Source organism: Lissotriton vulgaris, chromosome 6 (assembly GCF_964263255.1).
Source record: "Lissotriton vulgaris chromosome 6, aLisVul1.2, whole genome shotgun sequence".
Lineage (NCBI taxonomy): Eukaryota > Metazoa > Chordata > Amphibia > Caudata > Salamandridae > Lissotriton > Lissotriton vulgaris.
This window is the reverse complement of record NC_141694.1, coordinates 406,064,670-406,208,848: the sequence shown is the minus strand read 5'-3', so window position 1 is coordinate 406,208,848 and position 144,179 is coordinate 406,064,670. Positions and strand designations below refer to the sequence as shown.

General features: G+C 44.8%; 1 pseudogene; it reads right to left on the bottom strand.

The window, feature by feature from the left end:
* Positions 1 to 30,169: 30,169 nt before the first annotated feature.
* On the bottom strand, positions 30,170 to 142,905 carry LOC147707382 (uncharacterized; annotated as a pseudogene).
* Positions 142,906 to 144,179: the final 1,274 nt, after the last annotated feature.

The window sequence follows — 144,179 nt, the reverse complement described above, 5'->3', positions numbered from 1 at the left end:
TGCATTTCAAAACATGTTGGGATTGGTAGGGGGGCGGATATAGACGACTGGGACAATGTAGGTTCACTTGCAATTTATGGTTTAGTTCTTGGTAAAAATGCGGAAAATATATTTTTGAGATTCACTGAGGAGAGTTATTATAAAAGAACGCGATTTAAGACCCTAATGGCAGCGAATAATGTTTGGAAGGGAATATCAAAAAGGATAGGTATCGGGAAATATAATTTCTACACTAGGTTTAAAGATAACCCCTCACTTCCTAGTATGGTCTTTTCGGGAGCTGTATTCCAAGATTGGGAGAGGCGGGGGATAAGAAAGATTGGAGATATTTATGGACCCCAAGGTATTGTACAATTTGTTGAGCTACAGGCTCAATATACTTTAGATACACCACATTTTTTTAAATACCTTCAAATAAGGAGCTGTTTGATAAATAGGAAAGGAGGGCCTCTGGGCTTTGAAAGAAATACAATGCTGGATATTACAGAAATAGGCTCAGATTGTACCATAAAGAGATTCTATTCGGAGATGACTATACTAAAGAAAGATGATATGGAGAAATGGATTAATAGGTGGTCTGCAGATTTGGATATACATAGTGATATTTTTTCAGATTCTTTAGAGATGGGAAGAAAATTGTTGTGCTCCTCATCACTACAGGCTCAACACTATAAGACCCTATTTCATCTGTATTATACACCTGGGAAAATTGCTCAATGGGGGGGTATTTCGGGAACCACTTGCTTTAGATGTGGTAGTCCGGGGGCGGACCTAATACATATTTTTTCACTTTGCCCACATTTAAATAATATAAAACATGATATTGAGCAATTTTTACAGAATGTATTAGCAAATACAATAGAATTAAAATCGGACCTAATGTTATTAGGAGTCAGCCTAGAGATGCATGTGGATAACGAAAAGTTTATATTTGTAGCAATGGCGACTCTCAGACTATTAATCGCTTCGGCATGGTTGGATCCTAACCCGCCTACATACCATCAGTGGTTGGGGAAGTTACTGTCTACCCAAAAGATAGAATCAGCTATTTATGCGAGGAGGGGGAGAAACGGTAAAAAGTTGGGTCTGCAAATATGGGAGCCTCTTGTTCGTTGGAAACAAGGTCCCGATTATTGATTGTGGTCTTACTGGGGGGGGGGGGGGGGGGGGGGGAGGAAATGGAGAATATAGTGTATAGAAGTTATATATTCCTGGTATACATGATTTGCTTTGGAGAAACTATGTATGATTTAATATTATGTTTGTTATCTACGATTTGTATAATTCCCAAATGTATATATGATTTTGCGCTGCACTGACTGTTATTGTGCCCTGTCCATATTTCAGGGGGGGGGAAAAAAGATGAAAAACTTCAATAAAAACATTTAAAAAAAAAAAAAAAACGGAATGCAATCTGGCTGCAGATATTTTATCGCTGGTCCATATGCTTTGTGTATGCGAGTTTCGACTTTGGAGAGGGAACCGCTTGTTTACATTGGTACGCTCCCGCGTTGGGGAAACATTGGGAACGTATACTATATAGATATGCAATACGGGCTATTACGTGATACTTCCTTTTCTGAGATTAATATTTCAAGCCTGCCCAAGTTTTCTTAAACTATTGTGACAGCATTTTTTCCATAGGATTGCATATGTGGTAATTCGTTTTCACACACGGTCCGTTTTTTTAAACTATTGTGACAGCATTTTTTCCATAGGATTGCATATGTGGTAATTCGTTTTCACACACGGTCCGTTTCTTAACATCTAATTGTAAATTCCCCTGGACTTATTTTTACTCTTAACGATACCTGGTCGCTATGTGCTTGCAACAGGACCAATATTTTAGCAAATATCTTGTTGACTAGCAGTGACTAATCTCTTGTGAATCAATATTGTGGATTAATGGAAAATTACTGTGTGTGGGCGTAATTTACATGCCTGTTTATATACAACCCCATTTTTTATTTTTTTCCATTACAGCATTTGTGGTAGCAGCTTATTAAGGTCTGAGCACGTGCCTGTCATTGGACGCGAAGTTCACATTATTTTTGTGAGTAATTTTGCAATAGTGATTTGTGATGAATTAGAATCCCCCCTCTCTATGTATATAAAAGAATATTGTCTCTGTGACTAGCTTTCTTGGTGTGATTGTTTGTATACACGACTTATTAATAACCCGAACTTGAACGATAATTCTAATGAATTCTGATTCCTCATATATTTATTTAAACTCATTTTTTCTTTCGATAAAGTGGAAATATTACCTCCTTGGTTAATCGTGTCCTTTACCCAAAGGCCCTTGACGTGTGTCTAACATTATCCGGATATCGGAATTTTGATATCGGGTAAGGAGTTTGGACGCCCCGACATACTTATTAGGGTTTGATCTCTGGACAATTTCTTATACACTAAAAAACTTTTTTGTCATTTCCAGCATCCATACTACTGTATTGGTCAAACTTTTTCACCTACTTCATTTCGTCGCTTCAAGATCTAATAACATCTTTGGTGAGACCATTATTTTGTATAGTGTCAACCTTGGCCCAGTCACCTGTACGTGGGTGTATGTACATACTTTTCACATTGGGTAACCTTTCGGTATAGGTTCTTTTAGGGGCTACCCCCCCTTGTTTTCCTCCTTTCCCCCTCTTCTTACTTTGGTTTTACTTTACGACTTTTTTCATCTCTATTCATTTGTTTGACCTTAAGCACCCTACATTTGGTCGTATTCGGTTCTGTCTATCAATGTTATCTACAGTCATCCAGTTGCACCACTCTTGTGTTTGTATATTTAGATTTAAAGGCAAGATGTCTCTCAAAACATAGGATTGATATTGCGGCCCTTCAAAGTGTTGCCATCTCGTCTCGTAAAAGTTCGACTTAATGTATTTTTAACCTTGTTTGTCTCTTTGTTGTAAATGTAATATCAGTATGTGTTATTAATATTGGTGTATCATTTTTGTGTTGTTTTCAGCCCTGACGAAGCTCCCATGGTTGGGGAGCGAAACGCGTTGGCTATCTTAAAAATGAAAAAATAAAAGAAAATATATTTTTGATACAACGTGGTCCTGGTCTACTTCATACTTGGTGCTGCCTCCATTCTGTTTCTAAAGTTTTCGTCTGGATTTCCAGTGGGACCAAACCGCAACAGGTCCTGGAGGTTATCAGCACAACAAAAAATTGGACATTTGAGGGACATCGGAATATAGAGGTGCTGGTTGTCAGATCCGCTGTGTAACAAGCAGTTGTGGTTCCACTCTGACTATCTCATTTACCATGACTGTCAACCCACTCTCTGTGAATTTGGGCATTTTCTGTGATACCATGGTGTGTAGTGTGCAAAGTGTTTGTCGGTGCAAGGTTGTGGTCGGTGGATGTGATGTTTGTGAGTGAGGTGTGTTATGTGCTGGGGATTGTTGGTGTTGGTGCTGGTGAGTGTGCAGTGTTCTCTTGCCTTTCCTGTCAGGTCTGGTGTATGCCCTTCTCTTCTGGAGTGTTGCAAAGGATTGTGGTCAGTGAAGGGGCTGGTTTATTACTCAGCTATGTGGGTGTGTCCCAATGGTGTTTTGCTGTCAGGTGTGTTGTTGTAGTTGTCCTGGAAAATGTATCAAGTCAAGTCAAATGATCTTTATTCGGAATTAATACATCCATAAAAGTACACACAGGTTAAAACACAATACATTTTTTTTGATAAAAGACAAATTCATTATGCTGTTACATTAAAATAACCTTTTCCAGTTTCGAGAGAGCAGCTATGTGTCAAAACATCAAATGTGCCAATGGCAATGATACAAAAATTCACAATATATGGGTATTTTACTTATAATTTTTCACAAAAGTCAATTTCATTAAACCCAGATGTCTAAATATCTATGTGCAAATATACAATACTCTGACATGCAAAGAGCAAATGTGCAAAAAAGCAGAGTACTAATGTTTATCAGGCATATTCCATAGTTGCCCGTGAACGCACACTAGCTTTAAGGAAACAGCTCACAGTAAATATCACCTCATCTGAGAGCAACATTTGAAAAGTTCTCATTGCCTAAGTAAAGTCCCTTAGGTCGTACTTACGACAATACGGCATTAGATATTGAAGAGTATAACGTTTATAAAAACCACAGAAGAAAAAATAATGTATCAGACTTTGTTTGCCTCCCTCGGAACAAGGGCAAACCAACTGTTCCACATGTTTATTATAGCCAAGGGGAAAGCTTAATAAATTTACAACGCTTCCGTCCCGAAATCGGAACAGAAGGCTCCTGTTTCATCTTCCTAATGTAATTGACAGACACCTCTGTGGTGAAACTAAAATGTCATTGTCGGGTTCAACATAGGAGATGTATTTAATAACTGAGGGTTTGGGGTATTCTAATCTTATCCGTTCCTCCCCGTATAAAGCATACAATGCCCGTTTATCTATGTTCTTGTGTGCGTGAACAATAGTATTTGGGGAGTTAAACAAAAGGCCCTGGCCCACACTAGACAGGCTTTTCTCGACTGCTTTCAGCCATGGTACAAGGTGGGACCTTTCACTTTGTAGGCAATCAGATATCATGCTGCGAGTTAGATGTGCCGCTGGGTTTAGCCAGATTTTTAACCAGAAGAGAGCGGGCCTTGATCGGATAAAATCCTCAACATACAATAACTTTAGCTCGTTGTGACAGATGAATTTAGGAGCGCAGAAAACGCCCCCAAGACCTTTCTGCAAAATCTGTTTTCTTCTGTCTGAATGGGCGCACAATTAGAATAGCCCCACACTTCTGCTCCGTAGGTTCCCGTAGGTTGACATTGGGTACGGTAGATATTTAGCAAAGAAGTGATAACGTCAGCCTGTTTAGGTTGCCGTAGGGATAGAATTGAGTTGATGGATTTACCAATTTTATTTCTCCCATAGGCAACATGCGGCTGCCACTAACCTGTATTAGAAAATAACAGTCCTAAATAGGGGAAAGTGCTTGTGCATTTTAGGATGTTTTCACCTGATTTAATTGAGGTTATGTTATATTTTTTGGGTCCACAATTCATGATGAATGATTTTTTTAAATTAGTGTTAAGGCCCAAATCTGACATAATAACAACAAAACCAGAAATTAAGATATGCAGGGAATTGGGTGTACGCCCCATTAGCACCGCGTCATCCACGTACAACAGAGCAGGGATGGGGTAGCCATTTATGATTGGGACATCCTTAGTTATCGCACTCAAGTTGCTGCTCAACCCATTGATGTATAAGATAAAAAGCAGTGGGGCGAGTACGCAGCCCTGTCTAACACCCTTGCCGATTAAAATATCATTCGAGACTTCTCCCTCATTATTAATGCGTACTCTGGCCTTTAAGTCCCTATGTAAATAAGAAAGAAAATACACCAAAGAATCATCCAAACCATAACTAAGCAAAAGTGACCACAGACTAGAACGATTAACGAAATCAAAGGCTGAACTTAAATCCATGAATCCAAGGTACAATGGATATTTTTTTTACAATAGTGTACTTTGCTATTATCAGATTCAAATTCAAACATTGTTCAACAGTGCCCACATGACTTCTAAAACCGAGTTGGCAATAATGTAAGACATTATTATCCTCTGCCCAACTCCTAATCCTGTTAAAAATTACCCTCCCAAGAACCTTCAATGTATTGTCAATTAGTGATATTGGGCGATAACAGGCAGGATCCAATCTGTCACCCTTTTTAAATATTGGTACGATAACACTATTTGACCATGATTCTGGGATTGAGCTATCGGATAAATTGTTAAACAGATTGCATAATAAGGGGGCCCAAAAGTTAATTTCAGATTTAATTTGATCTATTGAGAGACCATCCGGGCCGGGAGCTTTATTGCTCGCACTTTCGACTATGGCATCCTCAACCTCGGATAATGCAATATTCAAGGGTCTAGCAGTCATAACAGGGGAAACAATATCTGAGAGGGGCCCTGGTACAGCATAGATTTTAGAAAAATGCTCTACCCACACCTCTCCTGTTATATTACAATTGATAACTTTAATATTAGAACCAAAGGATCTTAGAGACTTGACCTCTCTCCAAAATCCAGTGGTGCCTTTCAATGTCACGGTGCGGGCTAGAGATTCCCAATGGTCTATCACTAGGGCCTCAGATCGAGTATGTAGCGTGGTTTTATACCTAGATCTCAGGTCTCTTACAAGTGACGGGTCCCTTGGTTTGGTTTTTATGGCCTCCCTCAGTTCTCTATTAGCCCTAGAGCATGAAGAGTCAAACCAGCGGGGGCCACAGTCTTTATTAGCCCGAGCTGGTTTCGAGGATTCTCTTTTGATGGCCAAACAGAGATTACTAAAGGAATCAACCACAACACGGCCCGATCTATCATGGGACAGGCAATTCTCAATTAGTGTTGGGTGTTTGTTGATGACTCTTGCTAAAATATCTTTGTTATCGACCCCTTTCCATACCAATCTTAGTCTGTCAGTAGATACTTCCAGGTTTTGCGCCCCAATTTCTACTCTCGTCACATCCTTTATATTCCCTGGGTTTTTTAAATATACTCTAATTGGGTAGTGGTCGCTATAGGCGGAACAGGTGACCTCTGCTTTTAAAGTAATGTCACTCAGTGAGGGGGAAATAAACATGTAATCTATTGTAGAAGCACACCCCTGACCAATATAGGTGGGGGTCAACATGTTATTTTCTCCTTTACCGGCGATTTCCATGGCATTCACTAAGTCACAGGATGCTAAATAATCCCTCAGTTCCTCACCATTTCTACAGGGGGGGTTGTTACGGTACATGTGAGCGTTGAAGTCTCCTCCAATACAAATTCCGTCAAAAGTTCCATGTTTCTGCCCCACTATGATTTCATCAATAAAGTTAAATAAAATTAGAAAATTATTATTAGGGTGGGTCACAAAATCATTATTATAAAAATTAATTAAACATAATTTCAACCTGTTAGTGTATTTTACGGCCATAAAACATTTACCCTGGGTCTGGATCAGTTTAGTTTGTACACCGGTTTTTAGTTTAGCCCAAATAGAGAGGCCCCCGCTAGGGCGGCCCATAGATGAAGCGGATGCCTTTAAATTATGGCAACTAAAGCCCTCTAGTATGGGCATGGTTGTGCACCAGGTCTCCTGTAGCATCAGTATATCACAATTTGTATAAACCCAATCTGACCACTCTTTAATTTTTAATTTCGAACTAAGACCCGCTATATTCCCAATCACAAGGGATAGTTCAGAGCCCTGTACAATAGTTCTTTGGTTGGGAGATTGTTGACTGACTACAGTGAGTGGAAGAAGCGGTAGGATGTCCGATGATGGTTCAACATTGGGTACCAAGGATGGCTGATCCATATTCATGATATCCGAGTTGGTCACTGATGGTCAGTCTAGCATGTCCAAATCAGATAGAGGTGCAAACCTATTTTGCATCTTAAGGGGAAAGGGGGCTGGATGGAATTGCCTTGATGGTGGTCTATAGAAAAAACTTAGAGGCAATAAAGTTGCAACAGTGGAAATACCAGAGCGATTATTATTTCTGTTAAGCAAGAATCTTACAGTGCCAGGATTTTTAAAATTAAGGACTATACAGTCACTTTCAGTGTCTTTAAATAACGGCCCCACCCATGACACCCAACAAGCTGATGAAATTTCTCTAGAGATATCATACCCAACACCTTTGTGCTTGGTTAGCCAATCGATGCATTTATTGCGCAGTTGAACCCATGATTCCCCCTGTCCCTCCCTCAATGGTGGTACGCCTGCTAAAACTAGAACAAAGGGGCAGGCATCAGGGGGTAAATGCAGGGCAGGCTCTTGGTGTTTAAATGGCCTGCTATGCCCAGATTGCCCCACGCCCCTGTTGTTAGCAGAGATAGACCCCACCGCCGTAGTTGACTGGGTAGAGCCACTGTTCTGGTTGTCAGTACTAGGATTCACAGTAGCTGGTGAGAGTGGTTTTGTGGGTACGGGCGGGGGTGGGAGTTTAGATGGTAGATTGGCTACTGCCTTGTTATTCCCGGCATTAGTGCATCTGGGTTGGGTAGTGGGTGGTACAACGGGTAGTTGGGGTCCAGAAATACTGAGACCCCCGGCCGGTTTAAGACAGACATCAGGCTTCCCACAAGATAGGGTGTTACTAACTGACTCAAGCTCTTTCAATAGACGATCAGCCCTGATTTGGTCCAGGGTGACAGTCCCCTTTCTTTTTACCTCTTCATTTTTTACCAAGTTTTCTAATCTGTCCAGTCTTTTAAAAACATTATTAAACTGTTTTATCATTTGCTTCTCTAAACGATTAAAAATAGTATCAACTATAGTCTCTATAAGATTCCCATTTTGTTTCGATATGGTATTATTTTCTCCCATTGAGGCGGTTTGTGTCCATATCGTATTAAGATTTCCAGTGGGGTTACTGGTGATTGCAGTGGAGATGCCATCCGTGTCCGCTGAGTCTTTATCATCAATGTGGATAGTATCTGCCCCAGATGATTTTTGTTTATTCCACAGGCTCTGTGGAGTGGGTTGGCTCTTGTGGATTAACGGTTGTTTTCTTTTATTAGCACTTGGCTTAGCTGTACCTCTTTTACCCTTTTACCCTCCCAGTTTATTGTTAGCTTCCAAAGTCCTGATAGCAATAACATCCGCCTGAGAATTAATTGTTATTGCAGAAGCAACCTCCACCAACAGAGGCTCAGGAAGTTTAGGTACTGAAGCGGGTTTGGAAATTACAACTGTAGGCGATAGGGGGATTCTGGGGCTTATTTGGGAGGATGTTGGCTGTGTAGAAATGTTGGAACAGCTCAAGGACATTCTTCTTTCCGTATCAGCAATTTCGTTAGTAACCAAGTTAAGGGCATTTTCAAGTAGAGTCTCAAATTTAGGAGGAGGGAATGGGAAATCGTCCTGGCCAGCTATCTTATCTATTGACTCCATAAAAACAAGTTTTTGACTCACCACAGTAGGAATATTAGAGGGGTGGCCCGCCCGACCACTGTAGTCCACTGACGGCCACAGACGGCCCGCCCTCTGCCCGGCCTCAGCCCGGCGCTGCCGGCGCACGTCCCGCGGGACGGGAGGCGTGCCCTTCTCTTAAGGTGCCGCCTGGCGCGTTGATGATGTTGCTCCCGCCGCGCCTGCCGCGGTGCTGCTGGGAGTTGTAGTTCCCAGTAGTGCCGGTGCCAGTGGTATTTGCCGTTGCCCTGCGGCAGGAAAGGCTAGCAGGGTACTGGTGGCGATGCAAGAACAGCAGTTTCCCTCACGGCGCGGTGTGCTGCTTCACAGAGTGCCCCCAGGAGCGCTCGGCGGCCCTTCTCTTAAGGCGCCGCCTGGCGCATTGATGACGTTGCTCCCGCCGCGCCTGCCGCGGTGCTGCTGGGAGTTGTAGTTCCCAGTAGTGCCGATGCCGGTGGTATTTGTCGTTGCCCTCACGGCAGGAAAGGCTAGCAGGGTACAGGTGGCGATGCAAGAACAGCCGTTTCCCTCACGGCCCGGTGTGCTGCTTCACAGAGTGCCCCCTCTGCGTTGTCTATGCTGCAGCTCTTCCGCTGGCTCTCCCATTCACTCCAGTGTGCAACCGCGGCGGTCAGAGACAGCGGATCATACCGTGGGACCATTGGGGATAACCTAATTTCCCATGCGGTGTCTTCGCTATGCTTGCGGCGGATTGAAGCTTTTCTGCTGCATTTACGACCACAGCGGTTGGTTTTTGATCATCACAGCCCATGTCTGGCGTTTTTTATTTACCTGCTACCATCGCAGTCGGTCTTTTTTGGCGGTTGATCCTAATTTGACCGCCGCAAAGGATTGCAAAGGATTGTGGTCAGTGAAGGGGCTGGTTTAATACTCAGCTATGTGGGTGTGTCCCAATGGTGTTTTGCTGTCAGGTGTGTTGTTGTAGTTGTCCTGGAAAATGTATGTGTCTGTTTGGCATTTATTTGTTTCATTGTGATGTATTTAGTATATTTGGGGGGCTTGGCTACTTTGATTTGTGCACTGTTAGCCTTTGTTGTGGTGTTTTTGCTTTGTCTGCCATGTTTTGTATCGATCGTCTGCTGCGTTGTCTATGCTGCAGCTCTTCCGCTGGCTCTCCCATTCACTCCAGTGTGGAACCGCAGTGGTCAGAGACAGCGGATCATACTGTGGGACCATTGGGAATATCCTAATTTCCCATGCGGTGTCTTCGCTATGCTTGCGGCGGATTGAAGCTTTTCCGCTGCATTTACGACCACAGCGGTTGGTTTTTGATCATTACTGCCCATGTCTGGCGTTTTTTATTTACCTGCTACCATCGCGGTCTGTCTTTTTTGGCGGTTGATCCTAATTTGACCGCCGGTTTATCCACGGTCCCGGCGGACGGTTGTTTTCTGGGTCCATGGTGGTGGGAGGGGGGGGTTTCATATTATGTTCCTATACATGTTATTCATTTTTCCCTATGTGCAAGCTGAGGTATTTAAATCACCCAGATTTCTCCTTGAGCACTGAGTGCAACATCATTTGACCTACGTCTCTTATCCTTTATACAGGAACCATCATCTATTTTGTCCAAGTAACAGGGAGTACTGCATACACCATGAATTTGTTCAAGATGAGTGGGCCCAACTGATCAAGCTGAATAAATATTGACTGGGATATCATCTATATAGAGTGATAAGCAATCTTCAAAATCTGGAGCCAGACTAAACATCTGATATCCTCAAAAGTGTAGGTCCTCTAGCCCTGCAATTCAACAATAGGAGCAATTAATAAAGTTGAGAGTAGGTATCAGTGACGGGAACCTCTCACAATAGCAAAGGAGTAAGGCCCAGAACCTGGGCTTCAATGGGAATTCACAAGGGCATATTATCAAGTCCCTTATCATTGCTTTAGCAGCAGTTTCCTGCCGCTAAAGTGGCAATAATGTTATCGCCATTCTTAATATTATGGCCTTTAGAGAGTAAACCATTTGCATGCACCCGGGAAAGTTGCTCGCCAAACCCATATAAGCAGTGACTTTTAGGTATATGTGCATGCTGGTGAAGATACCAAAAAACTAATCCTGAATGAGTTAGCAACAGCTTTTTCAAAGTCTTTGGGAATGTCAAATCTGCTTGTCATTGCAGAGCGATCACAGAGGCCATATGTTGTGGTGTGAAGACAGCTATTAAAAGTATAATTATAGTTAGGTTAATATGTCAATGCCAACATTAATGTTTTGAATTAAAAAAAATACACAGACATTCACAAGTTATAATTTGCAGAGGTCATGAAAACTTGCACCCACGCCATGCACTGCGTATGGTCTCACTTATTACATCACTCATAAAATGCTCTATGACAGCATATATGACATCACTGATGACATAACAAATGCCATCATTGATGGCATCACTGATGACATCATCCAATGAGTGTGTTAGTTTGTTTTATTGTATACATAGTGGAAAGTAACTACCATATTGTGTTTCTGCCACATTTTGTACAGCCTATGTCCAGGTAATCGGTATAAGTGTTGACAAAATTCATGAGCTCCTAATTCACCACAGTTGTGTAGAAATTGTATTGAACACATTATACATCTTTTTATGAAAGAGTAACTCTGTGTGAAGACTCGTCATAAATGTTGTCAATCATAGAGCACGTCATGAGTGATGTAATACATGAGGTCATCAACAGTGCTTGACAGGGGTGCAAGTTATAGTCAGTTCTGCTAACTATAACTAGGAATGTCTGTGTTTTTTTCATTTCAAAATGTTAATGCTGTCTCTGGCATGTTCACCTACTATAATGTTACTTTATCCTTTGTTTTTTTCACTGAATTTTGAAGGTTCTTTTTTTTAAATCAAGTCTTTTTATCACACTTAACAATAATGTTACTTTAACCTTTTCTTTTTTCAGAGAATTTCTATTTTTTTTTTAAATGTTAAGTAATATTTACCATATATAAAGCTAACCCTCTTCTGTGCATGGCTGAAGGTGTGTTGGTCACTCAGGGCTGTTTTTTTAAATTAAAGGGGAGTGGGTTGCTGAGGCTCATTATGCCCTGCGGACCTCATTCCCCATGACTACAACTTAAAATAAAAGGTAGGGCATCGTGGGTCCCTCTCCCAAAGCCTTGTTAGGCCCTGGGGATACCATCGAACAAGGTTTTTTAAAAATAAAGGTGAGGGCATCCACATGGTCCCCCCTCCACAAGCCTTTCCAGGGGACCCCATCCCCCTGGGCTGTTTAAATTAAAGGGGGGGGGGCTCTTGTGCCCCTCTCCACATTGATATATTGGGCCTCAGGGGATGGGGTCACCTGGGCTTAAAATGGCTCAGGGAAAAGGGCCATGTGCCCTCCTCTGCCTAATTAAGGAATGCTGCTCCAAGTCCCCATTTGCTTTCTGAGCCCACTCGAATCCTGCAGGATTGGTGCAAGAAATGCTGTTTTTTTTTACATTTTGGACCTATGAGTGGTCCTTCTAGGTCCCCCAATGGGACCTAGAAGGGGCAGGGTATCCTTACTCTGCCCCCTTATATTACTTTTTTCAAAGCTCAGGGCAGGTGTCTAAGCCTCCGAGTCCTACAATGGCAGCCAGCAACAATTTTCTGATTTTGTTGATAGTCAATCAGAGTGTTTGCTCCTGCTTAATTTTACAGACCTTATTGGCTCAAGGGTAAAAAAAGCTTCCTGGGTCAATCAGAATGTTCCATTTTTAAATTGGCCCCCCCTGAGAGACTCTTTCGAAGCCTATCTTGAGGAACTAGAACTCATACCCTAAATAAACTCACCCCCCCATCATGAACAGTATTAACAACAATGACAGCATTTCAGATATGATTAGGGATGTTATAAATGCAGTCAATGAATATGCCATGAGGGATTTAATATGCAATGGTAAAAGCAGCGCATGAGGAGGGGACAAGTTATAGTTACTTTAGGGCACAAGTTTTAGGTACTTGAGATAACTATTGTAGTGTTGCGTGAGCTAGCAATGATGGAACCCTTTTGGCTCCTGGTGAACTCCTTAGAACTGTGACATACGTTTTAAAGCAGAGTGACGTGAATGCAGGTCTAGAATTTTGAGTTTGAGGTTACATGTAGATGAATAACGTTGTGTTGTACTAATTTCCTGGATATGATGTAGTCATTAGTGGGTACCCAGGCTGGGGAGGATGCTGCAACTGGTAACAAGATAGGTGATAAGTAACCTGAGGATTAACAGTGCTCCCCCAGAGAGTTTGCTGTGGTCCAGCAAACTGCTTATGTGTGCCAAGTGTGCCACAGTCTAAGTGCAGAATTGACGTTTGGCATATGTGGAGTCAAAGAGCAACTCCAGCCTGTGAAAAGCATTAGAAGATAATAGAAGCCTCACTGACAAGTCTACACATCATTGGGCAAGACCCTTCTGTTGAGGCCATAAAGATAGTTACAGTGATACTGCGCAACCTAAAGCTCTCCATCATACGGAGTGATACCGCTAAGGCGGACACACCCAGGTTTTGAAAGCAACAGCAAATTGCAAGATAGAATTGCAATCAGATGTGCTGCAAGGCAGATATCAACCAGGTGTCAGACAGTACAAGGAGACACCTAAAAACACAGTGATTCAGATACAACAAACACTCATCTGCTTACCAAAACTGAGTACAGAGAGTCATCATACCGCAATGTTTAGGGAAGTGGCCCCAGAAGAAGTACATTGAGTTGGGTTTACAGAGCTGTCCACACTTGAAGCAGCATGCCACAAAAGATTCTGGGTGGATGGTCAAAACCACACCACAGGTCTCTAGAAAAGTGAAAGGCTCCCATGGAGATCCAGAGGGAGGTCACAGTTCCACTGACTGGCCAAGATGGCCCAGCAGTGGAAGAAGCATATGCCCTTAGAGATGATATGGATGAAGCAGTGTCAGAGAGAGCTCTACTCTCATTGTCATCCAATCACACAAATGGTTATAATGATGCCGCCTTCCTTAACCACCACCACCATTAGATACAACCAAAAAGCTGAATTATGGCAACAGATGTACTGCTTGGATAGATACATTTGATGATTTCATTGATGCGCTAGAATTAACAGATAACAAGAAGATATCAAATACCTTACAAATCTAGCTGGTGATGGAATAAAAGAAGTCATAAAGAAAATTCCCTAAGTTGACAAAATTGCATACTGTCAAACGAAAGAAATTGCATACCGTCCAACGAAAGAATCCTTGAGTCTGAAGTTCAAACTAATGTTTAATATAGATTACCAAAGGAACATTTTCAGTCAAGAATGTCAGAAAGTTGGTGAAACCATCCCAGATTTGTTGAAAGAGTGGACCATCTTCAAAATATGGGATGTTATTCCATTAGCCACCAAGAAAATCCCCTCAAATATTTCCTTCTAAACTGAACTGAAATGCCTACTCCTACAACAATAACTCCCAACCAAATTGACTGTTCATTAACTGCTTCCTTCTAATGCTTACTTATGCCCTCAGTTAATTCACACTATAAGGTATTATATGGTATTGTTGGTTAATACTGCATTGTAACTCTGCTAATGTATTGTTCTGTTAAGCTCCATAAAGTGCTCTAAGACATCTAGGCATCTGGGACTATATTAGACTGCAATAAATAGATAAATAATTAATACGTGAAAGAGCATGAATGCATTGTATTTAACATCATACAATGCATTTATGTCCTTCTTTGTGCTGGCAAGTTTCTGTCTGCCTAGCGCCAACACACACACCCTTGCAGTTTGGTGCAATGGAACCAGCATTATAAGGAGGATTGTTTTTGTGCAGGAAGGCATACCTTACTTCACAAAAACAACCATGAGAGTAATTTCCCTCTTTCGATGGGTGCTGCTGAACATTTAGGTTTTGGTCTCAGTTATAGTTACCCCAAAACTTAAGTTAAACTGAGACAAAATTCTAACTTTACTACTCCTAAATGCCCTTTGTGAATACCGAAAGTCATAAAGTTAGACTTTAATCTCCGTTTATCTTTGTATATTGGTCCCAATATTTGGTACAGCAGTATATTTTGTGGTCAATATTGTGTACTAGACATGCTAAGGGGTCAGATGACAAGAAGACAAAAAAATTGCTTGACAATGTTTGTCATGGCTTAAAGGGGCTCATCTCTAGGGCCGGGTCCTGGCTTATATTAGGGTTGGTGTGAAGAGTAGCAAGGATTCATCATCATAGATATTGAAGATTGTGACCTTTATCAGCGACCGCCACATTATGACCCTAGTGTTTGTGCCTCCCTTAGACTGGTGATTACGCCAGAGAACTACCTTTCCTAGATAGTGACATGGTGGTTAAGAGGCATCAATATGCTTGATAGGCATATTACGGTGAGCATATTATGACTTTCATCACCGCCAATGATTTCATAGATGTCTTTCCTCCATGAAAACAGTGGTGATGAGGAAAGAAGGGTGCCTCATGCCTTGTGGATGCACCCAGGGGGGGATCTGCATGCACCCTTTTTTCCAGCATGGCATTTACTCCACAGTCCATGTCGTGCTGGAACTTCTTTTGTAGTTCCCATTGTGGTGCCTATTTTTATTGGCACATCAGTGGGAACCTATTTATGGTATCCCAAGTCACACATACCAAGAGGTTATATAAGAAGTTGTAAAGGAGAGGAGAAAAGAGCAAAAGTTTCAAGATAAGGGAAAAGTGTACCCATCAGCCCATATAGTAGCGGAACTTCATCATCTGGGTTGTTGTTGACAAAAGGTATCCGATAAGCTCTTCCACAGGCAAACTAGCTGATCTCGGACCCACACGTTGAACCATCAACCAAAAAAAGATGAGAGATTTAAGGCTGTAGGGGCAAGTTGCAGTGCTCAGAAAATGTGAAAGGTGTAAACAGATGTAGTGGTGATATAAAAATGCCTGTCTCGATGTCTCAAGAAACTTTATTAGGTGCGCCCATCAAGACAGCATGATTAAAAGCAGAGTGGAAACAGTATGAAAGAATTACTATTCACCATGAATGGTAGTTGGTCAACATGTTTCAGCCCCTACGGGCTTTCGTCAGGACCTATGATGTTCACTACTGCAACACTTACCACGTGCTGTGATAGATATTTTTGATTATGTAGACATACCCAATGTGAAGTAGTCGCATGTCTTTATTTTTCAACCCTCTCCTGTGAAACAGAAAATAAATAGGAGACACACAGAGAAACACAGTGCAATAGTCAAGTCAGAAACAAGCATATCCAATGTGTTAATACTAAATGTGTCCATTGTATTTTGCACTCACCCAAAATTGTAGGGAGGAATTGCCTCACCTCACCTGGCACTCGCTCCGGAAAAAGAGGCCACACACTGAAATTTTCAGAATATAAATATTGTTATGTAACTTTGACCTGTATAACATACACTTATTATGTGACAAGGAGAAACAGAAAAGCAGGTCAAAGGCCCCACTTGCATGAGAACTCTATTTAAGTGATCCATACCATGCATGTTAAAGTATTTAAGTAGTTCTTAATGAGAAATGTCTCCAATCTTCATGTTTAATAAAGGTAGGCATGGCTCATTTAACAAGAAAAGGCAAGTTTTTTGTAGATGTCTAAATAAGGGGGAGGGTCCTACACACCCACATTTATATAGCTAAATGTAGTGACCCATCAAGTAAGCCTCCCATGCGCCATGGCACAGCACGTACTCACCTTTCCGTCGTTACCCCTCAGTATCACATTTAAGTTTAAAAATCCATTTCTGTTCTTTTCTCAATAAAAAATGGGAAATATCACTTACGTGTGGGGGTATGAATGGCTGTTCTAAGATTAACCACTCTAACTCGTCTGCAGAGTGTTTCATTATGTTTCATTGTGAGAAAGTGGGACGTCAACCGGGTCGCTTGTTTGTTGCGCCTGATTGTACTCTTGTGCTCCTGTATTCGCAGTTTAATCTTTCTCGTTGTCATGCCTATGTAACGCAAGGTACACGGGCAGGTGATCTGATAGATGACTTTTTCGCTGTTGCAGTTAGTGTGTCGTTTCAGCAACCAAGGTCAAGTAGTGCCGATATCGACTGATAAAGTCTTCTTGGTCTGGGGACACACCGAGCAATTCCCACATGGGTGATGTCCCTGGACTGGAGGGAGATTCCACAATGTCGATGTGGTATCTTGAGTGGTGTGTCTGGGTCTGGTATGGACCAATTCGTCTCTTAAATTGGCACTTCTCTTGAACGAGAAAAGTGGCAGGGGAATGTTGTCACCTGCACTGTTCAAAATACGCCATTTCTGTCTGATGATCTTTTGGATCCTTGAAGATGCGGTGCTGAAAGTGGTTACGCACGCCAGTGTGTTGAGAGGAGGTTTTTCAACAGGAGGTGCAAGCAGTGCCTCACGATGGTTGTTCGAAGCTCGTTTGTAGGACTTTGTGATCAGTGAACCAGGATAGAGACGTTGCTTTAATTTGTGAGATAGGTCTTTTGCTTGGGACTGAAAATCCAGTTTCTCAGAGCAATTCCTTCGAACCCTGAGAAAATGCCCGAAGGGGAGATTCTCTCTTAGGGACCGAGGATGGTGACTGTCAAATCTAAGCAATGATTTGCGTGACATGGGTTTACGATACAAAGTGCTTGAAAGGTGTCCTTCTTTAGGAAAAATCAGCAGAACCAAGAATGGAAGTTTTGTTTTGTTGTGGTCTATGGTTAATCTCAAAAACGGATTCTGATTGTTCAACCAAGTCTGGAATGCTAGTAATGACTGGCTATCTCCACGCCATACCACCAGGATATCATCAATGTACCTCTTCCACAACACCGTTTGATGATAATACGGATTGTTGTGGTTGAGGACATGATGAGTCTCGAAGTGGTGGACATATAGATTGGCAAGACTAGGCGCAAATTTGCTGCCAATGGACGTCCCTGATATCTGACGGTACAGAGAGTCCTCAAAAGTGAAAAAATTCTCTGTCATAGCAATTCTAGCTAGTTCCATTATAAAATGGATTGGTGTGATGCTGTCATGAGAGGAGGTTTCCAGAAGTTCTTGTACAGTTTGTAAAGTTTCCACTTGTGGTATGCATGTATATAGCGATTCTACATCCAGACTGACAAGTATGTCAGAATCGATGTTGAACTCGACCTCTGGTAGTAAACGTAGGACATCTTTAGTGTCCTGGAGGTATGTTGGCATTGTTTTAACAAGGGGACTTAAGAACACATCTACAAATGATGACAAAGGTTCGAGGAGAGACCCTATGCCTGAAATTATTGGACGACCCGGGGGGGGGGTGGTTCTGGATGGTTTATGAATTTTTGGCAATGTGTAGAAGTACGGAGTGATTGGGTGTGCTGTAACCAAGAATGTGGCCTCTCTTGACGTGATCCAGCCCTCCGTGCTTGCTTCCTCTACCAGATGTTTGATTTCACTGAGGAGTCTCGCAGTGGGGTCTTCATCAAGGGGTGTATAGGAGTGAATTTTCCCCAACTGTCTCAAACATTCAGTCCGATACGAGGTGGTGTCTTGTATAACTATCGCACCCCCCTTATCGGCTGGTTTGATCACGATGTTGATGTCTTTGGACAGAGTGTCAAGTGCCTGCCTCTCATATTTGGATAGATTTTGATAGTTACCATGTCTTGAGAGATCAAGAGATTTCATCTCCTGTAGCACTGCTGTTTCGAAAGTGCCTACTTTTGATGGCACTTGTTGAAGCAGAGGCATGAAGGTAGACTTGGTTTTCAACCCCGTGTTGGTATATGTAATCGGTTGTGTCTGGTCCTTATCTTTGAAAAAGAAGTGTAATCTTATTATTCGAAAAAATCTTTCGATTTCACCACGTAGTTGAAAAGCATCTCCACTGTTTGTGGGAACGAAGCCGAGGCCTTTATTGAGTACTTGGTGTTCTGCAGGAGACAGAACCCGAGCACTAAGATTGACCACCAGGTCCTCATTGCTCTCTGGTGCAGCAATTACTGTCCTCGCTTGCTGCGAGTCATCGGTGGTTCTTGATTGTCTGCCCATTGTACTTGGTTCTGACCTCTCCATCGCCCTTGATTCCAGCCTCGGCCCTGTCCTAAAAAAGCATGGCTGTCATAGTATTGAGGCTGCATCGGATAGTGAGACATAGGTGGTGGAAACTGAGGATACCCCTATGGGGCAGGTGGCCACCATGGTCCTTGTTGATACATATTACCGCGCCCATTGTATCTGCGGTTTGAGCGGTTGTTACGACCTTTACCTCTTCACTGGGATGTACTGCTGTTGTCTGAGTCAGAAGACTCAGAATCGGAGGACGTGGCATAATTAGATCCGTATGTATTTCTCTGCTTGTTGGAATCAGCAGGGATATAGTTCTCACTGGTGTAGGGATAAACTTTTTCGTGCGAAAATTTCGCTAGATCATTCTTAAATTTGTCGATTTTAGCAAAAAATATCGGATCTTTGTATTCTTTATTGGCCTTGTTTGAGTCTTCTTGTTGTTTCTCTAATCGTTTGGTCGTTAATGTAGTTTTGATTTGGCATTCTAGAATCTGTATTTCAACTAATATGGCGTCTGCTATCCTCTTAGCGGTCGTGATAATTAAAATCAACCAGTCATGAGTGCAGCGCCAGGCTATTAGGGACCAATCTTTAACAAATGCTTTGTCCGTTAAGAATAGCCTGGGCGCATTCGTGACAATCAGGCCTGTGGGTGCACATTTACCATGGAGGTATTCGGCCATAATTTGTCCGTGTATAGTCGTGCGTGAGTGGCTTTTCTTAAGATTCAGTACCGTTTCCCAATCGCCCACGGGTGTTGAGACTGTGGTGGGAACTTGGTCCAACATGCTTGGATTGTCACTTAAGATGGACGAAAGAGTCTCATCATCGAAACCGAGGCCTGCAAAATCTGCCGTATGGAAGTAAAAGCCGACTCGCTTTGAATTCCTACTCAAATACCTTAACATCATGATCCTTAACTTAATTTTATATTTGTTTTTATCTCCAGGATGCTGTCCGACATGGTAGGCAACTCTGGCAATAAACAAACCGGGCACCACAACAAACAACATGGTGCGCATATACTAGTGTACGTATTGTTTCCGATTCCGTTTATTTGACCAATCAACGCCCTGGGAGATGCACTACAAGCTGCTCCTTCGCGGTCCGCAATGGCACACACTTTCAACGAAGGTGTTTATTTACTTTTCAATTTACGGGTAAACCAACCAACCCGAATACGTTGTATGGGCGGCGCCATACCGGACACCGGTATCAATAGAGGTGTTCGCAGTCCTTGGCCTAGCCTATTAAAAGAGTCGTACTGTTTAATATTATGACATTAGTTGCCTTACAAATGTAACGCGAGTATAGAGCAGGTCTTCGAACTAACACACACAGAAGACAGCTCTCTCTCTGGTCCGCCCTCGAGCTTGAAAAGCCTCAGCACCAAACAGCCACACCACCTTCCCCTCGGCTCAGCTGCCAGACCGAGGTAACGACGGAAAGGTGAGTGCGTGCTGTGCCATGGCGAATGGGAGGCTTACTTGATGGGTCACTACATTTAGCTATATAAATGTGGGTGTGTAGGACCCTCCCCCTTATTTAGACATCTACAAAAAACTTGCCTTTTCTTGTTAAATGAGCCATGCCTACCTTTATTAAACATGAAGACTGGAGACATTTCTCATTAAGAACAAATTAAATACTTTAACATGCATGGTATGGATCACTTAAATAGAGTTCTCATGCAAGTGGGGCCTTTGACCTGCTTTTCTGTTTCTCCTTGTCACATAATAAGTGTATGTTATACAAATCAAAGTTACATAACAATATTTATATTCTGAAAATTTCAGTGCGTGGCCTCTTTTTCCTGAGCAAGTGCCAGGTGAGGTGAGGCAATTCCTCCCTACAATTTTGGGTGAGTGCAAAATACAATGGACACATTTAGTATTAACACATTGGATATGCTTGTTTCTGACTTGACTATTGCACTGTGTTTCTCTGTGTGTCTCCTATTTATTTTCTGTTTCACAGGAGAGGGTTGAAAAATAAAGACATGCGACTACTTCACATTGGGTATGTCTACATAATCAAAACTATCTATCACAGCACGTGGTAAGTGTTGCAGTAGTGAACATCATAGGTCCTGACGAAAGCCTGTAGGGGCTGAAACATGTTGACCAACTACCATTCATGGTGAATAGTAATTCTTTTCATACTATTTCCACTCTGCTTTTAATCATGCCGTCTTTATGGGCGCACCTAATAAAGTTTCTTGAGACATCGAGACAGGCATTTTTATATCACCACTACATCTGTTTACACCTTTCACATTTTCTGAGCACTGCAACTTGCCCCTACAGCCTTAAATCTCTCATCTTTTTTTGGATGATGGTTCAACCGGTGGGTCCGAGATCAGCTAGCCTCAGGAGTTTGCCTGTGGAAGAGCTTATCGGATACCTCTGGTCAACAACAACCCAGATGATGAAGTTCCGCTACTATGTGGGCTGATGGGTACACTTTTCCCTTATCTTGAAACTTTTGCTCTTTTCTCCTCTCCTTTACAACTTCTTATATAACCTCTTGGTATGTGTGACTTGGGATACCATAAATAGGTTCCAACCACTGACAGAATTAGATAAGACCCTTGGTATCTTTCGTGTGGTATATTGTTCAGTTGGGGGACAAGATACAAGCAGGTCTATAAATACAGACCCCCCTAGGGCCCTCCCTCATCTTTTGCTTTCAGACATCAGTGGGAACCACAAAGGAAATGCCCACCAATGACTAAAAAAGTAACTATATACGGTTTTGGTGGTGCTGCAGGGGGGCAGTCCTACCGCCGCACCTTCAAACTTGTTATCGCCCCCTTTGTGTTCTTTGTGTCTCTTGAGATCTTCTTGACTTACAGAAGAACCACTTGAAGGTTTGAGGAAAATGTAGGCTACTAAGGAACTGTGAGATAAAGTGAAGGTTTTCAGTTTTAGGTTTGGACCTGTATGTGGAATGTAACTTTCTATTTCTGGAAGCTGTGCATACAGGTTTTAGAAATTCCAGAAATCATGAGCAATTTAATTGAGTCGATTTCAATCAGTTCTGAGCCATCCATCTGTGAACAATATCAAGTTAGGGCTTCCTGTGCAGAGTGTTATTAATGGATGGCACACACACCACTGACATGCTGAGTCCTAGTGCCATAACTCCCAGAATTTCCATGTGCATCTGAATAGCATGGGTGGAGAAAAGGAGAAGAAGAGAAGAAAAGTGGAGAAAAGTGGAGAACCAACTCAAAGCCCTCACACAAAAACACATCTGGTCTCTCCAATTATATGGTCAATTGTCTCACAAACCACCAGGAGATGCCATAGGATCATCAAAGACTCCCTATCTTCATACGTATATGAATAACTATCTACTCTTAAAACACCTGATCCACATTATTAAAGGAAATCTAGCTCTGTTTTCCTGGCTCAATGGACTCCATCTACCTCACACCACTGTGAACTCCAGTTAATATGAGAGGAGGAAGGCTTAACAGTCTATCTTCCATGTTAACTCTGGCATAGAGAATATTGTACTCCAACTACTATATGAGTCACACCTATGTATCAAACAACTCATCTTAAACGTCAGAAAAAGCTTCCATCTATCCCTAGTGTAACACTTTCCTATGTTAAAATGAAAACAAAAAAATAAACTGTGTTGCAGAATTTTAAATATTAGAAAATGGCATTGGAATAGGTACCTTTTTCCTGTGAGGCACTTCATGTCGAAATTCAGGGGTTTAGTAAGAGCTGCATATAACAGCTGTGGATTGGAATTTGCAGCAAAATGAACGCTTCCTCAAGGATGGAGTAAAGTTTGGGAAAAGCTTTCTTTTCTCAAAATGTTTCCACCTTTGCATGTGTGCTGCACTGTACAGCACACTACAAAAAATTAGATCGAGAAGTGTTAAGCTATTTAAAAGCATTGTTAATTTGTTCTAGAAGGGGACCATTCCAGTATAAAATCTAAGCTCGACATTATGCATACACTCTTGCACTATGTGAGATGGGTGTATGTATTTGCACATGGCAACGTTTAGGGGGTCAGAGGAGGGAGAGAGCAAAACAGCATCATAGCTGCATTGTGTGAAAAGTTCATCCTCTCGATCCACAGTTCTTCCCTGGCTCTCAGCCCCATCAGAATTAGAAGGGGACATGTACTCCCCACAGAAAGGAAGAATGTAAAGGTCATGTTGTGGGTTTAACTCACCGATCAAACTTGTCAGAATAATTAATACGTCTTAATTATTTTGTGGAGAATATTCATCATTTCAATCTCTCTGATTTATCTGATTTCAGCTGAGCAAAACATTGCCCTGCCTGAATCCCATATTTTAAAATCCTCACAGAGATGAAGTATGCAGTAAAAATATCAATATATTGGCTTTTGCAATGAAATAGCAAGATTATTTTCTATCTCGGGATTTAGGGAGCTTGCAAGCCACTTGAGGAATTACATCTGCCAAAAGCCAAAAAAAGAAATATATCGTTCCCTGATAATTCATTGCAGCTTTGCAATATTACCACTCGGTATGTGCAACGCATGCATCTACACCGCCTAAACATATCACTTCACCATTATAATTTACCTTGGGCATGTGCTGAGAAACAAAAAACGCCATCCTTTTCCACATAACAGGTTCACTTTCACACTAATCCTCCATTTTAGATGTTCTCGCACTCCATTTCCTGTGAATTGATATTATCTGCATCTCGGATGTGCTCTATTTGAAAGTCAATCTATTTTTCCTCTGGATATAGAAATGGTCCAAAGAATATTTTTCACTATTCTTTATTGCACTTATATCTTCAGTTGCCTCAGAACGCTGTCGCTAGGCTTCAGCACAGAACATCGAAGAAGGTAGGAAAAAGATAGCTGGAAGCATTAAAATAAAATGCCTTAGCAAAATATTATTACAGACATAAGGACTGTACAAACACAGTTAATCTGACCTGGGACAACAGCTTAGTAAGAGACAGCTTGTGGGTCTGTTAAAATTAATTCATGCAGCTCTTCTGCACAAAAATTATTAGAGAGTCTGAAATATTTATGCGCGTGTCGCTCTCTGGAACTGCAAAGTATGTCTGTTCTATATAGATGATTCACAGGCAATTGAGAAAACCGGTTTCTACCAGATAGAAAAACAATATATAGTTCTGCTAACTTCTGATTACAAACAAAGTTTGGATGCAATTTTACTGCAAAAGACGACGGCTCATGAATTATTTTTTTGAATATCTTTTCTAAAAACTAGACAAACAGATGTTACATTTTATAAATGAGACAAGCATATAAAGATGATGAATGCCATTTGGACCATAAAATGTCATTGGAAAAAATAAACATAAACATAAACATATATATCTTTTTGTAATTCATGTCTCCTCTAAAGATAATTCTCAAACAATTCCAACAATTACAGACAACCTTCTAAAATCATTATTCAGCAAAAAGCATTTAAAAAACTTATCTAAAACACCCAACCAAACCCCAAATTCATGCCAAACCCCTACCCCACATCATATACAATTGAAAAAATCATTTAAATTGTGTTTTATTCTACCAATAGAAACATTAGCAACAAAACAGAATTCTACTGACAAAGAAAGGACATCTATATGGAAAACAATCTCAAAATCAATATCGTAAGTATATTAATAACAATGTGTATGTATTAATTATCAAACCTGTACATTATTCATTTAATTAATATTTTATGTACATTTTCATAGCATTTAAAGCATCACAATGACAGAAGGTGCCCAATTTATCAGTTCCCAGAAAGGAAAGTTCTTGTTATGTTACATGGAGTATGTCTATACCCAGGAAAAGCAAAGTGGACTTAAAGTAAATTGAAAATGTAGCAAGTACTATTCAAATAAGTGTAATGGGAGGACAACAACTAGAGAAACAACTGTTTTGTTTACAAGGGAGCAAAACCACCCCCCAAATGTTACAGAAATAGAGGTTAGGAATGCCCAAGACAACACTAGAGAAGCTAGAACAAGCTCACAGAAACCTACCACTCAAACACTTAAAGACTTGCTACCCAAAGTACCCAAACATGCTATTGGCCAAATGCCCTCTATTTCTTCATTGCAAAGGACTATTGCTCAAACAAAAAAAGCCACAACCACCACACCTGCCCCAAAAATTTTAAGAGGTAGAAATTCCCCCAGAACTGACTATAACTCATAACGAAGAACCCTTTGTTCTTTATGACAACAAATCTAAAGAGAAAAGAATAATTATGTTTGGAACCGCAAATAATTTAATCAAACTACAACAGTCAGAAACATGGAATATGGATGGTACTTTTAAGATTTGTTCCAAACCATTCTATTAATTCTATACTATCCGTGCCCTATTTCAAAACACCAGGCCCCCTTCTATCTATGCCTTACTACCTAATAAATGAAATTCCACATATATGGAAATACTAAATAAAATGAAACAAGATAAAATAATTATTTTCCACAGAAAATGATTATATATTTAACAGGCAGTTATAAATGCAATTCTGAAATCCTACCCACACACATCAATTCAGGGTTGCTACTATCATTGTATATGGGGACACCTTCAGAAATCAATACTAAGGGGTCGATTCCGATCTTGGTCGGAAGGATCTCCCAATTCCATTTGTAGAAATACCTTCCAACTGACACGTTCCGGGAGCCGGTCCATCCAAACGACGTAGTACGATGTGCAGATGTCTCCAAATGCCGGACGGGCCGTACGCTCCGAATCCAGCAACATGTTATGGATGGACAGGCTCCGTTAATGCTGAATGGAGTCACCCAGAAGCATTTCTCAATGAGTTTCCTGCCAGGCAAGTACGATGTGTACTTCCTATGCGCTTGACAGCTTTTCAACTCCGACATGTCAGAGCATCTGGACGAGACATACAACGCGTACAAGACGGACCAGCCATGTATCCAATTTCGCATGTCATCCCTATACTGTATGCCTACAACCTTAACTGACTCGATCATCACAGACGGTAAGTCAGACACGTACCACACACACCAAAATGTCACCACCCCATGAAAGGCAACACCACCATAGGGTAACAATACCTATCACTACCAGCATTGCAGATCCCACTCTTAGTGGATGCCTATCAAAACCAGCATACACTACCTACATAGGGTGGCTGCCTATCACTACCAGCATTGCCCACCCCATAGGGGGTGGATGCCCATCACTACCATCATACTCTACCTATAGGGGTGTAGAAGCCTATCACTAGCAGCATTGCCCACCCCATAGGGGGGTGGATGCTATTACTACCAGCATTGCCCACTCCTTTACCTATAAGGGGTGCATACCTATCACTATCAGCATAATCTACCTATAGGGGTGTGGATGCCTATCAATACCAGCATTGTCCATCCCATAGGGGGTGGATGCCTATCATTAGCAGCAAACTCAGCCTATAAGAGGTAGATGCCTATCACTATCAGCATACTCTACATATAGGGGCTGGATGCCTATCATTACTAGCATACTCTACCTATATTAGGGGCTGAATGCCTATCACTTCCAGCATGGCCCACCTGATATGGGGGTGGATACCTGTCACTGCCTGCATTGCCTACCCCATAGGGGTACATGTCTATCACTATCAGCAATGCCCACCCCATAGGGGGTGGATGCCTATCACTACCAGCATTGCCCAACCCATAGTGGGATGGATGCCTATCACTACCAGCATTGCCCACCCCATAAGGGGATGGATACCTTTCACTACCAGCATACTCTACCTATAGGGGGGTGGATGCCTATCACTACCAGCATACTCTATCTATAGGGGGTTGATGCCTATCACTACCAGCATACTCTGCCCATAGGGGGGTGTATGTCTATGACTACCAGCATTGCCCACCCCATAAGGGGGTGGACGCCTCTCACTATCAGCATTGCCCACCTCATAGGGGGGGTGGACGCCTATCACTACTAGCCTACTCTACCTATAGGGGTGGATGACTATCACTACCAGCATTGCCCTATCCATGGGGGGGTGGATGCATCTTACTGCCAGCTTTTCAGACCCCATAAGGGGGTGGATGGCCATCACTCATAGTAATGGTCACACAATAGGGGATAATAGCAGAAGACTCACAGTAATGTGTACCCAATAGGTGGTGGTGTTTCTGTTTTTAAACACCACCACACTTTATACCTAGGTGGCTAAAACCCCCATCACAGTACTGATAATTAAGTGTATGTGTGCTTCAAAGGTCATGCCTGTAATACCAAATATGTGTATTGGGGGGCAAGCCCCACATGTATTATAGTCACAAATATTTGCTAGTGGGGTTAAACCCCTTTCACACGATTGCTAATATGTGTATTGGGATGCAAACCACACATGGGTTATAGTGACGAATATGTGTAAGTGGTCTGAAACCCCCTTCATGTGATTGCTAATATGTATATTGGGGGCAAACCCCACATTGATTATAGTTACAAATAGGTGCTAGTGTGGTCAAACTCCCTTTACGTGATTGCTAAGATGTGTATTTGGGGGCAAACCCTACATTGATTATATTGACAAATATGTGCTAGTGGGGTCAAACCCCCTTCACGTGATTGGTAGGATGTGTATTGAGGGGCAAACCCCACATTGCTTTTAGTGACAAATATGTGCTTGTGGTGTTAGACTCTTTCATGGGATATCAAATATGTGTATTGGGATGCAAACCACACATGCATCATTGAGCCAAAAAGGGTAATGTGTGTGTAACACCTGCAGCACAGCAGAAGTAACTTGGGGGGAATACATACCCGCAGCCCTGTGCTGGCAATCTTGTCAGTGGGGAGCTAACACTAACAGCAATGTGTAAATGCACATAGTGACATGAGACTATCACAAATACATCAACAACTACTTTTGTGGTATGAGCGGCAGTAAACACAGAGAATATAATCACAAAGCTACATTTATGATGAAACACCATACCACGCTGTGACAGCAACGCTGACTGGTGAAATCAGGAGGATGTGCAGTGTGAACATGTAGGAGTCCTAGGGCCAGTAGAGAAATAAACAAAGCACATCATTCACTCCATGTCCAACAAAGACATGTGAAATTCATGTGTGAACTTCACTAGGAAAACCGCACAGTCACACGCTGCATAACAAATACAACATGTGTCATTGTGGACGCTGACTCAGCCTGGCCTGACGCATTCGAGGTGGGGCACAATTGGATTGAGGCTGATGTGTTGTCAGTCCAATCTGGAAGCAATTCATATTTGTCTTGAATAGCCAATGGTGGCAATCAGGCATTGGTTGATGTGCAGGTGAACAACAGTTACATGCAGAACAAGCTCTGTGGAAGAACAAACAATGCTTCAAGAGACTGAATCACTTCCACACTACCCTCAAGGCAACAGCACTGTGGTGACAGTATCATGTATACAGACTCTCTGTGATGCTAAGTCAGGATGTGTGCCATACTTATATTACCACACTCACCATTGTTCACTGTGTCACATGCCATGCATGCTATTTGGAATGGTAGAATATGCTGATTGGAGGCAGTCATTGACACATATAAGTGCCACACTTGCAAAAAGATATCACAGATTTAAAACATGATGATGATGCTATCAGAAATGTTACTTGTGAAAATTTAGAATGTGTCACATGGGGGTTTCATCATACTGCAGGGCCTTGTCTCAACCCAAATAGGGATGTCATCAGAATGACTCTATTATAATGATGTACCCACATGGTCGCCACCCAAATTAAAATAGGTTTAGAAAGCACTGGCCTTGTCAGCACACAGAAAGCTACTGAAACAGGGAAATATGCTGGGACTATAGTCTTGGTATGAAAGTTGTTTGGAAGACAGAGATTACTGCTCATCTGACACACATCATGGTAACAGGATATGTCACTGATTAACAAACTGCCATGAGTTGAATTCCCTACAGTGGAAGGTCATCTTTATAAAGCTAGTCCTTGGCTGGGGTCTACCATGTCATTTTTTCACTCAGACATGGCTACAACAAATACTGAAGACTTAGTTTACGTCAGCATGTGTACATGTGTGTGTCTGAACTCATCTGCACTTAGTAACAGTTCAGTTATACACAATTTCTAAAATGAGACAGATGACTCCTAGCTCATCACAGGGCTATTCTGCATGTCCATCCTAGATGTTTGCACTTTGAACGATTTGCACAATGTCTACAAATGTCAGTATGACCTATGTCGAAAAGTTAATTAAATCTTATTGATTTTAATATGCGCATGTTAACATCATGCTCACAAATGTTGTGGCTCATGAAAACCTGATAATCTATTCAATAAGGACTCAGATACAAACTGTGATAGGACACATAATCCATGGAGCACATGTAGTCCATCACATCACCATATCATTGTAAACACAATACAACATTAGCCCATCAATGATAGTTCACTTATTATCAAAGCTGGTTGCAGCCAAATAAATGCTTCAAAATAAATAAGTGCTTTATTCAGCATTCTCATAATAAAATGTTTCCAAATAGAACAATAAGGCCAATGGCCAGTCCAATATTTTAGAGTCCTTGAGGGTATGCAAATAAGGATGACCCCCTTGCATGCCTGCACTGAAACAAATCTGTGACATCTCACCCTGGAGGGGCATCTATATGACCTTGCCAGGCACCGAACGGATAGGACTAGGGTGTACCAGTGTGGGTTGTGGGAGGGATGGTGCCTACTCTAGTGTTGGTATCCACTGCAGTGGACATGTCGGATTGTGGGCGTGGTGGGTGTACTGCAGTGGACTGGTTGGATTGAGGGAGTGGTGGGTGTACTGCAGTGGAGAGGTTAAATTGAGGGGGTGATGGTTGCACTGCAGTGGCCAGGTCGGATTGAGTGGGTGGTAGGTCCACTGCAGTGGACAGGTTGGATTGATGGGGTGTGTGCTTCACTTCAGTGTCAGGAACAGACAGAACATGTGGTGTAGTGGGAGGGGAAGTGGCTGTGTTAGGGGGAAAGACTGACTATCTTGGGGATGGTGTAATGGTGTGTGGGGGAAACACAGTTGGTGTCTGTCAGAACTTTGGGAGGCATTGGCTTGGACCGTGTGGAAGTTGATTTTGTGGTGGAAGTTTTGGATGTTGTTGGGGAAGTAGATTATTTGGTCGTGGGTGAAGTACCGAGGGGGGCTCAGTGTGGCTACTCTTAGGGAGGGGGTGCCTTCAGGGGTGGATCCGCTCAATGCCCTTGGGGATTTCCTCTTCCCCTTAGGAGTGTGGTCAGATGAATCTTTGGGGAAGAGGCCAAGATTGAAGGGGAAGCGAACCTCAATGAAGGTTTTGCCTAAGAGTGAAGGGTAGGTGTTTCAGGGGTAGAGGTAGCTACGGGAAGCGGAGTGCCTGTGGATGGGTGTGTGAGTATTTTACCTTCTCCCCTGTGTGTTTGATGTCAGTCCCCTGAGTTTGCATGATTTATTTTTTGACTTTGTTTTGGGCGGTAGTGTGCTACTTGTGTCTGTTGCTGTCTGGGCATGGGCCTGTGTGAGTGTTCTGGGGTCAAGTAGGTTAATGGTGACTGTGTTTGGGGCAGGGGTTGGAGCGGTGAGGAACTGCTGAAGGAGGGAGACTGATGCCATCAGGAAAGAGGCCATGGTCTGATTGGATCGCTGTAGGGCAGACATGTTTGATGAGAATGAGATGCCCTCCAGGTAGGACACCAATTGTGCCAAAAGACTGGTGTGTGCATGGAGGACACTCAGCTTGGATATCTGCCCCACATGTAACTGTTTCAGTAAATCCACGTCCTCCACCCTCAGGACAGCAGGGGGGACAGATGCAGGGGGTTCAGTGCCTGGCACGAAGGAGACATGCTCCATAACACGGGAGGCTCCACAGCCCCTGGGAATGAGAGCAGCTGTGAGGGTGGAGGTGGTGGTGGTGGCAGACTCTGAACTTGTGTCCACTGATGTGGGAGTATCCACCACTTCAAGGAAGTCATCACTGAAGTTTTTGTTGTCTTCTGCAGATGTTGATGTCTCTGACTGGCCCTCAGTGTGGCACCCCTCACCCTCTGTGCCACTGGGTCCCTCCTCCTCCTCTGCAGTGTACCCAGTTTGGCTCTCCGCTTCCCCGTGTTCTATGGAACTGTCTCCTCCTTCTGTAGTCGTTGATGATCCTGTTAACAAGGATGAGAAAGAGATTCACATCAGTCATCTGCATAGACGTGACACATGAGTTACATCATAAACACGTCACAGAGCATACATTAGCATCATTTTAACTTAGGTTTTTGTTCTCTTCATACATATGTGGGAATGGCACTTGTCTGTCTGCCAGTAAACTATGCTTCCCAAACATCTGATGGCATGTTAAACATCTGTTAGATATATTTAGATAACCAATAAATACATGTCCACTAACAAACTATTTGGCGTCATGTCAGATCAGTAATGCTCCTGAGGGTCATGTGTCCTTACAAACCTGTATCATCTCCTGCAAGGGAATCCTGAGTGACACGGTATTTGGAATGGACAAGTCAATTGAGTTTACATGATGTACATATTGCTATCCACAGTCATCAAGATAGGGACCTATGTATTGAACATCAGTGCTCTAAAACTCTGCATGCAGAACAGACAATTTGAAATACTGCATCCTCACAAAATGAGCTCAGCAAAAATATTCCACAGCCTGTCTGTCTGAACAGTCTGTACTGACTCTTGTAACAGGATCAGTAAAACTCAAGTGGTATGTCATCACAGTGTAAAAATACATGTGGTGGCAGATCAAAACAACATCTGTTGTGGTCAAGTATACATGTCCCGTATGTGCTACACACAATACTGACACTTTGACAAGCGTAATTTTTTTCAACTCAGACATTGAAGTATGTCAAGTTATTAAATGTCTCCATGAAGTCCTCTGAGCCCTCAAAAACTAAGTAATGCAGAATACACATATACCAAGTATGGGTGAATTTTGCGGATCTGCTGTCCGCGAATTATCGCGCAAAATCGCAAAAATGTCTGCGAATTCGCGGATTTGCCTGTGAATTCGCGGATTTTTGGGCGATTTCCATCAACTCAACTGGAGTACTTTCTACTGGCTAATCAGTATGTGGTACCTCGTTGGATAAATGTATAGTGCTTTTTCTACACTGCAGCTGCGTAAAGGGCCAGAAGATTTGTCTCCACTGACCATGTGTGCTTGTAACTTTGCCACTGCGCCAAAAGGCGCCGAGGTCCCTTGAGTGAGCTGTCCATCATAGTTGGGAAAGGGCGGGAAGACGTTTGATACCACTAGTGTGTGGTGCGGGGCTTCTATGCATGTTCACATGCCTCTTGTGTATAAAGTCAGAGAGCGAGCAGGGCAGCAGGTGAGGAGAAAGCAGCCTCCTGGTCACAGGAACTACACTGGGGTTGCGCTCGAGAAACTCAGGGATTCAAAGACCTCCCTTGAGTATTACTGCTAATTTCCGACAGCAGATATGGGGTTAAAGCACACTTGCCCAGCCTCGACTGTGCTCACTAATGTTTTGGGCTGATTAAAATGTTACTGAATTTGAGCTTCAACTCGGGCATCTGCTTTATTTATATCTGTAAGTGCTTCCTATTGAGGTTTATTTTTGTGACAGAAGCCTCGTGCCAGAATGAATCCTGCCTTGCATAGTTATCCACGAAGATGCCACCGTTTTGTGCAATACCTCTACTCAACTGGAGAACTTTCTACTGGCTAATCAGTAAGTGCTACCTCGTTGGGTAAATGATAGTGCTTTTTCTACACTGCAGCTGCGTAAAGGGCCAGAAGATTTGTCTCCACTGACCATGTGTGCCTGTAACTTGCCAACGCGCCAAAATGCGCTGAGGTCCCTTGAGTGAGCTGTCCATCATAGTGGGATTGGGACAGGGCGGGAAGACGTTTGATACCGCTAGTGTGTGGTGCGGGGCTTCAATGCGTGTTCACATTCCTTTGTGTATAAGGTTAGAGAGCGAGCAGGGCAGCAGGTGAAGACAAAGCAGCCTCCTGGTCACAGGAACTACACAGGGGTTGCGCTCGAGAAACTCAGGGAGTCAAAGACCTCCCTCGAGTATTACTGCTAATATTCAATGGCAGATATGGGGTTAAAGCACACTTACCCAGCCTTGACCGTGCTCACTAATGTTTTGGGCTGATAAAAACGTTACTGAATTTGAGCTTCAACTCGGGCACCTGCTTTATTTATATCTGTAAGTGCTTCCTGTTGAGGTTTAATTTTTGTGACAGGAGCCTCGTGGCAGAATGAATCCTGCCCTGCATAGTCATCCACGAAGATGCCACCGTTTTGTGCAATACCTCTACTCAACTGGAGTACTTTCTACTGGCTAATCAGTAAGTGCTACCTCGTTGGGTAAATGATAGTGCTTTTCCTACACTGCAGCTGCATAAAGGACTATAAGATTTGTCTCCACTGACCATGTGTGCCTGTAACTTGCCACCGCGCCAAAGTCCTTTGAGTGAGCTGTCCATCATAGTTGGGATTGGGAAAGGGCGGGAAGACATTTGATACTGCTAGTGTGTGGTGCAGGGCTTCAATGCGTGTTCACATGCCTTTGTGTAGAAGGTCAGAGAGCGAGCAGGGCAGCAGGTGAGGACAAAGCAGCCTCCTGGTTACAGGAACTACGCAGGGGTTGCGATCGAGACCTCCCTCGAGTATTACTGCTAATTTCCAACAGCAGATATGGGGTTAAAGCACACTTGCCCAGCATCGACCGTACTCACTAATGTTTTGGGCTGATTAAAACTTTACTGAATTTGAGCTTCAACTCGGGCACCTGCTTCATTTATATCTGTATAGTGCTTTCTGTTGAGGTTTAATCTTCGGCCCACAGCAAGCACTTACAGAGTTAAGGCAGGTGCCTGAGTTGAAGCTAACTTTGTAAACATTTTAGAAGGGCGTCAGCAAGCTGCTAGAATTGAATTTACAACTTACAAGTAAGCAACTTCAACTCTCGCAGCTTGCTGGTGTCATTCTAAAATGGTTACAAACTTAGCTTCAACTCGAGCACCTGCCTTGTTAACTGTGCTTCCTGTGGGCCCAAAAAAAAATCAGCCCGCAAGCGGATTTGCAGATTTTTCGGCAATTTCATGTGATTCGCTGATCGCGAAATTGCCGAAAATCTGCAAATTCCGCGAGCGGAACTGATTTTTGGCCCACACTTAACATATACGTTGATGCAAACATTATGCACAGTCAAGGGATGATACACACATGTTTACTCCTGTGTATCTAAGACACATTAAATATATGTAAATATTTCCAAGAAATGACACATGTGTATTTCAAACATTTATATATGTACACACTACCAAGAAGTCTGATACATGTATTTATCAAATTACAATGGTGAAAGTGTTGCCTGACATACAAACATCAGATGTGCCAGTGTCCTGTACAGCCTATTTGGCATACATGACATTGGTACATGTGGTACATGTGATTACACAGAGCACTGTGTAGGTAACTAGAGATTTTGAAAAAAAATCACAGTTGACTGAGGCTTCCACATTGGTCTCACCTGCTGCACATATGGGTAACATTGTTTTTGTGAGCAAATGTGCACCTACATACACATATTTAAATTAAATGTGGGTACTATACAGAGTACAGGTCATATATCAACCAATGTGCCTACACAGGTCTGACAAATAATTCACTCCTGATGGACAGGTCTGACAATTAATTCACTCCTGATGGACAAATCACTGCACCAGTTGTATATGGTGCTGATCACAGGAAATTGGACTACAACTAATTCACAACACCTAAGTGACACTTGCCTCAGACAGAGAGGGACACACCTTGACATCAAAGATAATGGGTTATAGTTACAATCTGGACCTGAAGTGTTGTCTGAGCAGACCTACGACCTGTGAGAGGGTAAGCAGGCTGAGGGAGTGCAAAAAGCATGTCGTACAACATTCATCAACATGGCACATTCTCACCCCCTCCTTGCTGCTAACTGGCTTTTAATTGCCCATCCAGGTCAGGTAAGATCCCCGTCAGTATCCTGAGCATGTGGGGGGGTCAGGGTCTGTCTTCCACCCCTTTTAAGAGGAAGTGACAGCTTCAGCTGGACCCTCGCAATCCTCCTGGTCCAGCCAAGGAGGTCCTGCCACCTCTTCTGGCAGTGGCAGACGAGACGTTTGTATTCCCCCACAGATTTTACGGCCCGGACGATGGTCATCCAAATTTTGTGCTTCTGATGGGCGTCGACCTGTAAGGATGACATGGTAACACGCCATTACTCCATATGCTACATTTCACACACATGGACATATGAGCCATGGGCAGCCATGGTCAGACTGTCACATGATGGCTAAAGGGTAGCCAAGTATCATCATGGCCAGTTGTCCTGTGTAAACATCTCCCTCAGTGCAGAAAAGTCTAAGCCATTACACACACTCCTACATCACTTAAGCTGTCCAGTACACAAATTTACACAGTTTAAGACTTACATTACCTAGGTTTGTACGCTTGCCCTTGGGATCACAATGCTAGCACTTTTTTTTACATGTCTGATCTAAATTGCTGTGAAATCAACACTCACCTGCTTCTCTGGTTTTCCATACAGCTTGCTGGAATGTGGAAGGAGGCTGTCCAGGAGGGCCTTGTTTTCTTCTCCTGTGAAGTTGGGGCCCTCTCCATACTATGTGCCACTGTAGAATCCAGAGTATGCAGAGATAGCAGCAGTGGTATGGTGAGATGAAGTCCAGTATCATGTAGTGCAGGAAAGTGATTTCCCTTGGGAACAGACAGACTTATATCTGTGCAGCAGAGGCGGACTCTGTTCCATGCCTCTAAATTGATAGGTCTGAGTCGTTTGCATTATATGATTTAGTCCAATCCATAATATTACACGCATCGGACACCCCTCCCACGACGTTCAAATTTAACTCATCATAACATTGAATTGGAAAATTTTTACAAATAGTTAACCGATTCTGATCGCACACGAATCGTACAAGAAACAAAATGTGCATCTGTCAGCATGACAACCAGTGCGTCAGGCTCAGTCAGGATGCAATACTCACCCACCTCGTTCCTTGTTGTAGTAAACAGCCAATCAATGCATCAGGCTCGTTCAGGATGCGGCACATGCGTCCATTGAATAGTCACCTGCCTCGTTCCTCATTGTAGTGAACAAGTATAGCATGCAAACACCACATTTTGGATGGGGCTCAAGTGCACAACAATGATACATCAGCATGTCAGACAGTATAACAAATATCCATGTGGATGGAGTGAGGCACATGGCATAATGTACATGGAACATTACAAAGAACACTCCGATGATGATCAAAGCCGCCTGTGCACCAAATATATTATTTCTGCGGAAAATCACAACTGTGAGTGACCACTTTACAGATCAACCTCCTATGCTTGGACACAGTCCCAGGTGATCATTGTGTTAACCCAGGTTACATACACGCATAATCATTGTTTTTCCTGGCTCGGTGTCAAAAAGTGTATAGTGTGAAGTCAGTTAATGTGTATCCACAGTATGAGAGTCTTGTACAATGCAGACACTTCCTTGTTGACGTAACTTTTGTATTTAATCATAGTTATTATCTTGTATTTGTCATGTGAGTTGCTGTTGTGTCTTTGTGTCACACACTTACATGTATGCGTGTGAAATACAGATGTGCTACACATCATGGATGTTTTGTGTATGTGATAGTACAGTTTTTGACATCAGATGATACCGCTTCAGCAGAGCACTCATTGTGAAAGTGGTAGACCAGTTTGCCCCCATTTGCAACCTGGACACACATATCCCTTTGTGCTGACTCCCAAGGTGAAGGTGATGGCACACTACATTTTTTTGCCACAGGAAGTTTCCAGTATACTGTGGCTACTGCTGGTGGGATGTCACAGACAATGTTCAGTCATGTGCAAGTGATGTGTGTGAGGCAGTGTTGAACTATCTGAACTTCTACATCAGGTTCCCAACACCACAACAGTTTTGTGCTATCAAGAGTAGGTTTTATGCTTTAGGACACATGCCAAATGTCATAGGCTCCATTGACGGTACACATGTGGCTTTGATCCCACCACAAGCCAATGAACAGACATACAGGAATCGCAAACACTCCATAAATGCCATGGTGGTATGTCTGGCTGACATGATCATCTCATATGTCTGTGTACGTTTCCCTGGATCAGCACTCAATACGTACATCATGAAAAATAGTCGGAATCCACAGATGATGTCTCAGCTGCAAAATGAGGATGCCTGGCTTGTTGGTGGATAATGTTGTCTCTTTCTGTTGTGTGTTATGTGTATGTCATGTTGTACCCCTTTTTCAGATAAATGTTTAATTTTTCTATGTTAAATGTAGGAGACAATGGATACCCCAAAATGCTGTGGTTTCTGACACCACTCAAGTACCCAGTCAACCCTGCTGAGAAACGATTCAACGAGGCACATGGGCGGACCAGGCGAGTAATTGAGCAAACATTTGGAATAATTAAAACAAGATGTTGTTGCCTAGACCATACAGGAGGAGCACTACAATATGAACCATCAAAGGTATGTAAGGTCATCATCGTGACTTGCATGCTACAGAACCTGACAATGAGGAAGAAGCTACCTCTCATACATGATGACAGAGACAAGCAGCCTCCAGCAGGGGTGGATCCTGTACTGAGACACTTTACCAGTGATGAAGAGGTGGAGGATGATGTTAGAAGACAGTTCATAAACAACTTTTTCGTATGAGTGTAAGTATGCTAAGATGATTTGATATAGAATTTTCTTTGCATGATATGTGTATGTTGGATAGTTTGTTTGGATACATGTGAGTGTATGCTACTTAACATGGTCTTTATTTTTGGTCAGTGTATATTAAGTTATAATGGTCACCAGTACAGTGTTGACATTACTCACTGCTGGTATTAAAATGTTAGAATAGAAAATGCAGAAAAAGTTTAGGGAGATCTTAGAAGGACTACATTTTGAATGTATCCCTGTTCTGTGTCTCTCCTTCACATGGTCCTTTGGCTGTTGTATGGATAGATGTGACCTACAAGACCCACAATGCAGTTCCAAAATGGAATATTGATTTTGACCATGAATCTATGCCACACTTTCACTTCTGACATATTATGATATTGTCCATTTATTTGTGTGTATTGACATTGTCATCTGCTTGCTTTTGTGGTGAGGGCAAGATCTTGTGCCTGTGTAATAAAGCTGTTAGCCACATTGAGGCTTGTCTTGTCTGTTTCCACACATCATAGACTAGTAAGGTTGTTAGTATAATTTGCAGGATCGATCGGGATAGGCTTTAACATGCCTGCCGATATCTTTCCTTTGAAATGCAGGTTGTCCGCGAGTCATATTAAAAAAGACGACAGGCATATTGAGTGCTCCGCAAAGAAATTTGAGGTTGAATATCTCATTTTAAGGTAAATCGCCCATCTGGTGTCTTAAAGAGCCTAATTTCCACTCGGCATTTAAAAGTACGAGTATTAAATTTCATGTTTACATCTTGCTTATAAGTAGTTTATCTTGAAGCAGAAACTTGTATTTGTCTGTGGAACGCTGATTCTGACGGATGTATTGCAACTACTTATGGGGTAGGTTCAGAGAGCATGCAGATTAGCGGTTTTTACTAAGGGTACAATTCTCACATCACAATTTTTTGGTGTGTTCTATTTATTAGAATTTGAGGCCTTTGAGGGAAACTTCCCCGGAAGTTTGGAGATTGGGAGGTTTTGTCCCCGTATATGTATCACTCGCCCAGATTAAGGTGGGTTTGAGTGGATATGGAAGCTATCACATGAATAACGTTGTATATACAATGGGAAAATATTTTCAACTAACACATCCAGGAGGATGCTGTGTCCCCTTTGATAATGACATACCTTTATATGTGTCCCTAGACTATCAGTACATTTCTTTCAGGTGCCTTTTTTATATTTGAAACAGCCCTATGTAAGAGTGTAATTTTATCTGTTATGCACTCGCTCTATGAGTTTTATACACTCTCTTATACACTTTGAACGGTTTTATACCGTCTTGTCATACATGATGATATGTTAGTTGGAAGTTTGCCGGGGACACTCAAAAGGCTCTGAGGTGTGAATGTGTATTTAAGGAGCACTGTTAGCCTAAGTAGCCAATGATCTTGATGTATATGTTTATTTATTTTATATTTTATGTGTTTTGCATGTAAAGTAGCTATAACAGCTCAAAAGATGAATACATTAGATTCTAATGTTTAAGAACTATTTATGTATATGAAGTTTTTATGCATATGATCATATTGGTCACTTTTAAAGATAATTTGCTCCTTTAGGGGCAGCATTATTTGTGAGGTTTTGTCCCGCAAAGTATTTTAATTTGAATGTGAACATTAGTTTTCCACATTTTCATGCACTTTTCTTTTTAAATTTATAGTCATTGACTCGCTGTGTTTGATCTGTTTTTAAATTGTGTTATAATGAACTTGCAATGTATAAATAAATAAAAAAATGTACATTTGAATAATTGGCTAATATTTGAAGCTCCTGTTGGGTGAGTGAAAATTGATAAGTTGATATATGGGTTTTGTGAGTCGAATAACAAGCAAGCAGTGGTGTGTGTAAGATAGAATTCCCAAAGGGATCTATTATTTGTGACATTGTTTTCACACATCCAACATTAATGTATATACAGTATTTATGCCCTGATGTTCAGTTCATAAAACAATGATCATTGTTTGTGCAATTATTTTCTTCAATTTTACAACAGTGGAGGCAATGATGATGTATGGCATGTACTATGTGTGTTGTGTTAACCTTTTTGTGTGTATCACTCATAAGTGTCATGTGACATTTATTCACAGTACAGTAGCTATACTTCTTTACTTTTTTTTGCAGATAATTCCTTGTTATATAGATCATCATTTCAATGATGGCTTCAGTCACATAAAAATACAAATATTGTGTGAATATATTGGTATTGCAGTGCATGTGTGAAATATAACAAGAAAGGTGAAATGCTGTACAAATGATGAAATCCAAAGTTCACACAGGAGTTAGAAGTGGTGGTAGATGAAAAGTTTCAGAGCAAAGTCCACAGTCATTTGATCGAATTATCCAACTTGGACCCTCCATCACATGTGGGAGAGACCTGTGACTGTAAGCAAAGTGAACGTTTAGCACACAATGGAGGATATCATGAGCATGTTGTCACTCCCTGGGGGGATGCATGGCCATCAGTCTCTCAATTGTCCTTCCTCGGACGGCCCCTATTCTTTTTCTGGGGTAGACCCTCAGGCGCAGGCTGCTGTTGTGCAGGAGACTCTCCGCCAGAGTCCTCAGTACTCCCTGTGGCATTTACAGATGTTAAGACAAAAGATGTAGTGGGCACACAGAGAGGTTGGCTCCTGGTGTTTGCTATCTGGAGGAGGCAGGTGAGTATGTCCCTCTGCACTGCAGTAAGATCATCTATTTTGACCAGTTTGCTTCCATATGGTCCATATGTCTTTCCATTCATTCAACAAGGGCAGCCTGTCATTGGTTCATGTCCCTGAGGATCCCAACTACCTGGCCAAAGTCTCTGGTCAGTTGGTCGTCTTCATCCAAGGAGGGCTTAGAGACATTCACACTGGAAATCTCAGGTTCAACTGGAGTCTGGACCTGTGATTCTTGGTCTGTTCTTGCAGTGTCATCATAAAACCATGTGGGTAGAATTGAGAGACAATGTTTGTTGTGTATTTTCACAGAGCAACGTAGCATACACATAAGAAAAACATTTGTACATTATGTAGAATTTTGAACAATATATACTCGAGTCATCACAGACACCGGCCTATTAGTTATGAGAACATAATGATTTGTACAAGACGTGCTTTTCCACATATGTCAAACTTGGTGCATTAATGTGTATGTCTTGTTTCCTTGACTGTACATAGACATTGACTAGCATGTGACACCCTGTGCATAACACAGGTGTATTGATATTTCCCACATATGTGCTTTAACAATGACATACATACTCTTCCTATGTTTTTCAAGATTTGTGAATGTGTGCTTGCCTATGTGCATGTTTGAAGAAGTCAAATTGTTGTGGCAACCTACACACTGACAATCCTTAATCTTTGTCAACTTTTACTATATTGTACTTAGATGAATGTGTTAATGGGTAACAGCAATAACATCACATGTGTTACAACGCAATCAATTGCAACACAGTTGGTACAACAACCGCATTGTGATTTGATGTTTTCATGGTCAGAACAGTGAGTTACAGTGGGTTTTGGGCTTGAGTTATGCAGCTAGAACTCGTACCCCTCTTCGTAAACAGACAAGCTTACTCCTCATAGACAAAGGATCAATGACAGTGAGGGGAGTGTAGTAGAAAGGATGCTGATACTGCTGCATGATGTTTAAAATGAGTGCTAATCACAAGAAGCCTTTGGGCACTTAACGCAATGCAACTGTGTCAGCCATGTTGCTGTGGACCATCCATTCACTTTCTGGTAGCCATTGTCACTGATGACCTTTTTCAGTGTAGGTGTGGGTGTGTGTGTGTATAGAAATGTGCTCTGACTGCAACTTATATCATGTCCTGTCCTCCACACATCTTCACAGCAAGCACAGTGAGCACACCTGGGACTATGCTTTCCATGACAGTGAGTAGAAATGTGCTGTGAAAGGGGATGAGAGTGTATAGTTGTATGTGACTTTTTTCTGATTCTTAAATGAAGCACCTATGTAGCCATCTTGCCAGTACATTTCCATTCACACTCAGTAACTGCCTAGTCACAAGAGTGCTATTTGTTCTGCCTGAGAAGGTGTGTGTAGGGCAGGGCATGATGGTATTTGCATTCACTGATAGTCATCATCATCATACATAGCACAGCTAGACCACCTGGTACTATGTGTCCTATGCAGAGAATTGAAAGGTACTGGCTGAGATGTCTGATAGTGGTGCCTCTTGTTTGTGTGAGCACAACTCCCAACAGGGCCTTCTGCTCCCCACACCAGGGCCCTCTGTCATCCATCTTGCCAGTACTTTTCTACTCCCTGTGCAAGGTGCATGGATGAAGGTGGGCTTGTTGGTCCTTGAGGGAGGAGAAGTGTTAAGCTTTTAGCAACACCGACTTTCCCAGCCATCCCACACTTCCTTCCTGTAACTCAGCTTCCCTATTAGTAAATGTGTGCAATGAAAGTAAATGGCTGATGCATAAGACTGGTATTTGGTTCACATGGCCTTGCTGAGAGTTAGTGCAAAGTTTGGCAATCTTTCAACATGTGGATATTGTAAGTTATGGTTTGGTTTGGTTTATGACATTTGTTAAGCGCTTGGTTGCACAGAGAACAGTGCGTCCCCGCGCTGACAAACCTACCTACAACTCTTCAGCTTAGCTCACAGAGGGTGAGCACAGGGAAACGGGTGAACTATGCTGAGTTTATCATGGGGAAAAGATGGGTTTTCAGCCTCTGTCTGAACCTGGTTTCAGACGGCTCCATCCTCAGTTCGATAGGCAGGTTATTCCATTCATTGCTTGCATGGTGTCTGAATGAACGTCCTCCCATTCTTGCTCTATGGATCCGAGGCACCACTAATAGCATGCTACCCATCGACCTCAAAGGACGTGAAGGACGATAGACTGGGAGCAAGTCCTGCAGATATGGAGGTGCTTTTTTGTGAGCTATACGGTGGGTGATGCACATAGTTTTAAATTTAATTCTCTCCCTTATTGGGAGCCAATGAAGGGAGCGTAATGCCTTTTTCCCAGAGGCTCTCCTAGGGAGGTTAAGGACCAGCCTCGCAGCTGCGTTCTGGACGCGTTGTAGCTGTGTTAGGCCCTTTTTACTAAGTCCACACAGGAGGGAGTTCCCATAATCTAACTGGGAGGTGACCAAGGCGTGTACCATAGTTTTTCTGGAGCTGGGGGGCAATAGGTCCAGGATTTTCCTTAGGATCTTCAAGAGTCCATAGCATTTTCCTGCGACCTTACCCAAATGATTGGTGTAGGCTAGATTAGAGTCCAGAAGAAAGCCAAGGTTCTTAACTGTGTCTACTGGGATGGGGACAGAGCCCAGTTCAGTGGGCCACCAGGCAGAGGTCCAGATGGAAGGGCATGGACCTACAATAAGAACTTCCGTCTTGTTGCCATTAAGGCGGAGACAGTTCTGTTTCATCCAGCCGTCAAGTGCCACAAGGCAAGCCGAGAAGTTCTCAGCATCCACAACTGGGTCACGGGACAAATTGATCACCAGTTGTGTGTCGTCTGCATAGGAGACTATTGCCACACCATATGACTCCACCAGTTTGGCAAGGGGTTCCATGTACAGATTGAATAATGTAGGGCTCAAAATCGAGCCCTGTGGAACCCCTTGCCTGAGACATCTTACACTGGATTTGCATGGTGGGCAATGCACTTGAAATCTCCTGTTCCTGAGAAAAGAGACCAGCCACTCAAGAGCAGGTCCGGTTATTCCCTTTATGTTATGTTGCAAGGATGTTGTTAGTAAAACATTCTCCATTTCAAAAGAGGAATTCAACCATGAACTTGTCCTCCCCACACTAGAGCCCAGTGTCAGCCATATTGACAGTACATATTCATTCCCTCTCAGTGACAGCACTTTTACATGTTTGATGTTTGTGGGAGGTGTGTGTGTGTGTGTAATAAGGGCCTGCTGGGAACAGCAATTGAAGCTACCACTCCCTCTCCCAGCAAGAACAAATAGGCCACGCTGAGGCATGGTTACATGACAGTGAGTAAAGAGTTATATTCAAGATGTCTGACAGTGGTGCCAGGAGTTAGTTTGAGCACAACACCCTACTGGGCCTTGTACTCCCCACACTAGGGCTCTGTGTCAACCATCTTGCCAGGACTTTTCCACTCCCTGTGCAATGTGTATGGCTGAAGGTGGGCTTGTTGGTCCTTGTAGGAGGGGAAGTGTTAGCTGTGACTACAACTCCCATCTTGCTTTAAGCAGAACCTACCTTCCCAGCCATCCCACACTACCTTCCTGTGAATCAGCTTCCCTGTTAGTAATGTCCCTGATGCATGAGACTGGTGATCGGATCACATGGCCTTGCTGAGAGTTAGTGCAAAGTTTGGCAATCTTTCAACATATGGATATTGAAAGTTATGTTGCAGGTATGTTGTTAGTAAATAAATTCTCTATTTCAAAAGAGGAATCCAATCGTGAACTTCTCTTACCCACACCAGAGCTCAGTGTCAGCCATATTGACAGTACATATTTGTGGGAGGTGGGTGTGTGTTACAAGGGCATGCTGAGAGCTGGAGTCAGAGCTACCACTCTTCCTCCCACCAAGAACAAATAGGCCTCCATGAGGCATGGTTACAAGACAGTGAGAAAAGAGTTACATTCAAGATGCCTGAGAGAGGTGTCCGGAGTTAGTTTGAAAACTACTCCCAACAGGGCCTTGTGCTTCCCACACTAGGGCACTATGTCAACCATCTTGCCAGTACTTTTCCACTACCTGTGCAATGTGTATGGCTGAAGGTGGACTTGTTGTTCCTTGTGGGAGGAGAAGTGTTAGCTGTGACTACAACTCCCAATATGCTTTTAGCAACACCCACCTTTCCAGCCATACCACACATCCTTCCAGTGACTCAGCTTCCCTGTTATTAAATTTACCCATGGTGACAAGATGGCTGACAGTGGTGGATGCTGTATTGAGCAAAAATAATTTCTGTGTTTGGTGTACAGTTGGTACAGGTAATGAAATAGTTAAAGATTACTGTAATATTGCATGTTAATTTGTTTGAATAAGTGGCATACACATCACATGCTCATTTGGTTCATATAGTTCTGTATTTGATAACAGTGATTTCTATGACTATGTCCTTGACAGTGATGTGTGTGGCTGTGTATTTGCTAGATAATATAGACTTTTTGAGTATGTACTCACCAGGCTTTGGTACTCCTGATGTTCCATGTATGCCCTCCAGTGGTAGAATGGCCCGCACTTTCTCCTCCCAGGAAGTGAAATGCACAGGTTTGGTAGGAGGGCCACTACTAGTACACTGGCTCAGGGCATGTTCTTTTCCTCCTGTGTACATCATAATACCTGTTCCTGATATCCTCCATTGTGTGCAGACAAGGTGCTTGAGCATTCACCTTGTTGACAATCCTCTCCCACATCTTGGTTCTCTGGGACAATGTCTGTTGGACCAAGTTGCCAAATAACTGTGGCTCTACTCTGAGAATTTCCTCTATAATTACTTCCAACTCACAGTCTGTGAAATTTGGATTCTTCTTTGGGGACATGGTGATGGGTGGTGGTGGAGATGGATGTGTGTGGGAATGTGATAATGAGTGAGTATGAGTAAAGATGTGTTTGGTCAGTCTATTATTTTACAGGTGCTTGTTGTGTACAGGTTGTGGTGGATGAGTTGTGTGTATATGTATCAGTGATGCCTGGTGTTCTGCTCTGCCGTCTGGTATGTTGAATTTGCAAAGGATCATCATAAATCTTTTGTCCCTTTATATAGGTGGAGTTGTGGGGCTATCTTAACATAAAATGAACAAGATAATGTTTTCCTTTTGGATATGCCAATATTTGTTTGCACTTTTTTTGTCTGTTTCTAATGTATTATCAATAAAGATTTGATGAATGCTGCGTTGACCGCAACGGATGGTTGTTCATGTATTTTTGGGGTTGTCCTAGTCTGTTCCATTCATGCTGTTCTATGTCCCATTGTTAGGCTATGTAGCATCGATCGTGTACAAATCTGTTGCGTCGCTCAGATGCTAGGCTATGTAGCAACATGCTTGTACGAGTCGTTCGCGTTGGGCTCTTTTGCGGATGTTTCGCATGGACGGATTGTTTTCCGTACAAGTCGGTCATCCATATTGTACTCTGTGCGAGTTGTTTGTATTTGACCCGCATTGCATCGTACTAGGCCATTGGGACAGTGCGTGTACAAGTTGGTCAGAGGTCTGCCCAGAGTCGTGACGGTCGGACTGATTTCCGGACTGAGATCAGAAATGGGCCCTAAGTGTTGAATATGCGACAAACAATTAATTCACATACCAAATTAAAAAACGTATTCCATAGGTCTACGTCCCAGTTACTGACGTGGCCGAACAGTACAACCTATTAATAGAAAGTCTTTTCTACCAGCAACAAAACCAAAATTATGTCCCCTCCTGGGCTATTTTGAAGATACCTGGGTGGGAAGACTTCATAGATCAGGACATAGGTGACAACCCAAATGCCAAATTTCATGGTTGAATGTCTACCATAGCACATTAAACCAAGAGGCAAAACAAACAACGCTTTTGAAGGTTGGCATAATGCCTTTCAAGCAACAACAGGACAAGGTCCATCTACACTACACAAACTCCTGCTTTCCCTCCAGAAAGGACAGAGCTACCCACAGTTAAGAATGAAGTAATCTGTAACACAAATCAGGCCTAAACTATCCAAACAAACTAAAAAAATATGTGAATATCTACATCAAGTCAGACCATACCCAACAACAAGAGGCCCAGAATACCTAGAAATAGTTGCTAAAAGCATACTCTAAATTATCAATAGAGTTTAAAAGATATAATACTTTGCAATAAAAATAATTTTAATTCATACAAATCATTTTTTATATTTTCACAAAATTAATTCATTTGTCTAACATATTTTTATTAAAACAATAAAAAATATATAGACATATTAGTCGAATTTATGAATATATAAAAATCAAAACAAGTAACCACTTAACATCTCCCTCCCAAAATATGTAATAAAATTAACTTACCATTCCCATAGCTGTAGACAGAAAATCCCAAATGTTGTAAAACAATCCAGGTATCTCAAAATCCAAATAGGAAAATAAAATACCCCCAAAAAATGTAAAAATGCAACTGTTCCAACAGTAATCCTCCATTCGTAAATCCACCAACAAAGAACCATAAAAAAACAAAATATGTTTAAAAAAAAACAAAACGCTCCATGAGAACAAGAAAAATTAAGGAAGTGTTCAATAATTATTAGTTACTTTAACTAATATACACTTCCTTAATAAAAAAACACAATCTTCTCATATCCACGACTTCTATCGACTAAAACCTGTAAAAAACACACAAACATTCCCACCCACACAGATATACACATATTACAGAGTATAACACTTTTTCAAACATTATGCACACGGTATTCAAACATATTCTATCATATTTTACGTTTCCTAAAGTAGGAAAAAGCCTAACTTAAAACAAAAATAGCCACATCTCCAAAAACCTAACACTACGTACAATAACTATAAGCTAACTATCTTCAAATGTAATTTAAAATATAGCCAAAAGAACAAAAATTATTCTTATCTTCCTCGACGTGACGCATCTCCCAATCGCGAGCTTCTACCCTTCGAAATAACCCAAAACAAAAATTTTGTTAATAAAATTGTATTATCATATATATATATATTACTAAAATGTTTACTTAAATTACTGCAATTTATAACTGATATGTTTCAATTCATTTTCCATTTTTCCATCATTGTTAAATTATAATAATACATATTATTCAACATATAATATTTATTATTATAGTTCAATATATTAATAATTTATATACAACATGTATTAAAACATGTAGTTTTGTATTTAATGTTTAAAAAATGTCAACCTTATAAAAACAAAATTAAACAATGTCCTAATTATTAATATTAATATTTTACATAATAATCATATTAATTAAAATGTATTGTTATTTGTTTAAAAAATAAATGTTACAAAGTATAACATCACAAATGTATTAATAAAATATGAAACTGTTATATTTGTAAAATATCAACAGTATTTGTAGCTAAATAACACATGTTGAAAATACAAAATTAAAATGAACAACTGGTATTCATAATTATATCATTTTTTATAATGTTTCTAAAAATATAAAAAAAAGTGCATTATTTGATATCACAAAGTTTACATATGTCTATTAAACTTTTTACCAATGTTAATAAGTATTTTTTACATATTTATAAAATTAAAAAATATACATATGTCTAAAATAATGTGTTCATGTAAAATAAATATGATTTTGCCCCATAAATGTCTTGATTTATATTATGTAAACTTAATAAAATAAATATTTGTGTTGATTGCAAAATCATTTTCAATAAATAAACATCAATCAAAAAATAAAATGTAAATTTTTTGTGTATCATTTTATTAATAGTGTATTTAATGTAACAAAATATATGTTAAGTAAATATAGTTTATTAAGTAATATTTATAAGTAACAGAGGGGCCGATTACGATGGCGGCCGGACAAAGTCCGCCTGCCACCGCAGCTGCAATAGGGACCGCCTGCCACAATGTTAAAAAACATGTATCTCATATGCATGTACAATGTGACAGGCACCGCGCAGTGCCTGAAACCTTGTACATGCTCGTGCAGCACCCCACCCTCCACACCACCCGGGGGCCCCAAAGGACCCCCAAAGGGATTCACAACCTGTCTTTTTGTGGCAGTGACGCCACCAAAAAAGACAAGCATCTTAATACCCACAGCAGTGCCTGCACAGCACCGCCTCCATAGCCTCATTGTACCTGGTCCAGCCTTATGGGACCACGGTGAACAGTCTTTCCGTCTCCCGAAGTACCTTTCACTTACCTACCGCCATCCTAATTTGGCAGTGGGAATATTCAGGGTGATGGTGGGAAGTCCGCCAATGCCGGGCCAGCAGTCCTCACTGCCGGCCCAGTGGTGGCGGACTTCCCGCCATCGTAATGACCCTGGAAAGACTGTCTGCCGTGGTCCCGCAAGGCGGGCCTTTTACACCCTCCTTGCAGGACCAGGTACAATGGGGCTATGGAGGCGGTGCCGTGCAGGCACCGCCATGGGTATTAGGATGCCTTTGGTGGTACGATGGCGGGAAGTCCACCACCACTGGGACGGCGGTGAGGACTGCTGGCCCGGCGGTGGCGGATATCCCACCATCACCCTGAATATTCCCACCGCCAAATTAGGGTGGCGGTGGGAAAGGAAACCGTATCTCTGCGGAAGGATAGACCGTCTGCTGTGGTCCCGCAAGGTCGGTCTTTACCGCCCGCCTTGTGAGACCAGGTACAATGGGTCTATGGAGGCGGTGCTGTGCAGGCACTGCCGTGGGTATTAGGTTGCCTGTCTTTTTTGGCGGGTTGCCGCCGCATAAAGATAGGTGGTGAATGCCTTTGGGGGCCCGTTGCAGGCCCCCGGGGGTTGGGGTGGTGGGGTGCTGAGGTACCCCCCTACATATGCATGTACAAGGTGACAGGCACCGCGCTGTGCCTGTCACGTTGTACATGCATATGAGACACATGTTTTTTAACATGGTGGCGGGTGCTGCCGCCGGCCGCAATGTTAAAATACAGGATGCGCCTGCCAGTGTGGCGGGCACATCCTAATCCGTTTGGCGGGACTGCCGCACCTATGGCGGGCCGTCCCTATTGCAGCTGCGAGGGCGGGCGGACTTTGTCTACCCGCCATTGTAATCTGCCTCTCTAGTTTTTCATTTGTAACTATGTTATAACTAAACTACATTAGTACTTCAAACTATATTAATTGTTTAAGGATACAAATGAATACATAAATATCTAAATTGCTATTCCCACTACAGTTAATATTACTTCTGGGTAGATGCTGGACACTAAACTTAAATAATGTACTATATTCACTCTAGTTAGCATTTAATCTTGGTAGGTGCTAGACACTAAACTTAATTAATTTACTATGCCCACTCCAAATAATATTAATTCAGGGTAAGCTCTACACGCTAAACTTGATTAATTTGCTATTCTCAATCCAGTTAGCATTAAATCAGGGTGTGTTGGACACTAAACTTAATTAATGTACTTTTTCCACCCCAGTTAGCATTTAATAAGGCTAGGTGCTGGACACTAAACTTAATTACTTTACTATTCCCAGTCCAGTTAATATTAATTTTGGGTAGATGCTAGAAACTAAACTTAAATGATTTACTATTCCCACTCCAGTTAGTATTAATTGAAGGTAGGTGCTGGGCACTAAACTCAAATAATTTACTATTCCCACTCCAGTTAGCATTTAATAAGGGTAGGAGCTGGATACTAAACTTAATTAATTTACTATTCCCACTCCATTTAGCATTTAAGCTGGGTAGATGTTGGACATTAAACGTAATCAATTTACTATTCCCACTCCAATTAATATTATGTCAGGGTAAACACTGGATACTAAACCTAATTAATGTACTACTCCCACTCAATATAGTATTAATTTTGGGTAGGTGCTGGACACTAAACTTAATTAATTTACTCTTCACACTCCAGTAAGTATTAATTCTGGGTAGATGCTGGACACTAAAGTTAAATAATGGACTATTAACACTCCAATTAACATTTAATCTTTGTAGGTGTTGGACACAAAACTTAATTCATTTACTATTCCCACTCCAATTAGTATGAATTCAGGGGAGAAGCTGAAAATAAAACTTAATTAATGTACTATACACAAATGAATGCATTAATTACTATTGAACATTATTAAGTTCATTATTTAACATTGCAAATGTTAAATATTAATAATAAAGAATTAAATATTAGATAATATTTATGTAAAAATATACAGTACACACAAATAATATTATCCATTTTATTTTTTTTAACAATTTTTGTAGAACACTCACCAAAATTATACACTATAAACACAACTTCCAAATACAAAAACAATAATTTCTGAATATCAACAAAATAACTAACATTTGTTTTGATTTCATATTTACCTAAACTATTTTCAAACACTCCCCACCATTATCCTCTATGAACCCAACATCCCGCTCCTACATTTTTTGGGGGGAAATTCGAAAATATATTTTCAAAATTAAAATGTAAAAATTAGAATGTATTAAAAATGTAATTCAAATATTTTAAAACAGTCCCAACCCTTATCCCCAATGAAACCAACACCCCGCTCCTAAAGAAATATTTTCTAAATTCGAAAATATATTTTAAAACACTCCACACCCTTATTCCGTATAAACCTAACATCCCACTCCTTAAAAAATATTATACAAATTTGAATTTTTATAACATTTACTAAATATTATTGTACTAAAAAAAGTTTAAAAATAGGTAAATATAATAAAATAACGATATTTTAACACAATAATTTTGCAATTGACATTACATACATCGATATTTCTAAGAACACTTAAAATTGATATTTTTAACATCGATATACATAACATCGATATTTAATACTATTGATATACTAAATTCAATATTTTTGTATATCGATATTAAATCATCAATATTCTGTCTACTTACCTCAATTAACAACACTACAAAGCTACACGAAACATGCATATACCCTTTTACACCTACAGCCAAACATTGGCACCTATAGGGGCCGATTCCGATTTGGGAAAAAGCGCTCCGATTAGCTGTACGGAGCGTTTTTCCCGTACGATTCGTACACCAACAACGTCCCCGTACGAACGAGCAAGTAAGACCCGTACCCAATGCGCCACTCTGTACGACTCGCACCAAATACCGTACAACTTCAAAGTACATACGGATTTTCTCCGGGTGACACTGTACGCTACATCCGTACGTAAATAGGCATCCGTTTCTGGACCAGGAAGTACGATCCATGTTGCTGACACTCCGTACGGCCCTTTCGCTACGAGAGCACAGCCGTAAAACCAGAGTCCGGCCCGAACTGCACCCCGGTACGCGACATACACTATATGAACCCCCTTGAGCGTTTCATCCCAGCCCGACCTCGTATATAGAAACCGATGATGGCGCAGACGGTGAGTACAACGTACCGCAACAACGGAAGTATACCTGTACGGTCCGCCACACGCTAGCGCATGTCACCATTGCTACAGTGATACATGCGCACATACGCCATTAACGTCGGGGTACGGTGCACCACACACTAGCGCATATCACCATTGCAATAGTGATACTTGCCGCACATACGCCATTAACGTGTGGGGGACATGTAAATTGATACTTGTATAGCGCACTACTCACCCGCAAGGGTCTCAAGGCACTTGTACGAATACCACTGTGGAACCCATCCTGGCTTTCCCTGTGAGGCGTCCACTCCTGGGCACCCCCAAGGTGGAGGCCATGCATCCTTAGCGTTGTGGGGGCCGTTGTGGAGATTAAGCAAGCTATTGCCCAGAGTTGCAGAGTGGGACTCCATGATTGGAATAGGCACCGAGGCGAAAATTATCAGGTCCGTGGAATTTTGAGCCCAAGACCCGCCGAGGCGGTGAATTGAACCCTGGCCCCGGGATAGACCTCTGCATCAGGGTCTGCTGCTCTAATCATTGAGCCACACTTCTCCACTCATTGAGCCACACTTTTCCACATGGTGCACCACACGCTAGCGCATATCACTATTGCAATAGTGATACGTGCCGCACACATGTCTGAAATGTCAGGTTACGATGCGCAACACACTAGCCCATATCACTATTGCAATAGTGAGACATGCCGCACACACATTCGAAATGTCGGGTACGGTGCGTCACATCTGAGTGGTGGGTGCACAGGACTCCCAGCAGTGCCCAGACATGACAGTGGTGGGTGGATATGACTCCCAGCAGTGCCCACACATAGGAAAGGGGTGTGTACAGGACTCTCAGCAGTGCCCAGACATAGGAGAGGGGTGTGTACAGGACTCCAAGCAGTGCCCAGACATGACAGGGGTGGGTGGATATGACTCCCAGCAGTGCCCAGACATGACAGGGGTGGGTGGATATGACTCCCAGCAGTGCCCAGACATAGTAGAGGGGTGTGCACAGGACCCCCATCAGTGCCCAGACATGACAGGGGTGGGTGTATATGAACCTGCAGTGCCCAGACATGACAGGGGTGGGTGGATATGACTCCCAGCAGTGCCCAGAGATGACAGGGGTTGGTGGATATGACTCCCAACAGTGCCCAGACATAGGAGAGGTGTGTGTACAGGACTCCCAGCAGTGCCCAGACATAGGAGAGGGGTTATTATTATTAATATTATTATTGTTATTATTGCATTTATTGTGCACCTCAGCTACCCACAAGGGTTTCCCGGCGCAATTGGTAAGATGTTAATATAATGCTATGGTCAGAAGGAGTGTTTAGATGTTGAAAAGCCAGGTCTTTAAAGCTTTCCTGATGCTCATGTAGTTGGTCTCAATATGTGCTGAGAGAGGCAGGGAATTCCACAGCGCTGGCCCTAGGTAAGAAAAGGATTTGCCGCCCATGCGAGATAGTTTAATTTTCGGGATAGCGAATATCTTCACTGTGGAGGAGCGAATAGAGCGGGAAGGGCAGTGTGGGCGCACAAGCGCTTGAAGATATTTTGGGGCTTTATCCGCATTGATTTTGTGCATAAAGCAGAGTGCTTTATACTTGATACGACTTTCGACCTTAAGCCAGTGAAGGTCACAGACGTATCGGATGGTGGGAGTGGTGCTCAGGATTTTGCATAGCGGTAAAGCACATTGCCATAATCAAGCCTAGAAGTAATTAAGGCATTGATTACAGTTTTCTTTGTTGACTCAGGCAGCATCCAGCAAATCTTTTTTAGCCACTTCAGGATGGAAAAACATTTGGCTGAGATTTTTACAGCTTGCTGGTGCATATTGAGGGATTCATCAATAATAATGCCCAGGTTACGTGCCTGTAAGACTGAAACGGGGAGCATGCCCATTTCCTGCGGCCAATGGTGTGGGCCCCACAAGCTTTTGTTTTTGCTGTGAATCATGACTTCCGTTTTCTCCCCCGTTCAATTTGAGGAAGTTGTCCTGCATCCAACCCACGATTTTGATGAGACCGCTTCTGAGTGTGGAGGGCATGTCAATGTTTTTGGCAGAGAGGGAAAAAATCAGCTGAGAATCGTCTGCATATGAGTACATTAGTAGGCCTGAACCTTCCACCACCTTTGCTAACGGGCTCATATACAGATTAAATATTAACGGACTGAGTATGGAGCCCTGTGGTACACCATGTTTAAAGAAATGAGTGTCCGAACAGGCGGAATGAGAAAAAACTTGAAAAGTGCGCTCATTCGGAAAGGAATTAAGCCAATTTAGTGCAGGACCACTGATACCTAAGGAGTGAAGTGTATTGATTAATACCGTATCGAATGCAGCACTTAAGTCCAGAAGTGCAAGTGCCACAGTCTCTCCCTTGTCCAGCTGGCAGTGAATATTCTCTAGGACTCCCAGTAAGGTGGTTTCTGTTGAAAATCTAGCTCTAAAACATGATTGACAAGGGGGCAGCAAGTCTTGGGGTGTGACAAATTCAGTTAGGGTGTGATGCACATGTTTTTCCAAAAATTTGGAAAACACCGTCAGTAGAGAAATAGGCCAGAAATTGGAAGGTTGATTTGGGTCGGTTTCAGCCTTCTTTAGTAGGGGATGAATCATGGCATGCTTCCAGTCTTCTGGCACAGTCTCCTTCTGAAGGGAAGTGTTAAGAAGGTCTGTGATAATGTCCAGTGACGTAGTGTCAAGTTATTTAAGTACAGAGCATGGTAGGGGGTCTTTTGGGGAGGCAGATTTAATGGTATTAAGTAATTTAATAAGAGTGTCGGTGTTAAGTCTGGGCCTGCAATCCAAAGTGCTACTGGGTTGCTGAGGGGCAGGTATGTCTGTATTGCAGGGACAGTTGTGGGTAGAGGGGTCCAGTGAGGTAGATGCTAATGGGAGACAGCTGTTCTGTGCCATTGCTATTCCATGGTAGATTTTGTCCACTTTGTTAACAACAAAAGTGGCTAGTAAGTTACATTGCTGTTTATTTAAGTCTGGTGGAGTGGGTGATGTTTTTGAACCCGCAAGTTCCTTCACCATCTTATATAGAGTTTTAGATCGATTTAAAGCCTCCAAGATGGTGGAGTACACAAAGTCAGCTCGTGCCTTGTTACAGAGCGTGTGATATTTATGTAATTTGCTTTTGTACAATTTTTTTGCTTCAGGTGAATAGTTTTTTCTCCATTTATGTTCAAAGGTTTTGCATTTAGATTGTTCTAGTTTTAATATTTCCATGAACCATGGGGCGGGGGGTCGCTGGCCTTTGCGCTTTAATTTTGTCAGTGGTAGGCAGGTGTTAATTGCTGCCATAAGCCAATTCTGTACCGCTGTGATAGAGAATGAACAGATCGCTTTGAACAGGGAGTGTGCAGATTTAAAAAGGTGTTCAGAGCATCAATATTTAGCTTTTTCCAATTCCTAATTAGCTTGGATTGATCCGGGATTTTCCTAAACATCTGTGTGGCTACCTGAAGTGAAAACCTAATCAGTTAGTGGTCAGACCAACAGATTGGTAGAGCAGGAAAAACTGTGATTTCCTTGAGATTAGTGAAAACAGGGTCAAGTAGGTGACCTGCAATGTGAGTGGGTCAAGAATTTAGCAGGTTTAAGTTAAGAGCGGCTAGGTCGGAGATAAGTTCAGAAGCTGATGTGCAAGTTGGATTATCTAAATGTAAGTTAATATCTCCGATGAGGGAGAAGTTGGCTGCCTTCATACCAAGGGGATCAATTAATTCTGGAAGAGCCCCTGTCCATGCTGTCGCAGGGCCAGGTGGACGATAAACAAGTATGCCAGAGAACGTAAAATTGGGGGTGAGGGCAAGCTTGAATATAGCTGCTTCGCAGTTGGGACACAGCAAGTGAGTGAGGTCACAACTGTATTCTTTTTTAAAGAGGATAGCAATCCCGCCTCCTGTTTTGTTAGTACGGTCAATCCTTACTATTGCGTAATGGTCGGGCACCGCTACTGCAATTTCCGAGCCCGGACTCTCTTGGAGCCAGGTTTCCGTAAGGAAAAGGGCATCAGGCTTATTATCCATTAGTAGATTAAAGATCTCAAATTTATGTTTAGGTAAGGATCTGCAGTTTAAGCTGATAAGAGAAAAAGTTTTGGATTGGCTGAGATCACTCTTGTCATTCTCTCTGTTCCCGGTAAACATGCACTCTGGGGCAGCTGAGAAGCTACAATTAGGGCAAGGTGCGATTTTGCCCCCCAAGTGTAATTTACAACATTGCGTTTATTGCGGGATTTTTAGAGCCTGTAGCTGCTAAACGTTGTACCTGAGTAAGGGCTGATTGCTTTTGTAGGTGTGCGCAGACGGGGTCTCTCTATCTGCCTGGTTAACTACTGGGTTGAGGTTTGAAGGAGACGAAGCAGGGTCTTCGGCCCTGGGCCCGGTACAGGCGCGGACAGGCGCAGACGGGCTTACCTTTTGGCACGCCTTCGGCGTGCCATTGGTGCTCCCGCTGCGTGCGTCCGCTGCGCGTACTTTCAAAGGAATCCATTTATCCTGACACTGCGCCCAGCAACTAGCCTGCTGCTCGCTCCGAAATTCCTCTAAGATGGTGGCGGTTTTTGGCGGCAGTCCCCAGTGTTGCCTAGCGTCCCTGATCTGTTCCAAGTCGACATATTCAGGTGAGTGGAAAGTACTGTGCAAATGAGCAAATGAGCTACTGTGCAAAGTAACACGTGGGATTTTGGCAAGGGGAACAACAATTAAAACTTTAAAACACAAACCTCCGGGCTTCCGTCTCAGGAGTTACTGACTAGTAGCAAATTAGACAGGACAATGGGAGTGGGCGTCTTTTATCCTGACACGGTGCCCAGCAACTAGCCCTCTGCACGCTCCGAAATTCCTCTAAGCATCCCTGATCTGTTCCAAGTCTACAGATTCAGGTGAGTGGGTGTGGAAAGTACTGCGCAAATGAGCAAATGAGCAACTGTGCAAAGTAACGCATGGGATTTTGGCCAGGTTGAACACCAATTAAAACTTTAACACACAAACCTCCCGGCTTCCGCCTCAGGAGTTACTGACTAGTAGCAAATTAGACTGGGCAATGGGAGTGGGCACCTTTTATCCTGACACCGCGCCCGCTGCCCGCTCTGAAATTCCTCTAAGCATCCCTGATCTGTTCCAAGTCGACAGATTCAGGTGAGTGGAAAATACTATGCAAATGAGCAACTGTGCAAAGTAACGCGTGGGATTTTGGCAAGGGGAACAACAATTAAAACTTTAAAACACAAACATCCCGGCTTCCGCCTCTGGAGTTACTGACTACTAGCAAATTAGGTGTGCACAGGACCCCCAGCAGTGCCCAGACATGACAGGGGTGGTTGGATATGACTCCCAGCAGTGCCCAGACATAGGAGAGGGGTGTGTACAGGATTCCCAGTAGTGCCCAGACATAGGAGAGGGATGTGCACAGGACCCCCAGCAGTGCCCAGACATGACATAGGTGGGTGTATATGACTCTTAGCAGTGCCCAGACTAGGAGCGGGATGTGTACAGGACTTCCAGCAGTGCCCAGACATGACAGGGGTGGGTGGATATGACTCCCAGCAGTGCCCAGACATGACAGGGTTGGGTGGATATGACTCCCAGCAGTGCCCAGAGTTAGGAGAGCGGTGTGCCCAGGACTCCCAGCAGTGCCTAGCAGTGGCCAACAGTATAGGGGGTGGGTGTACAGGACTCCCAGGACTGCTCAGTCATAGGGGTGTGCACGTCCAACAGCAAACCTTAAGTACATGCCTGTATATGTACATCCCTAACTGGGAACACTCATGATAGTTGCATATCAACACATCACACACAGCAGTGACCTACTCCACGGAGAATGGTATTCTGTCACACACTGGATGACACACCACATGTGGGTGTATTGTCAGATCCAACATGTATATCCACCCGTCTAGTTCGATGGCACACACCCCTCTATCATGACTCAATAGTGTGTAGTCATGTAACAGACCACCAAACAAATGAAGCACAAATGTAATAATAAAGTGTCATGTACATCCCGGTCATGATGTGAATTTCCAGGTGGTGCAACATGGACTCCCTCATGGATGTAACAGGGTAAAAATCCCCTAGATACAAAGAAACAAAATCTATTTTGTGTGTCCAAAGATTAGAAATGTACAATCTGAATAATAATGTTAAGGCTGATAACATTGTCATGCATAGTCTGATAAAGTATGATGGTCTCCCTGAAGGCATTACTACATACTACAAACCCAAGCACAGTGAGTAGCATGGATAGCACTGACCAATTATCTGAAATCATTTGTGAGCAGGCATGGCCATTGCTGAAGGGAAGGTACATATCTACAGGGAATCAACAGAAACGTTATCACAAAAATTGTGTAACTATCCGTAGTGAACATCACATGTGTCACTGGGGAAGGGACACTCTTTGGGACAACGTCTGCATGCAAACTTCAGACACACCAATCTAGATAGTTTGCTACAACATTGGGATAGCACAAACATAGCATGGTCCAGCTCATTACCATATATTAACATCGCAACAACTCGTAGGCACACAGCAGTCAAAGCAATTTCCTGAAATGCAAAAGTTCAGAATGAAAAATGAAAAGCTTTATTCAGCGCCACAATCAAAAATACGAAAATATTGAGTCCAGGCTCACAGAAGGCCAATGGCCAGTCCAAATAAATGTCCTCAACAGTGGTGGCGTAGTGGATGTTGTCACACCAAAACTTGCCTGCACATGGAGATCAGATGTCTGTGGACACATGGGGGGCATCATCGGGGTAATTGTCTGGCACCGCAGGGACAGGAGAGGGAAGGGCAGGTGTAGTGGGTGCAGGTAGTGTGGATTCCTCCACAGTGTCTGGTGCAGCGCAAAAGGATGACAAATATTCAGCGCTGCACACTGCTGCCAGTTCCGACAAACTACCACCTGAACCCGGGGACACAATGGGGGTGGAGGTAGAGGGCTGTGAGTCAGGTGTCGTGTGTCTGTGGATGTGTGTGTGATGTCTGTCCCCTCTCCCAGTGGGTGTGCCTTCAGCCCCTTGAGATTGGGTGCATGGAGATTTGCATTTCTACTGCCGTGTGGGTGTGCTAGGTGTGTCTGTTGTGGTGTCTGACCGGTGGCGTCTGCCTGTAAGTTGGACAGGTATGGGAGAGAGTGATGTGGATGGGTGTGAAGGAGTGGGGGGCTGACACTGCAGGATGGACAGTGCTGCCGTCAGTGAAGACTCTATGGCTGCCAAACTCCGAATTTGGCCAGACATGGCTGACGACATGCCCTCCATGTATGACAACAACTGTGTCATGATGTGTGTTTGGCCATGGAGGACAGTCAGAATCGAAGTCTGACCAACTTAGATCAGCCGGAGCAGGTCCACAGACTCAGCACTGAGGGCAGCAGGGGAGACAGGGGCAGGGGCTGCGGTGCCGGGGACAAAGGAGACACAGGGGGTAGCACGGACCCTAGGGACCCTAACAACTGGGAGGGTGGAGATGGTTCTGGAGGAGGAGGGAACAGTCAAAGTTGTTGTAGATGGCATAGCTGCATATTCCCCCTCCTCCTGGGAGTCAGAATCCGAGCCGTCCGCATGGTAAGAGGTGTCGTGCTCATGAGGTCCGTCCGTCTGACTCCCCTCACCCTCTGTGCCACTGCCTCCCTACGACTCCTCAAAGCTGGTGGCACTGTGGCTGGGTATCTCTGTCCGGTCCGTGCCTGTGTCTCCTCCAGATTGTGGTGATGATGCTGTTGGCAAGGAGAAAATGACAAATATATCAGTCACCTGTACACATCAGACATATCAGCAACAACTCTTTTGGGGACATTTCTAATCATGGCATGCATCATGAGTCACATGCCACATAACTCTGCACATATATAAGTCTAGTAATGCGCAATTGCGATAGATACAATGCTCATTGTACACAAAGATACAAGTAACAGACAAGGCCACCACTTGTATGAGAGTCACAATGATGAGCCCCTGCCTGTCAACAGGATAGGTGTTGATCAATCACCGTTCAGTTGCCCACTCTGCCACCCAAGTCCAGACGTGGTCATGTTCAAATCTGTTTGACCCCGTGCCACATGGGAACAGTCCTGCCCGAACTGCCATGTGATGCCATCCCTGGACCTGAAACAAATTTTCCATCACCTCTCACTGGCATCACAGCTGTCTACAGCCAGGCCTGTGTGAAACTCAGATGTGTATACAAACAAGCATGGGTGAAAACAGCTGTAATGCCAGAAAGTGGTTCCAGGAACCATGTTCCCAGTCCAGGGAAGGCATGGCTTGACAATTATGGCTTGAAAATTATGGCTGGACTGTTCCCATGAGGCATATGGACAGACAGATTTGCACATGACCATGTTTGAACTTGGGTGGTAGAGTGGGCAACAGAGAGGTGATGGATAAAACCCTGACCTGTTGACTGGGTGTGAGTATATGATTGGAATAGAGGCTCCCTCCATCACCACACACTGTAGTGACACTCCTCACAGGGGCAACTATTACCATCACATGCAGTTGCTAGCACAGAACACACACTGGCTGTCAATTGAAGTGGCACACATGTCCAAAATCCAGAAAAAGACAAAGCTAATGTGCCTACAATTGTGAATGTGAAAAACATTGATGCATTCCTGACACACCCGCAGTCACATGGGAAATGTGAATACTGTAGTGTGCACACCAAGAAAAAACTGTGTTGCACCACCAATCCATACATGTAGCAATAAACGATGTGGAACAATCATCTCTGGAAGCCAATAACATTGCCTGTAAATCCAACAATGACTGCATTGTCCAGCAGCACAGGCTAAGTGCATAGTGACAAGTTCACATCAGAAATAACATACACAGCACACCACTGACAAGCCCAAACAGGCAGGCCCATCACACCTCCCATGCACAACACCCCAATCACTCCGTCAATGTGAGTGATACAGCTCAAGTACTGAAAACTCATAATCTGGGTATCAATAACTGGGCAGCTATATCAAGTAAGCCAAGGTTACATTGTGTGGCTGCCCATCAATATTAGTTCCAAACAACCTGCATCATTTCTTGTGAATATGCAAACACGCACTGCCCAGTGTGAGTATGCACAATCCAAATTGTGTATACATGGACAGTGTGCACATGTAGCTAACACATGATAAGTACAAAGTATAACAGGGAAAAGGCCACTGAGGCAGACCCGTGCTGAACTCCATGTTGAGACTCATGATGAGTGCCAAAGTATCATGAAGGGCAAACACAGTGCACAGGACGTGCAACAGGTAAGGTACCAACACGTGTCACAGACCTCCCTCCAACATGATGATGTGATATGCAATATGCATACTAATACATTGCACTCTGGGAGGACATGCGGAAAAATGAAAGACCCAAAGCTGGGGTCAAATGTGGAGGAGGGGAAGGTATATAAAAGAGCATCTGCTGAATATGGAGCATTGAAATGACAATGCATAAAGTGCCTGTCTGACCACCCCACCCCAACTGTGGGAGTGTTACCAGTCTTCGGAGCACTGCAGGTAGCATGTGACACACATGACAACAAACAGACATGTACCTACCCCCTCCTTTCTGCTGTCCCTCCTGCAACTGCCTATGGAGGTCTGGGAAAACCACTTCCAGGACCCGTAGCATGTGGGGGGTGAGGTGACGGGTACCGCCATGCCGGCGTGGAGCTTCAAGCTTCAGCTGGACCTGGGCGATATGGCGGGTCCAGCACCGGATGTCCTGCCACCTTTTTTCTGATGTTACGTATCCTCCAGCGAGGGCCCCCTCACTCCTGACAGCCCTGGCTATGTCCAGCCAGATCTCCCCCTTCTCATAGGCAGATACCTGTCAGGAAGATAAAGTGAAACAAAATCAGTACACCTGGTCCATGTCCCAAAGACACACACTTGCACCACATTGACGATGACAACAGGGCATAGGATGCTGACCGGACTTGCATCATTGTCCATGTGAATGTGGCCTGTGAACAACCACCAATGCACTACATGCCTTTGAAAGGCTACAGATGCCATAAGGGCTGCAAACCACTCACTGAGCATGGCACACACTGAACAAGATATGCTACTTCAGGGTTTTGGACAGCACGTGACATGCTGTCACATATCCCACTACACCTAAGAACCCTCAGCAGACCACACATGCACACCCTGGCACAGATCATTTGCTTGTCATTGTCAACAGTGTATTCAACATCACTTTGCACATGTCACACTTTAGGAAAATGTGACACAGGCCTCATGCTAACTGTCCAAGTCATGCACACGGCACTGCTTACTTGTCACATCAGATGTGTACAGCTGTGGCATACGTCATGCATCAGTGTTGCTAAATATCACATACACAATTAGCCAGGTGACAAAGAACATTCACACTCTTCAATGTCCATGACCTCAAAGCATGCATTTGTCCAACACCCACACATGTCATGAATAACAATCATCAACAGTGAGTACATTCATCTGGCACTCTGGGGGGAACACTGTTACACCTCAGTGAATCATACCACAAAAACATGCAAGGTGTGGCACAGCATAAAGTGTGATTCACATTGCATTGAATTTCACAGCTAGCACAATGCAGGTGAGCAGTAAACACCATTCCACCACATCATTCACTGCATGGGAGATACCACAATGTACACACCCGGCACTCACTCCAAACAACATTGCATCTCAGTTCCATAAATACACAATGGCTGTAGTGTCACACACACAACAGGTGCACAGTCCAAGGTAGTGCAGTCATCACTCACCTGCTCCCCTGGTCTCCCATACAGCTTGCTGTGGTTTGGCAGGAGGGCATCCAGCAGGGACTTGTTCTCCTACTCACTGAATGCAGGTGCCCTCTCCATGCTCAGCAAAATCAGGGTCCAGGGAATACAGAGACATCAACAGTGTTGTCCACTCCAATGTTGTGCAGACAAGTGCCCTCTCACAGCCACATGCAGCCTTAAATCAGTGCTGCTGAGGGGCTGTCAGTCCAAGGAGTACAGTGTGATAGGCCAAATTAGTTGCCATCCTATGTTTCATCCAATCCTATTACACATAAGGCCATGACGCACATTTGCATGGTTTAAACACTGAGCTTGAGCACCACAACAAGTTTTGCAACATTGTATAGTTTAGCCCAACTGAATTTTCATGAACACCTGTAGAACACACACAAATCTCTGTTTCCTTGACAACTAGCCTGCATTCTGGGCATTCTACTCGTCCCCTAGATGTTCCCTATGTATTTACTGGAATCCCAACACAAGTACGGTGCGTTTTCCGTTGCGAATGCTACTTATTCAATAGTAAAACGTCCCGCACACACACACGCAATGGCTGGGTACGCTCCGCTCACGTATAGCTACAATGCAATAATGAAACGACCCGTACACGCGCACGTACTATTGGGGTACGCTCCGCTCGGGTATGGCTACAATGTAATAGTGAAACGACCCGTACACACGCACGTACTATTGGGGTACGCTGTGCTCGCGTATGGCTATAATGCAATAGTGAAACGACCCGTACACACGCACGTACTATTGGGGAACGCTGTGCTCGCGTATGGCTATAATGCAATAGTGAAACGACCCGTACACACGCACATACTATTATGGTACGCTGTGCTCGCGTATGGCTACAATGCAATAGTGAAATGACCCGTACACACGCACGTACTATTGGGGTATGCTTCGCTCTCGTATGGCTATAATGTAAGAGTGAAAGGACCCGTACACACACACGTACTATTGGGGTACGCTGTGCTCGCGTATGGCTACAATGCAATAGTGTAACAACACGTACACACGCACGTACTATTGGGGTACGCTTCGCTCTTGTATGGCTATAATGTAAGAGTGAAAGGACCCGTACACACACACGTACTATTGGGGTACGCTGTGCTCGCGTATGGCTACAATGCAATAGTGAAATGACCCGTACACACACACGCAATGGCTGGGTATGCTCCGCTCGCGTATGGCTATAATGCAGGAGTGAAACGACCAGTACACATGCACGTACTATTGGGGTACTGGACGTTTCACACGCTCTAGTGAATGCCTGTGTACAGTGCGTTCAACAAGCTCACGCATGGCAGCATTACTATAGTGATAACAGGAAAACACATTGCAGGGATGTGGGTGTGGGGTCATTATGAGGATGTCCATGTACGTGTTGGCATGGCAAACTTACATGAGCATGCTCTAGGTGTGGCGCACAGTTATATAGCAGAGGGCATGTGATCTAGTGGCACAGTTGATATGTGATGGGCTGTGGAGACATGACATTTGTGATGGGCCACTATATGGTTCACATTACCTTGACACTTGTCACATGAGTAACATCATGAACATGTTGTCATTCACATGAACACTGGGATGTCACACTCTTCAGTACGGGCATCTGTCACATGATGCCAGGGACAGGGGGCACTGTCTCAGTTGATCAATTGACGCTCAGCATGACCCTGTGTGACAATGTTATGTGTGTGCCATGTAACAGATTGGGCATGCAGTTTGTATCCGGTAAACGTAATCCTCTTTAGGTGCATCTATGATGGGTCTGTGTCATGATTGCAAGTGTCTCACATGTACGCACACCATGCCACAGGGGCATTTCTACAGCTCATGCGTGTGATGGCATCGTAGAGCATTTGTCCACAGGCATACAGATCTGCATTATGAGGATGGCTGTGGGTGTAGTTTTGTAAAATGCACAACTCAGGCAAAATATCACAGAAATGTTAAATATATAGCACATGTGACGTGGGTGTGTTCCTTGCTGTCAGCTGTCTGAATGTGTTGAATACCTTCTAATGCATGTCACGTGACGTGTGTCACTGACGTGCTACATTGTTCTGTTAACTCCGACCAGCCCAGCTGAACATTTGTGTGCATGTCATGTCCATTTCACAGACAACAGGTGAATCCGTTTCATTTTAGGAGTGCCAACTAGCTGGCATAAGTGTCCATGATGTATAGCCCACGGCAGAATCATTTGTCATTTGATGTGTTGAAGCAGTGTTGATTGTGCTATGTATATTGTAATTGTTGTTTGCTGATAGTTGTATACCTTTCTCCCCAAACATGTCGCACAGGGAACCCCCTCTGCCAAGGCCGTTGCCTGACTTGGATGCCATGTGGGAACGTGATTGCATCCGCCGCTACAGATTCACTCGAGAGTTGATTCAGAAGTTGATGGACAGGCTGGAACCACATCTCCGAACCGCGACACAGGTATCCAACTGCACTGACACCCAAGGTAAAGGTGATGGCAGCCCTACATTTCTTTACCACAGGTACGTTCCAATTCACCATAGCTGATGTGGGGGGGATGTCCCAGACCATGTTCAGCCGTGTACTACGTGATGTCTTAGCTGCTATGTTGGAGCACATTGATAAATTCATTAAGTTCCCTACTCCAGAAGAGTTGACCGATGTCAAGGGTGAATTCTATGCCCTGGGACAGATGCCACATGTAATTGGGTCCATTGATGGGACACATGTTGGACTGGTGCCACCACAGGCTCAGGAGCAGGCCTTCTGCAACAGGAAACATTACCACTCCATAAATGCCCTGGTGGTGTGTCTTGCTAACATGATGATTTCCCATGTTTGTGCACGTTTTCCAGGATCGTGCCACGATGCATTTATCATGAGGCGGAGCAGGGTACCACAGATGATGCTGCAGCTGTGCAACCATCAGGCATGTCTTGTAGGTGGGTAAACACTGTTTCTCATGTATGTCTCAATGTAATTGATCTCTCTCACAGCTTCTCATTACACACTCATTGCCATGATGTATTGTTGTAGGAGACGCCGGATATCCAAATATGCCGTGGCTCAAGACTCCACTACACAACCCCAGAACTGCTGCAGACCAGCGGTACAATAATGCACACGGGCAGACCAGGCGTGTGATAGAGCGTACGTTTGGACTCCTGAAGAGCCGGTTCAGGTGTCTCGACAAAACAGACGGATCCCTACCATACACCCCGCTCAAGGTGTGTAACATCTTCATTGTGTGCTGCATTCTGCAAATCAAGGCAGTGGAGAAGGACGTGCCACTCATCCTGGCTCCTGAAAATGAGGAACATCCACCCATTGAGGATGAAGGCCTTGGGCAGGATGCTAGCGATGAGGAGGATGATGATGATATCTGGAGTCAGCTTATTTGCAACTTCTTCTCATAACAGTGAGTACCTGTAAAATAGTGTTCATGCTACTACCATAGAGTGACATGTGTAGCTTACTGTGTGTCCAGCAGACTGTCTACAATGTCACTTTGATGTTTGTGGTGCAGTGTCACACAAGTGCAGATGTCTTGCCACACACATGAGCGCAATGATTGAACTTTGAATGTACAAGTGTACTACATTGTTAGTGTTTTGTACATGACCATGTCTGAATTAATATATTCAGTACATGACCCCTTGTGTGCCTGTCCTTTCCAGGTTGCCTTGCCTGTTGTCTGTTCGTGTCATCTTGATCCTCCTGCAATTCCTCTTGATGATAGCAACGTCGGATGAATCTGCGTTCCCTGCACGGACATGTGGAAATGTCAGTTTGGGTAAGGATTCCAAACAGGCAGTTTATTGTTAGTATGGTTTTTAAATGTGTGGGAACTGTTCATGCACATGTTGTAGGCCCATACATACATGTCACATTACCATGTATCAGATTTCATGTTGCGCCACTCCCATGACAAGAGACTCACCTTTCTTGACAGTCATCTTTAGTTGAGTATTGACTTTGGTGAATGCATCAATGTGTGGTAACATTGACCCTGACACATTGCGGATACCATGTGTGATGTTTGTGGGAGGTGGGTGTGTGTTACAAGGGCATGCTGAGAGCTGGAGTCAGAGCTACCACTCTTCCTCCCGCCAAGAACAAATAGGCCTCCATGAGGCATGGTTACAAGACAGTGAGAAAAGAGTTACATTCAAGATGCCTGAGAGAGGTGCCCGGAGTTAGTTTGAAAACTACTCCCAACAGGGCATTGTGCTTCCCACACTAGTGCACTATGTCAACCATCTTGCCAGTACTTTTCCACTACCTGTGCAATGTGTATGGCTGAAGGTGGACTTGTTGTTCCTTGTGGGAGGAGAAGTGTTAGCTGTGACTACAACTCCCATTATGCTTTTAGCAACACCCACCTTTCCAGCCATAATACACCTCCTTCCAGTGACTCAGCTTCCCTGTTATTAAATCTACCCATGGTGACAAGATGGCTGACAGTGGTGGATGCTGTATTGAGCAAAAATAATTTCTGTGTTTGGTGTACAGTTGGTACAGGTAATGAAATAGTTCAAGATTACTGTGATATTGCATGTTAATTTGTTTGAATAAGTGGCATGCACATCACATGCTCATTTGGTTCATATAGTTCTGTATTTGATAACAGTGATTTCTATGACTATGTCCTTGACAGTGATGTGTGTGGCTGTGTATTTGCTAGATAATATAGGCTTTTTGAGTATGTACTCACCAGGCTTTGGTACTCCTGATGTTCCATGTATGCCCTCCAGTGGTAGAATGGCCCGCGCTTTCTCCTCCCAGGAAGTGAAATGCACAGGTTTGGCAGGAGGGCCACTGCTAGTACACTGGCTCAGGGCATGTTCTTTTCCTCCTGTGTACATCATAATACCTGTTCCTGATATCCTCCATTGTGTGCAGACAAGGTGCTTGAGCATTCACCTTGTTGACAATCCTCTCCCACATCTTGGTTCTCTGGGACAGTGTCTGTTGGACCAAGTTGCCAAATAACTGTGGCTCTACTCTGAGAATTTCCTCTATAATTACTTCCAACTCACAGTCTGTGAAATTTGGATTCTTCTTTGGGGACATGGTGATGGGTGGTGGTGGAGATGGATGTGTGTGGGAATGTGATAATGAGTGAGTATGAGTAAAGATGTGTTTGGTCAGTCTATTATTTTACAGGTGCTTGTTGTGTACAGGTTGTGGTGGATGAGTTGTGTGTATATGTATCAGTGATGCCTGGTGTTCTGCTCTGCCGTCTGGTATGTTGAATTTGCAAAGGATCATCATAAATCTTTTGTCCCTTTATATAGGTGGAGTTGTGGGTGTATCTTAACATAAAATGAACAAGATAATTTTTTCCTTTTGGATATGCCAATATTTGTTTGCACTTTTTTTGTCTGTTTCTAATGTATTATCAATAAAGATTTGATGAATGTTGCGTTGACCGCAACAGATGGTTGTTCATGTATTTTTGGGGTTGTCCTAGTCTGTTCCATTCATGCTGGTCTATGTCCCATTGTTAGGCTATGTAGCATTGATCGTGTACAAATCTGTTGCGTCGCTCAGATGCTAGACTATGTAGCAACATGCTCGTACGAGTCGTTCGCGTTGGGCTCTTTTGCGGATGTTTCGCATGGACGGATTGTTTTCCGTACAAGTCGGTCATCCATATTGTACTCTGTGCGAGTTGTTTGTATTTGACACGCATTGCATCGTACTAGGCCATTGGGACAGTGCGTGTACAAGTTGGTCAGAGGTCGGCCCAGAGTCGTGACGGTCGGACTGATTTCCGGACTGAGATCAGAAATGGGCCCTAAGTGTTGAATATGCGACAAACAGTTCATTCACATACCAAATTAAAAAACGTATTGCATAGGTTTACGTCCCAGTTACTGACGTGGCCGAACAGTACAACCTATTAATAGAAAGTCTTTTCTACCAGCAACAAAACCAAAATTAAGTCCCCTCCTGGGCTATTTTGAAGATACCTGGGTGGGAAGACTTCATAGATCAGGACATAGGTGACAACCCAAATGCCAAATTCCATGGTTGAATGTCTACCATAGCACATTAAACCAAGAGGCAAAACAAACAATGCTTTTGAAGGTTGGCATAATGCCTTTCAAGCAACAACAGGACAAGGTCCATCTACACTACACAAACTCCTGCTTTCCCTCCAGAAAGGACAGATCTACCCACAGTTAAGAATGAAGTAATCTGTAACACAAATCAGGCCTAAACTATCCAAACAAACTAAAAAAATATGTGAATACCTACAACATCAAGTCAGACCATACCCAACAACAAGAGGCCCAGAGAACCTAGAAATAGTTGCTAAAAGTATACTCTCAATTATCAATAGAGTTTAAAAGATATAATACTTTGCAATAAAAATAATTTTAATTCATACAAATCATTTTTTATATTTTCACAAAATTAATTCATTTGTCTAACATATTTTTATTAAAACAATAAAAAATATATAGACATATTAGTCGAATTTATGAATATATAAAAATCAAAACAAGTAACCACTTAACATTTCCCTCTCAAAATATGTAATAAAATTAACTTACCATTCCCATAGCTGTAGACAGAAAATCCCAAATGTTGTAAAACAATCCAGGTATCTCAAAATCCAAATAGGAAGAAAAAGTACCCCCAAAAAATGTAAAAATGCAACTGTTCCAACAGTAATCCTCCATTCGTAAATCCACCAACAAAGAACCATAAAAAACAAAATATGTTTAAAAAAAAAAAAACGCTCCATGAGAACCAGAAAAATTAAGGAAGTGTTCAATAATTATTAGTTACTTTAACTAATATACACTTCCTTAATAAAAAAACACAATCTTCTCATATCCACGACTTCTATCGACTAAAACCTGTAAAAAACACACAAACATTCCCACACACACAGATATACACATATTACAGAGTATAACACTTTTTCAAACATTATGCACACGGTATTCAAACATATTCTATCATATTTTACGTTTCCTAAAGTAGGAAAAAGCCTAACTTAAAACAAAAATAGCCACATCTCCAAAAACCTAACACTACGTACAATAACTATAAGCTAACTATCTTCAAATGTAATTTAAAATATAGCTAAAAGAACAAAAATTATTCTTACCTTCCTCGACGTGACGCATCTCCCAATCGCGAGCTTCTACCCTTCGAAATAACCCAAAACAAATGCGAGCGGTTACAAAATACAAGCATCAAGCAAATATGCCACCTTTAAACATATAAAATAAATTCATTTTGTTAATAAAATTTTATTATCATATATATATATATATTACTAAAATGTTTACTTAAATTACTGCAATTTATAACTGATATGTTTCAATTCATTTTCCATTTTTCCATCATTGTTAAATTATAATAATACATATTATTCAACATATAATATTTATTGTTATAGTGCAATATATTAATAATTTATATACAACATGTATTAAAACATGTAGTTTTTTATTTAATGTTTAAAAAATGTCAACCTTATAAAAACAAAATTAAACAATGTCCTAATTATTAATATTAATATTTTACATAATAATCATATTATTTAAAATGTATTGTTATTTGTTTAAAAAATAAATGTTACAAAGTATAACATCACAAATGTATTAATAAAATATGAAAACTGTTATATTTGTAAAATATCAACAGTATTTGTAGTTAAATAACACATGTTGAAAATACAAAATTAAAATGAACAACTGGTATTCATAATTATATCATTTTTTATAATGTTTCTAAAAATATTTTAAAAAGTGCATTATTTGATATCACAAAGTTTACATATGTCTATTAAACTTTTTACCAATGTTAATAAGTATTTTTTACATATTTATAAAATTAAAAAATATACATATGTCTAAAATAATTTGGTCATGTAAAATAAATATGATTTTGCCCCATAAATGTCTTGATTTATATTATGTAAACTTAATAAAATAAATATTTGTGTTGATTGCAAAATCATTTTCAATAAATAAACATCAATCAAAAAATAAAATGTCAATTGTTTTGTGTATCATTTTATTATTTGTGTATTTAATGTAACAAAATATATGTTAAGTAAATATAGTTTATTAAGTAATATTTATGAGTAACAGAGGGGCCGATTACGATGGCGGCCGGACAAAGTCCGCCTGCCATCGCAGCTGCAATAGGGACCGCCTTCCACAATGTTAAAAAACATGTATCTCATATGCATGTACAATGTGACAGGCACCGCGCAGTGCCTGAAACCTTGCACATGCTCGTGCAGCACCCCACCCTCCACACCCCCCGGGGGCCCCAAAGGACCCCCAAAGGGATTCACCACCTGTCTTTTTGTGGCAGCGCCGCCGCCAAAAAAGACAAGCATCTTAATACCCACAGCAGTGCCTTCACGGCACCGCCTCCATAGCCTCATTGTACCTGGTCCCGCAAGGCAGGCGTAAAAGGCCCGCCTTATGGGACCACAGTGAACAGTCTTTCCGTCTGCCGAGGTACCTTTCCCTTACCTACCGCCATCCTAATTTGTCAGTGGGAATATTCAGGGTGATGGTGGGAAGTCCGCCAATGCCGGGCCAGCAGTCCTCACTGCCGGCCCAGTGGTGGCAGACTTCCCGCCATCGTAATGACCCTGGAAAGACTGTCTGCCGTGGTCCCGCAAGGCGGGCCTTTTACACCCTCCTTGCAGGACCAGCTAAAATGGGGCTATGGAGGCGGTGCCGTGCAGGCACCGCCATGGGTATTAGGATGCCTTTGGTGGTACGATGGCGGGAAGTCCACCACCACTGGGACGGCGGTGAGGACTGCTGGCCCGGCAGTGGCGGATATCCCACCATCACCCTGAATATTCCCACCGCCAAATTAGGATGGCCTTGTGAGACCAGGTACAATGGGTCTATGGAGGCGGTGCTGTGCAGGCACTGCCGTGGGTATTAGGTTGCCTGTCTTTTTTGGCGGGTTGCTGCCGCATAAAGGTAGGTGGTGAATGCCTTTGGGGGCCCGTTGCAGGGCCCCGGGGGTTGGGGTGGTGGGGTGCTGAGGTACCCCCCTACATATGCATGTAGAAGGTGGCAGGCACCGCGCTGTGCCTCTCACGTTGTACATGCATATGAGACACATGTTTTTTAACATGGTGGCGGGTGCTGCCACCGGCCGCAAGTTAAAATACAGGATGCGCCTGCCAGTGTGGCGGGCACATCCTAATCCGTTTGGCGGGACTGCCGCACCTATGGCGGGCCGTCCCTATTGCAGCTGCGAGGGCGGGCGGACTTTGTCTACCCGCCATTGTAATCTGCCTCTCTAGTTTTTCATTTGTAACTATGTTATAACTAAACTACATTAGTACTTCAAACTATATTAATTGTTTAAGGATACAAATGAATACATAAATATCTAAATTGCTATTCCCACTACAGTTAATATTACTTCTGGGTAGATGCTGGACACTAAACTTAAATAATGTACTATATTCACTCTAGTTAGCATTTAATCTTGGTAGGTGCTAGACACTAAACTTAATTAATTTACTATGCCCACTCCAAATAATATTAATTCAGGGTAAGCTCTACACACTAAACTTGATTAATTTGCTATTCTCAATCCAGTTAGCATTAAATTAGGGTGTGTTGGACACTAAACTTAATTAATGTACTTTTTCCACCCCAGTTAGCATTTAATAAGGCTAGGTGCTGGACACTAAACTTAATTACTTTACTATTCCCACTCCAGTTAATATTAATTTTGGGTAGATGCTGGAAACTAAACTTAAATGATTTACTATTCCCACTCCAGTTAGTATTAATTGAAGGTAGGTGCTGGGCACTAAACTCAAATAATTTACTATTCCCACTCCAATTAGCATTTAATAAGGGTAGGAGCTGGATACTAAACTTAATTAATTTACTATTCCCACTCGATTTAGCATTTAAGCTGGGTAGATGCTGGACATTAAACGTAATCAATTTACTATTCCCACTCCAATTAATATTATGTCAGGGTAAACACTGGATACTAAACCTAATTAATGTACTACTCCCACTCAATATAGTATTAATTTTGGGTAGGTGCTGGACACTAAACTTAATTAATTTACTCTTCACACTCTAGTAAATATTAATTCTGGGTAGATGCTGGACACTAAAGTTAAATAATGGACTATTAACACTCCAATTAACATTTAATCTTTGTAGGTGTTGGACAGAAAACTTAATTCATTTACTATTCCCACTCCAACTAGTATTAATTCAGGGGAGAAGCTGAAAATAAAACTTAATTAATGTACTATACACAAATGAATGCATTAATTACTATTGAACATTATTAAGTTCATTATTTAACATTGCAAATGTTAAATATTAATAATAAAGAATTAAATATTAGATAACATTTATGTAAAAATATACATTACACACAAATAATATTATCCATTTTATTTTTTTTAACAATTTTTGTAGAACACTCACCAAAATTATACACTATAAACACAACTTCCAAATACAAAAACAATAATTTCTGAATGTCAACAAAATAAATAACATTTGTTTTGATTTCATATTTACCTAAACTATTTTCAAACACTCCCCACCATTATCCTCTATGAACCCAACATCCCGCTCCTACATTTTTTGGGGGGAAATTCGAAAATATATTTTCAAAATTAAAATGTAAAAATTAGAATGTATTAAAAATGTAATTCAATTATTTTAAAACAGTCCCCACCCTTATCCCCAATGAAACCAACACCCCGCTCCTAAAGAAATATTTTCTAAATTCGAAAATATATTTTAAAACACTCCACACCCTTATTCCGTATAAACCTAACATCCCACTCCTAAAAAATATTATACAAATTTGAATTTTTATAACATTTACTTAATATTATTGTACTAAAAAAAGTTTAAAAATAGGTAAATATAATAAAATAACGATATTTTAACACAATAATTTTGCAATTGACATTACATACATCGATATTTCTAACAACACTTAAAATTGATATTTTTAACATCGATATAGATAACATCGATATTTAATACTATTGATATACTAAATTCAATACTTTTGTATATCGATAATAAATCATCAATATTCTGTCTACTTACCTCAATTAACAACACTAAAAAGCTACACGAAACATGCATATACCCTTTTACACCTACAGCCAAACATTGGCACCTATAGGGGCCGATTCCGATTTGGGAAAAAGCGCTCCGATTAGCTGTACGGAGCGTTTTTCCCGTACGATTCATACACCAACAACGTCCCCGTACGAACGAGCAAGTACGACCCGAACCCAATGCGCCACTCTGTACGACTCGCACCAAACACCGTACAACTTCAAAGTACATACGGATTTTCTCCGGGTGACACTGTACGCAACGTCCGTACGTAAATAGGCAGCCGTTTCTGGACCAGGAAGTACGATCCATGTTGCTGACACTCCGTACGGCCCTTTTGCTACGAGAGCACAGCCGTAAAACCAGAGTCCGGCCCGAACTGCACCCCGGTACGCGACATAAACTACATGAACCCCCTCGAGCGTTTCATCCCAGCCCCGACCTCGTATATAGAAACCGACGATGGCGCAGACGGTGAGTACAACGTACCGCAACAACGGAAGTATACCTGTACGGTCCGCCACACGCTAGCGCATGTCACCATTGCTACAGTGATACATGCGCACATACGCCATTAACGTCGGGGTACGGTGCATCACACGCTAGCGCATATCACCATTGCAATAGTGATACTTGCCGCACATACGCCATTAACGTGTGGGGGACATGTAAATTGATACTTGTATAGCGCACTACTCACCCGCAAGGGTCTCAAGGCACTTGTACGAATACCACTGTGGAACCCATCCTGGCTTTCCCTGTGAGGCGTCCACTCCTGGGCACCCCCAAGGTGGAGGCCATGCATCCTTAGCGTTGTGGGGGCCGTTGTGGAGATTAAGCAAGCTATTGCCCAGAGTTGCAGAGTGGGACTCCATGATTGGAATAGGCACCGAGGCGAAAATTATCAGGTCCGTGGAATTTTGAGCCCAAGACCCGCCGAGGCGGTGAATTGAATCCTGGCCCCGGGATAGACCTCTGCATCAGGGTCTGCTGCTCTAATCATTGAGCCACACTTCTCCACTCATTGAGCCACACTTTTCCACATGGTGCACCACACGCTAGCGCATATCACTATTGCAATAGTGATACGTGCCGCACACATGTCTGAAATGTCAGGTTACGATGCTCAACACACTAGCCCATATCACTATTGCAATAGTGAGACGAGCCGCACACACATTCGAAATGTCGGGTACGGTGCATCACATCTGAGTGGTGGGTGCACAGGACTCCCAGCAGTGCCCAGACATGACAGGGGTGGGTGGATATGACTCCCAGCAGTGCCCAGACATAGGAAAGGGGTGTGTACAGGACTCCCAGCAGTGCCCAGACATAGGAGAGGGGTGTGTACAGGACTCCAAGCAGTGTCCAGACATGACAGGGGTGGGTGGATATGACTCCCAGCAGTGCCCAGACATGACAGGGGTGGGTGGATATGACTCCCAGCAGTGCCCAGACATAGTAGAGGGGTGTGCACAGGACCCCCATCAGTGCCCAGACATGACAGGGGTGGGTGGATATGACTCCCAGCAGTGCCCAGACATGACAGGGGTGGGTGGATATGACTCCCAGCAGTGCCCAGAGAGGACAGGGGTTGGTGGATATGACTCCCAGCAGTGCCCAGACATAGGAGAGGGGTGTGTACAGGACTCCCAGCAGTGCCCAGACATAGGAGAGGGGTTATTATTATTAATATTATTATTGTTATTATTGCATTTATTGTGCACATCAGCTACCCACAAGGGTTTCCCGGCGCAATTGGTAAGATGTTAATATAATGCTATGGTCAGAAGGAGTGTTTAGATGTTGAAAAGCCTGGTCTTTAAAGCTTTCCTGATGCTCATGTAGTTGGTCTCAATATGTGCTGAGAGAGGCAGGGAATTCCACAGCGCTGGCCCTAGGTAAGAAAAGGATTTGCCGCCCATGCGAGATAGTTTAATTTTCGGGATAGCGAATCTCTTCACTGTGGAGGAGCGAAGAGAGCGGGAAGGGCAGTATGGGCCACAAGCGCTTGAAGATATTTTGGGGCTTTATCCGCATTGATTTTGTGCATAAAGCAGAGTGCTTTATACTTGATACGACTTTCGACCTTAAGCCAGTAAAGGTCACAGACGTATCGGGTGGTGGGAGTGGTGCTCGGGATTTTGCATAGCAGTAAAGCACATTGCCATAATCAAGCCTAGAAGTAATTAAGGCATTGATTACAGTTTTCTTTGTTGACTCAGGCAGCATCCAGCAAATCTTTTTTAGCCACTTCAGGATGGAAAAACATTTGGCTGAGATTTTTACAGCTTGCTGGTGCATATTGAGGGATTCATCAATAATAATGCCCAGATTACGTGCCTGTAAGACTGGAACGGGGAGCATGCCCATTTCCTGCGGCCAATGGTGTGGGCCCCACAAGCTTTTGTTTTTGCTGTGAATCATGACTTCCGTTTACTCTCCCGTTCAATTTGAGGAAGTTGTCCTGCATCCAACCCACAATTTTGATGAGACCACTTCTGAGTGTGGAGGGCATGTCAATGTTTTTGGCAGAGAGGGAAAAAATCAGCTGAGAATCGTCTGCATATGAGTACCTCAGTAGGCCTGAATCTTCCACCACCTTTGCTAACGGGCTCATATACAGATTAAATATTAACGGACTGAGTATGGAGCCCTGTGGTACACCATGTTTAAAGAAATGAGTGTCCGAACAGGCGGAATGAGAAAAAACTTGAAAAGTGCGCTCATTATGAAAGGAATTAAGCCAATTTAGTGCAGGACCACGGATACCTAAGGAGTGAAGTGTATTGATTAATACCGTATCGAATGCGGCACTTAAGTCCAGAAGTGCAAGTGCCACAGTCTCTCCCTTGTTCAGCTGGCGGTGAATATTCTCTAGGACTCCCAGTAAGGTGGTTTCTGTTGAAAATCTAGCTCTAAAACATGATTGACAAGGGGGCAGCAAGTCTTGGGGTGTGACAAATTCAGTTAGGGTGTGATGCACATGTTTTTCCAAAATTTTGGAAAACACCGTCAGTAGTGAAATAGGCCGGAAATTGGAAGGTTGATTTGGGTCGGTTTCAGCCTTCTTTAGTAGGGGATGAATCATGGCATGCTTCCAGTCTTCTGGCACAGTCTCCTTCTGAAGGGAAGTGTTAAGAAGGTCTGTGATAATGTCCAGTGACGTAGTGTCAAGTTATTTAAGTACAGAGCATGGTAGGGGGTCTTTTGGGGAGGCAGATATAGGGGCTCATTAGGATGGCGAACGGAAGTGCCTCCGCAGACCCAGAGTATGCGGAACAAGCCAATTTTCCGTGCGCCCGTCGCGGACACTCCGTCCGCAAAATCAGGATACGAAATACGTGCCAAAATCCTTCCGCGGCGGTAGAACACGGTCCGCCGCACCACCACACCCAACCACGCGGCGGACGTAACCCTTCCAGAGACTCCGCCGTACGGACTGACGACTAGGCCCGTCCTCCAAATCAAGATGGCGGAAAACACACATAAAAGCGCGGCGGAAAAACAACCTGCCTGAACACTGCGGATGCTCCACAGCGACCATACCCACCACGAGCCGCACGCCGACATGGACCCTGCACTACAGGCATACCCGATACTCTACGCGATCCAGTACGTCCTCGTCTTGGCCCACCATCGACGACGACGCAGGTAGGCAACAAAGCATTCGCTGTCTGGAGAGGAGTACCGGCAAGGGCGGTGACGTAGGGAGGGGGGAGTGACATGTCCCGAAATGCACATATGCCTGTGTACGGCAACGCCTCCAAGGGCCCTGACCCAGGTAGGGGAGAGTGACACGTAGCAGAACCCGCCGCCCCCAAGAAAATATCAATCCACACCAGCATCACACACGCAAGAATGACTCTGACAAAGCACGACACATTAATCCCAATTTTATTTACGCCGATTCGGAGCAAAGTCACAGTCTAGGATGGAGCATGGCCATAGTGGACACCAGAGCAGGAACATCAGATGCAGTACATCAGTATCAGAACAGCAACAGGGCAGTGTGGACACCAGAGCAGGTACATCAGAGGCAGTACATCAGTATGAGAATAGCAACAGGGCAGTGTGGACACCAGAGCAGGTACATCAGAGGCAGTACATCATTTCCAAAACAGCAACAGGGCAGCAACAGGGCAGTGTGGACACCAGAGCAGGTACATCAGAGGCAGTACATCAGTATGAGAATAGCAACAGGGCAGTGTGGACACCAGAGCAGGTACATCAGAGGCAGTACATCAGTATGAGAATAGCAACAGGGCAGTGTGGACACCAGAGCAGGTACATCAGATGCAGTACATCAGTATGAGAATAGCAACAGGGCAGTGTGGACACCAGAGCAGGTACATCAGATGCAGTACATCAGTATGTGAATAGCAACAGGGCAGTGTGGACACCAGAGCAGGTACATCAGATGCAGTACATCAGTATGAGAATAGCAACCGGGCAGTGTGGACACCCGAGCAGGTACTTCAGAGCCAGTACATGAGAGGGGCCAAGTGCTACAACAGTCCTTTGCACTGAAAACGTCCATCAGAGGCAGCACATGAGAGGGGCTAAGGGCACCAACAGTCCTTTGCACTGAAAACGTCCATCAGAGGCAGCACATGAGAGGGGCTAAGGGCACCAACAGTCCTTTGCACTGAAAACGTCCATCAGAGGCAGCACATGAGAGGGCACAAAGCAGTTCCAGAACAGCAACAGGGAAGCAACAGGGCAGTGTGGACACCAGAGCAGGTACATCAGAGCCAGTACATGAGAGGGGCCAAGCGCTACAACAGTCCTTTGCACTGAAAACGTCCATCAGAGGCAGCACATGAGAGGGGCTAAGGGCACCAACAGTCCTTTGCACTGAAAACGTCCATCAGAGGCAGCACATGAGAGGGCACAATGCAGTTCCAGAACAGCAACAGGGCAGCAACAGGGCAGTGTGGACACCAGAGCAGGTACATCAAAGCCAGTACATGAGAGGGGCCAAGTGCTACAACAGTCCTTTGCACTGAAAACGTCCATCAGAGGAAGCACATGAGAGGGGCTAAGGGCACCAACAGTCCTTTGCACTGAAAACGTCCATCAGAGGCAGCACATGAGAGGGCACAATGCAGTTCCAGAACAGCAACAGGGCAGCAACAGGGCAGTGTGGACACCAGAGCAGGTACATCAGAGCCAGTACATGAGAGGGGGCAAGTGCTACAACAGTCCTTTGCACTGAAAACGTCCATCAGAGGCAGCACATGAGAGGGGCTAAGGGCACCAACAGTCCTTTGCACTGAAAACGTCCATCAGAGGCAGCACATGAGAGGGCACAATGCAGTTCCAGAACAGCAACAGGGCAGCAACAGGGCAGTGTGGACACCAGAGCAGGTACATCAGATGCAGTACATCAGTATGAGAATAGCAACAGGGCAGTGTGGACACCAGAGCAGGTACATCAGAGGCAGTACATCAGTCCCAGAACAGCAACAGGGCAGCAACAGGGCAGTGTGGACACCAGAGCAGGTACATCAGAGGCAGTACATCAGTATGAGAATAGCAACAGGGCAGTGTGGACACCAGAGCAGGTACATCAGAGGCAGTACATCAGTATGAGAATAGCAACAGGGCAGTGTGGACACCAGAGCAGGTACATCAGAGGCAGTACATCAGTATTAGAATAGCAACAGGGCAGTGTGGACACCAGAGCAGGTACATCAGATGCAGTACATCAGTATGAGAATAGCAACAGGGCAGTGTGGACACCAGAGCAGGTACATCAGAGGCAGTACATCAGTATGAGAATAGCAACAGGGCAGTGTGGACACCAGAGCAGGTACATCAGAGGCAGTACATCAGTATGAGAATAGCAACAGGGCAGTGTGGACACCAGAGCAGGTACATCAGAGGCAGTACATCAGTATGAGAATAGCAACAGGGCAGTGTGGACACCAGAGCAGGTACATCAGATGCAGTACATCAGAATGAGAATAGCAACAGGGCAGTGTGGACACCAGAGCAGGTACATCAGAGGCAGTACATCAGTATGAGAATAGCAACAGGGCAGTGTGGACACCAGAGCAGGTACATCAGAGGCAGTACATCAGTATGAGAATAGCAACAGGGCAGTGTGGACACCAGAGCAGGTACATCAGAGGCAGGACATCAGAGGGCACAGTACAGCTACTTACAGCACACTGTCAGGTGGATTGCGTGAAGTACCCGCATCGGACACACTGACAGCACCAGAAACCGGAGTGTGACACACAGCCACAGATGTAGTGACTGACACGTGAGCCACAGACCCAGATACACTGCCAGCACCTGCTACATGAGTGTGAGACACAGCCACAGACCGAGTGACTGACACATGGCCCATAGACCCAGATACACTGCCAGCACCTGATACAGGAGTGTGAGACACAGCCACAGCCCGAGTGACTGACACATGGCCCATAGACCCAGATACACTGCCAGCACCTGATACAGGAGTGTGAGACACAGCCACAGCCCGAGTGACTGACACATGGCCCATAGACCCAGATACACAGCCAGCACCTGATACAGGAGTGTGAGACACAGCCACAGCCCGAGTGACTGACACATGGCCCATAGACCCAGATACACAGCCAGCACCTGATACAGGAGTGTGAGACACAGCCACAGATGTAGTGACAGACACATGGCCCATAGACCCAGATACACTGCCAGCACCTGATACAGGAGTGTGAGACACAGCCACAGCCCGAGTGACTGACACATGGCCCATAGACCCAGATACACTGCCAGCACCTGATACAGGATAGGTCTCGACTGATACCCTGCCACTAACAGACACATGCGAGTCAACTGCACCAGCGCCACTGTGACCACTGAAATGATGAGCCACAGGGCTGTATGGTCCAGGAGGCAGGGTGGCTCTGGGAGCGGGGGATAGTTGCAATTGGCCGACATCTTATTGGGCATGTGTCAATGCTGTGTGTCTACGCTTCTTTTGGACATGTGCCTGCACCCTGGACAGGACAGGACTCACAAGTCGACCGGACTGAGAAGCAATTTCACCCACCATGGGAGGTGCTTGTGCTGGGGGGGGGAATGGTCTCTGGGGACGTGCTGGAGCCTGCTTGTCGTTTGCTGTGTGGCTGCCTTGTGGCCTCTGCAACATGTGTCATGGGGGATGCCACGACAGGGTCCACCTGCATCCGTCCATGACGGGCCATGATGGGAGTGGAGGTAAGGGGTGACTCCACTGCGGAGTCTTCTGTATTCCCTTTCCCAGAAAACAGCTGTCTCAGAGCAACAATGGGTGATGTATGCCTGTCCCTGACTGCGCCACTGTCCATGGGAGATGCCTTGGGCCTTGGATGTTCATTTTCCGTTGGAGTACTGTAGTCTGTGGACTTGCCCTGTTCCCTGGATGGTGCCCTCTTCCAGGCAGCAGACTTGTTGTCTGTGGTGTACATATCACCAGGACACCCCTTCTGCCCGTGTGTGTCCTCGCCCCTGGGACTGTCCGTGCTCCTCTTAGGAGCGTTTGTCTTGTGACTATTCTTGTCCCTGCCCTTGGGAGTGGCTCCTTCCTTCGGAGTCTCCCTGCCCTTGGGAGTGCCTACATCCTTCCTGCTTTCCCTGCCCTTGGGAGTGGCACCTTCCTTCGTAGCCTCCCTGCCCTTGGGAGTGCCTACATCCTTCCTGCTTTCCCTGCCCTTGGGAGTGCCTACATCTCTCGTGCTTTCCCTGCCCTTGGGAGTGGCACCTTCCTTCGTAGTCTACCTGCCCTTGGGAGTGCCTACATCCTTCCTGCTGTCCCTGCCCTTGGGAGTGGCACCTTCCTTCATAGTCTCCCTGCCCTTGGGAGTGCCTACATCCTTCCTGCTGTCCCTGCCCTTGGGAGTGGCTCCTACCTGCCTAGTCTCCCTGCCCTTGGGAGTGCCTACTTCCTTCCTGCTTTCCCTGGCCTTGGGAGTGGCTCCTTCCTTCCTAGTGTCCCTGGCACTGGGAGTATGCGAGCCCTCAAGAGATGTATTCGTCTTCTCACTGTCCTCGTACAGGGTAGTGTCAATGGAAGCGGGAGTGAGTCTTGGCCTGGTAGTACCTTGTGTGTGGGATGGCTGTGCAGCATGTGTAGCCTTTACACCCAACCCCTCTTTTGCCTCACGTGTGTGTACTCCACTATATCTGACGTTGTCCTTGTGAACAGATTTACCTGACCTAGGGGATGGGGTCTGAGGCCTCCGTGCCTTGACGTGCTGGCTGACGCTGCTTCTAGTGCAATAACCTGTATTAGAGTCCAGGTCAGAAAATTCACTCCCCCCTGACACATCCAGAGTTGTAGAAGGTGGAACAGAAGTACCACCCAGTCCATGCGACTGTGCAATGGCAGACGACACACTGTTAGACAATGACTGCAGTGTCCTGTGTACACCAGCCAGATCACCATGCATACCTTCCATGAATGCCACCACCTGCCCCAACTTCCTATCGTGGTCTTGGAAAGCATTAATCATATTGGTCTGGCCCACACACAGCTGTCGCAGCAGATCAACAGCCTCTGCACAAAGTGCATTTTGGGTCACCGAGGCTGGGGCAGCGGTGCCGACACCGAACGCCACTTTGCTCCCCCTACTCCTGCGTGCACGAACAGTACATGGTGCAGTTGGCGGCAGGGTGGGCCCTGTGTGCTGTGTCCCGACCGAAGGTAATGGTTGCCCACTCCCAGTCTGTGACAACAGTGCTGACTCACCAACACTGTCGGAAGATGAGGACGATGTTGTCTCCACATGCGAGTCCTCCGGGACGGTCCTGTCCCCCTCTCCGGCGCTGGCCCCTTCGGTGTCAGTCCGGATGCATTGCCTTCTGTAATCTCCGCCGTCTGTGGCTGAGTGCCCTCTGCCAAAGCTGAAATGCACAGGAAATGGGTGTAAGTAATGGCCACACACACGTACAGTACTGCTGCGGAATCCCTAAAGCCACTGATGACAATGTCCATCGATCCCCCAACCTGCACACGGCCCACCCCAAGCAGTCATCCTCACAGGAATTCAGTGGCGTTGGCCGTAATACATGTACAGCATGCACACTGGGCATGAGGAACTACATCAGCACACAAGTGTTGCCAAGGGGTGACGGAGCACTACAGCATGTGCATGACAACTGAACAGCTTAGCAGGTGGCGTCTCAACATGCCGCATCTGCAAGTGAAAAGTTAACTGTGGCAATGTCACCAACATGCCATTGGAACGAGACTTACGAACGACGGAAGACCCTAATGTGTGTGGGCAACCACACATGCATTGCACTCACAAGCAACATACACAGACAGTATGCTTACCGCCAGGTTGCTGTTCATCCACACGCAACCGCTTGGACAGGTCAGGATGCGTCACAGCTATGATACGGTGCATGAGAGGGGTCATTGAGCGTCGGGCCAGACGTGCCGTCCTTGGAATCAGCCCTAGTGTCACTTCCGCTACATTCTTGCTCAGTCTGGAAATGTCGTCCCAGCGTTTGTGGCAGTGTGTATGTCGTCTATTGGACACCCCCGCTGCTCGTACTTCACGTGCAATGCTCCTCCACACGTCCTTGCGAAGGTGCAGCTTCACCTACCATGATGGGAGACAAAAGGGTGGAAGTCAGGGGACAGTTGGCCAGTCACACAGATAGGAGCCACAGATTACTCTCAGCAGTCATGCACATATCGATTCTTTGGTTGTTCACACATCACACCGTCAAGTTTCCAGAGCCCAGGTGTCATATGACACCTCATGCACCACAACTCATCCCCCACAGCACTTACCACCTGTCCGGGTGCGCCGTACAGGCGTCCGTAGTTGCGTAGCACAGCGTCCACGAGGACATCCAGCTCCGCGGCGGTGAAGGGACGAGACCGGACCTCTTTGACTCCCGACATGGCAAGGTCACGGAGTATGGCACTAGAGCGGCAGTCAGCGGTCAGCTCCGCAGCAGCAGGTGGAGGTGATGGTCACAGGCAGCAGTCGGTGGTCAGCTCCGCAGCAGCAGGTGGAGGTGATGGTCACAGGCAGCAGTCGGTGGTCAGCTCCGCAGCAGCAGGTGGAGGTGATGGTCACAGGCAGCAGTCGGTGGTCAGCTCCGCAGCAGCAGGTGGAGGTGATGGTCACAGGCAGCAGTCGGTGGTCATCGTAGAAAGTATGCTTTTGCACATCACACATATATAGGGCCCTGTGGCCATGTCAGTGGCATACGGCGCCAGCCATTGGTCCGCCGTGAGAGCGTGTTTGGAATTGGGCCAATGATTGGCCCTGGTGTTGAGGTGAACAGCATACGGTACTTGCAATTGGCCAACCGTGGCCCATGTCCACACCTCCCATTGGCTGCACGTGCACAGACCGTCACGCTCACACACCGGCAAGTGCACGTGCTAGACACCGGGACGGATGCATCATTTGCAACAAAGTTGTAACAGTGGCGCCACCATGGCGGGGCACGTATTCGGCGGGGGAGGTGGAGGCCAAAACATCCAGAAGCTGATGGCCATGCACATGGCAGTTCATGACCCCCCTTACAGTGACATTGCATCAGCCAGCCTACACCGGCCTGCCCAGCTCTACCCACTACCGCCAACTACCGCCGCTTCAGGCCCCCTCCACTACCGCCGTGCCAGGGCACGGCGGTAGTGGAGGGGGCCTGAAGCGGCGGTAGTTGGCACGGCCGCAACGGCGGTCATGGCCTGGGCCTGGCACGGCGGTAGTGGAGGGGGCCTGAAGCGGCGGTAGTTGGCACGGCCGCAACGGCGGTCATGGCCTGGGCCTGGCACGGCGGTAGTGGAGGGGGCCTGAGGTGGCGGTAGTTGGCACGGCTGCAACGGCGGTCATGGCCTGGGCCTGGCACGGCGGTAGTGGGTAGAGCTGGGCCGGCCGGTGTAGGCTGGCTGATGCAATGTCACTGTAAGGGGGGTCATGAACTGCCATGTGCATGGCCATCAGCTTATGGATGTTTTGGCCTCCACCTCCCCCGCCGAATACGTGCCCCGCCATGGTGGCGCCACTGTTACAACTTTGTTGCAAATGATGCATCCGTCCCGGTGTCTAGCACGTGCACTTGCCGGTGTGTGAGCGTGACGGTCTGTGCACGTGCAGACAATTGGAATGTTGAACGCGGGCCGCGTATGGCCAGACGTCAACAGCGGAAGCAGTGCACCGCCATGGCGGCGTCAATGAGTGCATGTCAGCTGACGAAGCACCTTGTTTAATTGTCTGCAGCTGCATGGTGAGGGTTGTGTGCGTGATTGCGTGACTACACACTTCATGCTCTATCCCATGTTTTTCCATACCATGCCCATCGGTGTGCCACTAATGACCGTCACGTTTGGGACATGTCACATGTCTTGTTGGCAGTGATGTTGAGGTGGGACAGAGTGCATTGGACATGTTGCAACACATCATGTAGCTGGTGGGTGCACATTGCTACGTCAATCCATGTTGTTGTGACAATCAGAGGTGTCACACATATGCAAATTGTACACTGCCTATTACATGTTGGATAGAGTGCGGTGACATGCGAGTGAGTTGCACAGACATGCGTTGTATGTGGATTGAGTACCATTCCATTTACTCCCACACAGGAGGGCTCAGAATGTCCATCGCCCATACACTGTGCTGGAGGATATGGTGGACGAGGAGGTGATCCGGAAATTCAGGCTTGATCGACGTCGATTGCTGGAGCTTGTGAACAAGTTGTCTCCTCACCTGCAGCCGCGGAGAACTTATCCAGGCTCAATTTCACCCACCCAAAAGGTGATGGCGGCACTCCATTTCTTTGCAACAGGCACATTCCAGTACACTATAGGACATGCCGGGGGTATGTCACAGGCCATGTTCAGCACGGTACTTAGGGATGTACTGACAGCCATGATGCTGTACAAGAATGACTACATACATTTTCCACAGGCGGCAGAGTTGGCTGCGGTCAAAGCAGACTTTTATGCACTGGGTCGCATACCACACGTTGTGGGTTCAATTGATGGCACGCATATTGCGATCATTCCGCCACGGGACCGTGAGCAGGTGTTTTGGAATCGGAAGCACTTCCACTCCCTTAACGTGCAGGTGGTGTGCCAGGCCGACAACATTATCTCACATGTGTGTGCAAGATTTCCTCGCTCTGCACATGACGCCCACATCATGCGGAGCAGCATTGTCCCCCAACTGATGGCAAATCTGCGTCCGGCACAAGCCGGGCTTGTTGGTGAGTATGCTGTGGTGACTGGAGTGATATCTGGGTGGCTTGGTGTGGCCACATGTTCAGGTAGTGATGTTTCTCTCTCTCTAATTCCCACATACACAGGCGACTCGGCTTACCCAAACAGGCCTTGGCTTCTAAGTCCAATTCGCAATCCCACCACAGCAGGAGAAATGCGATACAACGATGCCCATGGTAGGACACGTCGAGTGGTGGAACGTACATTTGGCCTGCTTAAGTCTAGGTTTCGGTGCCTGGATAAGACTGGAGGGGCCCTGCCTTACGCACCAGGCAAAGTATGCAAGATTGTGATAGCCTGCTGCATGCTCCACAACCTGGCAGTGCGAAATAACATTGTACTGATCTTGGACCCAGATGAACAGCAAGTTCCTCGCCCTCCCGACCCACCCATGTCGACTGATGAGGATAGTGGTGAGGAGGAAGGTGTGGACCAGAGGCGCCAGCTCATTGAACGCTACTTCCCTTGATTGTGAGTGTGCTCCTCTTGTGCTGCTTGTGTATGCCCTGTGTATGTTTGCTGGTGTTGTGTCATTGTGGTGTGCATCATCTATGTGTTCTGCAATGTGATGTATGCATGTGTGTGTGTGTCTTCATTTGTGAGTACATGCACTTCTCCATGATGTGTGTAGTGTCATCCATTCGTGTAGTGATGTGTGTGGTTTGTTGTAAGTTGCACTGCAGTGAGTTGGGATGAGTGTGATGCTGTTTCCTAACGTCTGTTTGTGATTTCTATGTTTCCCTAGGTCACTCCCTTGCGGCATGATTCTGTACCTGTTGGATCCCTGAACCTGGTTACGTCTGTTTCTGATGCAATCATGTGAATAAACATGGAGGCAACACATCATTGAGTGAGTAAGTGGTATTTATTTACAGATTGTGCATAGGTGTGGGTGCATATTTACAAAGGAGTGAAGGGGTGGGGGAGTGACAGTCCAAGGTAATGGAAGATGAGGTGTCCGTGCAGACACCACATAGGGTGGTGTGTGCCTAGTGCAGCAGGCCTGTGGCAGGTGGGACCGGATAGTTTCCAGGATGGATCGGAGGTTCAGGTACTCCAATGAGTCACTGTCGGCTCCTCTTGGAGCGTGTGGCATGAGCTCCCACACTGCTCTCGCCCACTTCCTGCCTCGGACGGCCCCTCCGTCTTTGTGTCGGGACGGAGTCAGCTGGGGGCGCAGGCTGATCCGGTACCACATCCGCCGCCAGGGGCGCAGGTGGCGGTGGCGGTGTTGTGGCCGGTGCCGTTGTTTGAGGGGGGTGGTGGTGGTGGTGGTGTTGGCGGATGCCCGGGTGCTGAAAATGTCTACGAGTTGGCCAAGCCGCCTCTCGATGGCCCCCAACATGGCGGTGTTGTCCACAAAGTCCTGGTGGGCCCGGTCGGCATGTGCCTGGCTACGTGCATAGCCCGCCTCCACCCGGACTAGTGCTTCATGACACTGTAGCACAGCATTCAGTGTTGTGTCATCAGGCCTTCTTTCCGCCGTGCTCCTGCCTGCTGGATCTGCCCTTGCATTGGTGTTTCGCCTCACTGTCTCCCTGCGTGGCTGGGATAGCGCTGCCCCAGCGTTGGCCGGTGGGTTGGGCAGGGTGGCAGGGGCAGAAGTGGTGGTAGTGGTGGTGGTGGAGGTGGTGCTGGAGGCAGCTGTGCAGGTCGGAGTGGCCGGTGTTGTCGTGATGCCAGAGCCCGTTGTCGTTGTAGGTGCAGGTGTGACCTGCGTGCCAGAGGTCCCTGGCTGGCTGCTTGATCCGGCACCATCCTCTGCCCCGGAGGTGGCTGGACATTCGTCCCCTGAATGCTCAGAGTTTGGGGATGCTGGAGGCCTGGTGTCAATAGCAGCAGTCAGATTAGGATCCCCTGCAAAACAATAATGTGAGGATGAGTCATGTTGCCTATACGTGTACATTTATTTATGTTTGACATTCAGTCGGCATTGGCACACACCCCACCCACCACCACCACCCTCTCTATGGACATGGGGGCCTGTTGGAAGTAGGACTAGTGACCCCTCACACACCCCACCCACACACCACCACCCTCTCTATGGACATGGGGGCCTGTTGGAAGTAGGACTAGTGACCCCTCACACACCCCACCCACACACCACCACCCTCTCTATGGACATGGGGGCCTGTTGGGAGTACGACTAGTGACCCCTCACACACCCCACCCACCACCACCACCCTCTCTATGGACATGGGGGCCTGTTGGAAGTAGGACTAGTGACCCCTCACACACCCCACCCACACACCACCACCCTCTCTATGAACATGGGGGCCTGTTGGGAGTTGTAGTTCCGACCCCTCACACACCCCACCCACCACCACCACCCTCTCTATGGACATGGGGGCCTGTTGGAAGTAGGACTAGTGACCCCTCACACACCCCACCCACACACCACCACCCTCTCTATGGACATGGGGGCCTGTTGGAAGTAGGACTAGTGACCCCTCACACACCCCACCCACACACCACCACCCTCTCTATGGACATGGGGGCCTGTTGGAAGTAGGACTAGTGGCCCCTCACACACCCCACCCACCACCACCACCCTCTCTATGGACATGGGGGCCTGTTGGAAGTAGGACTAGTGACCCCTCACACACCCCACCCACACACCACCACCCTCTCTATGGACATGGGGGCCTGTTGGGAGTACGACTAGTGACCCCTCACACACCCCACCCACCACCACCACCCTCTCTATGGACATGGGGGCCTGTTGGAAGTAGGACTAGTGACCCCTCACACACCCCACCCACACACCACCACCCTCTCTATGGACATGGGGGCCTGTTGGGAGTTGTAGTTCCGACCCCTCACACACCCCACCCACCACCACCACCCTCTCTATGGACATGGGGGCCTGTTGGAAGTAGGACTAGTGACCCCTCACACACCCCACCCACCACCACCACCCTCTCTATGGACATGGGGGCCTGTTGGAAGTAGGACTAGTGACCCCTCACACACCCCACCCACACACCACCACCCTCTCTATGGACATGGGGGCCTGTTGGAAGTAGGACTAGTGACCCCTCACACACCCCACCCACACACCACCACCCTCTCTATGGACATGGGGGCCTGTTGGAAGTAGGACTAGTGACCCCTCACACACCCCACCCACACACCACCACCCTCTCTATGGACATGGGGGCCTGTTGGAAGTAGGACTAGTGGCCCCTCACACACCCCACCCACCACCACCACCCTCTCTATGGACATGGGGGCCTGTTGGAAGTAGGACTAGTGACCCCTCACACACCCCACCCACACACCACCACCCTCTCTATGGACATGGGGGCCTGTTGGGAGTTGTAGTTCCGACCCCTCACACACCCCACCCACCACCACCACCCTCTCTATGGACATGGGGGCCTGTTGGAAGTAGGACTAGTGACCCCTCACACACCCCACCCACACACCACCACCCTCTCTATGGACATGGGGGCCTGTTGGAAGTAGGACTAGTGACCCCTCACACACCCCACCCACACACCACCACCCTCTCTATGGACATGGGGGCCTGTTGGGAGTTGTAGTTCCGACCCCTCACACACCCCACCCACCACCACCACCCTCTCTATGGACATGGGGGCCTGTTGGAAGTAGGACTAGTGACCCCTCACACACCCCACCCACACACCACCACCCTCTCTATGGACATGGGGGCCTGTTGGAAGTAGGACTAGTGACCCCTCACACACCCCACCCACCACCACCACCCTCTCTATGGACATGGGGGCCTGTAGGAGTGCTTTAGAGGTTAGTGAGTATGTGGACTGCATGCAAGGCTGGGGTATGTGGGATGTGTCTTCAGAGTTGTGTGAGGCACACCGTGTTGTTGTGTTTGTGGTGGTTGGTTGGTACTTACCAGCCTCTTCTCCATCAGGAAGTCCATCGAGGGTGTCGGGGTGCAGGATGGCCAGCACCTTCTCCTCCCACTCGGTGTATGGTAGGGGCTCCGGGGGGGTTCCACCGCCTGTGTGGTTGGCCCGGAGGAAGTTCCTGGCTCTAATGGACTTCACCCGGGTCTTTAGGTCGTGCCACCGCCTCTGGATGTCAGCCTTGGTCCTCGGGACGCTCCCGGAGGCATTGACCCTGGTGACTATACGGTCCCACAGACTGTTCTTCCGAGCTATGCTCGTCTGCTGCACGAGGGATCCGAATATGTGGGGTTCCACGCGAATGATCTCATCCACCATTACCCTGAGCTCGGTGTCGGAGAATTTTGGATTCTTTTTGGGTGCCATGGTGCCCGGGGTGTGAGTTTGTGTGGAGTTCGGAGGTGCTGGTGTGTGGTGTTTGGGTATGGTGTGGTGGGTGTTTGTGTGCAGGGTGTGTTTGGGTGTGGGTTATGTGTATGAATTAAATAGTTTGCTGCAGGTCAAGTCAAGTCAAGTGTTCTCTCCTGCTGGCAGCTATGCTGTGATGCAGAGGATTTCGGGAGTGGGTGGGAGTTAATTTATAGTCTGTGTGTTGGCCCTGTGTGAATGTTGATTGGCAGTCAGGTGATAGGTGGGTGTGTTGTCAGGTGTGGTCTATGCAGTTCTTGGGGGTGGGTAATTGTGTCTTGTGTTTGGTTTAGATGTGTCAGGTGGGTGGTCGTCCATTTTGCTGTGTTTGGTGATGGATTCTGTCGGTATGTATGCCATTGGTTTGACTGTAGGGATGTTGGACTTCCGCTGTGGTGCCCCGTTTCTCATAGCATTGCTACCGCCGCGGACGTGGATCGCGGTGGCTACCGGGGTGCTTACGGAGTTATCCTAATTGCGGACCCGGAAATTTCGCAGGTATCGCGGGGGAGGTTGTTGTTCTCCGTGTCATGTGCGTACGCGGCGGTCGGTGTTTTGTAGGTTCCGTCCGCGTGCCGCGGACTCAGGTGTACTTCGTCTGACGCGGACGGGGATTGTTGTGCTCCGTCCGCCGCGGTCGGCGTTTCGGTCACATTTGATCCTAATCGCTAATGCGGATTTTCCGCGGGCAGGTCCGGAGTATCTTGCCACCTTCCACGGCGGACGGAGCACGTTCCCGTCCGCGATCCTAATCGACCCCATAATGGTATTAAGTAATTTAATAAGAGTGTCGGTGTTAAGTCTTGGCCTGCAATCCAAAGTGCTACTGGGTTGCTGAGGGGCAGGTATGTCTGTATTGCAGGGACAGTTGTGGGTAGAGGGGTCCAGTGAGGTAGATGCTAATGGGAGACAGCTGTTCTGTGCCATTGCTATTCCTTGGTAGATGTTGTCCACTTTGTTAACAACAAAAGTGGCTAGTAAGTTACATTGCTGTTTATTTAAGTCTGGTGGAGTGGGTGAGGTTTTTGAACCCGCAAGTTCCTTCACCATCTTAAATAGAGTTTTAGATCGATTTAAAGCCTCCAAGATGGTGGAGTACACAAAGTCAGCTCGTGCCTTGTTACAGAGCGTGTGATATTTATGTAATTTGTTCTAGTTTTAATATTTCCATGAACCATGGGGCGGGGGGTCGCTGGCCTTTGCGCTTTAATTTTGTCAGTGGTAGGCAGGTGTTAATTGCTGCCATAAGCCAATTCTTTACCGCTGTGATAGAGAATGAACAGATCGCTTTGAACAGGGAGTGTGCAGATTTAAAAAGGTGTTCAGAGCATCAATATTTAGCTTTTTCCAATTCCTAATTAGCTTGGATTGATCCGGGATTTTCCTAAACATCTGTGTGGCTACTTAAAGTGAAAACCTAATCAGTTAGTGGTCAGACCAACAGATTGGTAGAGCAGGAAAAACTGTGATTTCCTTGAGATTAGTGAAAACAGGGTCAAGTAGGTGACCTGCAATGTGAGTGGGTCAAGAATTTAGCAGGTTTAAGTTAAGAGCGGCTAGGCCGGAGATAAGTTCAGAAGCTGATGTGCAAGTTGGATTATCTAAATGTAAGTTAATATCTCCGATGAGGGAGAAGTTGGCTGCATTCATACCTAGGGGGTCAATTAATTCTGGAAGAGCCGCTGTCTATGCTGTCGCAGGGCCAGGTGGACGATAAACAAGTATGCCAGAGAACGTAAAATTGGGGGTGAGGGCAAGCTTGAATATAGCTGCTTCGCAGTTGGGACACAGCAAGTGAGTGAGGTCACAACTGTACTCTTTTGTAAAGAGGATAGCAATCCCGCCTCCTGTTTTGTTAGTACGGTCAATCCTTACAATTGCGTAATGGTCGGGCACCGCTACTGCAATTTCCGGGCCCGGACTCTCTTGGAGCCAGGTTTCCGTAAGGAAAAGGGCATCAGGCTTATTATCCATTAGTAGATTAAAGATCTCGAATTTATGTTTAGGTAAGGATCTGCAGTTTAAGCTGATAAGAGAAAAAGTTTTGGATTGGCTGAGATCACTCTTGTCATTCTCTCTGTTCCCGGTAAACATGCACACTGGGGCAGCTGAGAAGCTACAATTAGGGCAAGGTGCGATTTTGCCCCCCAAGTGTAATTTACAACATTGCGTTTATTGCGGGATTTTTAGAGCCTGTAGCTGCTAAACGTTGTACCTGAGTAAGGGCTGATTGCTTTTGTAGGTGTGCGCAGCCGGGGTCTCTCTATCTGCCTGGTTAACTACTGGGTTGAAGTTTGAAGGAGACGAAGCAGGGTCTTCGGCCCTGGGCCCGGTACAGGCGCGGACAGGCGCAGATGGGCTTACCTTTGGCACGCCTTCGGCGCGCCATTGGTGCGCCCGCTGCGTGCGACCGCTGCGCATACTTTCAAAGGAATCCATTTATCCTGACACTGCGCCCAGCAACTAGCCCGCTGCCCGCTCCGAAATTCCTCTAAGATGGTGGCGTTTTTGGCGGCAGTCCCCAGTGTTGCCTAGCGTCCCTGATCTGTTCCAAGTCGACAGATTCAGGTGAGTGGAAAGTACTGTGCAAATGAGCAAATGAGCAACTGTACAAAGTAACGCGTGGGATTTTGGCAAGGGGAACAACAATTAAAACTTTAAAACACAAACCTCCCGGCTTCCGTCTCAGGAGTTACTGACTAGTAGCAAATTAGACAGGACAATGGGAGTGGGCGTCTTTTATCCTGACACGGTGCCCAGCAACTAGCCCGCTGCCCGCTCCGAAATTACTCTAAGCATCCCTGATCTGTTCCAAGTCGACAGATTCAGGTGAGTGGGAGTGGAAAGTACTGCGCAAATGAGCAAATGAGCAACTGTGCAAAGTAACGCATGGGATTTTGGCCAGGTTGAACAACAATTAAAACTTTAACACACAAACCTCCCGGCTTCCGCCTCAGGAGTTACTGACTAGTAGCAAATTAGACTGGGCAATGGGAGTGGGCACCTTTTATCCTGACAAGGCGCCCGCTGCCCGCTCTGAAATTCCTCTAAGCATCCCTGATCTGTTCCAAGTCGACAGATTCAGGTGAGTGGAAAGTACTATGCAAATGAGCAAATGAGCAACTGTGCAAAGTAACGCGTGGGATTTTGGCAAGGGGAACAACAATTAAAACTTTAAAACACAAACATCCCGGCTTCCGCCTCTGGAGTTACTGACTACTAGCAAATTAGGTGTGCACAGGACCCCCAGCAGTGCCCAGACATAACAGGGGTGGTTGGATATGACTCCCAGCAGCGCCCAGACATAGGAGAGGGGTGTGTACAGGATTCCCAGTAGTGCCCAGACATAGGAGAGGGGTGTGCACAGGACCCCCAGCAGTGCCCAGACATGACATGGGTGGGTGGATATGACTCTTAGCAGTGCCCAGACTAGGAGAGGGGTGTGTACAGGACTCCCAGCAGTGCCCAGACATGACAGGGGTGGGTGGATATGACTCCCAGCAGTGCCCAGAGTTAGGAGAGCGGTGTGCCCAGGACTCCCAGCAGTGCCGAGCAGTGCCCAGCAGTGGCCAACAGTATAGGGGGTGGGTGTACAGGACTCCCAGGACTGCTCAGTCATAGGGGTGTGCATGTCCAACAGCAAACCTTAAGTACATGCCTGTATATGTACATCCCTAACTGGGAACACTCATGAAAGTTGCATATCAACACATCACACACAGCAGTGACCTACTCCACGGAGAATGGTATTCTGTCACACACTGGATGACACACCACATGTGGGTGTATTGTCAGATCCAACATGTATATCCACCCGTCTAGTTCGATGGCACACACCCCTCTATCATGACTCAATAGTGTGTAGTCATGTAACAGACCACCAAACAAATGAAGCACAAATGTAATAATAAAGTGTCATGTACATCCCGGTCATGATGTGAATTTCCAGGTGGTGCAACATGGACTCCCTCATGGATGTAACAGGGTAAAAATCCCCTAGATACAAAGAAACAAAATCTATTTTGTGTGTCCAAAGATTAGAAATGTACAATCTGAATAATAATGTTAAGGCTGATAACATTGTCATGCATAGTCTGATAAAGTATGATGGTCTCCCTGAAGGCATTACTACATACTACAAACCCAAGCACAGTGAGTAGCATGGATAGCACTGACCAATTATCTGAAATCATTTGTGAGCAGGCATGGCCATTGCTGAAGGGAAGGTACAAATCTATAGAGAATCAACAGAAACGCCATCACCACTAATTTGTAACTGTCCGTAGTGAACATCACATGTGTCACTGGGGAAGGGACACTCTTTGGGACAACGTCTGCATGCAAACTGCAGACACACCAATCTAGATAGTTTGCTTTATCATTGGGATAGCACAAACATAGCATGGTCCAGCTCATTACCATATATTAACATCGCAACAACTCGTAGGCACACAGCAGTCAAAGCAATTTCCTGAAATGCAAAAGTTCAGAATGAAAAATGAAAAGTTTTATTCAGCGCCACAATCAAAAATACGAAAATAATGAGTCCAGGCTCACAGAAGGCCAATGGCCAGTCCAAATAAATGTCCTCAACAGTGGTGGCGTAGTGGATGTTGTCACACCAAAACTTGCCTGCACATGGAGATCAGATGTCTGTGGACACATGGGGGGCATCATCGGCGTAATTGTCTGGCACCGCAGGGACAGGAGAGGGAAGGGCAGGTGTAGTGGGTGCAGGTAGGGTGGATTCCTCCACAGTGTCCGGTGCAGCGCAAAAGGATGACAAATATTCAGCGCTGCACACTGCTGCCAGTTCTGACAAACTACCACCTGAACCCGGGGACACAATGGGGGTGGAGGTAGAGGGCTGTGAGTCAGGTGTCGTGTGTCTGTGGATGTGTGTGTGATGTCTGTCCCCTCTCCAAGTGGGTGTGCCTTCAGCTCCTTGAGATTGGGTGAATGGAGATTTGCATTTCGACTGCCGTGTGGGTGTGCTAGGTGTGTCTGTTGTGGTGTCTGACCTGTGGCGTCTGCCTGTAAGTTGGACAGGTATGGGAGAGAGTGATGTGGATGGGTGTGAAGGAGTGGGGGGCTGACACTGCAGGATGGACAGTGCTGCTGTCAGTGAAGACTCTATGGCTGCCAAACTCTGACTTTGGCCAGACATGGCTGATGACATGCCCTCCATGTATGACAACAACTGTGTCATGATGTGTGTTTGGCCATGGAGGACAGTCAGCATCGATGTCTGACCAACTTAGATCAGCCGGAGCAGGTCCACAGACTCAGCACTGAGGGCAGTAGGGGAGACAGGGTCAGGGGCTGCGGTGCCGGGGACAAAGGAGACACAGGGGATAGCACGGACCCTAGGGACCCTAACAACTGGGAGGGTGGAGATGGTTCTGGAGGAGGAGGGAACAGGCAAAGTTGTTGTAGATGGCATAGCTGCATATTCCGCCTCCTCCTGGGAGTCAGAATCCGAGCCGTAAGAGGTGTCGTGCTCATGAGGTCCGGCCGTCTGACTCCCCTCACCCTCTGTGCCACTGCCTCCCTCCGACTCCTCAAAGCTGGTGGCACTGTGGCTGGGTCTCTCTGTCCGGTCCGTGCCTGTGTCTCCTCCAGATTGTGGTGATGATGCTGTTGGCAAGGAGAAAATAACAAATATATCAGTCACCTGTACACATCAGACATATCAGCAACAACTCTTTTGGGGACATTTCTAATCATGGCATGCATCATGAGTCACATGCCACATAACTCTGCACATATATAAGTCTAGTAATGCGCAATTGCGATAGATACAATGCTCATTGTACACAAAGATACAAGTAACAGACAAGGCCACCACTTGTATGAGAGTCACAATGATGAGCCACTGCCTGTCAACAGGATAGGTGTTGATCAATCACCGTTCAGTTGCCCACTCTGCCACCCAAGTCCAGACGTGGTCATGTTCAAATCTGTTTGACCCTGTGCCACATGGGAACAGTCCTGCCCGAACTGCCATGTGATGCCATCCCTGGACCTAAAACAAATTCTCCATCACCTCTCACTGGCATCACAGCTGCCTACAGCCAGGCCTGTGTGAAACACAGATGTGTATACAAACAAGCATGGCTGAAGACGGCTGTAATGTCAGAAAGTGGTTCCAGGAACCATGTTCCCAGTCCAGGAAAGGCATGGCTTGACAATTATGGCTTGAAAATTATGGCTGGACTGTTCCCATGAGGCATATGGACAGACAGATTTGCACATGACCATGTTTGAACTTGGGTGGTAGAGTGGGCAACAGAGAGGTGATGGATAAAACCCTGACCTGTTGACTGGGTGTGAGTACTTGATTGGAATAGAGGCTCCCTCCATCACCACACACTGTAGTGACACTCCTCACAAGGGCAAATATTACCATCACATACAGTTGCTAGCACAGAACACACACTGGCTGTCAATTGAAGTGGCACACATGTCCAAAATCCAGAAAAAGACAAAGCTAATGTGCCTACAATTGTGAATGTGAAAAATATTGATGCATTCCTGACACACCCGCAGTCACATGGGAAATGTGAATACTGTAGTGTGCACACTAAGAAAAAACTGTGTTGCACCACCAATCCATACATGTAGCAATAAACGATGTGGAACAATTATCTCTGGAAGCCAATAACATCGCCTGTAAATCCAACAATGACTGCATTGTCCAGCAGCACAGGCTAAGTGCATAGTGACAAGTTCACATCAGAAATAACATACACAGCACACCACTGACAAGCCCAAACAGGCAGGCCCATCACACCTCCCATGAACAACACCCCAATCACTCCGTCAATGTGAGTGATACAGCTCAAGTACTGAAAACTCATAATCTGGGTATCAATAACTGGGCAGCTATATCAAGTAAGCCAAGGTTACATTGTGTGGCTGCCCATCAATATTAGTTCCAAACAACCTGCAACATTTCTTGTGAATATGCACACACGCACTGCCCAGTGTGAGTATGCACAATCCAAATTGTGTATACATGGACAGTGTGCACATGTAGCTAACACATGATAAGTACAAAGTATAACAGGGAAAAGGCCACTGAGGCAGACCCGTGCTGAACTCCATGTTGAGACTCATGATGAGTGCCAAAGTATCATGAAGGGCAAACACAGTGCACAGGTCGTGCTACAGGTAAGGTACCAACACGTGTCACAGACCTCCCTCCAACATGATGATGTGATATGCAATATGCATACTAATACATTGCACCCTGGGAGGACATGCGGAAAAATGAAAGACCCAAAGCTGGGGTCAAATGTGGAGGAGGGGAAGGGATATAAAAGAGCATCTGCTGAATATGGAGCATTGAAATGACAATGCATAAAGTGCCTGTCTGACCACCCCACCCCAACTGTGGGAGTGTTACCAGTCTTCGGAGCACTGCAGGTAGCATGTGACACACATGACAACAAACAGACATGTACCTACCCCCTCCTTGCTGCTGTCCCTCCTGCAACTGCCTATGGAGGTCTGGGAAAACCACTTCCAGGACCCGTAGCATGTGGGGGGTGAGGTGACGGGTACCGCCATGCCGGCGTGGAGCTTCAAGCATCAGCTGGACCCGGGCTATATGGTGGGTCCAGCACCGGATGTCCTGCCACCTTTTTTCTGATGTTACGTATCCTCCAGCGAGGGCCCCCTCACTCCTGACAGCCCTGGCTATGTCCAGCCAGATCTCCCCCTTCTCATAGGCAGATACCTGTCAGGAAGATAAAGTGAAACAAAATCAGTACACCTGGTCCATGTCCCAAAGACACACACTTGCACCACATTGACGATGACAACAGGGCATAGGATGCTGCCCGGACTTGCATCATTGTCCATGTGAATGTGGCCTGTGAATAACCACCAATGCACTACATGCCTTTGAAAGGCTACAGATGCCATAAGGGCTGCAAACCACTCACTGAGCATGGCACACACTGAACAAGATATGCTACTTCAGAGTTTTGGACAGCACGTGACATGCTGTCACATATCCCACTACACCTAAGAACCCTCAGCAGACCACACATGCACACCCTGGCACAGATCATTTGCTTGTCATTGTCAACAGTGTATTCAACATCACTTTGCACATGTCACACTTTAGGAAAATGTGACACAGGCCTCATGCTAACTGTCCAAGTCATGCACATCGCACTGCTTACTTGTCACATCAGATGTGTACAGCTGTGGCATACGTCATGCATCAGTGTTGCTAAACATCACATACACAATTAGCCAGGTGACAAAGAACATTCACACTCTTCAATGTCCATGACTTCAAAGCATGCATTTGTCCAACACCCACACAGGTCATGAATAACAATCATCAACAGTGAGTACATTCATCTGGCACTCTGGGGGGAACACTGTTACACCTCAGTGAATCATACCACAAAAACATGCAAGGTGTGGCACAGCATAAAGTGTGATTCACATTGCATTGAATTTCACAGCTAGCACAATGCAGGTGAGCAGTAAACACCATTCCACCACATCATTCACTGCATGGGAGATACCACAATGTACACACCCGGCACTCACTCCAAACAACATTGCATCTCAGTTCCATAAATACACAATGGCTGTAGTGTCACACACACAACAGGTGCACAGTCCAAGGTAGTGCAGTCATCACTCACCTGCTCCCCTGGTCTCCCATACAGCTTGCTGTAGTTTGGTAGGAGGGCATCCAGCAGGGACTTGTTCTCCTACTCACTGAATGCAGGTGCCCTCTCCATGCTCAGCAAAATCAGGGTCCAGGGAATCCAGAGACATCAGCAGTGTTGTCCACTCCAATGTTATGCAGACAAGTGCCCTCTCACAGCCACATGCAGCCTTAAATCAGTGCTGCTGAGGGGCTGTCAGTCCAAGGAGTACAGTGTGATAGGCCAGATTAGTTGGCATCCTATGTTTCATCCAATCCTATTACACATAAGGCCATGACGCACATTTGCATGGCTTAAACACTGAGCTTGAGCACCATAACAAGTTTTGCAACATTGTATAGTTTAGCCCAACTGAATTTTCATGAACACCTGTAGAACACACACAAATCTCTGTTTCCTTGACAACTAGCCTGCATTCTGGGCATTCTACTCGTCCCCTAGATGTTCCCTATGTATTTACTGGAATCCCAACACAACTACGGTGCGTTTTCCGTTGCGAATGCTACTTATTCAATAGTAAAACGTCCCGCAACACACACGCAATGGCTGAGTATGCTCCGCTCACGTATGGCTACAATGCAATAATGAAACGACCCGTACATGCGCACGTACTATTGGGGTACGCTCCGCTCGCATATGGCTACAATGTAATAGTGAAACGACCCGTACACACGCACGTACTATTGGGGTACGTTGTGCTCGCGTATGGCTACAATGCAATAGTGAAACGACCCGTACACAAGCACGTACTATTGGGGAACGCTGTGCTCGGGTATGGCTATAATGCAATAGTGAAACGACCCGTACACACGCACATACTATTGGGGTACGCTGTGCTCCCGTATGGCTACAATGCAATAGTGAAATGACCCGTACACACGCACGTACTATTGGGGTGCGCTTCGCTCTCGTATGGCTATAATGTAAGAGTGAAAGGACCCGTACACACACACACGTACTATTGGGGTACACTGTGCTCGCGTATGGCTACAATGCAATAGTGTAACAACACGTACACACGCACGTACTATTGGGGTACGCTTCGCTCTCGTATGGCTATAATGTAAGAGTGAAAGGACCCGTACACACACACGTACTATTGGGGTACGCTGTGCTCGCGTATGGCTACAATGCAATAGTGAAACAACCCGTACACAAGCACGCAATGGCTGGGTATGCTCCGCTCGCGTATGGCTATAATGCAAGAGTGAAACGACCCGTACACATGCACGTACTATTGGGGTACTGGACGTTTCACACGCTCTAGTGAATGCCTGTGTACAGTGCGTTCAACAAGCTCACGCATGGCACCATTACTATAGTGATAACAGGAAAACACATTGCAGGGATGTGGGTGTGGGGTCATTATGAGGATGTCCATGTATGTGTTGGCATGGCAAACTTACATGAGCAGGCTCTAGGTGTGGGGGACAGTTATATAGCAGAGGGCATGTGATCTAGTGGCACAGTTGATATGTGAAGGGCTGTGGAGATATGACATTTGTGATGGGCCACTATATGGTTCACATTACCTTGACACTTGTCACATGAGTAACATCATGAACATGTTGTCATTCACATGAACACTGGGATGTCACACTCTTCAGTACGGGCATCTGTCACATGATGCCAGGGACAGGGGGCACTGTCTCAGTTGACCAATTGACGCTCAGCATGACCCTGTGTGACAATGTTATTTGTGTGCCATGTAACAGATTGGGCATGCAGTTTGTATCCGGTAAACGTAATCCTCTTTAGGTGCATCTATGATGGGTCTGTGTCGTGATTGCAAGTCTCTCACATGTACGCACACCATGCCACAGGGGCATTTCTACAGCTCATGTGTGTGATGGCATCGTAGAGCATTTGTCCACAGGCATACAGATCTGCATTATGAGGATGGCTGTGGGTGTAGTTTTGTAAAATGCACAACTCAGGCACAATATCACAGAAATGTTAAATATATAGCACATGTGACGTGGGTGGGTTCCTTGCAGTCAGCTGTCTGAATGTGTTGACTACCTTCTCATGCATGTCACGTGACGTGTGTCACTGACGTGCTACATTGTTCTGCTAACTCCGACCAGCCCAGCTGAACATTTGTGTGCATGTCATGTCCATTTCACAGACAACAGGTGAATCCGTTTCGTTTTAGGAGTGCCAACTAGCTGGCATAAGTGTCCATGATGTATAGCCCACGGCAGAATCATTTGTCATTTGATGTGTTGAAGCAGTGTTGATTGTGCTATGTATATTGTAATTGTTGTTTGCTGATAGTTGTATACCTTTCTCCCCAAACATGTCGCGCAGGGAACCCCCTCTGCCAAGGCCATTGCCTGACTTGGATGCCATGTGGGAACGTGATTGCATCCGCCGCTACAGATTCACTCGAGAGTTGATTCAGAAGTTGATGGACAGGCTGGAACCACATCTCCGAACCGCGACACAGGTATCCAACTGCGCTGACACCCAAGGTAAAGGTGATGGCAGCCCTACATTTCTTTACCACAGGTACGTTCCAATTCACCATAGCTGATGTGGGGGGGATGTCCCAGACCATGTTCAGCCGTGTACTACGTGATGTCTTAGCTGCTATGTTGGAGCACATTGATAAATTCATTAAGTTCCCTACTCCAGAAGAGTTGACCGATGTCAAGGGTGAATTCTATGCCCTGGGACAGATGCCACATGTAATTGGGTCCATTGATGGGACACATGTTGGACTGGTGCCACCACAGGCTTAGGAGCAGGCCTTCTGCAACAGGAAACATTACCACTCCATAAATGCCCTGGTGGTGTGTCTTGCTAACATGATGATTTCCCATGTTTGTGCATGTTTTCCAGGATCGTGCCACGATGCATTTATCATGAGGCGGAGCAGGGTACCACAGATGATGCTGCAGCTGTGCAACCATCAGGCATGTCTTGTAGGTGGGTAAACACTGTTTCTCATGTATGTCTCAATGTAATTGATCTCTCTCACGGCTTCTCATTACACACTCATTGCCATGATGTATTGTTGTAGGAGACGCCGGATATCCAAACATGCCGTGGCTCAAGACTCCACTACACAACCCCAGAACTGCTGCAGACCAGCGGTACAATAATGCACACGGGCAGACCAGGCGTGTGATAGAGCGTACGTTTGGACTCCTGAAGAGCCGGTTCAGGTGTCTCGACAAAACAGACGGATCCCTACCCCGCTCAAGGTGTGTAACATCTTCATTGTGTGCTGCATGCTGCACAACAAGGCAGTGGAGAAGGACGTGCCACTCATCCTGGCTCCTGATGATGAGGAACATCCACCCATTGAGGATGAAGGCCTTGGGCAGGATGCTAGCGATGAGGAGGATGATGATGATATCTGGAGTCAGCTTATTTGCAACTTCTTCTCATAACAGTGAGTACCTGTAAAATAGTGTTCATGCTACTACCATAGAGTGACATGTGTAGCTTACTGTGTGTCCAGCAGACTGTCTACAATGTCACTTTGATGTTTGTGGTGCAGTGTCACACAAGTGCAGATGTCTTGCCACACACATGAGCGCAATGATTGAACTTTGAATGTACAAGTGTACTACATTGTTAGTGTTTTGTACATGACCATGTCTGAATTAATATATTCAGTACGTGACCCCTTGTGTGCCTGTCCTTTCCAGGTTGCCCTGCCTGTTGTCTGTTCGTGTCATCTTGATCCTCCTGCAATTCCTCTTGATGATAGCAACGTCGGATGAATCTGCGTTCCCTGCACGGACATGTGGAAATGTCAGTTTGGGTAAGGATTCCAAACAGGCAGTTTATTGTTAGTATGGTTTTTAAATGTGTGGGAACTGTTCATGCACATGTTGTAGGCCCATACATACATGTCACATTACCATGTATCAGATTTCATGTTGCGCCACTCCCATGACAAGACACTCACCTTTCTTGACAGTCATCTTTAGTTGAGTATTGACTTTGGTGAATGCATCAATGTGTGGTAACATTGACCCTGACACATTGCGGATACCATGGGTTGCCATTGTGTGTGACATCACAAACACAGGCTCCGTGGAGAATTGCAGCCTCACTGTGTGCAGCAGGATATGTCTGAATCGTACACTCAACCTTGTTGGCCAGTACAGTTTGATTTCCAGAAAAGCATGTTGTGTCGGTGTGGGCCAGTGTATATCTCACATGTTCTGTCAACTGTCCTGTGAGTCTGTTAGCATGGATGCATTGCCCCTTGTGGCAGTATGCCATGTCACTGTCATGTCGAAACCTCAGTGCCGGTGGAGAACACTGCTTCGCTAGCCTTCTCAGTGAGTTGATGTTAACTTTCCATTCCCATGATTCCAGGTATGTTGCGCTGATGTCATCACTACGTTGGGCTGTAGCAAATGGTAAATCTCCATGGCACCAGTCGAGTGAGGTAATTCACAGGATTATCTTGTGCCGTGCAGCCTCTCATGGTCACAGTAGAGTGGTTTTTGTGGCTTTGTTCCTCATTACTCGCTGTTGAGTTTGGTCCCACCTGCTTGTCATGTTTACCATAGTGGGGCACAGTTGCAAGAGCCATTGACTGGCTCCTGTGGGGCGTCCTTGTGTATAGGAGTATATAACAGTGAGCAACCCGATATACCCTTGAGGGCTTGGGTACAAATATGTGTAAGGGTAGGAGATGCCTCCAAGGGAATTTGTTCAGAGAATATATCTGTTTGAATTAATTAGAAAAGATTTCGGAGGACAAATCAATGGTCCTAAAATGGAATGACTCAATGATCATATGTTTTAGTAAGTGATACACATCAATGTTCAACATAAAACACATATAAAACAAAAACAGAAAACAGGTGTATATGAAAATCCTGATTTTATCAGGAGATTAAGAGGCAAATAATATTATAGTACAAATATATGAACAGTCCTTCAGGGAAAAAAACATTGAGTCATTCCATTTTAGGACCATTGATTTGTCCTCCTTATTCTTTTCTAAATAATTCAAACAGATATATTCTCTGAACAAATTCCCTTGGAGGCATCTCCTACCCTTTCACATCCTTGTGTATAGGTCATTCCCTTCGTCAGTGGAGGAGCTGCTAACGGCTATTGCGGGTGATGTCTACTTTCCTGTCATGGCCCTTACAGATTCACAGGGCTAGATACGGATTGTTGGCTTTGTGTCAGTAGCACTGCTATACATTACATTTTCTGGGATTAGAACCCTCATTCATACACCTTGAAATATTTGATGGCCGCATGGAACTAATTGCATAATTGCAGCCTTGTGAGCGTTACACTTGCTTTGTTTAGGTGAGAAACTGTACTACCTATTTATCTGTTGGTGTTCAAACATCTGATCTAGTCTCATTGCTAAATCTGTGATCACACCTTGGGTACAGTAGCAGTGGTTACACTTCACAAATGTGACTGGTACAGTGTAGGTCCAAAGGTATTCTGTGATTCTGTGACAAAAGTATTGAATCCTTATGCTTGTTTTACTTTGTTTCAGATCTCCCTCCATGCAGTTCCTATCCTCTCCTTCCCTCGCCTGATCTCCCTTATGTGTCTGTCATTTGTACTCAGACCAGGGGTCTATTTGGAGATGGAACCCTTTCAGCATCGCACCACTCTGATGATCAAAGGTACAGCCAGTCCCTGGCAAGCGTGTGGAGAATCTTTCAGCCGCATTACAGGTGACATCATTGCATGACTATTATTGTCTTTAGAGCAATGCCACTGGGCATGTACATTGGCTAATGCAGCATGGCCTCACAAACAACGTTATACTATTGTGTAGTAAGTGTGGTTAACACAGTACATTTTGCCTCATTGCTGTCAACGCACATCCCTTGCCAGTCTGCATGCGTTCAATATGGCATTGTTTACAATGGTTGTTTATATGTGATTACGTCTACAGTGACAACATGCATGCTGTTGGAATTGCCAAATGTACCATATAGTGCCTGACGTACATGGTTGTGTATGTGTTGTTTAGCTTGCTACACACGACGTGCAGGCTACCCCTACTGACGCTGTGTGTCCTGTGCCCCGCTTGGCCTTAGGCTGCTTAATCCTGTGCCCCAGATCTTTGGCGACTGTTCACATATTTAGCTTGCAGTGAGCCATGGGTGACAAAACACTCCAGCCTTCACATACACATGTCACTTTGTGTCCTTGGATTTGTGTGCTTGTTTAGCATGTTGTCACACTCCTTCTGTTGTCATGTGTTCACTCATTCCTGCTGCTGCATCCCCAGCCACAATGCAGCACTGAGTGGCCAGATCCTGAACCACACACCTACAAGATACTCCTCCATCCATCTATTCTTAAAGCATGCCGCAGCTTGTCTGTGCCACTGTTGCACAACCTCCATGACAAAGGTAGGTCCCTCTGCACCGGCAACAAGCACACTGTAAGACGCTCAGATCATTTCATGACTCATGTGACACAACAGACTCTTGCTCCAGCCATCCTCCACACAGTGAACACCAGACAATCATCCACCTGGTATCACGCTACCACAAACACACCCATGACAGCTTCTCAGCCTGTGTGTGCAACTCATACTGGCAACACGATGCAGCCCCACATCACAGTGCGTCAACGTACAACCAGGTTATGGGCCTCGTTCAGCACACACACAACTTCCAGCAGCACCACATTGTACTGTGTTACCTCGTCAACACAACAGCACCACACATCGCCTTCATTACTGTAACGTGGTAGTACGTAACATCAGAACACCACTTCTACATAGCCATCACAGACGGATAGTCCAAAACACACAGGGACCACACACCGAAACCAGGATTATGATTGGTCCAACTTGACGAGGTACACCCTCAGAGTCACATACAACACAAAGGACACACTCCGCATTGTCAAACATCTGCACATCCGGTATCACACCAATAGCCTGACCACCTTCATTGTAACTATCATCTACAGCTCTCTAATCCTACACACACAAATTGGCTGAGCCATCTATCAAACAATCAATCGATTCAATGTTTGAGCGCCCTACCAACCCGTGAGGGTCTCAATGCCCTGGGGGGGGCTGCCACAGATCGAAAATCCAGGTCTGGTGAAGTCTTCTGAAGGCCAGCAGGTCCTGGGTCAGTTGTAGCCTTGTAGGGAGTGTGTTCCAGGTCTTTGAGGCAAGGTAGGAGGAGGATCTGTCACTGACAGTAATTTCCTGGAAGTGAGGGACTGTGGCAAGTGAAAGGTTTGTAGAGTGGAGGCTGCGGGGGGTGTAGAAGCTGAGTCGGTTGTTATGGTATGCAGGTCCAGTGTGGTTAGGAGCTTTGTGTGCGTGGATGATGAGTCTGGAGGCGATCCTGTTGTTGGTAGGGAGCCAGTGCAGGTCTCTCAGGTGTGGTGTGATGTGGCCGTGTTGGGGAAATCGAGGATCATAAGTGACGAGGAGTTCTGGATGCGTTGCATCCATCTCATGAGTTAGGTTTTTGTAGCTGCATAGTGGGCGTTTCCATAATCCAGTGAGCTTGTGGAGAGTGGCCACATGACTGTTACTCACGTGTTTGAGGTGATCCATTTGAAGATCCTGTGGGGCATGCAGAGGGTGTTGAAGCTGGAAGATGAGATGGTGTTGTCCTGCTTGTTCATGGTGAGGGAGGATTTGAGGATGACCCACAGGTTGTGTGCGTGGTTGGTGGGTTCTGGGGCTGTTCCTAACGATGTTGGCCAACAGGAGTCGTCACAGGCTGAGGTGGGGGGTGCCATGTCTGAGGTCCTCCGTTTAGTCAGAATTGTGCTTCAGCCTGCTGTCCTTCATACATTTGGCAATGGCCTTCATTCCTCTGTGGAGATTTCCTTTGGCAGTGTGTGTTTCTTTGGTGAGGGATATGATCAGCTGTGTGTAATTGGCGTAGGAGATGATGTTGAGGTTATGTTTATGTTGTAGTGCAACATGGGTGAGTGGTGCCTTGTGGATATTGATCAACATCAGGCTGAGGGATGATCCCTGTGGGACGCTGTGGATGGTCTCAGTGGTCTTGGAATGGAAGTGTGGGAGGCAGACAATCTGGGCCCTGTGGGAGAGGAAGGATGTGGCCCAGGCCAGGGCAATCTTTAGGATTCTGGCGTCAAGGATGCATGCTGTTAGGGTGTCTTGGCAGACAGTGTGGAAGGCTGGTGATAGGAACAGAAGGATGAGGGCGGCTGTTTCTCCTTTGTTCATGAGGATGCTGATGTCGTTGTCGGTGATGAGGGTAGTGTCCGTGCTGTGGCTGCACCGGAATCCAGACTGGGATGGTCCCATGATGTTGTTGTCTTCAAGGTAGTGGGTCAGCAGTCTGTTGACGATCTTTTATGTGACCTTTTCTATGAAAGGGAGATGGCCCGGAAGTTCTTGAGGTATTTGTGGTCCGCTTTTTGTATATTCACTAAGACGTTGAGCTCAGCATTCTCCCAGCTCCCACTGAAGGTAGCTGTCTCAAAGGAGATGTGGATTGTTTTTGGAAGAAGAGGTGCGCTGGCTTTGTTGAAAATGTTGAGAAGCCATGTGTCAGATTGGGATCCGGAGTGGATGGAGTCCATGGTCTTGATGGTGTCTTCATCGCTGATGTAGTGCCGGGCGGTTGGGTTATTTTTGTGTGTGGGTGTTGGTCTAAGGGGGGGTGGACTCGTTTGTGTGTGGGGGTAGCGGAGTGGAAGCTGTTGTGGATGTCAATGCTCTTACGCTGTCAGAAGGTGGACAGTGAGTCACACAGGTCTTGTGATGGTGCTATGTCATTGGTGTTGTACGTAGGAGTTGTGAGTTCAATCACGATGTTGATGTGCTGTTTGCTGTTGTGTGCATTGTTGTCTAGGCTGTCCTGTTGGAGGTCCTGATGAGCTGGTGGTGTCTGCATGTGGCGCTCTTGTGTGCGGTGTAGCTGTATGGTGTTTGGTTGCGGAGCCAGCTCCTCCACAGCTTCCAACAGGTGCACTTGGAGGGCCTGAGGTCTTTGGTGAACCATGCGGCTATCTTGTTGTTGTGATAGGTGGAGGAGGCCTTGAGTGTGGCGAGGGTGTCGGCGCAGTTGTTGATCCACTGTTTGAGGTTGATGGCAGCAGAGTTGGGGTAGGTGTGGTCAGCGGGTGGTCCCAGAGCGAGGGTGGCGGTCAGTTAGTCCACGGTGGCCTTGCACCATCAGCGGCGTGACATGTACTGTGTGTGGGGTGGTGTGGTGAGTTTACTGAAGATGAAATTGAGGCATTTGTGGTCTGTCCAGTGGTGTTTGGTGGTGTGGTTGAAGGAGACGTGTTGTGTTGCCAAGAAGATAGGGTCCTGTGTGTGTCCAGCGGTGTGGGTGGGTGTTGTCATTAGTAGTTTTAATCCGAGGTTGACAAGGTTGTCGATCATGGCAGTGGAGTTTGGTTTGTTGTTGTTCTCAAGCTGGAAGTTCATGTCCCTAAGGAGTATGTAAACTGTGTAGCCAAGGGTGTGCGTGCTGATGAGGTGAGGGATGGAGTTGATGGATCGTGGTTGTGGTCCAGGTGGTCTGTCGATGAGTGTTCCTCTGAGGGTGTTGTTGGCGTCAGTGTGGATCTGTATGTGCATGTGCTAGGCTGTGTGGAGTGTGTCATTGGTGTTGGTAGTAACACTGGGAGTGTTCATGTGGATGATGGCGATTCCTCCTCACACTCTGTTGGTGGATTGTCTGCGGGAGATCTTATGGCCTTCTGGGATGGCTATGGCGATGTCTGTTGACGAGGTGGTGTTCAGCCTGGTCGCCGTCAACGACACCAGCCAGAGAAACTATAGCAAGAACCTCTACACAGGTACAAGTACCAGACTCCATGAGTACTTGTGCAACTCCAGGGTGCATGCACACACCTCATCCTCAACATGCCCTGCTACTGCCACATGACCGTCCACCTGAGATACCTACAATAGTCCCACAGTCAACTGCTGGTTCAACTTAATAATCCTCAGCCACACTCAGTAGGCACTCCACAGGCCCAGGCCAATACACTAATATAGACGTCTAAAATCCAACACCCCATTGCCCGCAGTCCGTCCTGCCATCCTTGGCCTGGACACCATTCATGACATCCACAGTACAACTGCATGCGGCTGAGAGTTCTCATACATCTGAACACAGATCCTGGTACTCCCTCCGTGGACACCTACATATTACCCATGATCTGTACACCTCCAAGTGACTCTTCTGGACCTGTCTGTAATTGCAGTATTGCAAGCCAAAACCCCCTTCTGCATTTTGTAACCATCACAGGCGTGTATTGCTATCCATGTATGTAGTTGTTGAAATATTGTGACCTATGTGTGCCCTCAACCGGACTCAGATATCAGTGTGTGGATGGCTGCAGTTTGTTCAATACTCTGGAATTTTTTCCTTGTCCCCACACATATGTTTTTGCATCTGGGTACAAAACGTCTCCACCACTGCGTAGTATGTTATTTACATTTATTTTCTGATCTTGTGCATGAAAAGTGAGTAGGTGCTGTACAAAAAGGGGGGAGAATCCAAAGTTCACAGCTGAAGATGTGATGCCTTACAGGTTGAGTCAACAGAGTCCAGGGCACAGTGCTTGGCATCATTGGGCACACTGCAACCAGCAAGTCCATCTGGGAGATTCAGAAAGTCAATAAGGTGATGCTGTTGCACACGAAGGCAAGATGCCAGACCAGGTGACCTGGGAGTTGTGCATGGCCCTATGCCTCTCAATGTCTTGTCCGTGGACGACCCGTCTTCCTTGGGGGACCCTCACATGTAGGCCTTGATGATGCGCGGGATGCTCTGTCTGACAATTCCTCCTCCTCCTCCCTCCCTGTGCCTGTTGTTGGTCTTTGCCTAGATGTTTCTGGCCTTGTGACACAGGGAGGGTGCTGCATGTTGGCAGCGATCAGACGGAGTGATTGGTTAATTTCCCTATGCACCGTCATGAGCTCATCCAGGCTTGCCTCCATCCGTCCCTGGTGTTGTTCTTGACTGGCATGTAGCTGGGCCTGCTGATCTGTTATTTTGTTGAGGGCCTCCACTACCAGGCTGAACTCCCTGATGTCCCGCCGGTATACATCCATGATGTCTCTGAGTTCTGACATACCGGGCCCTGCAGCTGGCTGGTCAGGATCTCGCCTCCGCCTTGGCCACTCCCACCACCCCTAGCCACACGAGCATGGCCTGCGTTTGTGGGCACATCAGGTCGACGGGACCCATGAGTGCTGGCAGTGGTGGTGTCATCTGCCATCTTGTGGGTGCCCGGCGAACCTTGTCCCTCATTGTCACTGTCTCTGTTGTGGAATATTGTCAGGGCTCCGAGCTGTCTTCTGGGATGTGGCGGGGATGGGTGTTGTGGTCGGCACAGATGTATCTGATCCAGGTTGGTTTGGGATCCAGAGGGGCCAGTTTGATTAGGGTCAACCACGGTGTGTTGAGAGGCGTTGCTGGGGGTGGAGTCAGGGTCCTGCTGAGCCTGGGACTGGGATCCATCTCCCCCCTGGTTGGGGGTAGTTTACACATGTTCCCCTGTGGGTGTGAGAGACAAACACTGTTAATGCACTATCTTGCAACTTCCAATTTTGATATCCATTGTCTTTAGCACTGTTCCACCTGCTTTGGATTGTTGTAATTGTTCACTTGTGTATGGGTATGTTGTGGGATGAGATTGACATGTGCTCAGGGGTGCTTGACATGCTGGGTACTGTTTACGATGACTGGCAGAGCCATTGCTGTGGCTTGTGTAGCCAGCACCACACAGATCCATCTCTGCTCTGTGTGGCCCAATCTGCACAATTCAGCGTCAATCCTAATGCCTGGTTCTAGCATGCACAGGGTTGTAATGTAGCATGTTTATGATGGAGACTGAGTGGTATTTTGCTGATTTCATTCAGCAACTTTAGAGAGGTGTTGCTGTGCCATGACGGCCACCCACTGCCAACCCCTCAGGACCAGTACACCTACTTCTGGCAGAGGTCTTTAGAACGTGGCACTTCTCCAAGATGCATTACCTTGTCAATACCCAGGTCCATGGTGCTACTTGAGTGCATCCTCAGCGTCCCAAAGCTGTGGCAACAGCATTGTGTGAGTGACACAATGGACTTGTGATTCAGCACTGTTCTTTTTTTGCTTGGAAGCGTCATCAGATCAGTATTTTTTATGTTGTGTTACATGACGATTGTGACAGTGGTGCACTCCATTGCCTGTCCCCAGGGGCTCGGCGACTGTAAGGGGTGTGTGTCAAACGCCATGCTAGTAGTTTCAGTGTGATTTGCAAGTGGGCGTCCCTCGTGGTGTGTCTGTCCCCCCATGAAGCATGCTGCCATGATAGTGGTTGTGAGTATCTGACCTTGTCCTGGTGTTAGTGTTTGCACTGGTCACAGGAGGTCCTTGTGCTGCCTACACCAGGGCCCAGTGTCAGCTATCTTGTCAGAACTTTCACACTCCATGTACATTGCGCAAGGTGCACGGGTGTGAACCTGGGCCATATGGGTTGAGTGCAGCCTCCTACCCTACACCTTGCACCCTCTCACCCTCCCCCTTGCAGCCTTCTGGCACTCCCCTTGCACCCACCACCATACTGTTAGGCACTGCTGGAAGTCATGGACACACCCCCCCACACCCCTCATGCTGTTAGGCACTGCTGGGAGTCATGGCCACACACCCCAACCCACCCCCATACTGTTAGGCACTGCTGGGAGTCATAGCCACACCCCCCATACTGTTGGGCACTGCTGAGAGTCAAGGCCACACCACCCCCATACCGCCCCATACTGTTAGGCACTGCTGGGAGTCATGGCCACACACCCCCACACCACCCCCATACTGTAAGGCCTACTGGGAGTCATAGCCACCCCCCCATACTGTTGGGCACTGCTGGGAGACATGGCCACACACCCCCACACCACCCCCATGCTGTTAGGCACTGCTGGGAGTAAAGGCCACACCACCCCCACACCCCCCATACTGTTAGGCACTGCTGGGAGTCATAGCCACACCCCCATACTGTTGGGCACTGCTGGGAGTAAAGGCCACACTACCCCCACACCCCCCATACTGTTAGGCACTGCTGGGAGTCATAGCCACACCCCCATACTGTTGGGCACTGCTGGGAGTCAAGGCCACGCCACCCCCACACCAACCCCATGCTGTTAGGCACTGCTGGGAGTCATGGCCACACACACCCATACTGTTGGGCACTGCTGGGAGTCATACCCACCCACCCCCATACTGTTGGGCACTGCTGGGAGTCCCCCATGTTACATGAGTTGTTTGTATGCTCACCAGGCTCCACGGCTCCTTTGATTCCGCGAACTCCCACCGGTGGTAGCAGGGCCATGACTTTCTCCTCCCAGGGATGGTGTTGTGGAGCTCTGCGGGGACCACCACCTCCAGTGTAGTGTGCATTGGCGTAGTCTTGGTCCATCTTCTTCTTGACCATCCTCTGCAGATCGTACCACCTGACCTGGCATTCCTGCCTGGTGCGCCTGATGGGTACAACATCAATGACATTATCAATGATCCTCTCCCATAGGTGTTTTTTCTGCAATGCTGGTCTGTCTGACCAATGCACCAAACAGCTGTGGCTCAACTCTGATGACTTCATCTGTAAGGATCTCCATCTCCGGGTTTACTGAACTTTGGATTCGTTGGTGTGGTCATGGTGTGGGGTGTATGTGATTGAGGGGGTGATGGTGTGTATTGATGAGGGTGTGTAGGTCTGATTGTGAAGGGGGTGGTGTGGGTGTGGATGAGATAGGGTGTATGTGTAAAGGTGCATGGGTGCAGTTGTTTGTGTGCTGTCAGTGTCTTTGCGCAAACAGGTATGTTGCAAAGGATGATGGGTTGTATGTGTGGGCTCTTTTACTGTTCCATTTGTGGGTGTGGCTTATTTTGAATTTGTGGTGGGTGTGTTATATGTGGTGGGTGTGACTTGGTCCCTCTGTTTGCCTGTTTGTATGTGACCAAGACATTGTTTTCCAATGGTGTGTACACAGGAGACATATTTTGTGGTGTTGTGCGACTCGTTTGCACCCTCCTTGTGCTGGTTTCGGGGTTCGCGTGCGCTTTATAATTGTTAGGTGTGCAGTTTGTATTTGTTGGTGCGGCTGGCTGTTACGGTCCGTTTTCAGGGTGGGGGTTCGTGTACGCTTGATTGAGGGGTGTGCGGTTCGTATTTGTTGGTGCGGCTGGCTGTTACGGTCCGTTTTCGGGGGGCTTGTGTACGCTTGATTGAGGGGTGTGCGGTTTGTATTTGTTGGTGCGGCTGGCTGTTACGGTCTGTTTTCGGGGTGGGGGTTCGTGTACGCTTGATTGAGGGGTGTGCGGTTCGTATTTGTTGGTGCGGCTGGCTGTTACTGTTCGTTTTCGGGTGGGGGGTTCATGTATGCTTGATTGAGGGGTGTGCAGTTCATATTTGTTGGTGCGGCTGGCTGTTACGGTCCATTTTCGGGGGGATTCGTGTACGCTTGAATGAGAGTGTGCGATTCGTATTTGTTGGTGCGGCTGGCTGTTACGGTCCGTTTTGTTTTCGGGGTGGGGGTTGGTGTACGCTTGATTGAGGGGTGTGCGGTTCATATTTGTTGGTGCGGCTGGCTGTTACGGCCCGTTTTCGGGGTGGGGTCCGTGTATGCTTGATTGAGGGGTGTGCGGTTCGTATTTGTTGGTGCGGCTGGCTGTTACGGTCCTTTTTCGGGGGGAGGGGTTCGTGTAGGCTTGATTGAAGGGTGTGCGGTTCGTATTTGTTGGTGCGGCTGGCTGTTACGGTCCATTTTCGGGGGGGAGCTTCGTGCACGCTTCTGAAAATCTGAAATCTTTTTTGCTTCCGGAGGAGGAGGAGCGAGCGAGCGAGGAGGTGCAAGGAGCGAGAAGCCGCTATGTGGAATAGCAGCTTTCAACCTCGGTTATCGTAAACTGAAAGACCGAAAAAACTGAAAAAGCCGAAAGGAACCCGAAGTGGCAGCCCGAAATAGTTGGCAGCCAGGGGGTTTTGTGGCAGCGCAACCCTTATCGCACTCTCGTTGCGAGGATTCCTTGGAGACCTTAACGGGATTAACGCCTGCATCTGCGCAGTTAAATGAGGTGAGATTACAAGGGGCCGATTCGGACCGGAAAAACGCGAGCGCGGCTGTCGATAGAGGCGGCCGCGAAGTAAGAGCCCGGGGAGGCTGTCCTTGGCAGGTCTGACTAGGTCTGACAATGTCCGTGTCCCCCCCGAGTGCTCCGCTTGCGTTTACCTGTCTCTCTGTGGGCTTTCTCATACCCTCTCGTTGGCTTCCTCTCTCCCAGCTATTGCGAGGACTACAGTCCAAACCTGCCAATAATCATCAACAAGTTGAGGAAATAGGAAGGTGGAGTGCAGCATGTCAATAGGGTAGGGGGCAACACCCTTCCCTAGCTCCGCCCTTTTCACTCTTTAGCTGCAGAGCGCGACTCATCAGCAATAAATTAAAAAGCCAAAGTAAAAACAATACTAAATAAACTGAAGAAGTGCTTTCCAATCGATTTTAATAATAATAAAAAAAAAAACAAAGAGGTAAAGAAGCCCTGCAAGGTGGCAGAGGATAGTATCTCCTCTGCCACCAGAGGATAGTAAATCTCTACAAAATTAAGGGCGGAAAACACAAAACACAAAACAATACAAGCAAGAAAGTAAAGGAAACGTAGTAAATCTCTACAAAATTAAGGACGGAAAACACAAAACAATACAAGTAAGAAAGTAAAGGAAAAGTAAAGGAAACGTCTGCTTTCATTACGATGCGCACAAGGAGCAGCACCCAATTACAATCCACTCATCATCCTCATAAGACCGCCAAGCAACAGAAATCAAGGCTGTTATATCCGCAAGAGGCTGGTCAAGGAAATCAGCCCCCTCCTTGCTGCTGGGGCGCTTTCCAAGGAGCCTATAGAAGCACTAAAGGGGGAAAAATGCCAACAAACCCCCCTCACATTCTGCATACCTCTCACATCCAATTAAATGGAAAAACAATGGTATTGGCGACATCAGGGACCATTTCTTTCGGATTGATCAATTAAATAAAAGCGCTCCTCAACTCTCACGAGACAAGAATACAAATCCCCACAACCAACTAATAACATTTCAGCCTCTCCTGATCTCTCTCTATCCCAAAATATTCGTTTGTCGCAAGGCTTCAGTTATTGCACCAGCCACTCCATCTCTTCCCCGAACAAAATTACCTTTATCTCCCTCAGACAAACAATTTTCACAATTTAGTTCAAACGAATCGTCTAAAATTATGCTTCCTCCGGTTATGTCAGCTCCCTTTTCTTTATCGAACATCCACAGAGCTGTCTATGAACTAGACCTCGAGAAAGAATACACGATTTCTCAAAAGCAAAAAGATAAAATCCCAGTACAAACCTTAGCGCACAAATCAGCTGACTCTATAATCTGGATTTCGTCGACTCACTCCCCAACTCAATCCCTTAAGCTTTCGACCTCGCAAGGTTCGCTACTCAATGAAGTTGAGCCAAATCTATTTAAGGGCCCACCGGACGATCGCACTCAAAAACGCAGCTTTGATCTTCCGTCGCCAACATCCACTCCGTTCCCTCCCGGGGAAAAACACTTCTGTCATTCTAGAAATAATGAATCAATCACGTATGAGACCAAAGCGAATTCTCTTAATGCCCCCCCAGCAACCACCAACAGCTATAATGCCGGAACCAAAGCTTGTAGCTCCCACCAAGATGCAAATAAAAATCTTCAAAAGGATCAAACATTAAGTAACTTAGATATCAATGCACCTTCTGCCCACCTCTACCAATGGTTGACAATAACAAACTAGAACTAAAGCAGGATATGAATATCCAGCAGTTATCTTCAACACTACGTGGCCTCCGACAAGGAACGAAAACCGCACCCTGGATAGAGAATCCGCTTCAAATAATAGCTACAAAAGTAGGTGGACCGCGCAAATGCGTACTTAAGCCTCACAAATCCCAAGATTGGTCCTGGCTCTCCCAGGCCTTATGGTAATACACAGAAAACACCAAAAGAAGACAAAATTAACTATGATGTAGCCCATTATCTTAATATATGCTCTTGTAATATCCGGGGTTTAAAAAAAGAGGAAATTGGACGATTAACCTTGGACTTCCGGAAGACGCATGACATATTTGCTCTCCAGGAAACTTGGGCCCTGGAGAACACCATTTGGGAAGACTTCACTGTTATTGAATTGCACGCTATTCCTTCTGCTGTAGGTGGTCATGCCTCTGGAGGCGTGTTGATCGCCGTGAAGAACACTCTGGTCGTAAATCTAGTACCACTTTATAAAGGCGAGGGCAACTATATCTTTATCAGCATCGAGACTCAGTGTCATTAAAAGGAAAAATTGAAACAAAAAATCATCCTCGGCTGTGTTTACCTGCATCCCTCCAAAATAAGGCGAAAGTCTACATTTAGAAATGTGCTCCCCGAAATAAACAACCTCGAAGTCCACTTCCCAAATGATAATGGGTAACTTCAACACCAACCTAATGGAGACTGGTCTCACCCCATCTTCTCAACCATCTTCAATTAACGAAATGTGGGCAATTCCGGAGATAAAATCTCAGTTCCAACGGAAAGAAGCCAAAGGGAAAAAATTGGAAACAAAATTAAACCAATTAGGCTGTCGTATCTTAAACGGAAGAATTGCTTCGGGTCAACCAGCTGTATTTACTCATGTATCCTCCTTTCGAATGGCCACCTTGGACTACATATGGATATCAGTAACCCACTTCCAGTTGGTACGACTGTTTTTGGTAACTCCATCCCCAGACAGCGACCACACAATCTTAACGTGCAAAATTGATCCTTGGCAGTTCCACTGCCCGAATATTCCCCTGATTGGCAACAAATCGAACTTACAGAGCGTAAGAAAACTGAGATGGTCCGAGGGCAATCGGGAAGTAATAGAAGTGGAAGTGGATGATCTTCTGACCAAATGGGCCCCGGATGGCATTAGTCACTAGACGGCATCGACATGGGAAAATAAAGTGACCGATTTCAGATTACAATTAGCCCCAAAACTAACAAAAAGTATAGTCAAGGACCTTCCGGCTCCAATTTCTCTTTTAAAGCAGAAACAACATACAATCATCACAAAAAATAAATTAAATAAGCTACAGCGAATTAATGCCAATAATGAAAGTGAATATAAATCTCTGCGGAGTGAAATATCAGCTACCAGAAAAGAGTATAGGAAGGCAAGGTTTATTCTAAAGAAATTGGAGGAAGAACACCATTGGGCAGCAGCCCACGAGATCATAAAATCTAAAGACCAAAGAAAATTCTGGAGTTGGGTAAACAAGGCTACTAAAACCACTAAACTTCCTAGTGCAACTAATATCTCACCTGCTGACTGTGAGGCTTACATCAAAGTACTTTATACAGCACCGTACGGTTCCAACTGCATTAGCCTTTCCATCTTCAAACAACCCACTTCCCAAGATGCTACGACGCCAAGAGCCAAGATAACCCCAAACCAAATAGCGCTAATAATAAAGAAAATGCGTTCAGGTGGTGCCCCAGGACCCAATGGAATTCCCACCCAAGTATATAAAGCTTCCGCCCAGATATGGGCATTGATGTTGGCGCCTATTTTTGAGGCAGAAATACTGGGAGGTCCTATTCCGGTTTCTTGGCAAGGATCACTACTCGTTCCCATCCACAAAAAAGGCTCCCGCTCCAGCCCCGATAATTATCGGATGATAGCCCTCCTTGATGTGGACGGGAAGGCATATGCAAGTTTCCTTTTATCAGAACTAACAAAGTGGGTCAAAAACAGCTCCCTAATCCCCTTTACACAAACTGGCTTCCAAAGGGGTTGCCATATTGAAGATAATTTGATCTGCATAGCCCATATGATGGAAACCACCCTAGCCACAAAAGGCAAATCACTATACTTGGGCTTCATTGATTTTCAGAAAGCTTTCGATAGCGTGATTCGGTCCAAACTCTGGGAGAAATTTGCACAATGGGGCATTCTCCAGACCTTATTGAATGCGCTAATAGCTCTACATACAGATACCTGGGTTAAAATAGGAGTCACCTCGAGATGGTCATCCACTAATAAAATCTATACCAACAGAGGCCTAATGCAAGGACGCATGCTTGCTCCTTTACTCTTCAATTTGTACCTTGCAGACCTTCCTGAATGGCTGTCTCACTGTCGAGCCTTTCCACCAAGAATTGACCAAACAAAAATCCAAACCCTGCAATACGTTGATGACACCATTCTTCTTGATCAAACTCAGGAGGGTCTTCAAAGACTTCTCCACTCCCTCATCTTGTACTGCAACAACAACATGATAGAGATAAATGCTACCAAAGTAATGGCAATATTTTCCTCAAAAACAAAAAAGAGCACTTGGTTTATTGAGGGGAAGGCTTTGGAATCGGTCACTGCATATAAATACCGGGGTGTTTGGATAGATCACAGAGGGAGACCAACAGCGCATATAACTGCAATGCAGGCTGTTGCTCGTAGCCTGGAGGGGGCTTTTATAAGAACAAAGAGAGCTCTCCATTCCCCGGACTTTGCCCCACTAATAAAACTGATAGGTACAAAACTCCTTCCAACAATATCTTTCGGCGCTATAACCTATAAAGATAAAATGATCAACTGGCTAGATAGAGCTCAATCATCATGCTTCCGTAGAGTATTCCAACTCCCAAACTCGACCTCTCATGCCCAAATCCGAAAGGAATTTCTCTATCTTCCCAGCACTGGATCATGAGCGCAAGATTCATCGCTTACAGTCTAAAAACGAAACTAGCCACTTCCCATACTTTAAAGAGCTGTATATGGACATTGCTTAGCAACCCTGACACATTGTGGAATAAATATTTGATCTTTTGTCTGGAAACTCTAAAGGCTAAAGATAAATGGTCAATCTTGCTGCCCATAGAGTCCAAATCCAAACTTTTAACCAAACAAGCAAAAATTCTTTCCAATGACCATGACGCACAACTAGTATTAAAGCTCTCCCACGGCAGCTGGGCCTCTAAACTTTACGCCCCAAATCTATTACCGCTCTATCTTTCATCGCCCATGAAACCTTATGTAAAACATCAATTAATGAGACTACGTTTTGGCCTAATTCTACTGATGGCATATAAGTTTGGCCAAGGATACAAGAAAGCCGCCTCCACTCAATGCCGCTTCTGTAACCGGGAGGAGGAAAACCTGATTCACATCTTGTGCATCTGTAGATTCTTACTAGCTCAAAGAACTTTTTGGCTCAGTCCGATTTGGGTCTTTCTTAACATCAGGACATGCCAAGAATCACTGGATGCATACATGAGGGGCGACTCACCTCAAATGGCAACGCGCTTTGTATTTAATTTATCTCTGAAATTAACTCTTTGAGACCACCAGATGATCAAGACTGTACTTTAATTCCTCAAAACTGACCCTTTTCATCCTATGTTCCTATTGTCTTTTTATCAGAATTATAAGTGTCTCTTTTTAACTTTTAACCATGATTGTGTAAATTGCAATGATTTTAATTAATTGTGCAAATAAACTTTTACTTACTAATTACTTGATTGAGGGGTGTGCGGTTCATATTTGTTGGTGCGGCTGGCTGTTATGGTCCGTTTTCGGGGTGGAGGTTCGAGTACGCTTGATTGAGGGGTTTGCGGTTCTTATTTGTTGGTGGGCTCTCTTATACGCGATGTTTTCCGTGCGAATCATGCTTCATGCGCGACTACGTTTGCCCGTACAAATCGCATACTTGGTCCCAGGTCTGGATCGTACTTGTTAGTTCGTACGGCATGTTTACAATCGTACGGTTTAGCTTCCGATGACATTTCGTACGAGTCTTCGGTTGTGGTTCGTACGGGTCACTGACATTTGGACTTATTTTTGGGATTTGGATCATACTACGCAATTCGGACGGTCTTTTTTAATTCGAATGGAGACGGCTACGAATACGAATCGTACGACGTTTTTTTATCCCGATTCGGAATCGACCCCTCACACAACCCACTATTCTGCCCAATACTACTAGCAAACCCGCACATCCCCAATACAACACAAACCGATATTACACACAACCTTAACCCCTTCAAACACACCCTTCCTTTTCATACAAAAATAGCTCTACCCTCTACGTACTCCTAACAGACTCAATTTCAACACCACCAGCCTTTTTTTCAATCCTTTCATATACCATCCTCCATCAGGCCCTCCTCTTTTTAAGAAATACACACACCCAAATACTCCTTAACCTTCACTCCACCACAAACTACCAAAGCCACTACGAACATGCATAACCCCTGTTCTTCCCCTTTCACACACCATATAGACTCTCCTTCAATGTACATCACTACCCCCTTTCACTTCTTTGTCCACTCCCCACCAGCACAATAGATCAAAATCCTACATGCAAATTCACTGCACCAATATGACATTTTACTACTCTACAAAAAGAAAACATAACACACGCACAATTACTTACTACATTCCATCACAAAATACAAATAAGCACACTCTCCAACCCTCATACCTAAACAATTAATGCCCATCCTAAACTAACTTCACACCAGAATTGTCAAACATTAACACCAAACATAAACTTCTGTGTTACAACACCTTCCACCCGTAACATACGTAAACAATACAAACAACACACCACTCTTCACATGCCAGTTTCTCCTTGTCTATTACACTAGACTGTACCACAAAAGAAATTGCACAGCCTACCACTATCCCCACCACCTGTACACATAGACCCAGAAAATACCTTCTAAGCCTGTGAAACGAGGATAACTATAAAGACAAAAACTACAGCTAATCTGCTCTTTTCTGACCATTATTCATCCTCTTTCTGCTCATTTCTCACCATTATTTTGCTTCTTGTGCTGGTTTCTCCTAGATTCTGACTTTTATTTTGCCTCTTCCTGCATATTTTTTACCTCTATTTTGCTTCTTTGTGCTCATATCTTTCTATCATTTCTGATCTCAATGTTGCCCCTTTCTCCCCATTGATGGCTCTTATTTATCCCCTGTCTGCTCATTGCTGACCACTTTTTGCCTATTTTTGAACATTTCTGCACTCTATTTTACCTCTTTCTGCTCATTTCTGACCTCTATTTTACCTCTTTCTGTTGATCCATATTGTACCTCTTCTGGTCATTGCTGATGTTTATTTTGCCTCATTCTGCTAATTTCTCAGGTTTACATTGCCGTTTCTGCTCATTGTTGACCTTTATTCTGCTTCTTTTTGGCTCCTTTTTGACTAATATCCATCCTCTTTATGCTCAATTCTCTCCTTTATTTTACCTCTTGTGCTGGTTTCTGACCTCTATTTTGTCTTCTTCTGCTCATTTCATACCTTTATTCTGCCTCTTTCTGCTCATTTCTCACATCCATTTTGCCCTTGCTGCTCACTTTTCACATATGTTGCCTCTTTCTGGTAATTTCTGACCTCTTTTACCTCTTTCTGTTCATCTCTGATCTCTATTTAGCCTCTTTCTGGTTGTTGCTGATCTTCATTCTGCCTCTTCCTTCTCATTTATCACCTTTATCTTGCCCTTCTGCTCGCCGTTGTCCTATATTCTGCCGCTTTTTTCTTGTTTCTGACCATTATTCATCCTCCTTCTGCTAAGTTCTCACATTTATTTTGGCTCTTATGTACGTTACTGACATTTATTTCGCCTATTTCTGCTTGTTTCTGACCTTTATCTCACATCTTTCTTCACATTGCTGACCTTTATTCTGCCTCTTTCTCCTAGTTTCTAACCTTGATTTTGCCTCTTTCTGCTTGTTGCTGACCTTTATTTTGCCTATTTCTGCTCATTGCCGTCCTCTATGAGGACTCTTTTTGATTATTTGTGATCTCTATTCTGAATCTTTCTGTTCATTTCTCACTTTTATCTTGCCCTTTCTACTCGATGCTGATCTTTATTCTGACTCTTTTTGCTAATTTCTAACCATTATTTATCCTCTTTCTGCTTATTTCTCACCTTTATTATGCATCTTGTTCTGGTTCTCACCTTCATTTTGCCCTTCTGCTAGTTTCTGACTTTTATTTTTCCTCTTTCTGGTTGTTGCTGATCTTTATTCTGCCTCTTCCGGCTCATTTATCACCTTTATCTTGCCCTTCTGCTCGCTGTTGACCTTTATTCTTCCGCTTTTTTCTTGTTTCTGACCATTATTTATCCTCCTTCTGCTAAGTTCTCACATTTATTTTGGCTCTTATGTACGTTACTGCCATTTATTTCGCCTATTTCTGCTTGTTTCTGACATTTATCTCACATCTTTCTTCACATTGCTGACCTTTATTCTGCCTCTTTCTCCTAGTTTCTGACCTTGATTTTGCCTCTTTCTGCTTGTTGCTGACCTTTATTTTGCCTTTTTCTGCTCATTGCTGTCCTCTATTCGGCCTCTTTTTTTATATTGTTTCTGATCTCTATTCTGCCCCTCTTTCTGCTCATTTCTCACCTTTATCTTGCCCAATCTACTCATTGCTGATCTTTATTCAGCCTCGTTTTGGTAATTTCTAACCATTATTCATCCTCTTTCTGCTAATTTCTCACATTTATTTTGCATCTTGTGCTGGTTTCTGATCTCTATTGTGTCTCCTCCTTGTGTCATACTTTTATTTTGTCTCTCTTTCTGCTTGTTTATGGCCTTTATCTCATCTCTCTCTGTTCATTGCTGACCTTTATTTTGGCTCTTTCTGCATGTTTCCGATCTCTATTTTTTCTCTTTCTGCTCATTTCTGTTCTCAATTTTGCCTCCTTCTGCTAGATACTGGCTTTTAATATTGCTCTTTCTGCTAGATTCTGACCTCTATTTGGCTCTTTCAGCTTTTTTCTGACCTTTATTTTGCCTCCATTTGCTTGTTTCTGATCTCTATTTTGCCTCTCTTTAGCTCATTGCTAACTTTTATTTTGCCTCTTTTTGCTCACTTATAACATTTATTTGACCTGTTCTGCTCATTGATGAACTTTATTCTGCTTCTTTCTGCTTGTTTTTGACCTTTATCTTGCCGCGTTGTGCTAAATTCTGGCCTTCATTTTGCCTCTTTCTGCTCGTTGTTGACCCTTATTCTGCCTCTTTCTGCTTGTAGTTGACCTTTATTTTGCCTCTTTCTGCTCATTGCTGACGTTTATTCTGCCTCTTTCTGATAGTTTATGATCTTTATTCAGTCTCTTTCAGCTAAATTCTCACCTTCATCTTGCCCTTTCTGCTAATTTCTGAATGTTTTTCTACCTCTTCTTGTTTGCTTCTCACCTTTATTTTGCCTCTTCCTGCTCTTTTCTGACCTCTATTTTGCCTCTTTTTCCTTTTTACTTAACTTTTTTCTGCCTCTTTCAGCTTGTTGCTGAACTTTATTTTGCCTCTTTCTGCTCATTGCTTACCTTTATTTGCCCTCTTTTTGCTTGTTTCTGATCTTTATTCTGCCTTTTTCTGCTAATTTCTCATCTTTCTCTTTATTGTGCCTCTCTCTGATCTTTGCTGACTTTTATTCTGCATCTTTCTGATAGTTTTTGATCTTTATTTTGCCTCTTTCTGCTAATTTCTCACCTTTATCTTGCCCTTTCTGCTCGTTGATGACCTTTATTCTGCCTGTTTTTGCTCTTTTCTGAAATTTATTAAGTCTTTTTCTGTTCCATTCTCACCGTTATGTTGCCTTTTTCTACTAATTTCTGACCTTTATTTTGCCTCTTTCTGCACTCTATTTTGCATCTTTCTGCTCACTCATGGCCTAAATATTGCCTCTTTCTGCTCACTGCTGACCCTTATTTGGCCTCATTCTGCTCATTGCTGACTTTTATTTGGCCTCTTTTTTCTTGTTTCTGATCTTTATTCTGCCTCTTTTTGCTCCTTTCTCATGTTTCTCTTTATTTTGCCTCTCCCTGCTCGTTGCTAGCCTTTATTTTGCATCTATCTGATAGTTTCTGATCTTTATTCTGTATCTTTCTGCTAATTTCTCACCTTTATCCTGCCCTTTCTGCTCGTTGCTGACCTTTATTCTGCCTCTTTTCGCTCTATTCTAAAATTTATTCAGTCTTTTCTGTTTCATTCTCACTATTATGTTGCCTTTTTCTACTCATTTCTGATCTTTACTTTGCCTCTTTCTGGACTCTATTTTGCCTCTTACTGCTCATCGATTACCACTGTTTTACCTCTCTCTGCTTATTTCTAATTCATATTTTACCTCTTTCTGCTCAATGCTGACCTATATTTTGCCTCTTTCACCTGGTTTCTTAGCTTGGTTTTGTTTCTTTCTACTTGTTGCTGACCTTTATTGTGCCTTTTTCTGATCATTGCTGTCCTCTATGCGCCTCTTTTTGATTGTTTGTGATCTCTATTCTGACTCTTTCTGTTCATTTCTCACTTTTATGTTGCCCTTTCTACTCGATGCTGATCTTTATTCTGACTCTTTTTGCTAATTTCTGACCATTATTTATCCTCTTTCTGCTTATTTCCCACCTTTATTATCCATCTTGTTCTGGTTTCTCACCTTTATTTTGCCCTTCTGCTAGTTTCTGAATTTTATTTTGCCCTTTCTGCTCATTCCTGACCTCAATTGTGCTTATTTCTGCCCATTTTACCTTTATCTTCCCTCTTTCTGCTTTTGCTGACCCTTATTGTGCCTTTCTCCTCGTTTCAGACCTTTATTTTGCCTCTTACTGCTCGTATCTAATCTCCATTTTGTTTCTTTCTGCTCATGTGGAGAAGTGTGGCTCAATGGTTAGAGCAGGCAGTTCTCGATGCAGAGCTCTGGCCAGGGACCAGGGTTCGATTCCTGCCCCGGCGGCTCTTGGGCTCAATAATTCCCCTGACCGGATATTCTTGCCTCAGTGCCTATTCTGATCATGGGTCCCACGCTGCAACTCTGGGCAATAGCTTGCTTAGTCTCCACAATGGCCCCCACAACGTGTGGGATGGCTGGTCTGCACCATAGGGGTGCCCAGGAGTGGACACTTCACAGGAAAAGCCAGGAAGGGTTCCCTTGAGGTATTCGTACAAGCCCCGCAAAACCCACTGCGGGTAGCTGTGCGCTGTACAAAAACATTTACATTGCTGGCATTTAATTTGGTTCATTGTTGGCTTTTATTTCGCCTCTTCTGCTTGTTTCTGACCTTTATCTCACACCTTTCTGCTCTTTGCTGACCTTTATTCTGCCTCTTTCTGCTTGTTTCTGACCACTATTTTGGCTCTTTCTGCTCTTTGCAGACCTTTATTCGGCCTCTTCCTGCTCGTTGCTTACCACTATTTTCTTTCTTTAAGCTAATTTCTGTTATTTATTTTACTTTTTCTGCTCGTTTCTGATTCCAAATTTGCCTCTTTCCGCTTGCTTCTGCTCTTTAATATGCCTATTTCTGATCAATTCTGACTAACGGTGGGCGTAGCACTTCGCTCCGCCCACGGAGTGGGCGTAGTGTTGCCTACTTCGCACTACACGAAGTAGGCATAGTAGGCAACACTACGCCCACTGCGTGGGCGGAGTGAAGTTGCCTGCCACCCGCCTCCCTCCGGCCCTATTCTAATGCCCTTAAAATAATAAAAAGCATTGTAAAAGTAAAGAAATAAACTTACCAGCCATGTGGCATCCCGGTGCTCCATCTTGCTGGTATCTCTGCCGACTTCTTTACAAATAGGCAAGCGCGGACGCGCGCATGCGCATTTCTCGCAAGAAATGCGCATGCGCGGGCACCAGCACATGCGCATTTGGGAATTAGAAGTCGGCAGAGATACCAGCAAGATGCAGCTCATTGCTGACCTTTATTCTACTTCTTTCTGCATTTTCCCCCACCTTTATTTTGTCTCTTTCTGCTCTTTCCTCACCTTTATTTTTCCCTTTGCCGCTCATTTCTGACCTTATTCTGCCTCTATCTGCTCATTTCTCACCTTTATCTTGTCTCTTTCTGCTTGTTGCTGATCTTTATTTGGCCTCTGTTTGGCTAGTTTCTGATCTTTATTCTGCCTCTTTCTGCTCATTTTTCACCTTTCGCTTGCCTCTTTCCGCTCAATGCTGACCATTATTCTGCCTCTTTCTTCTTTTTCTGACCTTTATTCCGTCTCTTACTGCTCATTTCATATCTTTATCTTGCCTCGTGTTTCTAGTTCTGTCCTCTATTCTGCTAGTTTCCCACCTTTATCTGCAGGCCGATAAAGATGTGAAACTACTGCTTCCAGCTGGTGGGAGCACTTTGAAAGTTCCCGCCCACTTAAAGCTTAGTTTAGCTTGGTAGGAGCTGAAATCCAGCCAAGCTAAAGCAAACACCTATGTCCTGGGGTGGGTACCCAGAATACAGCAGGAGCCAGCTGTGGGTGGTGGCAATCCCCAGGCCCATATATGGCACCAGATTGGAGACCACATGGACCCCTCGCTCTATTTGCAAAGGCCATCCCAGGGAGGTGGTTGTCTCAGGGGCCGTATATGGTTGTGTGGACCAATCATCATGAGTGATATAATATATGAGGTCATATGCAGTGCATTGCTAACTATAACCACTAACCTTTGAAAGTGAGTGTGTGAGTGCATGAGTGTCTCAGTAGTTCTGTGAGTGGGTGTGAGAGTGTCTGAGTCTGCCTTTCAGTGGGTGTGTGACTGCCTAAGCAGGTTTGTGAGTGGGTGCGTGAGCAGAGCTATGAGTATGTGAGTGGGTCTGTGAGTGTGTGTATGAGTGGGTAAAGGTCTCTGAGTGGTAGTTTGAGGGCTTGTGTGGGTCTATGAATGGGTCTGTGAGTAGTGCTAGGGGTCTATGAGTGGGTGTGTAAGTGTCTGTTTGTCTGTGACAGGATTTTGGGCATTGTTCACAGCATTTAAAGGGGAGAACCATGAACGGTGACAAGAAAGAACAACCTTGTCACAGTCACTAAATGAGATTGAACAAAACAAGTATGCATACATCTCCATCATGGATTACAGATGGTATAAATGCAGAGAAAACACACTTGCTTTGCCTAGCCCATGCACACAAAGCTAGGATGATTAGTAGTTTACAGAAGTGAAGCTTGAACATTGGGCACCTGCTTTGTTTATATCTTCCCATTGAGGTTTCATTTCTGTGGAATGAGCATTGTGCAGAATCAATCCTATACTGTGTATTTGTTCAAGACGAGCTCACTGGTTTGTGCAATACCCTCACCCAAGTGTAGTACTTTCTAGTGCCTAATTAGTTGGGGAGAGGATGCTAACTAGCTGGGGAGAGAATGTGGCCATTACGGCTAGAGTGGTCGACCTCAGAGCTGGGGAACTGGGTTCGAGTCTCGGCAGGGACATCAACATTCTTTGATTCTGGGTAAATCACTTAATCTCACCATGCCTAATGAATGTGTCTGCATGTAATGTAACTGGTGCTCATGTAAAGAGCTCTGCTTCCTCTGGGTCTAGTTTGTGCTATGTAAAACTCTACACACACATGAGTCACCTCGAGTCTTTCTAGAGCTTTTTTTGTGACTATTGATACTGAATGGTTGCAATCTCTCTACAAACTACAAATTAACAGGCAATAGGGTGAATCATCCCTTAAGGATTAGAACCCTCACTCACCCAAGGGTGGCATGCTTCATATGGGTCCTCCTTACCAGTGGTGAAAACCTAGTCAGCACTGGGAGCTAGGACTTCTCGCTGTTTAAGGAAGGACCTCAGAGATGTTTTATTGGAAGGATGGAAATTAATTCCATATGTGAGAATGGTGGGTGTCGTGAGGTAGCAGCACTGGATAGAAAAATAAAGATAAAGTAACATTAAAATGGCCTAGAGTAGATACACTAGCATTATATTTATTATGGTGTTCTACCTGACAGGATTAAAACATAGAGCAACGCAGTGGTATGGATTTACAACCACCGTCACATTTAGGTCAACATGTTTCAGCCATTTTGATCAGATCCCTGTATCATAGGCTTTCTTCAGGACCAGTTGGAATAGTAATATTGCTGCTGCTACAGTTGTGCAAAATAATAAGAAATTCATAGATATACAAAACCAGTATTCCCGCGCTTTCTTTGTCAGGTAATACACAGGATATCTATAGTTATAGAAAAAATAGAGAGAAAAAAATGGCGTAATTGTACTCTGATGGAGAAAAACAATGAACATGTGAAAGCTCTGTCCCAAGATCTCTTAACGAAGAATTATCCTGTGCAGTTGATTCGCAGGTCCAAAAAACGTGCAGCTAATAACAACAGGGAGGCACTATTAGAGAAAATAATTAAGAAGGAAGCAAATCCCAGACTTACGTTTGTGAACACCTTCTCAAGCTTCTCCAATTCAGTTAAGAAAAGTATATCTCAAGACTGGAAAATACTGAACACAACAGACAATGAACTCCTTCCTTCGCTGTTCGCGTATAAACGCAGTACCAATATTAAAGATAAACTGGTACACACAAGACCCAGAGAGAGCCAACCCCTAGTTACCCAACCTATGTTGTTGAATCTTCCTCCGGTGGTAGGGCTTTTCCCTTGTGGAATGTGCACAGTGTGCACGCAAACGGAAAAAACAACGGAGATTGACATCGGTACTGAACGACCATGAAAAATATTGAGACACACCAACTGTAACAGTGAGCGACTCATTTACTTGATTTGGTGTCCTTGTAATCTCCGTTATGTCGGAATGACTACGAGAAAATTAAGATAAGGATCCAAGAACATAAGAGTACAATTAGGTGTGGCAAGCGCTCAACAAAACTGACCAACCATTTTTCTAGATAAACACTACAGTGACAGTGAATTATGATGGGTAGTCTTAGAACAACCATGGATCCCACCACACTTGTCAGATTCATCAAAATTCTTATTTCGTAAAGAACAACGTTGGGTCTACAAACTGAAAACTGGTGTAATGGGTTTGAATGGTGATATACCATGGGTAGCATTATAGGAATCCTTTATGATTGACCTACAGCTTTAATCTTTGAATTCCCATGTCACTATCAATCTTCTCATGAATAATATCAGTAGTAGCTTCAAGATCCTAAATTTCACTTAATCGACACAGCACACTCTATTTAGGAAAGCACTGGTAAACAAACATCTTAATCAGGCATGACTATTGTAAATAGGATGACTACGGACAAATCTACTAATAAAGAGTCTTTTTCTCAAGTATAATACACTTTCACCACTGGTAAGGAGGACTCATATGATGAAGCATGTCACCCTTGGGTGAGTGAGGGTTCTAATCCTTAAGGGATGATTCCCCCTAGTGGCTGTTAATTTGTAGTTTGTAGAGAGATCGCAACCATTCAGTATAAATAGTCACAAAAAAGCTCTAGAAAGACTCAAGGTGACTCATATGTGTGTGGTATTTAGAACAGGGGAACTCTCACTTCGTGGTTTTTAAACTTATTCCTTTGGACCCTTAATCTACGGTAGTCCTATATGAAACTCTACCAAAAAAAGAAATTAGTGTTGCTTGGCTGGCTAAATGTGTAGTGCATACACTACAACTGCATAAAGGATGCAGAGAAAATGTATTCAGTGATCTTGTGTGTCAGTAACTTTGCCAAAGTGATTGTTCCTGCAGCGTCTTTGCCAGATATCTTTACAATTGTGGAACTGTAGAGAAAACAATTGGATAACTGCACTTTCCTGAAGTGAGTGCTTCTTTAGAGCATAGGCAATCATTTTCCTAGGCGTGCGGAACAAATCTCCAAAATTGGGCAGGAAACACACTGGGGGGTTTAGTAAGCTGTCATTCATCCGGGGAAAAGGTTGGGAAGACGTTGCATACCAATAATGTATATGGGTCGGGCATGTAGACAAGTTTACAAAGTTCTTGTTTATAAAAGTTAAGAACACAATCGTTGGTCTCAGCAGCAGATGACAAGAAAGAACCTCTTCAGGGAAGGGGGATTGAGTAGCCCCCACTTCCTGGGAAAATTTTGACCACAGGATCACATCTCTCAGGGCCCGGCCATTACCTAATGGGGCCATCTATGGCTACAGGATGGGGGCCACATGGCTCTCCTCCTTTCACTCAATAGGGCCTGTCATGGGGAAGTGGCAGTCCCTGTGGTCAAGAACAACCCAGGATGGGAGCTGTGCCTCTCACTTTAAAAAAGCATTTGGCAGTGGGGTGATGGTGGTCCCTGCAGGCCGGGTGGTCTCTGAGGCGCCCCATAACAAATATTAACAAATAAATTAGCACCGGGGAGGTGGCGGTCCCCGGGTCATATAGAGATGGGTCCTGTGCACCCCTTCTTAATTTTTATTTAACCCCGCATGTCCCTAGGACCTTGCACACCCAGGGGATAAATAATAGAGAAGTTCACGCTTCTCTTTTTTTTCAGCGGGAGCCGCGGCTCTAGTGCGGTTTCTGACTAAATGTTAATAAATATGTTTTTTTGCCCTGGTAGGGTCCCTCTGTGACCACCCCCTACAAGAAGCCTATGGGGTCATGGTATTCCTACCCTGCCCCCTTATCTTTTTTTTTACATTGTTTGTACAATACGGCTAAAGCTGAGTCAAAAGATGGCAGTCAACACTTCCTGGTTTGAAGTGATGGCCGCCAATCAGCTTTGAGCATGGAGACTGTTGGCTCTTCTGAGGATCTGGGTCCCTATGTATCCAAATTTGTATTTACCTTAATAGTGCAGTAAGACATGTGTAATTACTCACTTTTACAGTCATTCACGCACCTACTAAATCATCCATTCAGACACTCATACACCCGCTCATTCTTCAATACACCTTGTCACATTCACTGGATGATGTCATCAGTGATGTCATTTAAGATGTCATTTAAGATGTCAACAGTGATGACACTGACCATGTCATGATTGATGTAATATGTGACATCATCAGCAGTACATTGCGGGGGCGCAAATTATAGTTAGGTCAACTAACTATAATGGCTGAATTTCACTGGTTTTGTACGAGTGAAATGTCAAACTAACTATATTTCAGTGATTTTCTAAGGTTTTTTAAATGCTAATTTCTAACTATAACATCCCTGAAACCTATGATTTTTAACAGTGAATTTCTAAGGTTTTTTAAACGCTAATTTCTAACAATACCGCCCCGGAAACCTATAGTTGTTTCAGTGAATTTGTAAGGTTTTTTAAATGCTAATTTCTAACTATAATGTCCCTAAAAACTATGGTTTCTTCTGTCAATAACAAAGGTTTTTTAAATGCTAATTTTTAACCATGCCTACATAGGTAGGACATGTGCAGAAAGAAGAAGAAAGACACACAAAGAAGCAAGAGCAATGCAGAAAGAGGCAACAGAAGTCCAGAAAGACAAAGAAAGGTACAAAAGAAGCACGATATGTACAGAAGGAACCAACAGAGGTACAGAAAGAGGCCTTATTGCAAAGTCATCCTGTGCATCCAACTTTTTGTTGACTGGTACTGGTGGTAACTGACTAACCAGGCCAGGAGGCAGTGCTTTGGTGAAAGTCACTGCTGAAAGACACTTAGGATACAGTGAAAGCACCTATATACACTAGGGTAAACTATGGGTTGGGGTACCCCTGTGATTGCCATGACCTTCTATGTAAGGCCCTAGTACATAATAGGGCAGGGGAATTAGAACTATCTCTAAGTCAGAGGTGGTGAAAAAGGCCAGAGAAGTACAGAAAAAAGCAAAGGAGGTGCAAAAAGAGGCAAGAGGCGTGCCAAAAGACATAAGAGAGGAGCACAAAGAGGCAAGAGAGGTACAGAAAGAGGCATGAGGGGTACATAAATAAGGAAGAGAAGTACTGAAAGAGGCAAGAGAATTCCTGAAAGAAGCAACAGAGGTATATAAAGAAGCAAGAGAAATGCAGAAAGAGGCAAGTAAGGTACAGAAAGAAGAAAGAGCAGTGCAGAAAGAACCAACAGACTTACAAAAAGAGGCAAGAGGGGTGCAGAGTTACAGAAAAAAGCAAGAGAAGTGCAGAAAGAGGCAAGAGAGGTACAGAAAATCGCAAGAGAACAGCAGAAAGAGGCAAGAGAGATGCACGAAAGGGAAGAAAGGTGTAGAAAGAAGCAAGAGAGGAACAGAAAGAGGCACAAGAAGTGAAGAAAGAAGCAAGAAAGGTACATAAAGAGGGAATATGAGTGCAGAATTTGAGAACAAGGTGAAGAAAGAGACAACAGGGGTGCAGAAAGAAGCAAGTGAGGTACATAAAGAGGCAATAGAAAGGCAGAAAGAAGCAGCAGAGGAGCAGAAAGAGGCAAGAGGGGTAAAGATGGAGGAGAAAGAAATGCAGAGAGAAGGAAAGGAAGTGCAGAAAGAGCCAAGTGAGGTACAGAAGGAAGCAAGAGAATTTCAGAAAGAGGCAGAAGAGTTGCTGAAACAGATAAAAGTGGTATAGCTAGAAGGAACAGGTATGCAGACAGAGGCAAGAGAAGTACAGAGAGAAGGAAGATGGGTAAAGAAAGAGGCAAGAGGGATGCAGAAACTTGCAAGAGAGATGCAAAAAGAAGCAATAGCAGTGCAGAAAGAACCAACAGAGGTGTAGAAAGAAGCAAGAGTGGTACAGAAAAAGGCAAGAGAGGTACAGAAAGAGTCAAGAGAGGTGCACAAAGAGGCAAAGGGGATAGATAAAGAGGCTAGATGGGTGTAGAAAAATGCAAGAGAAGTGCAGAAAAGAAGCAACAGAGGTGCTTAAAGAGGCAAGAGGGGTACAGAAAGAGGCAAGAGAAATGCAAAAAGAAGCAACAGTGCGGCCAGAAGAGAGGTGCATAAACAGGCAAGAAAGGTACAGAAAGATGCAACATGGGTGCAGAAAGAGGTAAGAGGGATACAGAAATTTGAAAGAGAGGTGCATAAAGAAGCAAGAGCCATGCAGAAAGAAGCAAGAGAAGTGCAGAAAGAAGCAAGAGAGGTGGATAAATAGGGAAGATGGATGTAGAAAGAGGCAAGAGAAGTGCAGAAAATGGAAAAAGACCAGCAGAAAGAGGCAAGAGGGATGCAAAAAGGGAAGAAGGGTGCAAAACAAAGTGGGAGAAGTGAAGAAAGAGGCAATAGAAGTGCAGAAAGAAGCCATAGAGGTGCAGAAAGAGGCAAGCGGTTGTAGAAAGAGGAGAGAAAGGCGCAGAAAGAAGCAAAAGAGGTGCAGAAAGAGGCAAGTGGGGTGCAGAGAAGGCAAGAACATTGCAGAAAGAGTCAAGAGATGTGTAGAATGAGGCAAGTGTGGTGCAGAAGGAGGCAATAGAACTACAGATAGAGGCAAGAGAGTTGCAGAAACAGTAAGAAGGGGTATAGAAAGAGGGAACAGGTATGCAGACAGAAGCACAAGATGTGCGGGAAGAGGGGTACAGAAAGAGGCAAGAGGGATGCAGAAATTTGCAAGAGCAGTGCAGAAAGAACCAACAGAGGTGTAGGAGGTAGCAAGAGGGTTACAGAAAAATGCAAGGGAAGTGCAGAAAGAAGCAACAGAGGTGCTTAAAGAGGCAAGAGGGGTACAGAAAGAGACTAGAGAAATGCAGAAAGACGTAACCGTGCTGCCAAAAGAGGGAAATGAGGTGCATAAATAGGCAAGAAAGGTACAGAAAGATGGAAAATGGGTGCAGAAAGTGGTAAGAGGGATACAGAAATTTGAACGAGAGGTGCACAAAGAAGCAATGCAGAAAGAAGCAATAGAACTGCAGAAAGAAGCAAGAGAGGTGAAGAAATAGGGAAGATGGATGTAGAAAGAGGCAAGAGAAGTGCAGAAAATGGAAAAAGACCAGCAGAAAGAGGCAAGAGGGATGCAAAAATAGCAAGAAGGGTGCAGAAAGAAGTGGGAGAAGTACAGAAAGAGGCTAGAGAAGTGTAAAAAGAAGGAAAAGAGGTGCAGAAAGAGGGGAAACGAATGCAGAAAGAGACAATAGGGATACAGAAAGAAGCAAGAGAGGTACAGAAAGAGGCAAAAGAAGTGCAGAAAGAAGCCATAGAGGTGCAGAAAGAGGCAAGGAGTTGTAGAAAGAGGCAAGTAGGGTAGAGAAAAAGGCAAGAACATTGCAGAAAGTGCCAAGAGATGTGTGGAATGAGGCAAGAGACATGCAGAAAGAAGCAAGAAACGTGCAGAAAGAGGCAAGTGTGGTGCAGAAGGAGGCAAGAGAAAGAACTGCAGATAGAGGCAAGAGAGTTGCAGAAACAGGCAAAAGGGGATAGAAAGAGGGAACAGGTATGCAGACAGAGGCACAAGATGTGTGGGAAGAGGGATACAGAAAGAGGCAAGAGGGATGCAGAAATTTGCAAGAGAGGTTCAAAAAAGATGCAAGAGCTGTGCAGAAAGAACCAAAAGAGGTGCAGAAAGAGTCAAGAGGGTTACAGAAAAAGGCGCGAGAGGTGCAGAAAGAGACAGGAGAGGTGCACAAAGAGGCAAAAGGGGTAGAGAAAGAGGCATGAGGGTTGCAGAAAGTAGCAGGGGAAGTGCAGAAAGAAGCAACAGAGGTGCTTAAAGAGGCAAGAGGGGTACAGAAAGAGGCAAGAGAAGTGCGGAAAGAAGCAACAGAGGTGCCAAAAGAGGCAAGAAAGGTACAGAAACAGGAAAGAAAGATACAGTAAGAGGGAATGGGGTACAGAAAGAGGTAAGAAGGATACAGACATATGTACGAGAGGTGCAGAAAGAAGCAAGAGTAGTGCAGAAAGAAGCAAGAGAAGTGCTGAAAGGAGCAAGCGAGAATATAGGGGAATAGGGGTGCAGAAAGAGGCTTGAGGAATGCAGAAATTTACCAAAGAGGTGCAGAAAGAAGCAAAAGCAGTGCAGGAAGAACCAACAGAGGTGGAAAATGTGGAAAGAAGGTTGCAAAAATGGGTAGGAGAGGTGCACATAGAGGGGTACAGAAAGAGGCAGGTGGGGTGCTGAAAGAAGGAAGAGAAATGCAGAAAGAAGTAAGAGAGGTGCTGAAAGAGGGGCAAAGGGGGCAGAAAGAGTTAGTGCAAAAAGAAGCAACAGAGGTACAGAAAGAGGAAAAAGAGGTACAGAAACAGGCAGGAAAGGTGTAGAAAGAGGGAACAGGGGTGCGGAAACAGGCAGGAAAAGTACAGAAAGTAGGAAGACGCGTACAGAAAGACGCAAGAGAGATACAAAAATTTGCAAAAGAGGTGCTGAAAGAACCAACAGAGGTGCAGAAAGAGGCAAGAAATATACAGAAAGAGGCATGAGGGGTGCAGAAAGAAGGAAGAGAAGTGCTGAAAGAGGCAAGAGAATTGCTGAAAGAAGCAACAGAGCTATAGAAAGAAGCAAGATAAATGCAGAAAGAGGCAAGTAAGGTGCAGAGTGAAGCAAGAGCAGTGCAGAACGAACCAACAGAGTTACAAAAAGAGGCCACAGAGGTGCAGAAAGAGGTAAGAGAATAGCTGAAAGAAGCCACAGAGTTGCAGAACAAGGCAAGAGAGGTGCAGAAACAGGCAGGATAGGTGCAGAAAAAGTGAACAGGGGTGCTGAAATAGGCAAGAGGGATACAGAAATGTGCAAAAGAGGTGCTGAAAGAAGCAAGAGCAGTGCAGAAAGAGGCAATAGGGGTGTAGAAAGAGGTAGTAGAGGTGCAGAAAGAGGCAAGAGGGGTACATAAAGAGGGGTACAGAAAGAAGGAAGAGAGGTGCAGAAAGAAGCAACAGAGGTGCTGAAAGAGACAAGAAGGGTGCAGAAAGAGGGAAGACGGGTGCAGAAAGAGGAGAGAGGGGTACAGAAATAAATAAGTGAGATACAGAAAGAGGCAACAGAGGTGCAGAAAGAGTCAAGAGAGGGGCAGAACGTAGAAGAGATTTGCAGAAAGAGGCAAGAGAAGTGCAGAAAAAGAAAGAAATGTGCAGAGAGAAGCAACAGAAATGCAGAAAGAGGCAAAAGAAGAGTGGAAGGAAGCAAGAGTGGCTTGCACACCATTAGTGCCAATTGAACACCCACATTTAGCAATACGTTCTAAGTTTGCAAAGGGCCTTCCACCACGCTGTAGCTGTTGTCGCTGCATTTTGTTTTATAACATTTAAGCTAGAAACAAGGCTTATTTTGTTCAACTCTGCAGATTAGGGAGCAGATGATGGATTATGTGGCTAATGTGGAAAATGTATAATTGTGAGAAAGTGGGTACAGCCAAACAGGTGTATATTTCCGAAGGGCCCTGCTCATACCTCTGACTAGATCCACAAGTGCTCTTCGGTGATTCCTTCTTTTTTTGTCTCACTCGGTTCATAGTTGAGCTTCTATGGAAATGAGGAGGACTAAACCTGAGGTTACCACTCCACAACAAAGACTACCATATCACATAATTACTCTCCATAACAAATAATCCCACTTTACATAATTCCTACACACTAAATACCACATACGTTTTGGGACCCCTCTTTTTTCTTGGCCCCTGCTTGATGAACCAAACCCAGACTTTCATGACAGGAGCTGACCTGGGTAAACCATTAGTTTTGAAAATTTCACAAAGATTTGTCAAACGGCGCCAAAGATATTGGCAAATCAAAAAAGCGTTTCCTATGGAAAATAGGTCCTTACTATAACTACCTACTGGCGAACGCATATATATATATATATACATACACATATACATATACATTAGTCCAACGCATTCCTAGATACTACTATCTATGTATCAGGAAGCAAATTGGAATCCACACTCTTTAGGAAGCCTACAGCTGTAAATGCCACCTTACATGCACATAGTTCCCATCCAAGCCACCTTATTAGAAGCATCCCGTACGGGGAACTTCTAAGACTCAAACGCATTTGTAGCACCGATGAGGAGCTTGCAAAATGCACTCACAATGCATTAGCCAGATTTAAAGCTAAAGGCTACAGTGAGTCAGTCCTCAAGGAGGCCAGTGACAAGGCAGAACTTAGGACAAGGGAATCCCTATTAGGTGCAGTCAGCAAGTCATCCACGATAGGACATAATGGAGATGAGGAGAATGATCCATGACTTATCACTACATTTAACAGGCAACATAAACAGTTGAAGGCCATTATGAACAACAACTGGCCTATTTTGAAAACAGATGCTGTGTTAGCTCTCTGTCTACCTGAGAAGCCTTCCATTACTTACAGACGTGCTGTTTCTATGAGAAGCCAACTAGTAAAAAACAGCCCTGAGACAAAACTATTATTCATGGCTACAACCTAAAACTGGCTTCTACTAATGCACCTCTTGTAGGGCTTGTAAATTTGGCGCTAATCGAATGTCCTACACAACTCCCTTCAGCTCTAAGGAAATACAGATCAAAGGGCACTATACTTGCCGGATGGAATTTGCCGTCTATGTCCTTACTTGTACCTGTGGCCTCAACTATGTGGGCAGCACAAAACTTCAAGTACATACCCGCATTCTCCAACATTTGAGAGCCATTGTAAATAACGATGCCACCTATCTGGTCGCTCGTCATTTTAATGACAAGCACAAAAATGATCTCCAGTGCCTTACCTACTTTGTGATTGATGCCGGTCCTAAGTTCAGACGGGGGGTCAATAGAGAAAGGATTTTAAGACAATTGGAGACTCGTTAAATTGTAGAACTTGACACTAAGGTCCCTTTCGGTTTGAACACTACAGAAGATGTGCATACTTACCTGTAGTGATTCTATTCTGTATCTTCCATTCCCCCTAATCACATATCATACTGAATCTTCTAGTCTGAACAATACTTTCCTCTGGTTGTATATAGGTTTGGACTTGTTTTTACAACACACACTTTCGCTATTTTTACTTAACCTTCACTTATTTATTAATTTTTCCTATATTTCATATACATTATTTGAATTTAGTCAGGTAATATCATCCAAGGACACCTCCACTAATGTTCGCAGTTTGTGAATATTCTGGTTCTGAGTACTGTAATTCATTTATGTTTACATGTGGGCGTATTTGCACATTTATATTGTTGAACTGATCTAATTGTATCACACAATTGTGATGTTTTGCACATTTAGAAGGGGGTCAAATGATGTTTTTATGGAATATTTTTTTACAGACTTTTAAACTGTCCTTTATGGTGATCAGATGTGTTACATTATATACAAAATGGTAGTATCAGTACAGGACACCAATTATACTGAAGTGGACATATTGCATTCATGCTTTTATAAATGGTCCAGTATTTATCACGGTATTTATACAGATATTTATTTATTTATTTATTGATATATTGTTATATCAATTTTAAATGTATATCTAATTATCCAGTATACATTTGTGTGTCTTGCCAATGTTATTTTTAGTTGGTTTAAATGAATTATTCATTTTAGACTGAAGTATACTTGTTTAACATTGTGCCCTGTTCACCGGTATGTTTTCTAATTCTTTTGGACTACTATAATTTTAAGTCTGCTTTCCATATTCATTAATCATGTGACATGGGCTCAGCATTTTAAAAATGTGTCTTTCTGCAAAGCCTACTACTATGTGATCAAGGCCGGTGTTCCGGCTAAAACGCGTAATGGCAGGCATTTTAGAGATGAAATAAAAATATTTTCTTTGCCACAAAGAGGAGTTTGCTTTGTTCCTTCTCGCCATACCTGGAGGTTTTGGAATGAATGGTTGTAATATATATATATATGTGTATGTGTGTCATTATATATGTATATATATATATCTATGTTGCCAGTATGACCTAATTTCCATAGAAAAGCAGTTTTTGTTTTGTTGCCGCTTAAGAATCCTCACAATATTTTAAAAATTAATAAACCACTCACCTCATCTGCTGTCTTGAGAATTTTGGAGTGATCTGTCAAGTGGGGGCCAGGAAAAAGGGGGTCCCAAAATGTTTTTCTTCATGGTAATTTCCTTAAGAAACTTTAGATACAGACACAGCGCGAACTGCTAAATGGAATTACACCACAAATGGTAAAAAAGTAGCTCTTGGTCCAGAAAGTACTCTTTTCCTTAAATGGTGTAAATCCATTCAGTAGTTGCTGAGAAATGTAAAGAAATTTCCAGTTACATATCTCTAGGGAATTGGTTGAGCTGCAACTGCTGCCTATCTCATGCTTTTATGCGATTGGCTGCCAACAGTTCAAACTAGGAAGTGTTGGCAGTCATCTTGTGACTCAGTTGAACCATGCCCCTACAGGGCCAAAAAAGCATTTTTTTAAAAACATTTACACGGAAGTCACGTTAGATTTGTGACCTCCGCCGGCAAAAAAGAAAAAACGTAGCACAAACTCCTGAGCTTCATTTAAATCAGGCCCCCGGGTGGGCCAGGTCCGTGGGCTCTTGAAAATAATGACAGGTCCTACACAGCCCCAGTGACTGGCACCTCCCCAGGGCTAGATATAAGAGATATGCGCGTGGCCATGCAGCCCCCACACAGCCCCTGGGCTTGCCAGCTCCCCGAGGCCAAGTTAACTAATAATGTATGGGTGGCTTCGCCCCTCCACGCAGCACAGGGGACTGCCACCTTCCTGGGGCTATATCAAATATTAACGCATGGGGGGCGCCAGCCCACCTATGCAGCCCCGGGAACCACCACCTACCCGAGCCAACTCTGTTAAGTTAGATAATGGGGCCACCATCTCCATGGGGCTTGATAAATGTTGGAGGTGAACCTCTCGTGGGCCTGTGGATGGCCCTGTGGACCTCCATCCCCAGTGCTGGCTCCTGCAATGCTCCGGAGTGCCCAGGACATTGCAGTTTGCTGTGGCATGCCAGGAGCATAGCTCGCACCATGAAATCAGCTCTGCTTTAAGCAAGCACAAGCAGAAAGTGCTCTTGCTTGCTGAAAGGAGATCAGTGTCTGTTTTCCTGCCGGTTGTGAAGCAAACAGATCCAGGGAGCTTCATGTCTTCAGCTCCCTAGATTTGCATGCAATTTTGGCTCCCGCAGGAGGAAGGAGCTGGCAGGGACCCTGGGGGCCTTCAACCTCCCCCCACAGTCCCATTGATAAGTGGATGCCCCCCTTCCTCAGAAGTAGACAAAAAAAGCTGGAAACTCACAGGAGGCCCCACCCCCTTTCTCCATCACTCTGCAAAGAACTTCTCAGCACATTGCTGGCGTGGCGATGAGGTCCCCTTGCCTCCTGAAAGCCTCAGAAATAAAGTTGACTTTATCCCCCAAGCAGCAGTGTGCAGGGAGGCATGTTTATAGAGTGGTGGAGAAAGGGCATGACCTCTGGCAACCTCACAGCAATCCAGCTCTGTGGGTCTTAAGGGAGGTAGCTGGAGGGATATTTGGCCCCCAATGACCCTCAAGAGCCAACTAGTAGTGTGCCAAGTGGGGCATTTGCAGAGTGGTGGAGAAAGGGGGAGGGTGGCCCCCAAAACCTCTCAGCAAACTTACTGTGTGGTACTTCCTGGAGGTAACAAGAGGGTTAGTTACCAACACCAAACTCATAAAAAGGCCTTAAGATTTTCAATTTATATTTCAATGTTTAAAATATTTTAAATGTAATAATGTAATATATTTAATAATAATTGTATTTAATATATATACACCCAATAACCAATAACCAAATAAACCAATATAATAATAATTTAAAAAGTAAGCATCATAAAAACTATCAATTTAGTAACAAATTATTAAAGGTAAAAATTTAATTAATTATAAATATTTAATTTTTATGTACACAAAAACTTAATAATCTATTTTTAAATAAAGTAAACAATAGTATACAATTCTATAAATAATAAATATACCATTCCCACTCTAATATGTACCACAGTATAGGTAAAATTTACTATTCCCACTCTACACACTGCAACAGCAGGAAACATACTTTAATCGGGGAGCGGGGAAAAAAAGCTCCCAATACAGTCAGTGTAACATTAGGTAAAGTGTTGGATAGCAGAGAGGTAAATGTACTATTCCCAATCCAATCAGTACAACAGGGCAGAAAGTGTTGTTTGCAGACAGTAAAATGTACTATTCCCAATCCAGTCAGTGAAACAATAGGGAAGTGTTGGATTGCGGACGGGTAACATTTACTATTCCTACTCAAGTCAGCTCAATAATAGGGAAAGAGTTGGATTGCGAGAAGTAAAATGTACTATTCTCATTCCAGTTAGTGCAACAGTAGAGAGTGTGTTGGATGGCAGAGGGCTAAAATTTAATTTTCCCACTCCAGTGTGTGCATTATAAGTAAAAGTGTTGGATTTCTGAAGGGTAAATGAAGGTGTTAGATTGCGGAGGGCTAGAAATTATTATTCTCATGCCAGTCAGTTCCACAATAGGGAAAGTGTTGGAATGCATAGAGGTAAATGCACTATTCCACTCCAGTCAGTGCAACAGGAAAAAAAGAGTTGGGTTGCAAATGGGAAAAATGTACTATTCTCACTCCATTCAGTACAAGAGTGGGATAAATGTTGGATGGCTATAATTTTGTACTCCCACTGTACTCTAGAAACAAAGATATTCACTTCAATAAAATAAATTCAAAACTATAATTATTAACTATAAATATAAATATGTTAAAATGTATATATTTTAAAAAGGAACAAATTAAATATTTAGTACAATGTTTAATATATATCATAAAGTAAAACAATAATTATTTTGCTAAAATACCAAACTAGGGGTGTGATTACGATGCTGATCAGTCCAACAGGCTCCATGGCAGAGACAGGATCGCCGACTAGAAGTCAGTGGTCCCACTGCCTGAATTCCGATGTGATTGCCTTCAGGGTAGTCGCAATGTGTATATTTTATATTGTGATGTGTGCTGTGGCTGCAGCACACACCGCAATAGAAAATAAACACATTTAAAACATTCCAGCACTATGTGTCTGGCACCATGGGTGGCCTGACACATGGTGCAGGTATGTTTAGGGGGGCACAATAGTGGAGGGCCATGCGGGAAAGGGGCCATTGCTAGGGGCCCCCCAAGGCACTCGCCGCCTATCTTTTCATGGCAAGCGAACCATCCTGAAAGGGCAGGTGGAAAGGTAAATTGTAATCCCTATGACGGTGCCTGAATAGGCACCGTACTCAATGTAGGGATTACTAACCTTCCGAAGGACCGGAGGGCTCCTTGAGCTCATCTGAAGTGCAGCAGACGGTATCTCTGCAATACTACACAAACTACACAACACAGATTAGAAATGTATATTAAAATGCATATTATTTACACAGTTCACATAATTAAACATCTATTACAACATTTTTAACCCCTCACATGCTCATGACAAGCTGAGCTCGTCATGAGGCACGGCTGCGCTGTGCTGATGACGAGCTGAGCTCGTCATGACACGCACGGCGTTCACATGCAGGTCTAATTCCCCCACTGTGCTGAACGTTCTGAAAAACGGGCGAGGTCATGACGAGCTCAGCTCATCATGAGCACAGCGCCACTGTGCCGTGTGACAAGCTGAGCTCATCACAACCACAGTGGCGCTGCACGCGCCCCCTTCCCTCCTGCACCGTGGGGGAATTAACCCCGCAGCGAAGGGGTTAATATTTAACTAATGAAAAAGATATATATGTAATTACCTTTGCACCCTTTATCTGTAAAAAACAAACAGCACACAGTTTATGTATAAAAATGTAAAATATATTAATTTCATAATGTACATATTTAATTAGTAATTTCTAAATTAATATTAATAATTAACTCAGAATGAATTAATTATATTTAATTAACTTCCAACCCTTTACCTCTACAAATGCAACAACTCACATCTAATATGCATCCTAAACAATATCTTAATGACACTTTTTACATAACTATTTATTATGTAAATAATTATTTTAAATGAACATTTTTTTATTAATATAATTCATTTCCCACTCACCCTTCAGCCATATCAAATCAAAACCATCCCCCCAAAAATTTATAAATCACACAATTAACATATTTAGGTTGGACTTTAGGCTAAGATCACTATCTGACATGGCAGGATTACCCCCCTTGCTTACTGGAGGAGGATTTGGGCAGTCCGGTTTCTCGAGTCCTACCCACAAGTACTGATCGAAATTCTCTCCTAAGCGAGCTCCAGTAGTATCCTATAGATAAAATATGTGAAGACCACATTGCGGGAGATTGGGATAGCCAGCTTAGAGTGGGCACCTGGTATGGCAGGCGCTATCCCTAATTTCCACATTAAAACAGCCTCCTGGCAGTATAGGGATTCCCTCCTGCATCTGTCAGCGAGCCATGGTACCTTGGCTGACGGTTTTCTTTTGGTCAAGGCAACCTACACGAAAAAGGATTTTCTGGGTGAGTTCAAGCCACCCCGAGCCAAGCGACTCTATCTGCAGTTTCGCTATTGAACCCTTCCACTTAATTCCTTCACTGCCAAGTGTCTCCATGCTCCGATGGGATGTGGTGCTGCCAATGAAACCATCAAGACATCTTGTTTTTCTGCCCTGTCTACAAGAACTCTTGGAGGTTTTGGATAATTCCACTGTGTCGGTGTCTGGGCATGAAAAAAAAGTTAAGAGGCCCTTAGGATGTTGAGATTTGACACAAGCAAACTGTTTTTGCGCTCATCCCAGTATCTGATGGCGAGGCTGGAGGCGATCTAATCATCTGGCTGATGCAATTGATTCCTGTATGAAATGATATAATGTTGTGTCATATTTGTATAACTGTCCCAAATATTCCCTAGTAGTAAGAATTATGAATTAGGTTCTGCCCTGACGCAAGGCAGTTTATGTTTGTGGATTGCACTTTATCTATTTCTTACTGTAATTAACATTTGAATGGTTGTGTTCCTCATTATCTATTGTAAGTGCTTTAAGAGTAACAGCTTGTTATGTAACCCATTGTTTTATATGTTTTTTAATCTTTTTACATCATGATCATATTGTGTTATGTATTTTTATGCCATAAGCGCCGAAAGAAATACTGTTTGATTTTTTTATATTAAGGATTTGGATATTTGAATATACTTTTTTGATTTGGTTTACTTTTTTTTTTTTGCCAATTGATGTGCCATGGGCATACCATTGATTTGATGATTTCTACTACGTTTGTTGGTACATTACTGCTGTAAGGTCATTTATATTCACTGAATACATCCAATATTAAAAGCACCAAGTGGGAGTCTATTTTGGAATTATTCCTGAGGGAGGTCCTGAATTCACTTTGTCTTCCACTGACCCTTCTGATTAGGGCACACGTTGACTTGTTCGGGAACCATTTAGAGAATATTCTGCTAAGAAGAGTAACAATGGTGAGTGCAAGAAACTATATAGGACATGAAATTATGAAAATGATAAGGGATGTATGACCTTACAACGCAGGCTATTACAACGCCTGCCTTTACAACGCGGTTTTTACATCGCATACCTTTACAACGCATAGCGCTTAGAGGTGCTGGATAGTGAAAAGTTTAATTTTCTATTCCAACTCCAGTCCCCGTGGACACTAGGGAAGGTGTTGGATAGAAAATTAAACTTATTCCCTATCCTAGAGCGCCCCCCAGCGCAATGCGTTGTAATGGTTTGCGTTGTAATGACCGAGTTGTAATGGTAGTGCGTTGTAAAAGTTTCGTTGTAAAGGCTGTTTACCAATGATAAGTGAAAAAGTGAGGGGATATCATTTTCAATTGGTTGCTATGGTCCCAAAGGTCTGGGTTGGT